Consider the following 113,347-nt stretch of genomic DNA (forward strand, 5'->3'; position numbering starts at 1 on the left):
AATATACCTTCAGTTTTTTTAAAAAGTGGAAAACAGAAAAGGTCAGTTTTCTTCAGATGCCCTGCTTCTTCACTGATGATATCACCAGAATAAAAGCAATGCTCTTGTCAAGTCAGCACTTTGATACAAACCAACATCCTTCTAATTTCAAAGATGTATTTATACAAACATACAAAACCATAAAGAACATAATATATTTCTCTTATCTTGTGATTTTCCTTTTCTTAAAATGTCATTTCTATAAACACAGTCATTTGGCTTTCTGTACGACACAAGATAAATGTAAATTTTTAACTCAATTTATATTTCAAATATTCTGCAACTCTTTCAACACATTGGTAATAATCAGATGGGGCTTGTCACTGAATACATCTTGAAAGCTCTGACTATCTGTAATCCCTCTCTTAGTACTCATACAGGCATAAGGAAACAAAATTATTCACAGGTGCATGTAGAAAAAGGATTGCTTTTTCTATTTTGACTGTGAAGGAGGCATGACACAGTAAGCAAGGATGTGGGCGTGCCTGAGAGGTCACCTACCTCCAGGGTTTAGACAGAGAGCTCTAGGCTACCCAGAAGCATTTCCATCTAGTTAAAATGCACAGGTGGAATGTCTTCTGGAGAAGGACACCAGTTTAATACATGTGTACGTATATATATATATATATATATATATATATACAGAGCTAATATGTATATACAAGGTATATATGTGTGAGTGTATATATAAATATATATCTACAGTGACAAATTAATCCATTAGTTTTGTGTTGTTTTAGGATGCAGAAGCTCTAAACTTGAATCTACTTGTGAAGCATGGTTTTTGAATTCTGCATTAAGCTGTTACTGGATGAAGTATATAACCAGCTCTTGAAGCAGAGCTGGCAATGCAGTGCTCCTGCACAGTTTCCACAGGTAAGTTAAAGAATGCCCATAGTATACCAAGGCCTCCAGCCTGCTCACCTCTGGAAAGTGGGCACAAGTGACCCTGTAGCCTCTCAGCCACAGGATATTTAAAACAGGTCACCCACGTCCTGCATGTTAACATTTGTTATAACAATAACCAGCATCACTTTAAAGAAACAGCAAATTTCATTGCATACCAGGCTGAACCACAGTAGCAGGTTTGCTGGGAAGTGATAACTGAGCTGAGTCCTTGTGGAGCACTGGATGGAATATTATCAGCCTTCATCATAGCAATGCTCAGTGCTGTGAAAACTGACATGGTGCTCTTCATATTCAGAAGTGGGAGACAAAATATTTTTTTTAAGATAAGATACCAAGGAGCTTAGAATCATAGAATCACAGAACAGTCTTGGTTGGAAGCTATCCAGTCCAAGCCCCCTGCAATGAACAGGGATATTTTCAAATAGATCAGGCACAGCCCAACCTGACCTTGAATGTTAGCAGGGATAACTTATAAAGCTTTAGTAGCTTTTGGTAGTAATTAGAGAGGCCTTGTAGATGCTAATTAGAAGTCTAAACTCTGCCTAAGGTGTGTTTGTAACAGCTAAATCCTATTTTTGCAGCTTTAACAAAATGAAGATAACAAAGGGCTTTTATGACAAAGGACTTAGAAAGCAAGAATGATACAAGGTGAAAATTCTCACATAATTGAAGCTACTACAAATTAGGAGGTAAAGGCCAGCCTATGCAAGCTGATTGGTATCTTTCAAACATGCATTTTCTCATTAATTGCTTCACTCCAGTGGTGCCGTAGTTCATACTCTGGTCTTGTTCATTTCTGCACTTGGGAATGCCGACTGATGATTCAAGAACTCTAGATTGAATACTTCATTTATTTAACCTTTACAGAGACTAGGTAATTTCAAAAACATAGAGTAATATCTTTTCTTTGTTTTTGTGCTCAGGAAGTTAAAGTTATGTTACTTCAGCAGAGTTTTTCAGTTATATGTCAGCTAAATTTTCATGTACAAATGTATTCCCTAAGTAGAGTGATTGTGAGACTTTAAATGTCAACTCAGTATTCATGAGGAATCTTTTGTCTGCATTAAGAGCCAGCTGCTGTCAGTGATATTGGGTTACAGAGCACCAGAACAACCAGCCAAAAAGGAAAAAAAGAAATCCAAAGTCATTGCTTGATTTGATTGTTATTCACTTTTAAGTATTTTCATTCAACTCTGATTGCTGTAGAATTCGTCTGCTTTATGAGTGTCTTTAAAAGGAGACATTGATGTTTTATGCTGTCTTAAGTGCTAACAATCATCACTGCTAATGAACACAGACTCATTAATGTCTAAATCATTCACAGCACAAGGGTGTTTCTTTCCCTCTTGAGTTTGCTTTTCCTGGGACAATTAATTTTTATATTAGCTACTACATCTGTTTCCAATGCCATCCATTAATTTTAGTTTATCCTTTGTATTACAACACTAAGTTTTTCACTGTAAAGGTAGAATTTTTTATTCAGGAGAAGAATTTTTAGACCCCCCCCCCCCCCCCCCACCCATCCATAGAAATACACATTTTTATTTAAAATTTTTATTTAATTTTTAAATCTATAACTTACAGCTCTGTTAACTATTCCCTAAATGAAAGCTGATATTATTTTAGTGTAAATAACTTTCACTGTGAACCATGAAGAAAACAGATATACCTCTTGAGCACAGAACTATTAAAACTGACAATATTGCACAATGACATTATCAAATCATGTGGGAAGAAATTGTATCATCATACTTGCTTTTTATATTTGGATCTTATATTTTGGATCCTGAAGAACAAAGCTCTCTTTAAAAATTACTTTTTGATGTCATGTTATCGTGGCCATTTCAGGAAAACCACAGCACTGCCATAGACTTGTACTGAACCATAGCTCTAAAATTTCTAAGGAAGAAAGTTCAGTGTCCTGAGAAAAATGAATACTCTGAAACTGCATTACCAACAATTAATTATAAAATTAATAGTTTTCCTGTAGGATTGGACAGTGCAGCAACCATTCATCCCACATGCTATCCAGTAACTCTAGTGAAGCACTGGGATACCACCTAAACCAAATAATAAACTAATCACATGGTTTTGTTGGGATTGTCTATTGGTTATACAATCACTATCCCTATGCTGTGAGCTTGGCAATTATGCAGTTTATGGAACTAAAAGGAACAATCTGTGGAATGTTTTGTCTATCAGTCTCTTTTCCTCGTATTTGGCTCTTTCTGTTCAGGTAGAAATTGCCTTCTTCTATTGAATACTGTCCTTTTATATCCATTTGACTTAGATTCATTGAATATTCATAAAAATGATGTGATAGCATTGCATTTTTAGTATCTTTCTCACTAAATAAAAATTACAATCAGCATCATATTACAACAGACAGTAACATAGCAGGAGTGTGCTAGGTTCTAAGAGTCTGAATAAACAATGCAAATAAAAAACATGGCATTTGCAAGAGTGGTGTGCATCAGGATATGCATCACACCCTGCAGCAGTGCTGAACATACAGAGTTCTCTGAGCAACAGAACTAGGTGAGAGTGGTTTCAAAGAGTTTTGCAGATCAGTGATTAGACACTTTGATGCCTAATGAAGTATGAGATTTTCATGTAATTGGGCATTCCCTGTTCCCTCTTCAGGTGAGCACTAAGCAGCAGACTGGAGCAGGAGAGGCAGTGTCACAGCCAAAGAAGCTTGTGTTCCCATTTCTGTGCATTGGGTGGATTGACTTCATAAGAAAATGAGAAAACTGGGACAAGTTCTTTTGGCACCCGAAATATTTTCTTTCCCAGATAGGTACACAGACTCTTTCCCTCATAGAGGCCATTACCACCTGTTGCCTTCTTGTGAAGGCCGCGATGACCTGGTTTCGGAGTCCAGCACGGCGATCCCCTCCTTGGGATCCCTCGGGGCCAATAACGGACGCTGACACCAATGTGGTGGACGGTTAAAGGCGTTTATTGAGGGGTCTCAAGGGTATTTATGGACTAAGGGGCTTCTCTACGTCAGACAGGGGTTTGGCTATACTTTCTAGGGTTAGTATGGAGTGGAAAGTTACTGGCATGCATAGGTTAGGGGGGCTACACGTTTGGCTACATTCCAAGGGTGGTGATCCTTATCTATGGGGAGAGGGGTAGAAGGATTCCTGTAATTTTCCGTCACAGCCCGAAATCTTCCGAACGCCTGTCCCTATGCCTACCACACTCACCCTCTCTTCTCATGCATCTCCCATACTGGAGCTTGGGCTAAGGAGTGGGCAGAGAGAGGGATACTGCTATTTCTTTGTGAAATTTGGATAGAACTGGCCCATTGGTTCAGAAGTTACTCTATATGAATAGACACAGACACAGGCATTCACACTTTGATTGCTCAGTGTTCGTTCTTTTCAGGCACCTTGATTGAAAATGTGAAGGGGGGAAGAGAGAACAAGAAAATAATCTGCTTTCTATGTAAAGAGGTCTGACTCCTAACAAGCTGCAATTCCCTTCATTTTTTCTCTGATTTCTCACTTTATGGTTAACAAAATTCTCATGGGGAGGAAAGAAAAGAAAAAAAGCAAGTCTCTGGAAAGACAATTTTACTAAACACAGCACTAAATGCATGCAGCTTCTCTCTGAATTCAAAATAAGTGCCTTGCAAGTTCCATTACATATATATATATGTATATATATTTTATGAATGTATCTCCTTCATACAACTTTTTCTCCCTCGCACACAGGATTTCAGCTGACTGTGTTTCAAGAATCCAAGGCTTACCTCTGGTAGAGAAACCTGGCTCAGACTTCTGAGGAAATTGCTAAGCTGGAAGAAAAAGCTATGACAACATCTACAGAGTGGAACTATGTGAGATAAGAAAGGTAAAGTTGACAGTGTAGGTAGAATTATTGAAACTGGGTCTGTGAGTGGTTCAAAGATTCTGAAGGAAAAAATGCCAAGGTGGAAAAGAAAGATCTCTGAAGGAAGAAGGAGGTGAAAGAGAACTCACAAAAAAATGAAATCAAGAGAGTATCGAGGGCCAACCTTGGTGCCTTTACCTGATTCAGGATCTTCCTGACCTGACGTCATTATTGATCCTGATCTCTTGCTGGAATCTCTGAGTGCCAAATAGGAAGGGGTGAAGACTGAGCACACTAACACAGCCTAGCTCTTTATTAGGTAGCTAACGTCTGCATGTGCCAAGCAATGAATAATTGCTATATACTTTATAGCTGTATGTATTATGCTGTCATAGTCTCTTTGCAAATAGCTAAAGGTGTCCAAAGTGTTACAGTTACATCAACTGGGTACATCAAACCCAGCCATGCTGAGTTTCTCTGGATGCCACCAAAATCCAAACAGACCAAAAGCAATTGGTGGCAGAGCTTGGACAGGGAGAGAATTTTGAGGTATAACTTCTAAGAGGAAAGGAGTTAAATGATCTGTGCTCTTCACTGCATGGTCTGATCTTTGAAATCTGGCTGTTGAAAGGGATGGACTAATTGTAACTGCTCCAAATGGTAATTTGTGGCTAATTAATGACCTGGAATGCAGGGCTAGAAGGTGTAACTGCAAGAAAGGATTAACCCATCTGGAAGCAAGGATTCCAGAGACAGATGGACTTCTTGCAAGGGAATAAAGGTTCTCTTTGAGTGATGAGTTGAGAAATAACCTCAGCATTGCCTTATAAACCGTCCTGGAATGGGAATATTCAGGGGCACAAGCTTAGGGACAACTTTTGGACAGCAGAGCTGGGCTGGGGGACAGACCCACAGCTGGGCTGAGGTGCTGCATGCAGCCAGTATCAGGACTAGTGCTGATGAAAGATTTCATAAGGAATCTGCTTGTGACACATCTATGGAGACTCCATGTAGAACTGCATATATGATAGAACTCTGGCCAATGTATTATTCATTAACTGCTTCTCTTTTATATTTAGGTACACCTATATGTTTAATTGAACTCCAGAGGTACCATCAAAGTTCCTCAACACTGTATATATCCCATTTTCAGACTGCACCCCTGTACCTTTTAACATTTCCTAATCATTCAGGAGCCATATGGTAGCTGATTGGTAAGCTATTTCCCCAAAATGGAAACTGTGACCTGACACTTTGGAAATCAATATGCATTTTCAATCAGCAGAAGAACTGTGGTATATGAAGTCTCTCTCCTTTAATTGGAGATTTTACTGGAAATACAGTATTCACATCAGCCCAAGACTTCTCATTGCATCCTGTAGGCCAATGGCTGGGGCATTTATATGGATTGCTCTATCAGTTCCTATCATGATTTCTCTATGATGTCAAAAAAATAAACAGCTTTGAGAGCAGGGACTGAAACTTCCCATGAAAAATACTTCATTTGTCAATCCAGGTTAAAAAACCATTCAAAAATCTGGATGTTTACCAGTCCTTTTCAAAGAATAGTTTATGTTCACCCAGCTTTCGGAAGAATTCAGGCTCTGTGCCAGCCTGGCTTTAGATATCTAAATTTGGAGGAAAAAAAAGAATGAAGTAAATTTCTTTCAGTTAATGAGATTTTTCTTTGCCCTTAACAGTGTGTTAAGATCTAATTATTAAAATTATTAGAGAGATGCCACTGCCTGAAGTAAGGTGCAAATGAGACCATATGCTGAAGTCAATAATACAGATTTTTATTTAACAGTAATTGTGAGGTAGAGAGAGAGCTAGACATATAGATAGAAATACGAAAAAGAAATAGGAAGCACAAAAGTAGAAAAGTCACGCCCTGTTGGATCCTGCCACAAGACTTGATTGTTGCAACTTCAAAGTCTGTCAGTCAAAGCGATGGTCACTGCCTTGATCCATTAAGGGTGGAGGAAATCCACAAAATAGCATCCACTGGGTTTAAATGTGCTCCGGTTCAGGTGGGAATGCCCAGGTACCTTCCCTGGGGCATGAAGGTAGGATTACTGCAGTTTCACACTGAAGGGTATAATGCTGTGGACCATGGCACACTTCAGGAGTTTTTGGTAGTTTAAGACCTTATGGTTGCCTCTCAGATCAGCACAGCTGAGTCAACACTAAACCATCAGAAGGGGAAAATACCTTCAGGCTGCTTGTGAATGTCCAGATCCTTTCCCAGAGGGGAGTTTTCACACCAGAGTCCTTATGTAAGGGAGGCCACTGGCATGATACAAAGCACTATCCTGCCTCATGGGATTTGCCTCTTACCAGCCTTCTCTTTATCTTGCTCAAGCCCAGCTGTAGCCTCCTGTGATGAGTGTGCACTGCCCTCTGCACCTGGGCAGTTAAGAGGTCGATTGTTTGAATCATTAACCAAGCCAGTCTCTCACACAGTGTTTCACCCAGTTTGTGAGAATTCTAGAGGTCCCTTTGTATAATGGTCCATTAGTCAGAGAATCAGGCAGCCAGATGTTTCTGTACAATACAGCAGTAGCATGGTCCTCCCATTTCTGGGAAGCACTCAAATCACAGACCGTAAATAAAGTAGGTGGAAAATCTAGAAGGGTGAAAGCTCTTTTAACTGTTCTCCCAAAACATGGATCATGCATGATTAAATAACGTCAAGGGGAGAAAGAGGTATGAAGAGTCAAAGGGAATCAGATTTCACTTTTACAGATGTCTGTGGGACAGATGAAGACAGGATTTCTTCCTTTGAATTTCTGGGGTATATGCTGACCATTTTACAAAGAACTCCTGGTAAGAGGACCCATTTTATCTTAGAAAGTCTTCACAGGGCACTAAGATAACAGCTGCAGTGAACAGGCTGGGCACCCAAATCATTGATCTGCATGATACCGTGGAAGTGATGGAAGTTTTTGTACAACTAAGTGGAGACAGGCAGACCTGATTTCTCTCTGCAGATCTCCAGAGGCTGTTTAGCAAATTCAAGCAGTTCTGCTTTGAAGCTAGATGCACATAATGTTGATGGGTCAACATTTAAGTTAGAAGGATATATTGGCAAAACTTATTTCTTCCTTGTGATCATCTTGAACCTGCTCACAGTATATTCATGTATGTAAAACAGCCAGTCCAGCCTATTTGTCTTGCACACAGAGATTATTTCACACCATTTTCAGCACAGCACAGACTGCTTAATGCTGGTGTATAAACTGCATAAACTTCTTTATTTGCATCTAACTAATTTCCAAGTCATCCTGATAAGCATATTAATTGGAATAGCTTTCTCCCTCTTTCACAGCATTTAAAACAAGACGTAGCACAGGTTTCTGCAGGGTGTAACCCCACCTAAAAGGAGTAAGTAAAGGATAGAGGAGAGGCTGGGGTTGGAGGTGGTTGTGGTGTGGAGGGGAAAATTAGGCTGACTAATAATGCAAAGGCTGTTCCTGCTTGAATACTGATGAGCAAAGTTATCTATGCTGGCCACCTGCCTAACTATTTATTTCCTGCCAATGTTTGATTGCCTGTGCTGATCTTTGGGGAACTGCTATTGTGTGAATGCTGCTAAATGATTTTAATCTTTATTTTAATTCCTGTAAGCTTTTAAAATAATTGTAAAAGATAATATATGATTTGTGTGTTGTCTGATTGCTAAAACCTTTGTGCAATAATAAATGAATATTGAAATTCCCTATGGAAATTCTGGAATATAGCCCAAGGGCAGATAATTGTGGGTGAAGGCTTAAGTAAACAGCAGCAAAGTCTTGCCACTGCCCTTGCAGGAGACAGAACACTGGTTACATGAACATAGCACTCTTTATCTCTCCTCAGACTGTGTAAGAGGCAGCTGTGGTCTGTTCTCTTGGCCTCTGTGCACTCATTCTGTTTTGATGTTACCTATAACTGCATGGCCAGTCGTGAACACTTGTGCTCCCACGAGCTCAAATTCCCACAGCAGAGCTGTGCTCATGCTCAGGGACCACAAAACCCAGCCACCTCCCCATGTTTCTTGTCTGCTCCTAAACATAATCCAGAGTACAGCATGTATTTTCCATGGTCTCTTCATGTCAGATGCTCAACTCAGGCTCAATTCCTCATCCTGACTAGACTGATCACTGGCACAGGCCTGCCACTACCCTGTCCATAATGTTGTCCAGCTTGGTCTGGGCCAAATAATATTCTCCAAAATAGTGATGCAAGCACCAGAGAGGATGGTCTGACCAGTGCTAAGGGCACAGCTTTTTATGGCCAGACTATTTTAAGAAATGAGAATTTTGGTGTATGAAGGAGAAATAGGTGGTGGTTGACAGTATAGTTTGAAGAGCTGGAACTGGGAACCATTTCTGTTTAGTGCAGGTAGCAGAACGCAAGAAATGGTCTGTGCTGAATCCTGGGAATTTCTTGTTTCTACTGACCAAGAAAAACTTTCACAGTCCATTTTCTGGATGGGGAGGAAGAAGTCTCTGTGTAACGAACAGTCATGCCAGCGACTGGGTGTAGGTGTGTTAGCCTCAGGCAGACTGTAGGTATGAATTCTGCAACACCATCACAAACTCTTGTTGTCTAGCCTTCCCATCCACTTCTGGAATCTCTAAAAATATTCCTCAGCATTGCTCAAGATGAAGGAGTAATAAAAATTGCGGGCATATAGAGTGTATATATAAGTGTGTGCACGTTTACACATGTTCTGGCAGGTTTTGGCTACTCTGATTCAGAAATCTCCCTTCCCTCCTGCAATTCCTGGAGCTCACTCACATGCTGGACAGACAATCATGCAGTTGCAGAAGTCCAGAGCAGGGTCATGACTGAGCCACAGTCCATGCCTGGGCAGCAGCCAAAACATGGGCCAAGGGTTCAGTACCCTGAATAAACCACAGAATTGTGTAAGTCTGACCAGAATTCATAAACAAAGACAACCCCGTGTAAAGCACGTAATTCTAAAAGCATTTTGCACTGAGAACAAATTGGAAAGGGTTTTGGAAAGGTTGAATCAGCCGTGTCTTCCAAAAACACAGGTCAGGAAGGCAGGTAATCCAAAACAAATACAGCAGATTATTTCTCCTATAGCATTACATATTAAGACCCAGGTCTCTTCCTGGTGGTAAAATGTTTCTTTATATCTCCCAGTCACTAAAAAAAAGTTAAATATTTCAGTCTTAAAAATTTAAATATTATCTGTGCTCCACCTTAGATGTCTTTACATCTAAGTGTAAAGACTGTCTGCCAGGAAGCTGTATGAGATCTGTATGCAGCAGTTGTTCTGTTCATACAGCTCTTCATCACCAAGCATAAGAATTTAAATAATTGATATAGAAAAAAAATATTCTCAAGTTACCACATAAGTCAGAGGGGAAAAAAGAGTAAAATGGTGGGGTTTTTTACTGTCTTTTATTTATTAACTTTGTTAATGTTGTTAATGCATGTGACCTCACAACTCTGCATTGGTTGCTGCTATAGCAGTGTCAGGCAGTCTACTCCCAGCACCTGCCATGTTTCAGTTACAGAGAGATGTAATCAGCAAAACTGGCTATCCTGTTTATTTCTCTTTTCTTCATACAACCATGTTCAGACACCTGAACAAGGTGATATCTATCATCTTCATATTTACTTTTGGTTTGAATAATCTTTTTTTTTTACTCTAACAGCACTCAGAGATTTTAAGTAAAATATTTTTTTAAAACCCCACAACAAAAAAAACCCTAAAATCCAACAAACAAACAAACAAATAAAAACCACAACAAAACAACAACCCAAACAAACAAAAACCAACCCAACAAAAACCCAAATCTGAGATGTATGTAACTATATTTGGTACAATTATATGTGAACATGCTTACAGGGCAGACTGAAGCATAACAGAGAGGTATGAGAACTAACTTTAACCTGTATGTATAAATTAATTCCACTTTGGCAGCACACAGGTCTGACATATAAAATCTATAATACACTAGTCAAAAGGGGCAAACTCAAGAGAGAAGCTGTGGGAAACCAAGAAGGAAAAAAGCCACCACAAAAACTTAGTGAGACTAGCTGTGTTACACATCTATTTGCTGTCTTTTACTTGAATACACATATTTATGCACCAACAGGAACTCCTACCCAACTGCCTTTTACCAGACAGTTATTGCATTAGCTGCAGGTGTAAGATGTGCAGGCTAAAAACAGAGATTTCAGAGAACAAGTTATCTCTGCTTGTTGCTGTTGCTGCCAAAGCAAAGTCTGCTGAGGCTGTAGCATATTAGCTGCAGGAGGAAGCTTCCATCTGCAAGAACGTGGAGAAATCCTACCTCCTTGGATCTGTAGTGTTTATGTTTGTAAAGTCTACCATAACAATAAAGTAGCTGTTACTTTAGCACCCCCAAATCAAGACTAGGCAATCAGATGAAAGTGGTTAAATTACTGGAGCCTGTTTTCACTTTCTCAATTGATACAGTTATATATCATCTCAAATTGAAAACCAGCTTTTCTGTTCTTTAAGATATGGCTAGTATTTAAACATTTATACACAGCACTTAGAGAGTTCTTTCCACTGCTCAGGAGACTGGACAACGTTGATGTTCATGTTCATTGTAACTCAATTTGGTTTATGCTTTGGGTTTTCTTGGTTTGCTTTGTTTTTTCCTCCAGTTTAATGTGCAGCTTTAAAAGTCATGCTGATAAAGAGAGTTAGCTATACTAATATCTGTTGTCCTGCAAATTAAAAAAAAAAAAACACATTAAATTTGTAATGTATATGTCACCACTTGACACTTTGACCATTCACAAGACACCTAAAATGAGAATGAGAAACAGTTCAGAGCTGATTCACAGAACTGAGGCTGGATGGCTCCTCTTGAGATCATCTAGTCAAACACAGTCCAGTCGAAGGGTCAGGTAGGGCAAGTTGTAGTTGATTGCACATTGAATGTCACCAAGGATGGAGATTCCACAACCCCTCTGAGTAACATGTTCCTGTGTTTCACAACCCTTATAGTAAGAATTTTCCTAGTTTTAAGCAAAAGTTCCTGTTCCATTTTGTGCTCATTGACTCTTGTCTTGTACCTTGGCTGCTGATGACAACTATTCAAGCATTTCAACCAGCTTTCAGTCCACTTCCCTGTCCATTTATCCAGCCCATATTAGCTGCCTATGAAAATACTACCGGAAAGTGTCAGAAGGCTTCCAAAGGCTGAGAAAAACATCTAGGGCTCTACTTTTCTCCATCAAGCTGGTCTTCTACTACAACAAAATACAAAACGCTGGAGAAATTATAAAAATTTAAATTAGAATCACAAGGACTTTATAAAAAATAAAACAAAACAACTTTCTATCTGAATCTATTTCAAAAGGTTAATTTGAACTTCAAAAAAGCTTTAGAAATACTATAATTAAGTTATTCTAACTAGTACAATTCTATACAGAACCAGACTATGTGAATTCATTTTTTCTGGGAAAGATTGAGGATAAAAAAATGGAATACGCAACCCCTCACACCATACCCACTCATTTAGTGTGACAATCCTTTTTCTTACCCCTGATATCTTATTTCTGGCAACTTTAGTCTTGAGAAATGTATTTTTATTTACGTACAACAGGGAGAAAAATGAACTGTGGTTTCATAGCTGTACATAGTTCCTCTACCCGTAATATTAACAGAATATAAGATCTAAATATATTTTGTCACTAAATCTAGTGACAATTATACATGTTGAAGCATTCTTATCACATCAGTTTTCAAATACAATCACATATGCTGTGAACATTAATGCTTGCAGTTTGAACGTAAATTCAACTCTCTTATATATTCCCTCAAGATAATCTCCCTCAAAATTACAAAGAAAGACAAGCTACATCCATTAAAAACATCCAAAAATAATGCTAAATATATTTTTCCTAAAAGAAAATAACTTTTGGTTGATGCCTTTTCATTTCCTTGCTTCTAGAAAGAACATGTAGAAACATTATACCTGCAAGCTCCTTCACTGTTAGGTTTGTATAAGTCAAACATACAGAGTTCTCTCATTCCTATCCCCTCACAGCAAAAAAATAGTTCCATAAAATTTTACAGGCCCATCTACTGTTTTGTGGTGCAACAGCTGTTACCAGCTGGAGATGATTTATGCTCAGTTGAACTATGTTAAAAGGCATTTGCCTAGTCACCTTCAAACAATCCTTTATTAATCTTTTCATGACATTTTATAACTCCAAGTCCCTCATTTGAAAGAATTCAAGGTGCAATTATATATTGATTGAAAAGATTAAATGGCATTTGATTGTATTTTAACAGAAAGAGTGACACAAAGTATTGCAAAAACCCCACAAGCAAGCTACAGGGCTTTTTAAAATCTCTCACCAGATCACTGAGATGCCATAAACAGAATAGTACATCTTACCTATTATTTATTATAGCTGACAGATTTTGACTGATTTCACCTGTATAAGTGGATCTTCTGCTTTTCAAGGATATTAATACAGACCCTTAAAATATACAGGTATACTTTCAGAAATGAGTAACTGGAAATTGAGCAACAGGAACCACACAGTTTTTAAGCGTTTCACCACACAGATGTACTAAAGTAAAAAGGTGACAAGCTTTCCACAATTTTTAATTTCCTTCTGGAAAGGAGTTCACATCCAAACTTCAGACCCAGATGAACACAGGGGAACAAAAGAAAGGTGAGGATTTCTGTAACAGAGAGAGGCCAGGCTCTCCTTCATTCATTCAAATCCCTTTTGGGTCAAGGGGTGCAACTGGGCTGCTCCACGAGGGAAAGTGTGCTGAGGGAACAGCAAGGCAGGCACAAGGCAGGATCCTCACCAACAAAATGCATGTCCCACCATACCAGCCCCACTCAGGAAAAAGAGCAAAGCAGGCCCACAGGAAATTTGTGACTAATACATTTTACCTATTGAGTGTATTTCAGATAATAAGGGAGCTGCTAATACACTAAAGAAATATCACTACAATTCCAATCAACCAGTATTTCAATACTTCCATTATACCTTTTTTATAACAATTCCCAATTCTCTTTACAGGAACTTTTGCATTAACATGACCACAGAAATCATAGAAGAAAGAGGTCAGCTAAAAACTGACTGTATGGTCTGCCTAACTTAATTTCTGTTTGATACCAATGTTGACATAACAAGAAACAAGGCCTCAACCTTTCTCCCCTCAAAGCTAATGCATGAATTATCTAACAGTAAAATAAGAAATTAAGTTTTGTGCTTTTCAAAAGTGACTGCTTACTAAAATAAATACCAGGCAGACTTTAAAAATAGATTTTATTTATGAATTGGAAAAATATACATTGAACTGGATATTTGGAAATGAATCCTACAATAACTTAAGAAGCATTTTAAAAAGATAAACTGATGGTTAATTGTAAAAGCCTAGTCCTGTCACAATTCACAGTTAAACTGTAATGAGCACAGGAGGTTATTACAATTCTTAAGTCATTGATTTACATTTCATACATATATAGGTCACTATTAATTCATTGTCACCTCAATGAAAAGTTTTGGTTCTTTTGTACAAAGGCTAATTACACAAAGAAACATGGAATCTACACAATATCCTAAAATCAAAGTGCTTCTGAGTCTGTGTGGCACTTAATGCTAAAACCAATGTAAGCAAATTAAAACAGTCCAGATATGAAGTTTATAAATTACTGAATTCTCTATCATATGGAATACATACAAAACCAGTCCAGAAAAACATGTATGTGATTGCAAATCGATGGCAAATAATAAACAGCAGAATCTCCATAAAATAATTATAAATTATTATAAATTATTGTCTCCATTTTAACAATGGAGGCAAGCATTATTAAAGCTAGAACAAACTAGTCAGTTTCAAACATATTTTATTTATGTAAAATTTTAGATCTCTCCTGAGACCTGTTTGTGGATTAAAAGGCTTAAATTATTTATCTTGTGGTGGTTTATTTCCCTCCAACATAGTTTAGCATCCTCTTGCTTCTGCAACAGTAAAATTAAAAGCCTTCCTCTGATTTCAGCAATTCAGTGTTATTCTTTAGCCAGAGCCAGCTTTAAACATACACAAAAACACACACAAAAAATTTAGGACAACCTCACAAAATCTGAGTCCAATTGTGCCTTTGCTCCAATCTTAAAAACTGCTTTAAATTAAGTACTGATTTTCATTCTTTGCAACTCCTTCCTCCACTGAGTGTGTTACCCATAGCTCGGATACAATTTTAAATTTTTTCCCAAATGTTCTCCTGAGTGCTTTCATCTCTTCTACCCGTGAACAATCTTCTCCCACAACAACATGGGAGACACCCTCTTCAAGGTGAGAAACTACTTCTGCACCATAAAAACGGAGCTCCAAAGCTCTAACTGAAAGTGTAGTTCCAGGGATTTTACTTTGGGGCTCATTAACAACAGCATAACAGTCCACATAAACAGTGCTTCCTCTGAATATACTGAGCTGACAACTGCCACACCAATAACGTTCTTCTAGCTCTGCAATCAAGTCCAGAGGCATTGCCTTATTGTCTTTCATTCTTGAGAACACTTCCTTGAGCTGCACAACATCTGTGTTTGCTGTGTAGCTGTCTCCATAACAATCATACTCACGAGCAAAATGTTCTTTTGTGTCAGGAGACATGTGAATCATAAAGGCTGGTTGCCAAGGCACCAGCATTTTGGTTTCAAAACACTGAAGGAGCCACTCTGCCCTCACCACATCATATTTGTTGGAAGCGATGACGTTTTTCACTCTGACATTCTCAGCTCCTACAATGACACAGTAAGTCTCCGGCCCTGGGTTCTGTACCACACTGCCACCACATTGGGCTATTCTGCTTTCCAGGTCAGACTTTGAGTATTTTCCCATTCCTGTCATTACACAAAACTCAACATCTTCAAATACATTTGAAACCTTGCTTACACTAGAAAGATCAGGAGCTTTAAATTGCTCAGCTATTCCAATTACCTTCCTCACCTTTGAAACAGTTTTCCTTTTTTTCTCATGTGGCTCATCGTACTCATCTATATGAAGGTGCTTAGATGCCAGCTTCCCTTGTGCTTTGCTTCTGAGGTCTTCTAGCATGTCTGAAGTCATGCACTCATACCATTCTTTGTCTTCCCTTATCTTCTCAATTCGGGGGAATCTCAAAGTACAGTCAGTTTTATACATATCACTGTCAACAATCTCAGCTGCCTTGATCTGAACTATGACAGAGTTGCAAGGTTCAATGTACATTTCAGGTTTTTCAGCTCCACACAAAATGTTACCAGGAGGGTCCTTCCTATTGTAGGGCTTCCAGTGTTTAGCCAGTTTCAAGCCTAGATCATACAACTCTTTCATAGTATAGCCAGAGCCAACACGACAAATGGAGTGGAAAATGGTCGGCTTTTCATTCGGAGCGGGTGTCTCTGCAACAGCACATAGAAAATGAGACATCATTCCACCACGAGACCCCTTCCCCCAGTAACCACCAACAATTAAAAGGTCCAGCTCATCCATCAGTCCATTGACATATTCTGGCTTGATTTTTAACCAGCCTTCCCCACGTTTGTCAGGCTTGTAGGTGGACATGGGATCTTTCACCATAATTCCTTCCTCTCTGTTATCTATGGCTTCATTTAAAGCATCAATTACTTCTTTTCTTGTTCTGGCACTTCTCTTATGGACCACATGTATCCTGCCCTTTACCGGAGTAAATACACTACTTAAGATTTCATATCTTTTGCTTAGTACTTCATGCCCCAACTTCTGATCATTAACCATCAATACATCAAATACACAGAAGCAGGTCTGCAGATCAGAGTCCTCCACCATTCTTTTTATGTCAAATTTGTTTCCTTTTTGCATAAAAGTCTGTGCCTCAGGATTGTAAGCCATCATTTCACCATCAAGAATGCAATTTTGTATATTGCTCTTAAATACATTATGAATAAATGGCGTTAATGAACCTTCAAGGGGTGAAGCACCAAACTGCTGGGTATAGTCAAACCCATTTCGGGAAAAGTACTTGTACACATCCCCATCTTTGTGCATCTGCATACGTTCACCATCCAGCTTCGTTTCTATGTAGAATGTCTGGTTACTCATTTGTTTCTCAATTTGCTGGACATCTGCAATAGCAGCAAGCATTGGTTTAAAGGCAGAAAACAACATGATAGAAACATCACTAAGTGAGACAGTGGGATCATGCAGCTGTCTGCAAACTTTTTCCAAGTCAGTAGTGACATTGTGCAATTCAGCAGCATCAGGATGAAAAATTGAAAATATAGTTTGTTGACTAACACCAAGCTTTAGATCCTTTATAATCATTCGGATAAGCCACTTTTGTTCCAGTGCTGTGCTCTGGGTAATTAACTGCAGAAGACTTTTCTTTAACTGACCCTTGTTTTTAGCAGCATTATTATTAGCAATTGCATCTAAATGTTCATTAACTTGTTCTATTGTCAGTCTGCCTTGTTTTGGGCTCCTAGGCTTTAGCACAAAGTAGGCGATCATTGCAAAATCCCCAGCATCTCCACGTGAGCCCGTAGGCGTTCTGTAATTTAAAAGCTTTGCAGCATCTTTTCCATCTTTTGGTAAACTAAGCAGTTCAATATAGAGCTTTGCGAGCATAGTTTCTTTAATCCCATATGCCATCCTTTCTCTTTCCAACTGTGGGAGAATGAGCCGCATAGCTGGGTAAAAGGAATCTGTGACATCTTTCTCTTTTTGATGGAGTGCATCATGGAATTTCCTCCAGGAATCCAGAAAATCCTTGAAATACTTCGTTTTCTCTGGACGAGTTTTGGACTTCTGTATTCGCTCCAGAGTAGAACAGAGATCTGCAAAAGGCACGTGAGAGGCCACCGTTTTTTTAGGAGGAGGCTGTGAAACAGGTGTGGAAGCCATCAGTCTGTTTTTCTGGGAACAAAACAAAATTATATATTTATAACAAAACGCCAGCAGGTTATTGTCTTAAAAAAAAAAAAAAACGTATCTAATTAGGATTTATGCTTTTTTCTAGTTTTTCTACCTAAGATCTAACCACTATCTTAAAGGTCTCCAGTTGATTCTTCATTTAAGGGTCAAACTCAGCAGCGACACTGAAACGGCGGCATCACCTAGACATTGGTCTGCGCGGCAGAAGAAGGCACCGCGCTCCCCTCCCGCTGCTGCCCAGGCGGGACCTTTCAGTGCTCGGTGATTTCCTCCACCACCTTCCCCGAGAACGCAGCCTGCCCCCGACACCACCCGCCTCAGTCTCTGTCCCCCGGCTGCTCCGCGCGGGCGGAGGGAGCGGTGTCCGGCGGGGCCGGAGAGGGGCCGCACCCCACACGGCCCAGCACGGCACTGCCATGGCTGCAGCGCGGGGGGAGCGGGCACCGCCCGCTCCGCACGGGACCACGCAGCCGGGGCATGGAGGAACGGCCACCGCGGGCAAACTCACGGGGAGCCGCGGCTACCTGCGGAGCCGGGCTGACAACCGGCCGCCCACCGCCCCGGAAGAGGAGGGCCAGCCCGGTGACGCCGCGCCCCTCCCCCGGGCCGGGGCGGGGAAAGGCGGGGAGACGACGGAGAAGGGCTGAGCTGTGCCCTGGAAGCGGAACCGCGGCTGCGGTGACTTCCTGCCTCGGGAGGAAGGAGCGGTGGTTGAAGTTGCGCGTCGGGGGCTGCGCTGGCCCGAGGCACCGGCGGCGGCCGCCCGGGAGGATGCGGCGGGTGGGTCTGGCGGGCCTCGGCACGGGAGGGAGGCGGTCCCGGCCCCTGAGGCCGCGCCGGGCCGGGGGTGGTGGGGGCGGCCGGCGGGTTTGGGGTCCGGTTTGGGGTCTCGCCGGGGCTAAACGCGCCTCTTCCCTGGGGCGGCGGCAGGCGGGACATTGCCCCGGGTGCTGTGCGGCTCCTGTGCCCCCACGGCGGGACGTGGCCGCCGAGGCGCTGCTCCCGTGACAGCGCCGATAAAAGTTCCTGCAGGTGCCTCCCTGCGAAGCCCCGCAGACCTTCAGCTTCTTGGCAGCAAGACCTCGCTCCAGTGTTTGGTTTGTCTCCACTGCCAGGTGGAACAATTCCTGCAAATGGGTGCTTGTTGAAGGTGGGGCTGATGGTGACAGTAGTGTTCTAAATGGGCCAAGTGATTGTTTTGAAAAGGCTGAACTGGGTGTCTGTCGTCAGTCAAAAAGGAAGAAATTTAACGAGCTTTGAAATTGCTATATTTTAGCAGCCTAAGTCTCTAGAAAGTTAAAGTTCCAAGTTAAGGCATGACCAATCTTGGTTTGTTGTTGTTTGGTTTTTTTTTTTGTTTTTTTTTTTTTTTTGTTTTGTTTTTTATTTACACAGTATCATCGAAATTCGGGACATTGAACCACGATGGTACTTTGTACTATTTGTCATTTGGGAGGAGAAGTATCACGCGAGTTACGGGGAAATCGTTATCTGTTGTCAATACATGCAACTTGATGCAGAGCTGTGGATGTTGGTTGTTTAAAATAAGCAAGACAAGTGACTCGTTGATTTTAAAGCCAGAGCCATGAAATGTGTGATGCTTAAGTTATTCTTACTGTACTTTTTCCTTTTTTAGGAGTCGCTACTTTGCTGTTGTTTTTCTCTTTTTTTTTCCTTTCTTTTTTAATGAGTGTTTTTGTAGGATTTTAGTACTAAAAAAGTGTATTTTTGTGGTCCTTACTAAGCTTGTAGGTTTTCTTCCAGATCAGTTGACTAACTTCTAACTAATCAGTTGAAACTACCATCTTATAGTCGAGGACCTAATATTTCTACTTCTGGAGGTCTTCTGAATAAATATGAGTAAATTAAGTGTAACACTTGTGCAAGCCTTGTCTGTATCTGGAGGAGGTAGAGTCTAGGAAAAGGAAGTGGAGCCAAACAGATGTCGTTAGCTATTTCTCAAGAAATATATTTGATTTTGTTTCTTTGTGTTGAAATCCAAAGGATTGCAGTGAGTGTTAAGTCTTAACTTCTTTTTTTTTTAACTCTTTAATGAGGAAGCAGCCATTAAACACCTGATTATGCTTCTTAGCATTAAGTTTAAAGCTACTTATGCACTAAAAGTTAGTTTTAAGGAGAGAATGTAATGTTTGCTTTTAAGCACTATGTGTAGATGCTATGTTATTGTTATATATGTATATTATTATAATATCACAGTATTGTCATATACTGTGTGTTGTGTATATAGTCCAGGACATTGTGATTCTTGAACTTCATTATAAGATATTTTCAAGTTCATCAAATGTTTCAAACAAGCATTCAGCTTGATAGGAGGAGCATGAGATGCACAGTTTCATTGGTGAAGCAGTTGTAATTTTTAGGGGGTTTGGCTCTTATCACTTCTTAATCTTCCTTTAAGTAACAAGATAAACAGTAAATTACATGTGTAACTCTAAACCATTTTACTCAAAATTCATAAATGGAATTGTCTTTCAGGCAGAGATGAAGCCTGGGAAATCATCACATCTAAAGGTAAATGTTTTATGATATGATTAGTGTATGAAAATAATACTGTTTAATATTAAAAATATAGACAAAGGCAAAACAATAGATCCTGTGGCAGATACAAGAGTAATTTCAGCTGCCATTCAAAATGAATGAAAAATTGTTCCCTTTAAATACTTTATATTTAAAATGTTATCCCTTTAAGTATTTTAAATATACTCTTGAATTTTTGTGGGGTTTTTTTCAGTTGATAATGGTGTTAACCATTTAAAAATAGCATTTTTTAGGGCAAAATAGAATAGTGTTAAAATGCCTTGATGATAAAGAGGGGGGTTTTTTTCCTCAAAACTTTTATTGTTACGAGATTGGTATTTTCAGTAGCTACTGAAAATATAGCTTATAGAACTTGTAGCTCATATATAAGTTATATATAGCTTATAGGACTTGTAGCTCATCTGATAGAACACAGAGGTCTGCAATAGTTCCTAGGCTGTGGATTCAGCTGTGGAGATGTACAGATACAGGGGGGTGTGTGTGTGTGTATCAGCATGTGTGTATATCCCAACTCAAAGCTGAAGCTCACCACTTCCAAATTTATTTTCTGTTTTGAGAGACATACAGTTTCCATGGCAGACAATACAGTTCCATGGCAGTTTAAGCTGAAGGTACAGCAGCAGTCTGGCCAAGTCTTACTTGCATTAGGTCTCAACCTTGAGTTGGGCTGCATTGCTGTTCCTATGTGGCCATGGTTTCCTCAGTAAAGCTTTGTATTTCAGTACTGTCTTCTGCTTGTCTTTTAAGCTTACAAGCATGACCAAATAAATAGCTGTAGGAATTATAGCTGTAGGAATTGTCAGGATTCCCAAAGGCTCGCTTTTCCAATGTACCTTATCAGAGGGACAAGAGGAAAAATTTATTTTAAATGACCTTATGCTTATTTACCTAGCCTTTTACTTCGTTTAAATAATCAATGATTATGAAATACTGTGAATACTGTAAAATGGGATGTGACTCCTTGTTATAGGAAAATCTTGTTTTCAAAGTTACAGCAATTACATGAAACACAGTGCTGTAATACAATATTTCTTCCAAAACCAATATTTTTTTTTTTTAGTGAAGCAAGAGTACCCTCCAATAACTTAAAAGGGTGAATGCTTCTTGATATAACTGGGACATCAGACAGCTATGGGGCAAGTCTGTGACTCGTTGTTGTAGTCTAGGAACAGAAGCAGTCTTGTCTAAAGGGGAGATCAGGTTTGTCCAGGTTGGGTGGGTTGGTGGGTCTGCTCTGTTTCTCAAGTTGACCACATCAGACATCAATACACTGTTACATCATTCTAATACACTGTTCTCCCACTCTCACGCCTTTTCCAGATTATTCTGGCCCTCCATTAGTCGTAAAATTAGAGATGCAAGAGAAATGCAACACATGCTCTTTGTAATTCATGACAGAGCACTTTCATCATAAGATGTTATATTGTAAACTGCTTGGAAGGTTTATAACTTCCCATCCAGCACACCAGGAGTGGGAAATAAAGACCAAGGAGAGAATTTTGTGTGTGTTGTCTTGCAGTATGTTGAACAGTCTCAAATCTCAGCACTTCAAAAATTGCTGACCTTACTGCTCACTGAGTATTACTATATTAGCTTGCCCATTTTATTTCTGTCCTTGAAGTGGAAATTTTGTTCTATTTGTTTCATCTTCTGCTTTCCAAGATAGTGTTTGGAAGGTCTGTTGCTTTGAGCTCCGTAGAAAGTGTGGGTTGTAGCTTTATTGAAAATGAGATTATATTGATTTGGCTTGGAGTCTCTTCTAGGCTTGTTTGAGATACCATCCTTTTCTGCTCTAGTGATCTTTTAATTGGTATTGAAAGGTGGGGAGGAACCTAGGAAAAAATTTTTATCTTAGTTTCCTAACTAACAAATATTGCAACAAGGTGTGAAGGCCTGGAAATGAATGGAACCAGTGAAGTTTCACACAGCTGGGAAAAAAACTTTAGTAGTAATGCCAATTGTTCAATAAGGCAGAGTGGTCAGCTTTATTTAAATATGTAGTGACCATGAAACATTTGTGGCTGTGTAGTTTGCTCTTCCTCTTAACTATTTAGTGAATGTTAAGCTTTAGTTGTAAGATGTACTAGCTTTGCAATTCCAGTAGCTAAATATTTGTGTATACCTAGATATATATATACCTATATATATCAGAAGTAATCACACAGCAGCACTATCTCAGTAGTATCATATTTTGGTAATATTATCCTGCTGAAATAAAATTATAAGTGGTGTCCTTCTCATGAAACTAACATAGTTTATAAAATCAGTTGTGAGCATCAGTCTCCAAGTAATAATCCTTAGTGTATGTGGGATAACTGTTGCAAAACTTCATCACTTTTATTAATTCTTTATCTCTTAGTAGTTTTGTTTAACAGTGGGTCTCTTACTCTTGTGAATAGCTTCTTGAGAAAACATTTTTGGGGTTTCTTTCATTTTGTAAGAAAGTCAGCAAAATGTTGAATAGTGTAGGTAAGGAAATACTTTTACTGTCTCATTATCAATGTTCTTATAGTCTTGAAATGTAATGCAGGAAATGTTTGTTAACTTCTTTAGAAAGTTATCTTAGAAACTGAAGTAGCTGCTTTATATGTCTTCTAATAATTGTGAGATTTTTTACAAGGAAAATGGATCACAGGAATTAAATTTTCCTATAGACAGTATTTGTGCATACTTGGATATGGATAATAAACATGAATTTATAAATAATATAAGAGAACAAAGTTGAGATAACTACTCTTTTAGACTACTTTATATTTCACCAGTTCTATGTATTTGGAGTAGATACACTATATAAAAGCTTAATATCACATTGGGTTTGGTTAATATGTGAATTTTAGGATATGACATTTTTATTTCTGATTCATTTCTAATTTTTGCATAAAATAGAGATGGCAGGTTTTCCCGGTCAGATTGGGTGGAATGCAAAGGCTGTAGCTGCAGAGGTCACCTTTTACCACTCAAGCCTAACAAGATGGCTGGTATAAAATGCTTGGATGCATCTCTGCATGTCAGACTCCTTTGGAGTTTGAATTCAGATTATTGCTGTCCTATATCATTTTAGGAGATTATAACTTTGTGTCAAAAGTGTACCTATTACATGCTCTATAGTTTAGAGCATGTAATGCTCTTAGTGTTCACACTAAGAGCTCTAATCTTAGTGTCCTCAAACGAGTGAGTTTGTGTTGTCCCTTCCAGGTAGTGTGATTATTCAGTTCAGTGGTTTTTGTGTAGGTTTGGCATATGTTTTCATATGAACCAGGAGTGAATACTGCAAGATCTTGTATGGATGATGGGAGACATCATTTGGTTGGAAAGAAGGTTTAATCCATTGTTGTTAACATAACTCTCCTTATTTTATGCTGTGTGTCAGTTTTTGTCATGAGTCTGTTTTCATGTTTGGTATTTTCAGCAGTGTTTTTCATTGACCAGAGAATAATGTAGTTAATGGACTGTTTTCAGTGGTCTTTCATGATGATAAAATTTTCCATTCAGCTAAAGACTTAATGCAGATTACTGATCTGATAGTGGAAAATGATTGTTAGAAATCAGAAGCCATCAAAATACAGCAAAAAAAAACTGTCATAAATGTAACTACAAGGTGGTGTCTTAGTATAGAGGAGTCTCTCCTGAGCAGTTCAGGAGTTGCTCTGTAGCCAGAGTTGATTGAGATGCTGAACGATTTAAGCCACTAACCCACAGCAGTGCTGGCATGTGTGGTGAGCCTCCACTGGCTGCAGAGTGACGTGCACAGGCTTACTGCATGCTACTTAGCAACTTAAAAATAAAGGCTATTTTTGTTTGTGTTTTCTGAGTTCTAGAGTTACTTACATGAGCAGCTTTGACAAACTGGTGATACAGTCTGTATGGTTGTTCTCTTGCTTAGTAGGAAAGTCTGAGGGAAAGCAGAAGTTACTGTGGTCTCACTCAACCAGTCCTGTAGTGCTGTTAATGGACTGCCTGCAGAAATACTGTAAATGGGATTTTGAAGAGTTCTAAAGCCTTTCCTTATGATTGCATTTCTGCTTGTTTTACAGAGTCAGATGGTTTCCAAAAGTTCAAAGAGAGTTTGCCACCAAATTTTATGTTAATGTTCCAATACATTGACTTGCCATTAATCTTCTGCAAGTACAAATGCTTAAATTGTTACCTTTTTCTTTTTTCTATATTTATATGTATACATTTGGGTTCTTTTGCAGGATTTACTTGGAGTAAAAGATCACTGACTTCTACAATGGAAAAATCATGGATGCTTTGGACCTTTGTTAAAAGATGGCTACTAGCTTTGGCTTCCTGGTCTTGGAGTCTCTGCCGTATTTGTCTTTTGCCCTTGATAGTGACTTTTCACTTGTACGGAGGCATTATACTCCTTATATTAATATTTGTATCAATAGCAGGTATATTATATAAATTCCAGGATGTTCTGCTTTACTTTCCTGAACAGCCCTCTTCATCTCGCCTTTATGTTCCTATGCCTACTGGTATACCACATGAAAACATCTTCATCAAGACCAAAGATGGAGTTCTTCTCAATCTTATTCTGCTGAGATACACAGGGGACAATGCAGCGTATTCTCCAACCATCATTTACTTTCACGGAAATGCAGGCAACATTGGCCACAGGTTGCCAAATGCTTTGTTGATGCTGGTAAACCTGAAAGTAAACTTAATTTTGGTCGATTATAGAGGGTATGGCAAAAGCGAAGGAGAAGCAAGCGAAGAAGGCTTGTACTTAGATTCTGAGGCTGTCTTAGACTATGTGATGACTCGGTCTGATCTTGATAAAACAAAAATTTTTCTTTTTGGCCGTTCCTTGGGGGGAGCAGTAGCTATTCACTTAGCTTCTGAAAATTCCCATAGGATTTCTGCCATCGTGGTGGAGAACACCTTTCTTAGCATCCCATACATGGCCAGCACTTTGTTCTCTTTCTTTCCGATGAGGTATCTTCCGCTGTGGTGCTACAAAAATAAATTTCTATCCTACAGAAAAATCTCTCAGTGCAGAATGCCTTCTCTCTTCATCTCTGGGTTGTCTGACCAGTTAATTCCACCAGTTATGATGAAGCAACTTTACGAATTATCCCCAGCTCGGACTAAGAGATTGGCAATATTTCCTGATGGAACTCACAATGACACTTGGCAGTGCCAGGGTTATTTCACTGCACTTGAACAGTTCATCAAAGAAGTAATAAAGAGTCACTCCCCTGAAGAAATGGCGAAAACATCATCTAACGTAACAATAATATAATTGATATTCTTCTTTGGGGTGGAGTGGGGCAAGTACCTGCACTGTACCTTGATTTGTGATAAGTGGTAAAAGAATGTTTGTTTTTAAATGTATGTCATGTCTGTACTTGCCTAAAGAGTGAAATTAAACTTGGAAAGGTCTGATATTTTATTAAGGTGTTCCAGATAACTTTTACATTTGCAGCATTGTAAATGAACCATTTTATGTCTTTCTCATACTTTTTTGGTATCTCTGTCCATATATTCCACTTGTTTGATATGTACAACAGATGCTATTAAAGAAAATTGCTACAAAAGTAGTACAGAATGTATTTAGAACAACGGGAGGCTCTTCGGTATTCACTGCTGTATGTGTGAGCTTTTTGGACAGCCATGGTTAGCACAATGATTACTTGCTTCTCTTAGAGTTTATTTAAAGTGTGCCATGCATGAGATTAGTGTTTTATTTCTTGAAATTTTATATTATGCAAAGTGGGAAGACTTTAATGCGCTAAATAATATAAAATAACATAAATGGTAGAGTATACTTGCAGGTATACTATCCTGGGTTATTACTGGTTTCTATGGTTATGCAAACTTATATATGTCAAACTGCAGTTGAAGATGAAAAGATACTTTCTTTATTTTCATTTGCTGTTTGTATTATAATAGTGCACAGAAGGTTGTATGTGCCTGACATCATGACTTTTACCCAGGCAATTTCTGTATAGGAAATAGAAGTAACTTTTTCTGAAAGAGATCAGTGCAATTTAAGCTCCTTTCTGCCTCAAGCTCTCCTCACTAATGCACAGGCAAACTATTTGGTAGTACTAGTCTGCTTGTCCATTTGAGGTGATAATTCTTAAGGCAAAATGGGTGGTCATACAAGGTAAAAGTAAGTTTTTGTGTTCAGACTTTTACACTTCTGTAGTTAAATGTTTGTGCCCTTTATTTATACCTCCTAAAGAAACAAATTCAAATAATTACCAGTGATCACATGATTAGAGATAAATGGTACAGTTGCTACAGTAAGGATAGTGAAAATGGGCAGATAGTCCTAGATGGTCCTGTCATTGAGGGAAGGAAGGCTCTGCAGACACTGATTGACTGGAGCAACAAGCCAAGGCCAAGGGCACGAGGTTCAGCAAGATGAAAGGCTGGGTCCTGCACCTGAGTCACAACCCCAGGCAGCACTACAGGCTGGGGAAAGAGTGGCTTGAGAGCTGCTCAGCAGAAAAGAGACTTGGAGATGCTAGTCAACAGCTGCCTGGATGTAAGGCTGCAGTGTGTCCAAGTGGGTAAAAAGGCCAGTGGCATCTTGGCCTGTATCAAAAATAGCATGGCCAGAAGGATCGGGGCAGCAGTGATCCTTGTACTTGGCACTGGTGAGGCCACACCTCAAGTCCTGTGCTCAGTTCTGGGCCCTTCACTACAAGAAAGATATTAGGGGGCAGGAGCAAGCCCAGAGATGGGTAACAGAGCTGGGAAGGGTCTGGAGCACAAGTTCTGTGAGGAGCAGCTGAGGGATATGGTGGTGTGTGGGTGAAAGAAAAGGTGGCTCAGGGGAGACCTCATTGCTCTACAGCCACTTGAAAGAAACCTGTAGGAAAGTGAGGGTCAGCCTCTTCTGCCATGTTTCAAGTACAAGGATGAGAGGAAATGGCCTTGCATCAAAGAAGGTTCAAATTAGATATTATAAAACAAATTTCACTGAAAGAGTGGTTAGCCATTGGACTAAGTTGCCTAGGCAGGTAGTGGAATCACCAGCTGCTCTGGAATCATTCAAGTCATCTGGATGTGGCATTTGGGGATATGGTTTAGGAGTGATTATGGTTGTGTTAGGTTGATGATTGTACTAGAGACCTTGAAGGTCTCTTCCAACCTTAATGATTCTGTGATCAAAGACATGCTGTTAACTTAGTCTCTGATGGAATGTGGGAACTGTTTAGATCTCTTCTGCAGGTTTAATTACTCATCTGCTGCAGCTGAGTTTGTCTCTTCAAAATATTTTTTTTAATAGAGAGAACAAATTGGAAAATCTTTCACACAATCTTTAAAGTTGCCCTTTGGATTCAAATTTTTAAGTACTTTTCTGCCATGTTTTCCTGATTCAGAAAAGCATCTCAGCACACACTTAAAATCTGTTTCCTGAAGGGTAGTCACATTTTAAGCTTGTGCTTAAGTTCTTTGGTTGAATAAAACTGCTTTCCTGAACTGGTGCCTTAATGGTTATGCCTCCTAATGGAATTATAGTTCTTATCTTACGTACATGAGGGTAATAGTTGTCAGCAGTTTGTAGACAGGATGATACATCTTTTCAAAATGTGATTTTTTTTTTTAATAAACATTCACATACCAGAAGTTGCTGCTTTCTCTGGTAAGTATCTTTTGTGGTACTATTATTAAGGTTTTTGTAGAGTTGATCGAAAAACTATACATCTTTTTGGATCTATAGACAGAAAAACATAGTGCATACTTTTCAATCTGAGTGAAACCAAAACTATCTTTTCAGCCTTACAGTGGTGATATTTTCTTTTTCCTTTTGGGGAGAGGGGTGCTTGGGCACGGTATATTGGAGAAGTTTGACTGGAGGCTGGGAGATGAGGCTGTATTTGTATAGTAGAAAGGAGTTGATAGATATCAGATTGCCCTTCCCTGATGTATTCTACAGTGAGATGTAAGCTGCTTGCATAGATTGTTTCACCTACTTCACATTGCTTTACAATAGAGGTGGAGAGAGAGAAGGAAAATTAGCAGTCAAATACTGCTTTTCTAAAATTCAGTTGATGAAGCCAAAAGAGTAGATTAATTGTTGGAGACAGAATGAAGAGAAAGTAATTGTTTCAGAAGTTGTCATATCTTGACATTAAATACCATTGGGGCTGGGGGGAGGAGGTGTTCACAGAGCATCAATTTCTAAAGTAACATGGCATTTAACCCTACTTGGCACCAATCAAAACAAAACTCTCAGCCCCAGAATGCCCCTAGTATTATGTGGTACTTTTATGCAAATGAAGTATTCCTGTTTGAGCACACAGTTGCTAAGACAAAGTCAAATGTGTAGTGTTAGATTATGGCAATCTGAAACTCTTCGAAGTGGGCTGTATCTAAACATTACTTTTCATTATCAAGCCATATATGTTTTCACTATATTGTCTGCAGGACATAAGTATGAAACTAATTTTGCAGGTATTGTGTGTGAGTTGACACAATTGTCATGTATGCATCTTTACACTTGTGTGGTTTCTTCCACCTTGCACATATGCACAGTTTTGTTTCTCACTTAATGTGTTAGCCACATTCACACTTGTGAATGAATGTTATTATGCTATTTTTCATTGCATTGGTTATGAAGTCCACTGAAGGAAATAGGAGGGAAGTGATGTTTTTATGCAAGTATTCCCCTGCTCTGCATACAATTCTTTAAGGGACGGAGGGAGAAAGAAAGGGGAGGAAACAAGTGAGGACTTGTTTCATGGACTGTGTGATGGAAACCACAGTTATCTGCTGCTAAAAACTGAACTACAAGCAACATAGTAATAATAACTTTAAATTGCCAAATGGTGTGTTATGATACTGTTACATTTATTTTATTTAATGCCATTATATGTTTTCCCATAACGGTTATCCATTTGTGTATAGATATTTCCCAAATATTTGTCCTGTAGATATAAATTTCTAGTTTGGGAAGAAGTTGAGTTCTTTTCACAGGTTTGTAAGAAAGCCTTAGTTTAAATATGTTCATTAAAGGAATTTTCTGTTTTATAGGAAGACATTTAAGTTAAAAAAAAAATTAATGTGAAAACAAAGTTCCCAGGGAGGGGTCAGGAGTTCAACAGCTGTAGCAGTAGAGTTCCTTGTAAGAAAGCATAAAACCTTGTGGGTGCACAAATTGTGGTTTTAATTTGTGGAAATACTTGAGGCTTCCTACTAACCCAAGTTTACATTCCCAGAATTTGTGTCTGAACTGTGAAATGCAGAGAGATAAGCTGTGCTTTCTTCTGGAGAAACATTAACTGATTTAGCTGCCCTCATGTCCATTTCTCAGGTAAAATTAGAAACAGAGCACAAATGCATTTGGTAGGCTGTGGACAATCTGTCAGCTGAAGGGCAGAAGGATTAACTATTTATGCAAAATATGCATATCAGCATCTCTAAGCTAATAATTGGGTCATGTTGGATGTTCACAGTGAAGAATGAAAGGCAGAATTGAGAGTCCAAGGTATGGTCTTTTCCCTTAGCAAAAAGATGCAGATGTACCTCCATTTGTATTTCATCAATTCTTGAAAAATACATTTTTATTTTTGTTAATGACAGGCAATTTTGCTAGGGGCACTTCTGCCAAATATGAAACCAGTGCCTCTTGCATGTAGTGGGATCAGCCTAATGTATCCCATGAGGTATAATTTGCAATGCCATCCTGCTTGTATAATTTAGAGTAGAACCCCACAGAAGTGTAAATAGAGACAGCATATTAAAGTTCTAAATAACACTTATGTTTTGAATTTAGAAACAGTCATTGATTATGAGATGCAAGCTTTTTGTTTGATTTTTCTTTAATATATAGTTAAGCCAAAACTGTCTTATGAAGTATTCTTAAGTTTTGTAGACAAAGCATAAATGTTATTGTATATGTGCTAATTGTGGCAAAGTTTTACATTATCATTCTAGTTGGTTTTTACAATAAAGTTAATTTTACAAAAAACACTTTTCTATTTTTATGTACTGACATATGCAATAAATTGATACATTAAAAGTGCTGGTAATGTCTTATTCTAGTTTGTGGCCTGTGTTCAGTGTGTTTGCATGGTAACAGATCAACCCCAAGGTATAATTTTCAGTCACTTACTAAAGCCAGAGCACATGGACTAGGCATCTGCATTGTTAGATGTGGCCTTTGTGGAAAGCTATTACATCAGAGGAAAAAGCATATTAAGAAATATGTTTCTAAGCTTTGGCATGTATCCTCACTTTCAGGAAGTGTTAGTAAGTAAAACTGGTGTGTGGTGGCTCTCTATCACTTTCTAACACATTTTGCATTTCAAAATTTCTCAGTCTGGGGATCTGAGAGATGGTCTAAGTATTAATGTCCATTAGAAAGCATTTTGAAGTGTTTCTGACTTGTTTTACCACATATGCTGGCAATATTTTAAATACCAGTTTTAAATCCTATAATGCCACTCAGATTTATAGTTAATTCATACAGTTGGAGTGGGATACTCAGTCTGAAGCAATTTCTACTTTCTTACAGAGAAATGCATTACTAAGCTTATATCACCTCTGCTCCCATTCAGCATGGTTAATATCAATTAACATGAAAATAAGCCCAGAAAATAAGGGCTACTGCTGTCTTTTATGAAGCTGCAAAATTTATGTCCTCTCCTGAATTACTTCAAGGCTTATAGTTAAATTTTAACTCAGTACCTAGGAAACGGGGCTGTGGGTGGGGGGTGTAGGTGTGGTACATTTGGACACTCCGTTCATGATACCTATTAGTGTGGAATGAAAAAAAAATTCTAATTTTTGTAAAGGAAGAAATGAAAGTACAGGAACAACTCCAGATTTGAGTACTTCATGAGAATATTGCCCTGAATGAGAAGCAGGTTGCTGTCTTGTGAACTATGTCACTAAAACTTGCTTGCTCAGTAGTGTTCTGGAGAACACAAGGTCTTGCATTTGCTTTCTCTTACTTGAAAATTGATAAGCAGCTAGGCTACCAAGTGCAGCACAAACTGTGTCTTGGAATGTCTCATGATGTTATATTCATTTGCTTAGTAGATGGGTATAGGCCTTCATATCAGGCAAAACACCATATTTTAATTTTTCTCTGAATTTGGAGTACTGTTTAAATCATAGCAGACATTCATGAGGGCACATGAACATCTAACTAAAACTGGAGCAGCCCTCCCCAGAAGGACTTGGGGGTGTTGGTGGGTCAGAGGCTGGACATGACCCCGCCATGTGCACTCACAGCCCAGAAAGCCAAAGGTGTCCAGAGCAGCATCCAAAGCAGCAGGGCCAGGGAAGGGATTCCTCTGCTCTGCTCTGCTCTGCTCTGCTCTGCTCTGCTCTGGTGAGACCCCACCTGCAGTGCTGCATCTAGCTCTTGATTCTTCAGCACAGGAGGGACATGGAGCTGTTGGAGGGAGTCTAGAGGAGGGCCACCAATCTGATTAGAGAGATGGAGCACCTCTTCTATGACAAAAAAAGCTAAGAGAATTGGGCTTGTCCAGCCTGGAAAAGAAAAGGTTTTGGGGTGACCTAATTGCAGTTTTACAGTACCTTAGGGAAGCTACAAGATAGATGGAGAGGTTTTTACAAGGTCATGAAGTGACAGGACAAGAGGAAAAGGCTTAAAATTGAAAGAGAGTAGGTATAGATTAGATATTTGGAGGGAATTCTTTGCTGTGAAGGTGGTGAGGCACTGTAACAGGTTGCCCAGAGACGTTGTGGATGCCCCATCCCTGGAAGTATTCCAGGCCAGGCTGGATGAAGGTCTCAGCAAGTTGATCTAGTGGAGGATGTCCCTGGCCATGACAGAGTTGTTGGAACAAGATGATCTCTAAGGTCCCTTCCAACCCGACTCTATGAAATGAAATCCAGACCAAAGGCTTGCTGTCTGTTAAAAAGATCAAGTACAGACAGATAAGGCTTTAAGAAAATGCTGAACCATTGGCTTAGCAAAAATTATTTTCTCCAAAGATATTGAACGTGCCTGGGCTTTTAATCTCTTGTTGGACTCTATTCAGGGTCTTTTAGATTTTGTACTGAGTTCTGCCTCTGTAAGTAGATAGGAAGATACACTGATTATTTTCTGGATTTGTTTTGAAAACATTGATGTGATTAATTTGTTATGCTTCAGCTTGGATGGGGACAGAATAACTTTTGTATGTCTGGGAAAAACAGCAGTTTTTCTTTCTCTGAAAGGCAATGCAGCTTAAAAGCAGATTTGGTTTTACTGTATTAAAGAACATGGTTTCACTCCCAGCTGGAGATGCATATTTAATAATGTGAAGCAATGAGCTGAATAATGCAAAGCTGCAAGGTGGCTGACAGAAATGTATGTTCACATACCAAGTTCAGAGAGATGTTGCTGCTATTTGACAAGTAACTAAGGAACTGATTGTGCTGCTTGAAGGCAGAAAGAAAGGAAGTTCTACAGCTGGTTTGAATTACACTTAATGGCTAGTGTAGGCTAACTATTTACAAAAATTCAAAGGGAAAGGTCAGGCAGAGAACCCTTTCCTGTTTGTCCTCTAGGAGTCAAGGACAGTGTAGCAAATACAGCTACGAGGAAATTTTGAAAATATTTGAATCCTTGTCCTGTGCCCTCTATTGAAGGTCTCCAGACTGTAGCAGCAGCAGAGCGGCCACTCCCACATGAAGGGCCATAGCTCCGTGTTTATCTTGTTATCATACAAAAGCATTTTCAGCCCATCTGTGCAAAATCTGTTAAGTTGCATAGTGTCAAAGAGGTGGAGAAATGCAGTTCTCCATGTTGCTGGATAGCAAAGCCGGTGAGACAGTAAGAGGAGTGGGCTTCAGCTGTATGAGAGGGCTCCTTTTTCCCTGGGCAGTAAGAACCAATTGCTGTAACATCATGGGGGGGGAAGGGGAAGGGGAAGGGGATGGGGAGGAGGCTGCCATTAAGCTGCTGTAGTATATAAATCCTGGGTTGTCTTTTTATATTTTTCATGTTTTGAAAATTATTTTCTAGCTGGTTCTGCTGCATACTTTGAAAGACACCTATAATAATTGTTTTTCCTTTCTGTGTCAGTTCCTCTTCTCTTTGAAAGCACTGTAATAACCATGTAAAAAGTGACAGTGGCTGCAAGTCAGATCTAGGTTTACTTTGTGTAGTATGCATTTGGACCCAAATTGCCTGGGTATCTAGAAAAGTAATATATTGCAAGAAATGAAACAAAGATGGCATACCTAAAATATGCAGACACATTTGTGTTATCCTCGGCAATTTTGAAATGTTGACGAAAAGAGAAAATATTGTCCTTTTCGCCTCAGAAAAATCTCATGTAATTTTTTGTTTTCCTTTTAACAAGAAAATTTATCAAATAAGGCTTAAACGGTTTGTATAATACATCCTTTACTTGAAAGGCATTCAACAGCTTCCTAGAAGTTAAAATAATAAGATGTAAGATATACAGCCACAGGAGTGGCGTATCCAGAAATAGAATGCTTTTGGGATCCATTTGTGAGGCAGAATTTGTCCGGATTTGCTGCTGTATAAGCTGTAGTTAATGGCTGAAAGAACTAATTAAGTGTTCTTGAAGGGAATTTGTACTGTTTCAGAGGGGTATCTGTGAATACTTACATACAGATCTCTTTATTAGCAGAAAACTATAATACAGGATTTATTTTGATCTCCCTCAAAATAGTCCTCCTGTTTTGTCCATCTTCAGAAAGGACTCAAAATGAAATGGAAAATTTCAGAATGGAGCCTCAGCCTTTTCTGTGCTCTGCACTGTCTTGTGTGGTGAGGCGAGATAGCGTGGTCTCTTTCTTGGAATAGCCGCAGGGACCATTTTGCGGCTGCTCCAGAAGTATGTGAAGCTGGACCCTTGCCACTGGAGGCGTACTTTTAGTGCAGCCTGCGACACACTCGCCTGGATCTCTGGGTTGCAGCATCTGCACAACCTCCTCTTTAAAAACAGAACATTTGTTTTGAAGTAAACTTTGATGTTTCTTCAGTAAATCGGGTTTTTACACAAGACTTCACAGTCATATCAACTGCTTCTCTTTTGTGCATTGAACTTCGTTATGGGTTTTTCCTCTCCCACAAAGAAGATGCTTTTGTGGTTAAAGTACATAACTGGATTTCAGGAAATCAAGAATTCAGTTTCTGGTTAAACCACAAATTTCCTGTATGATTGGTTGCTATCTCTGTCTTGGTTCCCCACCAGATGTAATGTTGATCTTTTATAAATTTTCAGATTAGCAGATTAATTTAATCTGAACCTCTGCATAATGGAAATGAAAAAAATTTAAAAAAAAAGTTAATTACCTGCATAAAATTACAGGGTTTGTTTCTGCTGTAACATCTTGGAAGTTTTACACAGCCTTAAATTTGGGTTCAGGAATCCTTAATAATGGGTTCAGGAACCCATTTTCCTGTCTTGTAGTGAAACATTCTCACCTTTAAGCATCTTCAGTGGTAATGTGTTGGGGTTTGGTTTTCATTTATTTATTGTTTTGAATTTACCTAAATTTTTAATCTTTTTCCTGGAAGTAATGGACTTGGTTAACTAGAATTCTTAGACTAGCCAAGGCATTTCTTAATAGTTTTCCTTGGCTAAATGAAAGAGGTTTTTTCGTCAGTTAATCTGAATGTTCAACATAGCTCATACTTTGGGGTAAGGAGACACTGATGTATGCACAGATCATGTACTGTGTATGCAAATTAAGACCATATTTTCAGAATATCTTTATTATAAGGGTTTATTTTTATTTGTTTGTGGAGTTAAATGGCCAGGGCTACTTTTCTGCAGTTTAATCCAATGATATTTCCTTTTGTAGCAATAGTTTGGAAAATGCTGCTTTGAACCGGTTTTAAAGCAGCCCCTAAGGTTTGCTGACTGCATGTGTTTCTTGAGACCAAAATTGTTGATGTGGTACAAAAGTTTGCAAAAGGATTTTCAGGAAAGCTGTCCAGTAGAAGCAAGCTGCTAGCCAAAACCTGAACACCATTTCTGAGATTAGTTCTTTAGGTCTATTATATTAATTCTGTATTTTTGACCTTTTTCACAGTTCAGTTTTGTCAGTATTAGCTATATGCAAATAGGTTTTGCCAATATAAAAGCACGATGCTATTTCCCTACAGCATATATATCCAAATAGTATACCTCTATTTCAACAAGAATATTCCACTGAGAGCTTATGCTCAGCTGAAATCATCCCTTCCCATGTCTGCTAGTGGGAGGCTGATCTGAGCACTCCTTAGTCCTCTTTAGTCACACCTTAGTTCAAAACACAGCAGAAGCAGCATGTGCTGATCTTACTGACTTTGCTTTGCAGCTCTGCCAACGAGAGGAATCACAAGGAGAGTATGTTGTGACAAGACATAGTGGCAAGCATTGAGACACTGACTCCAGCTTCCAGGCTCTGCAGCTAGCATTGGATTGTTATTTGGTTTGGGGGCTTTTTTGGGTTTGGTGATTTTTGGTTTGGTTTTTTTTTTTTTTTGAAGTAATATTTGTGATTCACTTTGATGCAATTAGCAATCTGCAATTAACTAAAGCTCCATTTGATTATATTAGAAGTTGTTTAACTAAGTATGCTTCTAGGTGATTCATACAGGTTTTCATGATTGACCTCTTATTGTCATTAGCTATTGTTCCACTGTTTTTGTCATCACCGAAGTTGTCTGAGCTTACACTTTCTTTCAAACCACTTAACTGCTTATAAATTTACAGAACAACACAAGGTTGCCAACAGAGGAATCCCTTTGATGCTTAGCTCCAAATGCCTATTGAATTTAACAATTTCCCATGTGTGGGCTGTTGAGATTTTCCTCATCTCCCTTTTGAAAGTGTCATTGATCAGAATTATAAGCAAGATGGAGCCAGATGTCTTACAGAAGTCCTCTATGTCACCACAATTACTTTGTCAGCCCAAAAAATGACCCATTTAAAGAGCCTGTGGAGGCTGGGAACAGCCTATTTTCTCTAGAAGTGGCAAGAGCACTGCTATTTATATACCAGTCTGATATTTTCTGATACATTAATGACTGCAGAGACCTCACTGGCCAATAGTTTCTTGGTATTCCTGGATAGCTAGTTATAACTTTCATGTTCTCACTCGGTTTCATTTTCTAAAATAGCACTTCTTTTCCAACTGTCACATTATTTTTTATTTTTGGAACAGTCAGTACTAGTCTGGTAATGTTCTGATGTCTAGGGATACTTGAAGGCATGTCTGCTTAGTACCAATAATTGCTTATTCTGTTAAAAAAAAACCTACATTAGTTCATATTAAATTTCCTTCAAAATGCAGCCCCATTTACAGCTTAGCTTACTCTTTAAAATGGGAACAGAAATGGTATGTTATTCTATTTTTTCCACCCCACACTGATTTCTATATAATTTCTCACAGTATTTATGTGGCTTCTAGGTGCAAGATACAGGATATCTATTTTTTCCTTTGCATTTAGGGACAGATTTACTTATCTGTGCAGGATGTGTGTAGTTGCTAGAGGTGGCAAAATAAAGAAAAGAGTGCCTTGCATCACAACGGAAGATGATGAAGCCTATAATCACACTAAATTTCTTGTGGCCTTAGGAAACAGAAGAGGGAGAGGCTACGGAAGCTGTCACTCAATTGTTGTTCCTTCTTCCTTCTCCTTCCCAAAAGAATTAATTTGATCTGAGCTACTCTGGTAGGTGTTGTCATAAGGATTTATTACACAGTGTTTGGACTGACCTGTAAAAGCTTTTTTCTTTTGCGAAGATAAAGTTTAGTTACATGGTAAGAGGGGTTGGCCCATTGATTTTAGCCATAATTGTGATACTCTTTATCTTTTTTCTTCTGCCACACACCATGGAACTTTTAACAAAGGGGTAAAAGCTGAAATTTTGTGTGAGAAGACAGAAAAAAAAATCACATGAACATATGTGGGGTGTCTAGGTATCCTTGCTGTTACAGAGAAGAAAGAAATTCCTAATTTTAAGATGAAAAGACTTATTAAAATCTTAAAAGATTAACTTATACCAGATACTCAGGATTCACCTGAGTGTTGTCAGCATGCATGTTTAAAGTTTTGTGTTGTGTTTAATTTTAAATTCTCTAAAGAAATATTTGCCCTTTTACCCTGTTCTTATTTCCCCCTCTCTCATTCTTTTCCATCCCCTAGTTTTCACCACTTCTAGTTCCACCCCACCAAATTTCCTTTCAGTGCTTCTTAACGTTCCCTTTTGCATTAATGCAGGTTCTTGAGTTCTTTAGAGAGACTGTATTTATTAGAAAAGTTTAATAAAATGTCATCCCTTTTCCAGATAGTTTGATGAACTGAACTGCAGAATTAGCATCTTCATACAACTGAGAAACCTGTAATTTGTGACTCATAACTGGGAATGTTTTCATTATTGTTTTTAGAAAAGGAAAAAAATTATTTTTAATAATTTCTCTCCTCTGTAGGCATATTGGCACTTTGGATATGAATGTAAACATGTTAATATAAATGATATAATGTATATAGAGAGTACATCTATATGCCTACACACACACAGAGGTACATGCCTGTCATATGTGTATGTCTTTTAAGTACCACTGGATGAAATTCTGCCAGGAAACTTTACATGGTTTCTGCCAGGAAACTTTACATGGTTTCTGCACTTTTAGATAAGGCTTAAAATCACCAGTGGTACTGGCTGTGCCTGAATTTAAAGATTATGGGAAATGGCTATAGCAAGCTGCCACATAAATAACTACTGGAAAGTGAAAGGAGGAAGGTAGCTTGTGAGAAAGTATTCGTTTCCAAAATGCAGCACAGAGAGGTGGAAACAAAGGGAAGACAGAATCTTAGATGTTCACTGTGTACATTAAGTCTAATGGTGCTATCAACAGCTTCATATGACAGGAAATGATCTGGGCGTTTTGTTCACTTATTCTGGATGCCCTTAGTTTCAGAGAGCAACTGGTAACATGGATTGCACCTCGGAAGGGGACAGCTGAACTCTCCCTCTGGCTTTAGTAAGGAAAGAGCAGCGATGAAATCCGTGGACTGTGTGCACGTCATCCAACAGAAGGATACCGCCTCCTCTCCCTCTGCCCCCCCTGGTGCTGCTTCAGGCGCCACGGGACTTTTTCCTGTCACATTCCTGTGGCTTGCAATGCTCCTGTCCTCTTGTCTTGCAGCAGTGTCTCTTTACCATGTTATCATCCTGAAAACAGAACTAGAAGCTCTGCGCAGCGAGCTGATCTACAGCATCCAGGCAAGGTCTCCGCTAGACCAACCACTCGTGTCCCCCGATGAAAACGAAGCAGGTAGCCCTGTTTCTTCCTTCCTGCAAGTGTCTGCAGCTGGCTCCAGGCAGGTAAGCTGGAGGGGGGCGTTTGGACTTGCAGGGCATGGACCAGTGTGGGGCTGCTCTCACTGACTGTTGCTTCTCCTTGCTAGGAGAGCAGGCTTGCTGGTACTGGCGCAGCTGAGAGCTTCCAAAAGGAAATCTGGAACGGGAGTAGAAACAGGGGCAGGCGGTCTGTTGACAACACAGAAGAAAAAGGTAAATACCAGATGATGAAGTGGGTTGGGGTGCTGCTGTTGGATACTGTCTAGAGAAAAGCAGGAGTGTTTGATTTGTGTTTTCTTTCTCCTGTCAGTTGATCCGTGCTCCCGGAGCCTATTCTGGTTTTCAAAATTATTGGTGGATGAATGGTGTTAACCATAGGCATTTCTCTTTAAGGACAGAATATTAAATCACACAATGTTTTGGTTTTGAAGGGATCTTTAAAGGCCATGTAGTCCAACCACCCTGCCATGAGTAGGGACATGCTGTTTCAAGTACCAGATATTTATGCTATCTGCAGGTTATACTTTGAATGTTAGATCCCAAATTGCATGATATGTTAGAGTTGAGAAAGGCAACTTCAAATCATTCAGATTTTTAACTGTTCAATTCTCTCTGATCAAAGTAGGGAGGGAAATCTATTAATAAAAATGCCAATCCACTTTTCTGGGAAGTATACTCATCAAAAAAAAGAGAGAAGTAATGAGAACTTTAAGGAAATAGGAGCTTTTAAGAAGAAAGGCTAGCTCATACCTGACAAAAGAAGCAGACTACAAGGAATTCAGAAGTTTAGCATCATTTCTACATTAAAACAACCTATCAACAAATAGTAAAATTAATAAAGGAATGCCTATCCAGTAAGATTATTTTGGTCATGGTTCTCCTTTTTAAAAGGTTCTGCAAAGAACACCGAAGACTGTGCTCCATAAAAGACCACTGATGTGTATTATAGAGTTGACATATTAATGGGATATATTTTTTTTTCTTTGGGGATAAAATGGCTATATTTCATTATTTTTCCAAACACAATGAGGTCTTATAAGATGAAATGCAGAATTTTATTATACCAGTTTGCACACATATGCTAATTGCACTGAGTAACTAAAATATTCCTGAGTTGCTAAATCAGTTTACTCTTCTTATGTATACTTTTATATTATTTTAACTGATATCTTAAGCTATTTAGAGAAGTTGAAATGGAGTAAATTATAGGTAAAGACTAAATGAAGCTTTGCATAAAATGTGTTTCTCAGTAAGCAACTAAAATGAAATGTATTTCAATTGAGCTTCAGTAAGCTAAATGAAATTAAAGTTCTTAAGTATAATCCCCTTACTTCCAATATTCAAAAAACCCCCATTAATTTAGGACATCACTTAAAATCCATAGGTTTATATGAGATTTTTTCTATTTCAGTCTTTGATTCAAGCTCTTGGCTAAGAAAGATTTCGCAAACAGGACGGAGGTCATGATTGCTTAAATTGTATTTCTTGTAGCCTGTTTCCTACCACAGGAACCACAGAGCTCCCCTGCCCTCCCCACCCTAGGAACTCCCAAATAAAAAAAAAGTGATCTGAAGTAAAAATATCATGAAAAATAAGGAGATGACTTTTTTTAAATGAATGTTAGAGCATCAATATTTTTCAAGTAATCCAGTTTCCTTCACAATAGCTTTCATCTTTTGTCTTATTGCTATTTGAGATGAGCAGGTTTGGGGCTCCTCAGCTGTGCTTCTGAGTAGACTTTTGATTCTTCTCATCATGTAGCCACCTCTGATCATACCTGTAACATATAAAATTTCAATTAAGCTACTTATTTCTGTAAACTTTTTTTTAAGGTACAGCTGGCTTTAAGGTTGTTTAGGATGGATCAAAGAAAACACAGAATATGAGCATTCATTTTAAAGGGAAAAACTACATAAGCTGACCTATTACAAAAATGTTTTCTAACATGAACCTCATATTTTTGTATATAAAAAAGGAAAAATTAAATTGCAAATCTCTCATTTATATCAAAGGTTGTCTGTTAGAATTAGCTTTCTACCCACTCTAATTACAAACAATTTAGCTTTTCAGAGTTCAGTAACATATTATATTTTCTCAGATCAGATTTCACTGATGACCATGAACCTACTAGTCAATGTTAAATTTTGTTTTAGCAGAGTGAGTTAAATGGAAGAACATGGTGTTGTTCATGGTGCTGAATCCAGTCTACTACTTGGTCATGTACACAGAATTATAGGCCCTTCATTTTGATCTTTTGACATTCATATCTGGGTTCCAGAATCACATCAGTCTCCAAATTGTCCTGCAGGTGCATGGCACTCATTCTGCTATAATGACAAATAAATCAGGGTAGTGAGTGAGGTGCCTGTTCTTGCTCTGCTTCTGTTTGCTTCAGCAAGGTCTCAAAGTAGAGTCTGATTTCATAATTAATTGTTGACTCATCATTTTACTTTTATATGGATGAATTCCTTAGAAAGTTAATATCTGGAAACGTCACTGGTATCTAATTGCTTCTCTTGTGCTTCAACAGAGAGCAGAAGTAAAATATAGAACTAATATCTTGTTTATAAATAAAGTCATTGTTCAGTTCTGGGATTTTTAGACTTTAATCATCAAATTCCAGGAATGGATGCCCCATCATTCTTTTTTTAGACCTACTACAGCCTTTCTTAAGCATACTGAATTTTCATTTTAATGCATACAAGTGAAGCATTTTAATTAAAAGGACAATTGAATGAAAGTGGATTTAACACAAAGTTGTTTCTTTTTTTATGGGGTTTACATTTGTCTGTGCTAATGCATAAAACTATTAGTCATCAGTAGTTGCACATTTTGTGTCTTGAAAAAATTTCCAGCTCGGGTAGGTTGAAGAGAAGTGTTTCAAGCATCAATTCCAAATAAAGCTGCACAGTCAGCAATCAGAACCAGAGTTCTTCATGCAATGAGTGGGAGGTAATGGGTGATTTTGAAACGTACACTCCTGGCAAATGTCATATTGGGACACGTTACAACAGATGTACTTTTTCTTTTTGTCTTTCTCTTTACAAATTTCATCTGTGGGGGAAAATTGGTGCACAACAAAAGACCTCTCCTGAATTTTATATTCTATTCACAGTCATTGATTGCATTGCCTGTGTGTTTCTTCCTAAAAGCTGCATGTGCACTTGAGCATAGGAACAAGATTTAGGTCCCATTGCCTAAGCCAAAGTACCAACATCAGATTTCATTTTCACACTCCTTCAGTTCCTCAATCTGATCATTATTTTGGGATTCTGATTCCCATGGCCGAGGGAGGTGAGAATCAGGCCTTCTGTAAGCACAAATGCTGGGATCAGAGTGGAGCCCCATGGACTACATTTACTGTGGTGTACAGAGGTTGCCCAACTCCTTGCAGGTATGAAGGAGCTGAGGAGCTATTCTATGTAATTCTATAAATCAGTGGGGCTGGGTCACCTGGCATGTGATTTGGCAATTTGTTTTTTTACTAGCAATTTTCAGGTTCTACTCCAATAGCAGTCGTGTCCATGGGAAGTAACTCTTATCTTCCAAGCATGGTGATGGAATTTTGCCTTTGCTCTCAATAAAGTTACTGTACTGGAAAATTGATACATTTGTTGGTTGGAAGTGTTTTGACTGTGTATGTTGTTACTTTGAATGTCTGTGAGAAAGGGATGGCAAGAGGTTTTACAAATGGTACTTGACTTTAGTAATCTTTGAATTGAGATGTAAGCTTTTTTTTACTAGCTTAAACAAATGCCACATATAAAATTCCCTTACCAATTATTCACAATACTTCATATTGTATTGTTTGAAGAGGTCAAAGAAAGGCCTACTTCTTGAAAATATATGTTATCCTTATTTGTTTCTGCTGGCAAAAGTGTAACTCAAAAGGAAATAGACCCTTCTATGAAAAAGGAGAGAAAATTACTTGATGCAATTCCTGCAATTTTACATGAAGAATTTCACTGAATGAATGAGTGAATAAATCAGTGCTGTGTATTATGCAGAACATTATACCGTCAAAAATACACCAAATATGCTCTAATTTTTAAACCCAACATTCTGCTATATTCTGTATAATAGAAGTCTTAATTCCTAGTAAACAATTCCTTTGTTTTTCTAAAGGTAACGTGTTATTGGCAATTCTGTGAAGGCCAAAATAATGTTATTAATTCTTTGAAGATGTTTGTTAGCTCTTAGTCGTACATGCAACTATAATCAAGGAATTTAAATGCAGGGACAGACTGAATCCATAATTAATGCCATACAAAGACATCTCTATTAAAAAATTCCAGATTAACCAGTTGTCCAGGTTTCTACTGTGATAGAGTTCATGAAAACCAGTTTATAAATATGCACAAAAAAAAACTAGAAGACGTCTTGTGATGAGAAATCAAGAAGTTAAGGGAAGAAAAACTGCAAATGCTTCAAGAAAATGCTTGTCATTATAAATTAAATTGTCTGGTGTTTAAATGTGCTTTGGGAAACCTATAGAGAACAGATCTAGACAAAAAAGGAACCTGTATAAGGAGGTCTGGGTTTGTTAGTTTTTTTTCAAGATTAGGGTTTTTCCTAGGTTTTATTTCAGCAAAAATGAGCACAAATGTCTCAGACCTCAGATATCAAAACTTAACATTTTATACATGAGCTTACAAATATTAAACTTGAAATTTTGTTTGGATGGATCATTAAGTGAGATTGCAAAATACTAAAATTATTATGCAATTTAAAAAATAACAAAGTTTGCATGTGAGGGAAAATTTTATTTTACCAATATAAGTTCTTAAAGCATGGAGATATGCTGTCCTTCAGCAAAAGATAGTAGAGATTCTTTAAAATTGTGACTACATTGCTCAACCAGTAGAGAACACATCATTGCATATGCTGGCTGTGGTTTATAAAGGCATCTGGACTGTCTAATATCTTCAAGACACTTTTATACAGATAGATCTCATGGTGACATTCAGTTTAGGTATTTTTACACATTTTCAAGTTGTATTGCATTAATCCTGCATTTTGCTTTCATTATTAATCAAAAATCCTCTAGACTACAAAGATGTTGCTCAGGTTTGACTTACTCTGGGCTAAAAGACATTAAATAGCAACTATTCAATGTGTATTTTGTAATACATGTAATCTTCATCTTGTACTTAAGATTAGGATACTTCTTGGAATACAATTGCTGGTGTTTTTTAACAACATTTACTTTTTACTGAAAATTCCTGTTAATTTACGCAGAAAATGTACTTTGTGTATCCATATATTCTCCTTCTTAGTAGTAGTGTTTACTTGGAATTTTTTCAACAAATTACTTAATTTTAGGCATGTAAATAGTTCCACTGAAGTCAAAGTACTTGTATATACTGGAAATAGTTATGTGTCAATTTTGGCTTCTGAACATATTTTTGAAGCACATTGTTGTTCAGTCCTTCAAGCACTTTTTTAGATATTGTCTTTTGTAGCTTTAGGGAAAATGGCCACTGTGCTAGTTTCTATTGTCATGAAGGACACAATTGCATGCATTTTCTCCAAAAACAAGCTTACTACATTCTGTGGGGGCTTGTTGCTATCTGCATATATTAAAAGAAAAGAGACAGATCTTTTTTTAGAGATTAAGTGCAGATCTGATGTCTTTAGAATGAAGTAGAGTTGATATGTTTTTTAAAAAAGATGGAGATGATCTCAAACTGTACTGATCTTGCAGATTTTAATTACTATGAGCAGTTCTCAGCAATGCTGACTAGAATTTCAGTGCTGCAACCAGCTGAAACAGAAATCCACACTTGCAAACTGAGAATTAGGATAGCTTGAAGAATGCCCACCAAGTTTGCAGGCAAGTTTAACAAGAGTTGCTAAAGCAGCCATAGCTTTCGCTGCTTGTATACACTGCTCACTGGCATACAGCTGGATAGCAGCTGGTTAGTGGGAATCATCACAAATCTTGTTTGGTTAGTGAAAAATTTGGTGTCCACATTAGTGAGTTCTTTTAAAAGCAAGAATTAAAATTTTGTTTTAGCTTACTGAAATACTAGGTGATCACCAAATTCCATTCACTATGAAGACATCTTGTTCCAAAATGAATTAAAAATTTTGAAACTTATTTCCTGATGTGCTGTGTTGTGTGTCTCCATAAAATCACATTTTCATTTTATTTAGAAGTTTATTTTCCAGAAAATTATTTTGCTCACAAGTGTGATAGAAAAATGTATGAAGTATAATACCTTTATTAATTTTGTGGTTTTTATTTCTTACCAGAAGGTAGATAATTCAGATGCCTTTAAATTCTTGGTTTGAAAAATCTATAAATTGTAGCACATCATTGATGTATATTGATAAGACTCGAGGACACATTTCAGTGTAGGAGACAGGAGTTTGGATGACAGAATTCCTATTACCATGAGGGCTTGCAGGTTGTGTGATCATTCTGGAGTTGGTTCATTCCCAGATGTGCACTTGAATCCTTCTGTGCTGCCAGTTGGCTCTGCTGAGTGCTGGTGAGCATCCAGCCCTCCTCTGCTGTTTTCAAGAAGGACTCCTTAAAAAGGAGATTTAGAAACATAAAGAGACTTCTTTATACCCAAATCCTTTGGCTACCTGCTGTGCACAAAGAGGTTTGTGTCACTGGACACTTGGTTACATGTGGGTACCACTGACAGATGCAGAAACAGGATCCCACATATCCATGGCATTCCCCATTATAGCCAAATCTGTGTGGCCAAATCTAACCCACAGCCTTCTTGTTTGAAAAGTGGCAAACAAAATGGAGCAATCCATAGCAGAATTTTCTTCTCTTGACTCTTAATAAATTCATTTGGTCTCTGTCATGTGGAGTAAGTATTACTACTTGGTTTTCCATCCTTCAGAGTAACATAACAACCAGATGTTTTGATTAAAATCTGCTTCAAGCAAATGCAGCTATTTTTTTTCCTTTTATCCTGTTGCCTGACAATGCTTAGCAGTTTTTTTTACAAGATCTTTTTTTCACTTGCAAATCTATATTTTAACATTCTGCAGTATTTTTTCTGAACAAATAACTTATTTCTCATTAGTGTCACCAATCTCTACAGTTTTGAGCCACACACTTTGACAGATACCAAGTTATTTGTTATGTGTGCATTAATTTGCTAAGGATGCATTAATTTGCCAACTCTCTCTATTTTCCCTCTTAGTATAGGTTGATCTAATGTAGGTATCTGAAAACATATTGAAAGTAGGTATATATGGACTTTGAGAATTTATTATGAAACTATGTATGACTAATATTTTACAGCAACTATAAATAGAAAGTAATTTCTCTAAATAATATGTCAAACATAGTTAGAAAATCTGCTGTCTATTAGTGGGGTTGGGGCTTTTTTCAGGCTTTTGTTTAGAAAATTATTAAGCCTAATTGACCTAATGATTCTAGCTCATTTGACTTAATGTACATAGTTATATAAGGACCAGATATGGAAACAAGCAAGTGTTACTTGTGCTGTTACCTGAGGTCTCCCACTTGACTCCCTGAAAGTCATCTAGTATATGTTGGGACAGGAATTTTCATTTTGTACATATGAGTAAAATCTGTGTTAAAACTAATATGTTCTGGTTTAAAATAAGTGGTGAGACTGAGAGATTTCTTCCATGACCTTTTTTTTTTCTTAAAGTAGTTTCATAAGTTTATTTTATTACTGACTTATGTTTCTTTGATTTCAAAATGCTTTCACTTTGCAGTGCTGCAGGCCTGCTTGCAACTGATTGCTGACAGCAAAAGTGATATCCAACAGAAAGGTAAGAATGTGTGCCATGGTTTATAGTTAACTATTCCATGGGATAACTGTTTCAACAAATTTTACCTAACTTCAAAGCAGTAACTGAGTTTTAACAGCAAATTTAAAAATAAAATAAACAAATAATTTTTTTAAAAACCCAACAACAACAAACAAAAAAAAAAAAATTCAAAAAACAACAAGGAGGTCCCTGAATCTGGAAGGTCCCTGTATCTGGATGGCTCTTGCAAATATCATCTTTCCAGTGGGGAAATCCACCTAGGGAGACTGGAATTTCTTTCTAGAAGTCAGCCTTTGTCATTTTTCAACAGGTGAAAATGAAGAAAATAACATTTCCAATCACCCAAAATTATTTTGTCTTTTAGATGATTCAAGCATTGTCCCTTGGCTCCTGAGCTTTAAACGTGGAACAGCTCTGGAAGAACAAGGAAATAAAATAGTGATCAAAGAAACAGGTTATTTTTTCATATATGGCCAGGTGAGAAAGCTCAATTCACTTCAGCACTTGACTTTTGTCATGATTTTTTAATGCTTCCATACAATAAGTTTGAAGTTTCCACCTCTTCTTTCTGTAGGTTTTATATACAGATACAACATTTGCTATGGGACACCTAATACAGAGGAAGAAGGCTCATGTGTTTGGTGATGATCTCAGCCTAGTGACATTGTTTCGCTGCATCCAAAATATGCCACAGTCTTATCCAAATAATTCTTGCTATACTGCTGGTAAATATCTGCATTTTCCTTTTCTTTGTTTGCAAATAATAAGCTGTATCAAATAGAATCTGTGGTAAGGGGCAATTGTATTGTAGGAGTCATAAAGAACAGGGTCTGCATTCATAGATCTGGCTCACTGAAAAATTACAGAATACTTTCAGAAAATACAGTTTTATATGAAATATCAGCAATTGGAGATTATGCATCTAGCTTGGTGATCTGAACAATTTTGCTCTCTTCATTGCCTCTGTAATGTGGTTAGACATTTTGGTGCTTTCAGTTAGATGCCTGAGGCAGGCAAGAGGAATATTTACTGTCCTCACTGAAGAGCTCAATTTAACTTAGGAGTTGAATTCCACATTTAGTCATCCCAAGAAAATATTAAATTGCTATATTCTCCTTTGAAATATCATGTATGGATTTTAGCCATCCAATACTTGCATACCTAACTGTGAAATTTCTACTCCTTATAAAGACTACTTGATTTTTAGTCTTTGATTTGATGAAAAACAGTTAATTCCTATAAGGTGGTCTTTATGACTGCACAAATTAGAAACATCACAAGAAAGACAAATTAAAATATTTAATGCAAGTCCAGCAGGCTCAATGGTCAATATATATGTATATTCCTGCAGTAACTCCATATATCATCTCTTACCTGTCTGTCTTTCCACCTTAATGGTGGATTTGAGGGTTTTCTCTTTGGTTATTTTCCAGCAAAATTTTTTTTCAATGCCTTATGAAAAAGTGGATGACACTGAGGGATGGAGTTGGCTGTCAGCAAGTAATGACATTAAACAAATGGGATGTGGCAGGCAGCTATTTTTTTCCCAATAAAAAAAATTCCAACTAACTAACTAACTAACTAACTAGATACTTTGTCCTGGCAATTGAGGATGTCCAAACACTTCCTTTGATTTTTTGCCCCTTTTTTGAAGGTGGTTATGTTGCTAGTCACACATTCATCTATATTCTGATTTTACCCTTGTACTACTGGTCCCCTTTCCTAACTAGGATCTCTGTCTTGCCACTTCATGATTCCTGCTTCCCAAATTCCTACTGTTCTGTTTTCACCTGAAAAAAAGTTCTGACTTCTCTCTCTCATGCTGTTGGGTTGTGTCACAGCAGGTATTAGATGTGTTCTCAGCTCAGCAGCTGCAGCTTGAAGGTGATATGCTCTTGGTTATCATATCAGCTGATGTGTGTCTGGCAGGAGGCAAACTTGTGCTTTGCAGTTGTAGTGGATCACCTGATGTGTGGTAACTTCATTAGGTTGGTAAAGCTCATAAGACCTCCTCCAGAAGTGTGGGAACAGAGTAGTCTGGGGCCAGTAATACTCAATGCTGATTGTGACTGTCTCATCACCATAACATGAGGAACCTGGGTACACCACTGTTAGAAATTTTTGCTGTGTTTGCTGAAGTGAATTCTGCTATGCTGAGTGCAGTGTGGAAATTAAGTCCATCTTCACAGACAATGTTAAGTGTCAGCTTTGGATAGGCTGTAAACTCTAAGATTGTACCTAAAGATAAAAACACTCCTCACAAGTAACAAGCTGTGCTTACATTTGGAAGATGACACATAATGACTTTTGAGTACCATTTATAAAGTAGTGTGTTTGAGATATTAACTTAAAGATACTCCAAATCTTTTGCCAGGCATTGCAAAATTAGAAGAAGGGGATGAACTTCAACTTACAATACCACGGAGAAGGGCGAAAATATCCTTGGATGGAGACGGTACTTTTTTTGGTGCAGTAAGACTCCTCTGAAGCCCTTCATTTCTGTTTTTATGCTTAATGCTATTTTCTTCTCTACCTTTGCCTTTGTCAGAAAAAATATTGAATTGTAATAAAGCTGCCAATTCAACCTCTCCCAGTCCACCGCAGGCTTCTAAGAATTTTGTTCACTTTAACATGCAAACCCAAAACAGGAAACATACCAGACATACTTGTGAAATAACCACCATGTGATTACCAGAAAGCCAATTTATTTTAGACAATGGGACACTCTAGATAACAACTATAAAACAATGAGGTTTTGGCTTTGAAATAATTTGTTATCCATATGGTAAACCAAAGGAGGAGTTGCCCAAAACTAACAACATGACCAGGACCACAGACTATCAAATTGTTATCAATTGAAAAGAAATTCTAAAATTAAAGTGGGTCCTAGATTTGCATTTTTTTATCAGTAAAGTATTTAATATATAAAGTGTGGAGAAAAGACATTGAACAATAGACTCCTCACCACAAAATGAAATTGTTAGTTGCTGTGTTCTGAGTATTGGTGGTTTTTTTCTTTTCCCAGAGATACTGGGGAAGGAAAAATTCTAAATGTCTGAGATAATTAAAAAAATATACAGAATTGCAGCCACTGTCTTGCTTCTTCCCTGTAAACAAAAAGTGAATAAATTACAACAATCTATTAGCATTTACTAATTAGAATTAATTTTACTGGAAAAAGGACATGTAAAACACTTCAACAGCTCAATCTTCAAAGCATTGCTACTTGTCAAGGAATATGTGTACACTTCTATGTAAACAAGGCTGGCACAGGAAGAAGCACAGTGAGATTAGACACAACACCATGGTTGGAATTGGATTTCTGGCTCCATAATTTCTGCAGTCATATATAGATAGATATGCGTGTAGATATATACAGTATGTAGACAAATCTGTATATATTTGAGAGTATGTATACACACATTGGTCTTGGGCATTTAGGAATAGAATTTTATCTTCTTTTGAGTGGTTTAGCCAATGGAAATACCACTTCATACATATCTGTCATATTTCTCTTGCTTCTTGCCATGATCCATTCTATGGAATACAGTAAAAAAAAAATCCAATAGATCTGGAACCAGACATTCAACTAAGAAAATACACTTGTATCTCAGAGGCTTTTTCTGCGGTTTTGAATATAATGCTTAACTCTGTTTTACAAAAAAAATTCACATCTGTAGAAAAAATAAACAGATGTCCTTTTTCCTTTTCTTTTGTCTGGCTGATTTGTTCAGTAGGTAGTATTTATACCGGTTTTTAGTCCCAAATATTTTATGGTCAAAGGAGCTATTCTACTTTTTGCCCTGCTCTTAAAGAAGCATTGAAGTGCTATAGGAATAGATAAAAAGTAAAACCCCAAATAATGCATTGTACTTTATTTGAAAAATATTTTTTAGGACCTGAGAATTGTGTTATATAAGCTCACTTAGTAAAGAAAAGATGCTCTGCATATTGCAGTTTCCTTGTCTGTTTTTATGAATTGTGTTTTGATTGATTTCTCATGGTGATAGGTAATAAATAAAAGCGATTTGGAGCTCAGAATTATAAAGCATGGTAAACTAATGAAGCAATTATTTCATCTTCTCTGGGCTTTGGGAAGACATTTCAGCAATAAGGGTATGTGTATTGGATTTTTACACTGGGATTTTTGAGGTCATTAAACATTTGTGAGGTTTAATGACCATTTCAAAATATCTGCAAGTCCTCCTTTTTTAAAATGTCTTTATTTATGTGTTGTGGAGCTGAAGCTGCTGCTGCTTTTTTATCTTTTTTTTTGTCTTTATATTATTATTATTATTATTGTTATTATTATGATTAAACTTTGATGTGCTGAATTTGCCAAAAAGGCATTTTAAATCCTATAAAGGAGCCCTCCATTTAACCAAGGTTGTATAATGCTGCATATAGGTAAAACAACTGTTAGCATGCAGTAAGTTGTTTGTTATTACTAAAGTACATTAATTATGCCCAGAATCTCTCATCAGAAGTTTGTTGATTTTAGCATTGTCTGATTATAGGAAAAATGATGTCGTTACTGTTGCTTTCCCAGAGACTTGGTAGCTAAACTTGCAAATCTTAACTTTTATTGTGTAAGCTTCCCCAGTGGTTTTGGTGGGCTTGTCTGCACTTAGCTTAAGCCATTTCCCAGGCTGTATTTCTTCCTTCTGCTGCTGAAAAATGTGCAAAGTGCAGACATTTGGAAAGGGTCTGGTGCATGATTTGGCTTGGAGGTAAACGTCTGTCTTCTGAAAGAAAAGCTTTCAAAGGTGTTCCCTTCTTTAGAAGGTTGAAACTGAACTTCAATTTCTTCACAAAAAGCATGAAGCATGTTTCTGTGAACCATGAGAACTCCCACGTGTGCAGACTGCAAGCTGACAGCCTGTTCAGATATTTCTACTGGCAAATCCAGCAATTTTGTTGCTGTCAGATTAGCTTTTCACTGGCTTCATGAGAAAACTTGTGTTTTCAAAATTAACCTGCTTCTGCACAAAGCTGAGTTTTAACAGATCAGCATTTTCTGATCAAAGCATAAAGAAAGAAAAAGAGAATAGTTCATCCCTGATCATTCTGCTAACAAGCTGGTGATACAGAAGGTAGCAAAGTGCATCCAGACCCCCATCACACACATGCTTCTGTGAGTGGGAGTTAGTGAAGCATCCTGCATTTGGGAGATATTTAAATAAGTGTGATAGGCAATAATTAGTATCTAGTTGGTTCATACAATATTCTACATTTTTATCAAGGATATCTTGCATTTAAGAGAGGTTTCTGCAGATGCAACAAACTTTGTGCATATTCTGGTTCTTTTTCACATGGTGTTAAGTAGCACAATGAGGGACTTTTTCTTTCCAGTACATTTTAACAGAAAGTGTGAAGTTGTATCATTCTTTCCTTTTTAATAATGTGCAGTTGACAGATGTATAGCTGCTTTGAATGTAATGTATTTAATGTAATGTGCATCTCATCTCTTTTATATGATGTACAGTCACACACCCTGCCAACATACAGAGTATATTCATTATGTGACCTTTCTATATCTGACTATTTCTCAAATGCTCAGCATTTGCCAATTTAAGACTCATTTCAGAGGTCCCACAATTTTGCCAAGCTTATAGTGCTGGAGCTGACAGTTTCTGTATCTCTGGTTTGTGTCTTAGGTTGAATTATCTTGGGTTGTCTTTAGCCCTCAAAGTTCTACTCTTCTAAAGATGAGGTTAGGAAAAATGTGTTCTTTGGAATGTATTTTAAAACTTTGGCTACCTTTTCTTTGGAAAGGACTAGAGATTTTGCTTTGAAAGAAGAAATGTGTATAATGTGGGTTTTTCTTTGTTTTCAAAAGAGTTTTCTTTCTTCCTTCCTCCCTTTCTTCTAGACTATCACATGGTATATGCTTTTGAACAATATTTTATGCTCTCTCATGTTAAGCATATTCTATCTCTATGGAACTTTCAAAAAGAAGAGGAAAATGTTCCCAGCAGTTTTGTGTCTGGATTACATCAGTAAGGTCTAAGCTTTTTTTTTAAGATCAGTCCAAACAGGAGTGAGAAGGAAGCTCATGCAAATACAGGGAAGAGGGAAGCTAAATATTTGATGTAAAAAGACTCTCATGGAGTTTGCAGGTTACACAGATCCCAGCAGTGATGGGGAAAACAAAATAGACTTGGAGCTGTATGGCAGGAACAGGAGAGACCTTAGCTAGGATTTAATTTATTGATTTCTAATTCACAAGCTCTCTTATTCACAGCTCACAACTCATAACTCATGCACCTATGAGCAAAACATAGCTGCTGGGGAGAGCTCTGGCTCTTCCTCCTCTGCCATGGCACAGGTGTCACACTGTGAGGCATGAAAGCCTCAGCAATCCAGCTGCTGCTGCTGCAGCCACTTCAAAAACTGTTTGGGTAAGCTGACACCTTCCAGCTTGGACATTTGGTCTACACCATCTCCAGGAGCCAGCAGGTTTTGCCAGACAAGCAACAGGCAGAGATGATGGTTGCAGGAGACATCAAGCTGCAGGTGGCAATGGCTACATAAGGACCTTTAGTCCTTTCTGGCCACTGTGTCCAGCACAAGTGTTGCCTTCACTTTGGCTGAACAGCAGTGACCCCAGATACACCAGGGAATAACACAGAGCATGAGCCATGTGTCAGCCAAAATCTGAGCAGGAAGTGAGTGAAGAGCCACACCATGGGGAGTGCAGTCAGCCACTGATGCAGGTTGTTCACAGATTTCCAGCACTTTTTTGGATAAATCCCTGAGCAACATCATCTGAATTCAGTGTTGATCCTTCTTTGAGCAGGATGAAGTCCAGGCCTCCTAAATGATCCCTTTGCCCTGCCTGATTCTCTGATAAGAAAGCAGGAGATGTGAGAGGCAGAGAAAGGACTGAGTGGTGGGTCAGAAAAGGTCCTGCTGGGGAAGGAAGGGTGTTCATTTCCCGAGTGCTAATGAAACACAGGGTCCTCAGTGTGTGCTTCAACAGGATCAGCAAACATTAATGTGCTGAGCAGGGCAGGTTCCAGTTCAGCACAGCAAGCTGCTAGAAGTCATCAGGTACTGCATGACCTCAAACCTAAGAGTGTAAATTGAATCAAACCATGTGGCCAAGTAATAATCTTCATTCACTCTCTTGCAAGTTTCCTTTGACTTCTTTTCCTGCCCCCCTCCCCAGTTCACTAAGTGGATAAAAAGAAGATACTTCATCCTGTGGAAAATAGGATATTGATGGAAAGTGTTTTAAGCTGGAGGCCAGAAATATATGTCAGAAATGTTGAAAGGAAGTAGTAAATGAGGCATAACATGCAAGAAGAGACATTACAGTGTCCTTTTTAAATAAGAATTGCATTCCCTTTCTGTCAGTGAGAGCTGGCTGAAAAGTCATGTTTTCTTTCCACAGAGTTGATTTTTTTTCTTCTTTTAAGGCTAGAGCTGTTTCAGTTTTGACGTAAAACCACTTCTACTAAAACATTTTGGCCAATCTACAGATCCTATCTCTAGTCCTGATGAATGTCAGTCATTCCAATGGCTGTGAGAAGTCCTGTATCACAACATGTATGTGAATTCCCCCAACTGTGCTTAGTCTACTTGCTTCCCAAAGCTTCTCAGCCTAGGGAGGAGTCTTGATGAGCTCCTTTAAATCTAGGGACTTCCACTTTCAATTTCCCTGGCTCAGAAGCCAACAGCCCTTTTGGAAGTCTAAGCTCAGTTCCCCCTAGGCATAATTTTCAGTTTCATAACAGTTTGTTCAGTCCAAAATATTTTAAGGAGAACATGCTGGGCTCTACAAACTGTGGTTTTGACAAAGCTCTGTTTGGTCCGAAAATTTCCAGACTGCCCTAGCCTTTGCTGTAGATTTCCTTAAACAAGACTTTTGACAGGTGGTCACCGAGTGAATGTTCCTCATTCTCTGTCTGACTGACTGATGCCCTTGTGGTCTCATTTGCAGAAGTGTTGAAACACACAGCTGCAACTGAAATTAGCAGGAGCATGCTTTGAATACATGGAGGGCTGTATATTTCTGCTAGAATCCTCCTGTGGAAATATTACAGCAACAAATATTGTGAAAAAGCCCCAGGGGAAATAAATTCTGATCTGGAGACAAACATAGTTAGAAGCGTGCAGTCAGCCAAGAGGCATGTTTTGGGAAAAGTGTGAGGAAAAAGTTCTTAAATTATTGCTTGGGTACTGGACATTGTGTGCTTTGAACGTGATGGGGATCTCAATGGGAAGGGCGATGTGAGAGCATTGTAAGTAACTTCTGCTACTGAGAAAACTTTGTCCCATCCTCACTATGAGCATTTAACATTGCATTTGGTGGAGGTTGGAGACAGAATATCCAGGGGTCTGTTTCTATTTACTCCACCAAAAAGGGAAGCTCCACTCCCCACAAACCTAATAGAAACTACTTCATGTAGCTGTGGAAGGGTTAGTGACAGTCCTACCTGTGCTTAGAAAGTGTTTGTCTCGACATTAAGGGAAGTTGAAAACAGCCACTTCATAATTTCTGGCACCACTGGAGAGCATTTTTAAAGGGAGAAGAAAAAGGGGGAAAGTTTTGCCAGAGGACAGCAGATAAGCACTGTTTGGTGGCAAACTGCTGTCTCAGGATTTCTGACCTAGCTTTGTCTTCAGAACAGAAAAGTTACAAGAATGGCAGGGATTTGAAAAGCTAAATGAGTCTGCAATAGACACTGTTGATTTTTTTTCTTTCATTCAAATAGTAGATTTTCCATCTCCCCACCAGCCCAAGAAGGGGAAAATAAGAGCAAAGTGAGTGGATGGGATGAAGTGCATGTCTGATGCAATGGTAAGTTGGAGAGGACGCAGAGATGTAGTTCTGTGGAAGGAGTGAGTGAAGTTGAGACAACAGCAAGAAAACTGTCATGGTAGGCAGCTGCTGCTGCCTACCTTCCCCCAGTGACTCCATTGCCCCGTGCAACCTTTCAGTCCTGTGTTAGTCTGGCATTTAATCACAACTGATAATTTTTTTGAGAGGAAATTCATGATGGGTCACACTTACATCTCTATCCAATTATCAGTTGCAAATACCAGCCAAATTTACCAGTGCTCAACCTGCAAAATAATACTGGTGATGCTGTGTTGGGCTGCTATGCTGGAAGTGAGTCAGGGCTGATGCAAACAAGTAGAGCAGGCTGATGAGAAATGAGGTTGAGTCTGACAATCTTTGTCTGTAAAAGGATGATGGTACACTTCCCTACCTCTTAGGCTGCCAGAAATACATCTCCCACCATCAGTGTATCCAATGAGCAGTGGAAGCATGTAGTCTGCGACTTTTTCCATCACTTATTTTATTTCTTTCTTTACTTGTTCTTTCCAAAATCCCTTTGTCCAGCTTTATTTATCTCTGTACTCTCTTGCACTCATCACTACTATACTCAGAACATACCAAAAAAAAAGTGTTTGTGGGGGAAGCAGGTAATTTCACTGTCTCCGCTGTTAGTTTTCGTTGGATAACCTCGCACAGCCATCAGCAGCAGCGGCAGCAGCCCTCGGAGGGAGCTGGGGTGATGCGCAGACGCTCGGTGCGGCCGCTCCGTCCCCACCGGAGGGCAGCAGCGCCGCAGCCGCCGTCGCTTCCCGTCCCGGCGCAGGGCAAACTGCTCAGGAAAACTCCTCTGCTCTGCCTTTTAAACGCCGTGTATCACCTCCGACACTGCAAATGGGAAACGAGAAAAACAAAACGAGAAAAGCAGAAAGGAAAAAAGAGAAAGAAACAAAAATCTTCTGGAGCACCAGTGCCAGTGAAGTAAGCTTTTCTGCCAGATTCTATGATTAGTTATGAGTTAGTTCTATGAATAATCATAGAATATCCTGAGTTCAAAGGGACTTACAAGGATCATTAAGTCCAACTCCTGGTCCTGCTTGGGACAGCCCCAAGAATCACACCAACACACAAAAACATTTTAAGAATTTTGGTCACTATTCTAATTGGACTAGGCCCACCTTGTTATTAATTCTCTTTTCCCTCTATTGGCATACCTCAGTCTACACACTCTCAATGTATATGTAAGATCAGCCTGGTATGAGAAATTATAATTTATTCATCCACAATTTCCCACCATGAATGGATCCTTCTCCAACCTCTGAACAGCCAAATTTGTTTTGGTTTGATTTTTTTTTGCCAACCAGGTTGAAAAAAAAAGGTGGAAAGAAGAATATTTTTTCTGTAATTTAGAAGCTAATGCTTTGAGAAATTTTCTATAAATCTATTCTCTCACCTTGATTTAATATCATAGAGGCAAGAAGAAAAAGGAGTCCTTGTATTGCCATAAGTATCTTACCTCTTTGAAGGCATTACTTGAGTGCCTGTAGCTATCTTCACATTTTCATTAGTTTCCAATACACCTTTCATTTTAGCTGAAAGCCTCTTTTCTGTTAAACTGGGAATAATGCAAACCCCATCCCTTTTGATCCTACTCTCTAATTCACAACTTTAGAGCTTATATGTTGTTTTAGTCTGCTCAAATACTTGCTTCTTTGGAGATGGTGATTGCTTATATATAGTCATTAGTTCTCTTCACAAAGGAATGTACTAAAACTGATCCCTTGGGATGCACAAACTTCTTGTCTGTGCAGAGGAGCCAGGCAGAATGGCAACATTACATACCATTGTGGCTAAACAGTGCCTTATTGCTCAATTTTCTTACCCTAATGGTTATGAATATAGGAGATCAAATTGATTTTCTTTAAACACTCAGGGAAAGGTGCTTCTGACTTCATGAAAACATCAGCATCTGCCACGAGGAGGCCTCCATGTTTTGAGGTAACTATCTGGTACCTGACCTTAGCCCATGGGGAGAAAAAGGCACTTCTATGTCAGTTTGACTTTTACTTATGTAAATGATTCATGGCTGAGGTGAATCATACTGAAAATTACCTTTTTTTTTTCCTCTATGACTGAAAGACACTCAAGTTAACACCTCACACAATGTAGCTATCCAAATTGAGAATAAGCAGATATGGCATATAAAAACAAATAAAAGAGTCTTCATGGCATGTTTTGCAACTTGGCATTTAAGGGAATAAACAGATCAAGAGCAGCCTGGCTGAAAAGGACTTGGGAGTGGTGGTGGGTGGGAGGCTGGACTTGACCCATCACTGTGGTATGGAACCAGTCCACATATGGGGCCCTCAGTTCCCCTCAGAAGGGAGTCAGTGCTTATCTCAAGCTGAAACCTCTTTGACATTCACAGCCTAGTCACCCCTGCTGATGAAAGCCCAGAGCATGACACAGTTTCATTCCAAAACCTGGCCCACAAGAGGAGGAAGTGGTGTCCTGACCTTGTTTCAGATAATAGCTGGTGGTTAGTGCACTTGCTGAAGAAGTAGGGCACTGTCCTGAGCCTGGGAGGGGAATCAAATGTGAGCCTCAGCTCTCCCCTCTCATCACTCCAGCCCTGCAGATCAAGCCCAAGACAGTCCCTCAAAGCTGAAGGAAAGATTTAGCTGTGCATGTGAGGACAGAGGTTGCAATGGTGAAACTTGGCCTTATTTGAATTCCAAAAGCAATGATACAGATAAGTGTCAAAACCCTGTCTGAGAGTTCCCAAATTTATGGTAATGGCAATGAGAAAGCTGAATGTTTACTGCTGCCTGCTGTGAACCTCACTCTGCTCTGCCTACGTGTGTCTGTCCTAGCTCCTTGCTGTGGTGATTCTGAACCTCTCTCAGTTCCAGATGGTGAGAGGTTAAGATACTTTTGGTATGAGTTGTTTTATCTTTAAACGTTATAATAAAAACTTTTCCTACAATTTATTCATTCAACCAAAATAAAATCCAAAAAAATGTTTATTTCAAGGAAATTCACAGATCTCTCAATCTCTAAATGCTTGTACTGGTACAGGTACCAGTGGCTAACAGAGGAAATTAGGAGAGAATGTTTACACTATGTAGATGAGAAACAACTCATATCTGGTAGTAGTAGAGACATATCTTTTTTCTCATTGGGAATCATGGTTTCTTAAGTAGGTTGCATTTGTGATGAGCTTTGTTTCTCTCAAAACTGATCATCTTGTCCTTAGATAGTAAAACATCAGAGGAAGAGTATTTCCCAGCAAAATCTGTCTCATGTAAATTCCAGAAACCCTTTTCACTGTAACTATGTTCATTATTTTGTTTATATTGGAACCCACACATTCTCACTCAGACAGAGAATCACATGATTTTTTAGGCTGGAAAAGACCTCTAGGATCATCTGAGTCTAACCATTAACCCAGCCTGCCAAGTCCACCACATGTCCCCAAGTGCCACATCTACATGTCTTTTAAATACCTCCAGATGTGGTGACCCAACCATTTCCCTGGGCAGCCTGCTCCAATGCTTGACAACTCTTGCAAAGAAGAAATTTTTCCTCATATTTAATTTAAACGTCCCTTGGCACAACTTGAAGAATTTTCAACATCTTCTCTGATTATTTAGCTTGCTACCTGGGAGAAGACCAAGTCCTCTTGCCTTGCTACCTCCTGTCAGGTAGTTGTAGAGAGCAATGAGGTCTTCCCAGAGCCTCCTTTTCTTCAGACTAGATAAACACCCCGAGCCCCTGAGCAGTTTCTCATCAGACTTTGCTCCAGATCCACCACCAGCATTGTTGCCCTCCTCTGGTCACGGTCCAACACCTCAATCTCTTTCTTGTCATGAGGGGCCCAAAACTGAACACAGGACTCGACGTGAGGCCTCATCAGTGATGCAGAAAAAACAGGGAGGTTTCTCAAAGTACTCACATGGGGCTTCCTTGATCTCATGTATGCTAACATGTATGTGTCACTGCCTTTTTATGCCTTGAAGCTGGATGTTTTGAGAAATACACACCAAGAATGCAATACAGAGTATATCTTCCTCCAAATGTTAGCTTTCTAGTCTTCTGGAATTTTAAGTTATGCTTTTTTCCATTACAGTTCAAAATATAACTAAATACTTCACTTTTAACAACTTCAATACCAAGAGAATAAGAAATATACAGGTTTTAGAAGTTAAACCAGCTAGGGGCGGAGCTTCCTGTGTTGCTGCTGAGTGGCTCTCAGCAGCAGAGAGGGCCAATAGAGCCTGAGGCCAATAGAGGGCCTCTATTGCCTGAGCCTGGCGCTCTCAGGCAATAGAAGGCCACCCAGTAGATGAAGAGGAGTGGAAATGGGTCCCTATTCAGGGAGGTAATAACAAAAACTCCTCCCCATCCCTATCATCCAGCCAGGTACCACTTCAGAATAGGTATGAGGTCCTGGATCTAGAGACCCAACTAGATGATTTAGGAGAATGTTGTCTGCCCTGTGAACCCCCCAATTATGATTCATCTGTAAGATGGATCACTACCTCTAACATCAACAAGAAAAGAAGGGTAATCGTAGTAGGTGATTCCCTTCTGAAGGGACCTGAGGGCCCCATATGTCGACCAGGCCCATCCTACAGGGAGGTCTGTTGCCTCCCTGGGGCCCGGGTACAAAATATCACTGAGAGGCTTCCTGGGCTGATTCAGCCCTCTGATTATTACCCACTGCTAATACTCCAGGCTGGCAGTGATGAGGTTGAAAAGAGGAGTGTCAAGGCAATTAGAAAGGACTTCAGGGTACTGGGTCAGGTATTTGATAGGGCAGGAGCACAGGTAGTGTTTTGCTCAGTCCCTTTGGTGGCACAGGAAAACGAAAAAAGAAACAGGAAAATCCGCATCATCAACAAGTGGCTTAAGGTGTCATCGGCAAAATTTTGGGTTCTTTGATCATGGGGAAACTTTTACAGCATCTGCTCTGCTAGAACCAGATGGGGTACATCTCTCTGTTAAGGGCAAAAGGTTTTTAGCTCATGAACTGGCAGACCTCATTGAGAGGGCTTTAAACTAGGTTTGAAGGGGGAAGGGGGAGCAGCTGAGCTATCTGGAAGCAGGCCCAAGGGTTGCAAGGCTAAGTCAGGGGCGAAGTCAGTAGCCCAGCTGAGATGCATGTATACCAATGCACACAGCTTGGGCAACAAACAAGAAGAGTGGAGGCCATGGTGCAACTGCAGAGCTATGATGTAGCTGCCATCAGAGAAACATGGTGGGATGACTCACATAGCTGGAGTACTGCACTGGATGGATACAAGCTCCTCAGAAGAGACAGGAAAGGAAAAAGAGGAGGAGGGGTGGCCCTTTATATTAAGCAGACTCTCGATGCCGTAGAAATTGAAACTAAGGAAGATGGAGTTGAATGTCTATGGGTAAGAATTAAGGGGAAGGCCGACAAGGCTGACACCCTACTGGGAGTCTGTTATCATCCACCCAACCAGGAAGAAGAGGTAGATGACTTATTCTATAAGCAGCTAGGTAATGTTTCAAGAACATTAGCCCTTGTTCTTGTGGGTGACTTCAACCTACCAGACATCTGCTGGGAACTTAATACAGCAGTAAAGAGGCAGTCCAGGAAATTCTTAGAATGTATGGAGGACAACTTTCTGTCGCAGCTGGTGGGTGAACCCACCAGGGGAGGGACTATGTTAGATCTGCTGTTTGCAAATAGAGATGGGCTGGTGGGAGATGTGGTGGTTGGAGGTCACTTGGGGCAGAGTGATCATGAAATAATAGAGTTCTCAATAGTTGGTGAAGTCAGGAGGAGCACCAGTAAGACTCTTACATTGAACTTCCAGAGGGCAGACTTTGGCCTGTTTAGGAGACTTATTCAGAGCGTCCCTTGGGAAACAGCCCTTAAAAACAAAGGAGTTCAGGAAAGGTGGGCATGCCTCAAAACAGAGATCTTGAGGGCACAGGAACAGACTGTCCCTGTGTGCCGAAAGATCAGTCAACGGGGTAAACGTCCAGCCTGGCTGGGCAAAGAGGTCTTGGAGGAACTTGGGAATAAAAAGAGGATGTATCAGTGTTGGAAGGAGGGTCAGGTCTCTAAGGAAGTATTCAAGAAGGCTGCTGGAGCATGCAGAAAAAAAAATAGGGAGGCCAAAGCTCATTTTGAACTTAGAATGGCGACTTCTGTAAAGGATAATAAAAAATGTTTTTACAAATACCTTAATGCTAGAAGGAAGGGTAAGACCAGCCTTTGTTCTTTATTGGACAGGGGAGGGAAGTTAGCATCTGCAGATGAGGAGAAGGCAGAAGTGCTTAATGCCTACTTTGCCTCAGTTTTTAGTGGGAAGATGACTTGCCCTCAAGACACCTGCCTGCCTGGAATGCTTGATGGTGTCAGGGAGCTGAATGGTCCCCCCATTATCCAAGAAGAGGCAGTCAAAGAACTACTGAAATGCTTGGATGTTCATAAATCTATGGGACCAGACAGGATCCACCCCAGGGTAATGACAGAGCTGGCAAATGAGCTTGCAAAGCCACTCTCCATCATTTACCAACAGTCCTGGCTCACTGGTGAGGTTCTGGTTGACTGGAAGCTGGCCAATGTGATACCCATTCACAAAAAGGGTCCAAAGGAGGATCCTAGTGATTATAGACCAGTCAGCCTGACCTCAGTACCTGGCAAGATAATGGACCAGTTTATATTAAGTGCCATCACACAGAATTTACAGGATGGCCAGGGTATCAGACCCAGTCAGCATGGGTTTAGGCGGGGTAGGACATGTTTGACCAACCTGGTTACCTTTTATGGCCAGGTAACCCGCCTAGTGGATGCAGGGAAGGCTGTAGATGTTGTTTATTTGGATTTCAGCAAGGCCTTTGGCACTGTCTCCCACAGCACACTCCAGACAAGCTGGCAGCCCGTGGCTTGGACAGGAGCGCTCTGTGCTGGGTCAGGAACTGGCTGCATGGCCGGGCCCAGAGAGTGGAGGTGAATGGTGCTGCATCCAGCTGGGGCCAGTCACCAGTGGTGTCCCTCAGGGGTCTGTGCTGGGCCAGTTCTGTTTAATATTTTTATTGATGACATGGATGAGGGTTTAGAGTCTTTCATTAGCAAATTTGCAGATGACGCTAAGCTGGGACGGTGTGTCAATCTGTCAGAGGGACGGAGGGCTTTGCAGAGGGACTTGGAACGGTTGGATGGATGGGCAGAGTCTAATGGGATGAAGTTCAATAAGTCCAAGTGCCGAGTCCTGCACTTTGGCCACAATAACCCCCTGCAGCGTTATAGGCTGGGGATGGTGTGGCTGGACAGTGCTCAGGAGGAAAGGGACCTGGGGGTGCTGGTTGACAGTAGGCTGAACATGAGCCAGCAGTGTGCCCAGGTGGCCAAGAAGGCCAATGGCATCCTGGGCTGTGTCAGGAATAGTGTGGCCAGCAGGAGCAGAGAGGTCATTCTTCCCCTGTACTTGGCACTGGTGAGGCCACACCTTGAGTATTGCGTCCAGTTCTGGGCCCCTCAGTTTGGGAGGGACGTTGAGATGCTTGAGCGTGTCCAAAGGAGAGCAACGAGGCTGGTGAGGGGCTTGGAACACAAGCCATATGAAGAGCGACTGAGGGAGCTGGGGTTGTTCAGCCTGGAGAAAAGGAGACTCAGGGGTGACCTTATCACTCTCTTCAGCTTCCTGAAGGGTGACTGTGCTGAGCTGGGGGTCGGTCTCTTTCTCCAGGCAACAACCGACAGAACAAGAGGACACAGTCTCAAGCTGCGCCAAGGGAGATACAGGCTAGAATTAAGGAGGAAGTTTTTCACAGAAAGAGTGGTCAAATACTGGAATCATCTACCCAGGGGGGTGGTGGAGTCACCATCCCTCTATGTGTTTAAAAAAAGACTGGATGTGGCACTTGGTGCCATGATATAGCTGAGGTGTTAGAACATGGATCGGACTCGATGATCTGGAAGGTCTTTTCCAACCTAGAAATTCTGTGATACTGTAATTAAAGACATCTCCATTGTTCAAATAGTAGGATTGTTTAATTCATATCAGATGGTTTTCCTTAAACTTAAAAAAATAAAAACTCACCTTTCAGAACATTATTGGAAATGTTGTAACAAAAATAGCTTTCTTTTTTTTTTTTTTTGTATGGTAGTATTCATTTGTTTGCTCTCTTACTAGAATGACTAACAGTATGGTTTGGTATCACTTTAACCAATTCCAATCTAACTTGAATATAGAGCCATACAAATTCTCTCTGTACAGACATTAAAGATAGACTGGAACCTTCAAAGGATGTTTCATCTAATCCTAGAATAGCATTATTATAGGACAGCTGGGCTGCCCTCAATGTGACTGTCTTTCACCATTGATCAGAGAGTCTGGAGGGCAGGCTTAGATGTGAACAGTTAATTTTTTTTTGTAGCGAAACCCAGGTGATCTGAGCCCATTCTGTGGTGCAGGAGGAAAGAGCACTGGATTATGTCTCCTGTTAGAAACCATGTGGACAATTAATTGCAATACAGCCTTCTAAGTACATTAGTTGCATTACTCCCCAGCTATGAGATAAGTCGACCCTTGGACAGGAATTGGGGCATCTGAATTTTACCCCAGCCCAGGAGAGCACTTTTGAAGCAGCTGTCCCATTCACCCCCACCTCCTCCAGTTTGGCTCACGTGTCAGAGCAGTCCTGGAATACATGAGCCAGGCTTCTTCCCAGGGTTGCAAACCCATATTGCATGCTCCAGGATCACAGGAAAGGATCTGCAATTGCTCCTGGGCATCCAGGCCTTGAAGACTTAGTGTAAATCAGAGTTCCAAGAAGTAACATCACATCATCGTTGTGCAATGACTTTTAGAAAGGTGAGTGTGGATTCACTGTGCTCTGAAACACACAGAAGGCAGTAGTCGCTAGAGGGAGCCCCTAAATCATCATATCCTACACCAAACCCCGCTTCAGCTCTTAAAAGTTGAAGCACTTCAATAGTGCCACAGAGTGTTACTGCCTCCAGTACTCGGTAAAGAAAACGAGGGAAAGAGACAGGAATATGCAAGGCTTCTGCAAAATTCGACATTCATTCCACCTTCTGAAAAAAATGCAGACTTTTTAAAGATTTCCTCACAGAAAACCAGCTATTGCAAATTCAGTGCATTGGTTGGGAACAGAATTAGCTTTGCCTAGACCTTTTAAAAATGTCAGCGCTTTTTCAAAAAGTAGCATCAGTGAGAGTGCATTCACCTTTCCCTCCTTCAAAGATCAAACACCAAAACGGGCACAAATTGTCACTCTGAAAATCTTTAGACCACAAGCACAGCCCACCTTCCTTTAACTTCATAACACCATAGGTGTGCCCAGTGGCAATTCCCAGCAGCCAGACTTCAACAAGTGCTACTTAGAGCAGCAAACTGGTCTGGCTCTCTCTGTGCTTGAAGAGGGCTGTGTAAAAGACAGCAAAAGCATGTTCCTGTTGTGTAACTGCAGGCATGCATTCAATTTTCTGCTGTATTCTAAATTTAGTAAATAACATAGCAGTTACAGTTTGTGGTTCTCTGTTACAGACTCTACAGAATTTGCAAGAAGTCTTGGAAAAACACAACAAGGATATGAGAGCTGTGGAGATGGCCCCAGCTGCAAAAGAAGCTCTCTCAGTCAGCAGGGATTGATTGTAACCTGGGCAGAAAAACCCAGAAACAGCTCAGAAGGTGTTTCTTTTTAGAAAATATGCAGCAGTAGAGGGCATCAGACAACAAGAAATCCTGTAGACCTTAATGTATGCTTGAAGTGCTAAAGGCCCAGTGAAGGGAATGGGAACAGGTACAGATTGGTACAGATTGGGATTCTGCAATGCAGGTGAGCATCAGAGAGCAGACTCTGAGAGAAGTCAAACCAGACACATCACTCCTTCTGTGCATGTTGGCTGTAACCATTCCAGCATGTTAATGCTGTGGTGGGAGGGAAAAGGGAAGGGATCACCTTTGCTACTCAAACTTGCCTCAGAGGTGCTCCACTAAGAATCCAGCCTCAGCACTGCAATTTATTCCACCAACTCACCACAACATCTCCCTTCTCTCAGAAGATACAAAAATGCAGGAAACTGTTAGTAAAGCAAGATTGCTCTTGGGTAATGCCTCATGCTGTCCCAAAACACTCAGTACAAGAGGACTCACATAAGAAAAACCAATAAATTAAGCACTAGCCAGCATGTAACCTTAATTTGTCCATTTGAGCGATGGCTAGGAAACAGGCAGCACTCAGAAGTGAAGCTGAATGACTCATTTTCTGTAAAAGAAAATTCAAGCCACTTACCAGCATTTCCCCTCCACCCTAGAACTATTTGTCCCAGCATGTGCAGAGACAACCACCTCACTGCAGCATGCACTCAGGGTGACCATAAAGTGAAGAAATTAGCTCAATTTCTATTTCTACAACAACGGGCTGCTCCGTAAGTACAGCAATTTTCTCTTTTCCTTGGTGGAAGTGAGGAAACGTTCATTGGGAACTATTACTCATAGTGCCTTTAACAGGAATGTCTCAGACTTGAAGGAGATCCTTCCCATCCCTTGAGAGACTGGTGGTTAGGCAGAAAACATTTTAGCTGCATCTGTGGCGTTCCCCAGCCCGACCCTCACGCCCTGTGTGAATGTCAGAGTTGTGCAAACAGCAGGGGGAAGTGCAGCTTGAGGCTCCATGAGAAGCCAGAGCATGCAGCTGCTTGGAAGTTCTGGCACAACATGCTTTTCCTGTGGTGAGCTGTGGGACGTGCAGCTAGGGCACATTTCGGGACTGCCTTCAGAAACGCTGCACAGTAGCAGCACTCCTCGTGCTGGAAAAATTTGGAATCATTTTAAGTCACCAGTCTGTCAGCTGCCTGCTTTGAACACAACTCGACCAGGTACTGTATCCCTCCCTTACTATGTTGGGAAATACACAGCAAAATGTTAATGGCTATTTGGAATATTTTTTTTCCTTCTGTAGATAAAAATATCTCAAGGGAGTTTTTAAAATACTTTTCCCTTTAGAACAACATTCTTTTCATACAAGGCTATGTACAAAGTGAGAGCTGCAGGCTATGTGTTTACAAGTCTGGGTTTCCTTTTATCTATATCAAGTCTACAAAATAGGAATCTTTAAAAGAAATTTTCACAGACTGAACAGCACTGAATTCAAGTGGTATTAATTATGTGACTTTTCACTGAGCGTTGCCAAGCTGATGTCACAAATATGTACTGTTTTTAAGAAAACTGCATATGAGTATGTCTAAAACAACAATTATTTCCTCTGATGAGGTTTTAGTATCTTGTAAGTATTTTGTTAGAAAGGTAAAGACTGATTATAAACTTTGAATCCTTACAGAAAACAATTGATAAAATATGAAAGATATGCAAGCTATTCCCCCCTGCATTATTAAAACAGATGAAGAAAAGAACAAAAACTAAATTACTTTAGGGGAGGGATTAACAATGGGAAAGGGAAGAAGGCATTTTGCTTTAAGCTGAATTCAGTTTAGATAGCAGAGGGGAATGCTTGCTTGTGATTTCTCTGCCTGGGCTCCCATCACCTTTCACTGAGGAAATGGCTTGACAGCGATAACACCAGTCAGTATAATAAATCAATAGCTGTTTTCTGTGTATTGCCTGCTATTTTACAGGCAGCTTCTGGGGAGGTTCAGCCTTGAGCTCCAGCTGCATTTTAAATCTCAGTCTCTCTACTGTGTGGCAGCCAACTGCACAATTAAATCTGATTATGTCCAACTCCCTTTTACTTCAATTCTTTTGGAGGCTTATCAGATATAAATGGTAAAGATGGCTGAGGTGTTCTCTTGTACTTTTCCTATAACTGCTTAGGACGCAGCAAAGGCACAAACTCACATGCAGGAAACTGAGTGTCTCTAGATAGCAGTGCTGCCTCAGCTTTGGTGCTTGTAAGCAAGTGTTTGGATGCCAGTTTTCTAAGCACAGAAATTTAATTTTTCCCACTGAAGCTTGTAGTATTGATGGATAATCTGCTTAATATATAATTTCTGGGAAACAAAAATAAATATGAAACAAACATGATTCATAAAACTGAGGTGCTCAGGACACTTGAGCCAGGCGTGGGATAAATTTCAAAGTGTATTTTAAAGCTTTAGAATGAAGCTCACTCAGCTCCTACTTCAAAGTCTTTAAATAGTTTAATCTCACTGTCCTGACAGTGAAAGAAAAGCCCCAGAGAAACCTCTTCATTCTCAGAGTTAAGTAACAAGAGGTCATGAATTCTTCCAAGAAATTATAATTGTTGGAAAAAGATTACTAGAATTTCTACAACTAAAAATTCTTCTTACAAGCCTGAAAAGAAACTTAGCATATTATGTGAAAAAGCACAATGCTGCAACTGTCTGTAGTTATAGTAATGTAAATTATATTGAAGACTGGATTTTAAAGCACTATTTTTTCATTTCTGAACATTAAGTATTTTTGTATAGATGATTCATGTAAGAAAATGGAATTATTTTTGCTATTTTGAAATATTTCGCTATTGGGCTAGCAATAAAAATAACATTAAATGCTTTTACTCTTCTTCATTTAGGGTCTGATCTGAGGTGCACTGGAGTAATAAAACAGAATTTTAAAAGGCTTTAAGTTTTTAATCTATTTTTATTGCAGAATATGAAAGATATGCAAGCTATTGCTACTAGGATGGTGTAACTATGACAGAGTACTCTTGGTTTTGCAGGATTTGAACACTCCAAATGCAGAAATGATTTGGCAACTAACATCTCATTGGTAAGAAAAAAATAATGAGTTACTGTTGTATCATACTTAGATCTAAAGTGAGTGAAGCTTAATAATGATGCAATACTGTGTTATAAAAGAGTAGCATTGTTTCTCTCACAATGTGATTTTTAGTTTTTTTTCTTGTTATTTACTTTTTCACTACTCAAAAGTCCCAGTCCAGGCAAAAATCATGTCAGAGGAAGTTGATCCCATTCTCAGCTTCCCAGAACAACCCTTTATAAACATCCAAAGCCATCCAAAGCAAAATTACTTGTATTCCATCTACTGCCTGTAAATTCCCATGTGAGACTGCTCACAGGAAACTTGGAAACAATCAGGAAAGGAGATTTTTTTAAAGTTATGGTATTGACATTTTCCTCTTCATTACCTCAGTTTGGGTAAATGATAAACACTTAGCACACCCTGTGTGTCTGGACAGAGTGGTCTTGTCTGCAGCCAAGCTCACGATGGAGAGTGTCTGGCCATGTGCAGGGGGAGTGATGAATGACCAGGTCACTGGCTTCTTTTACTTTTCTGTGTTTCAGGTCACCCCTGGTTACAGCCCTGATTTTTGGTCTGCTTCTGCAAGCACCATTCACACAGCCTTCCACCATCACACAGCCAAACTTTGTCCTGCTGCTGGCTGATGATCTCGGCATAGGGGATGTAGGTTGCTATGGGAATGATACTATTAGGTAAGGAAACTGACCCTAAGGGTGAACAGAGCTGGTGTGATATTTAATGTAAACCTGAAACCCTCTGCCCAGCATTGTCTCACAGCCTGGAGGGCATTCCCAGGGCCAGCTCTGCTGTGAGGTGCTGCTTTACTGTGGGAATATGACAAACATTCTTGTGTATTCCTTAACTGTCTAACACTTTAAAAACAGCATACCCAAAGGTAAAAACATTGTCCCCTCTTCCAACACACAGGCCTCATTACCTCATTATAATTCTGTTACTATTTTCTCCCAGTCTCACCTCAAAATATAGTTAAATGACTGCAATGAGCAATGTTACCAGGAAATATTTCTCTTTTCAGCTTCAAGGACATAGAATTTGCCTTCTCTTTAAAAATTGTGCCACAGTATTGCCTGATGGCCTGTAACACGTATGAACAAAATGAAATCTGCTACAATCCCTCCCCTCATCCAGCAAAGTTCTTGGAATCTTACCCTGAAAGGCTTCAGTCAGCAAGTTCCTGACAGGAGCTGGTGATCACAGGTAGCTGATAGGGTTCAGCAAAGCCAGGCCTCCACAGCATCATCCCCAAGGCATGCATTTCTTTTTACATTCAGGGTGTTACTACAAGCAGGGTGACAAGCATCTGGGCTCTCTTAGCAACTGGTTCTCTGCAATGCAAAGAATGGCAGGATTTTGAAACAGCAGTTTGGGAGCACCTAGTGCTCCTTTGAGGAGAAATGCTTATCAGCTAACTGAGATGGCAAGTGTGCTGAAGGGTGGAACTAGACCAACTGCTTTGCCAAGTTACCTTGGACTGCACCTCTGGTGAAAGGCTGTAGAAAATAAGAAATGCTGCAGATGTTATTTCCTGGCAGCTGTCTTTGAGGGAGAAATCCATAACACTTCAAGTACAAAGCAACAAAACATCCAGGATATTTCAAAATTCTACTGAAGGTTTTGCCTTCTTGTGAACACCATTGAACTGATAATTGCAAAAACAAAATTGTAAAACTGAAGCTCAATCTAATCTAAAATAGAAGTAGGCACACCTTGAATTGGAAGAGGGGGATATTGTATTCTGAAATGTAAAATATTGCCTTGTCTGTAACTAGTGTGCTAGGCAAGCTTGTTTTTGTTGGTTGCCAGTTGTTGGCAAAATACCCTCTTCTCACCTACTTACTGATGTGTGGCTTAATTCATGTTGCTGTGAGAGATTGCCACTACAGTGTGAAAACATGCACGATTTCTTTCCCTTTTTCTCCTTCTCCCTTGCTACAAATGTCATGAGAAGCACCTTGCTAGCTTCCTTATCAGTACCGTAAGTCATGGAGCATCTTGTCTAGTCAAGCACTGTCACTCTGTGGCAACCAAATTACCATTACACTGATACACTGAGGCTGATACACAGCTCTGTAAGAAGCTAGTGAAGGAAAGGCAGCTCTGGGGGAATGAAAGGTCTTTGCTGTGAGGGTGGTGAGGCACTGGAACTGGTGGTGAGGCACTGTGTTGTCTGGAGAAGCTCTGTGGATACCCCATCCTTGGAAGTGTTCAAAGCCAGGTTGGATAGGGCTCTGAGCAACCTCATCTAGTGGAAAGTGTTCCTGCCTATGGCAGGAGGGTTGGAATTTTGTGATTTTTAAGGTCCCTTTCAGCCCAAACCATTCTACAATTCTATGATTTCTGCAAGACTCTTCTTAGGACAAGGGGAAAAGAAAAAAAAGAAAAAGGTTATCTCGAAATTGATCCAGATACTGATTTTTAATGAAGAAAGAAAAATAGAAATATTTCCTATCACTTGAGAAAATTTAAATAAATTACAAAAATATTTCCTGGCCATCTTCAAATAGAACAAACCTCTGAAAATAAAGATAAGTCTATAATTTCTTATTCCCCTGAAAGACGCTCTGGATGATTATCTGGTGGCATTGGTTGCATTTTTAGGACCCCGAACATTGATGGCCTGGCCAAGGAAGGAGTGAAGCTGACCCAGCACATCGCTGCAGCCCCGCTCTGCACGCCCAGCAGAGCAGCTTTCCTCACTGGCAGATACCCCCTCCGATCAGGTTTGCCTTGCAAAGCCTCACACCCTTCAAACATTGCTCTACTGCTAGAGAGAACAGTGTCATACAAGGGGCACAGAAGAAATGAGGGTGTGCAAACAGAGGTTTTGCTCCATCCTCACTGAGACACACGAGGTGTCAGACAGGCTTTGAGGTGGCTTCTCTATTTGTAAGGTATTTGTGAACTGGTCTGGAGGGAAGCAGAGCAGAGAAGAATCAGCTTTGCAGAGCTTGGTCTCCCCCAAAGCACAATTCTGGCTACCTTTTGGCACTCTTTGGTACAGATTGCAGCCAGAATGAAGTTAGAGCAAACTGTTACATTCAAAAAAGTCATTATGTAAAACAGGAAGAATAGTAACAACATGCTTAGAAAGCACTACTTAAATTAATTTCTGTCAGAGGTGACTCATCATCAGATGTCAGAAGCAGCTCAGCCCTGCAGGGAGTAGAGTAGACCTGTGCAGATGTGTGTCCATTCCTTCCAGTCAAGGTGCAGAACAAGTAATTCATGGGAAAGCTTCTTTACGTATCTGTCAAAATTAATCTGTCCTAGGAGATAACAGTTTGACAGCAATATTATTTTTCCCAATTGTGTTTTTGAAGAAAAAACAATATCCTGTCAAACTGCATCCCGGAGATGAAGAGGTATGAAAAACAAATCGCTCTACATGTTTCTAACAGCAACCCTCAAATGCTTGTTCTATTGCAAATTATCTTCGGAGCCTTCATTCCTGAGGCATTTTGAAGCTGATATGTCATCCTTCTTCTATCATGACAGCTCCCACTGAGACTGGTAGTTTGAAAAAAGTAGTAGTTTGAAAGGGCTTGTACAGACCCTTTCCCTCTGTAACAGCAGGGCCAGAGATGTTCGGGGCTACAATGACAGATTGACCTTTACATAGCGCTGTATGATGGGGTTATGCCAGGTTAAAATACTAAATAATAGGGAGTAAACCTGCAGGTGAAGAGGAGATAGCTACTCTGTGGGGCTCAGAGATCAGATACCAGCCATGCCACTGTGCAAGGATGCCCTGAGCTCCCTGGCAGCCCTCAGTGAGCTGGAGACCGAGACTGACAGGGGGCTGAAGTCTCCTTGCCCTCTCCCTACCCTCACATTCACACTAAGGAAGGGCATTTCATACAGCCCAGGTGCCACTGTGACATAGAAAATCTCCTACACAACCATTTAATTACAAATGAAATTAAATTAAAGAAAAAAAGTGTTGATATGAGATACAAAGATGAAAGAATAGGCACTATGGTGAGTCTTAGCTCTTTCTTAATATCATCTAGGGTCTTACCAAACAAACAGCATTAGGAAAAATGTTTAACACTACCATTTCAATGAAATCAGGAAACAAAAACGTATGTTGGATAAAAGACCTCAACCCTTCATACTGACTCAGATTGTTTTTATTGCATTTTTAGGGATGGATGCTATAAATGATTACCGTGTTATTTTTTGGAACGCCGGCTCAGGAGGGCTTCCTCCAAATGAAACCACTTTTGCCAAAATACTGCAGCACCAAGGCTACAGCACAGGACTGATAGGTATGGAGGCACTCCTCTCCTAAATATGCTCTTGCATGTGTTTCACCTGCACATCTCACTCAAACCATTTGTTTTAGTTAGTAACTGCTTGTACTTCAGTTGTAATATTTTTATTTTCTGATTAAGAATAATATATAAATAGAAACTCTGACCAAAAAGTACCTCTCTTAAAAGAACAAGCATATGATAAAGAGGGCAATTTTACCACTGACCCAGTTTCAAGCACAGCTGTGGTTGTTAAAATACATAACAGAAAATTTTATTAATTCATGAATATTATTATGCCAGGTATAAAATACTTATTCCAATACTATTTCATTTTAAAAAAGTGAAAATATGAGTGTCATTTAAATATGCATGATGATGTTTTATACACTTCAGAGCAGATTCACACAAAAGGGAACAGCTGCTACTTAAAACATCAGAGACAGTTAATAGTGTCACAAGATTGGGCCTTTCAGAAACAGAAACAAAGCAATTATTTTTTTCTTCAGTCACAGCATGCCACCGCAGTTCACCAAGATTTCAGTACACCCCAAAAACACTGACTTCTTCAGCATCAATGTGAATTTCATTTTACTTTCTCTTTTATAGCCCTATTTTTTTTTGTACAGTTGTAACTTTTGGTCATGATCTTGTTCCAAATAATTATTTATCTTAGATGTGTCACATAGTTCCACAGACTGATAGAGTACAAACAGAGTACAAACATTCCTGGCTGATTTTTCAGCTATTTGCCCTACTTCAACCAAGCATGTAAAATGGCAATCTGTATCTGGCACATAAAATAGCTGCACAAACCAACTGAATTTATTAATAAAACTTCCTGCAAAAATAGATTTGTATTCATTCAACAGAATAAATCTAAACCACACCAGACAAAACTAAAAGAAGCCTTCCGAGCAATTACAAATCTACATTACTGACGTTCCATCTCCTGTTAGTTTGGTAGCAATATTATTTTAGTTGTTTAAATCAGCTCATAGAACAGACTGTGCACGCTTCAGCTTCATCTTGGTTTCAGCATGTTATCACTAGCAAAACAATCAGTTTTGTCTCCCCTCTCCCCAGGGAATTGCCCTGCAGCGGAGTCCTGCTGCTTGCCTCCCAGAAGCAAACGGGGAGGCATTTTCCCTGTGGGCATCTCAGCTAAAATCACACCACAGGTGCCAAAAGCATCACTTAGATTAACCAGATTGACAGATCCTCATTAATTGCACCATGGGGATGATGGAAAGCACCAGTGATAGGTGACACACAGAATAACACAAGAATTTTACATTCAAGTCATGAAGCAAAAAATCTTAACATCTACTCATGTCACTACAGCTGAATGAGCACTAAGTAGTCTCACCTGAATTGTTTGTGATTGTTTTGCCCTGAGCACAACCAGTTTAATTGCAAAGTTAAATCCTATTAATAACCTGCAGCCTGAGGTGATAATGAGATTTTTTGTTGGGAAATGCTTTGAAGGTTCTTTGCAGTCAGAAAACCAATGCTGTATAAGTAATGCCCTCAGAGATTAATTTATCTTAATTATGCACTTAGTTTAGCTTCTGCAGATTTGATTCTTTTCTAGCATGTCAGAAACATTTATTGACCTCAGCTGGAGATTTGGGTGTTGAAGTGCTTCTGAATTCCAACAATACTTTAGCTGCACCTGTATTTATGACCTATGCATTTATGTATTGATTACAAACCTGTTTCATTCTACAGCTAGCTCTAAATATGCCAGGAGGTAAACTGAGTAGAGATTTCAGCTGAAAGCAATTCATCCACCTACTCTAGAACTTCCATTCTTCCTTTATATTTACAGCCGAGAAACAGCATTTTTTTCTCTTCTGGGGCAGTTTTTCTGCTCCTATTGTAATGCACTGCAATTCTATTGAAACCCACTCAGAGCTGGCTGCTATTACATGTACTGATAACATACTGAACCATTTATTGAGGATAACTTCATCCTGGAAGTGCACAGTTCCTCTCTCTACAATAAGAATTAGTTTCAAATTAGTTTTCAAGTAAAGTTCTTAATGTCCATTATACTCTGACATCCAAGACCTGCAAAAAATGCCATTAAGCCTCTGATGAGTGGTAGATTTTATTCACTCAATTCAGATGTTGTCAAACCTCAATGTTTGAACCAAACAAGCCAACTAACTATATCCCCACGTAAGTGCCAAACCAGGCTGTTTGAGTAAGCTGGAGGGGAAGCAAAAGCATGGTTTAGATGTGCCATTCATGAAAGTAGTTGGTATATTCATAATGAAGAACTGTGAAGATAATGATGTGAAGACATAATGAAGAATTGTGTTTCAAAAGGTCAAGAGGTGTTCTTTCTGATAGATGAAGACTTCAGTATTTAAAAGAAGTAGGCTTTAACTTTTTAAAATTTGATTAAATCCAAATAAATGGCAAAAATATTTATAAAACAAAGTTTTTTTATTCTCAGTCAGTATGTGGAGATATAATGATCATCAACGTTACTTAGAAATGTACAGCTTCATGAGAAATCCTGATCTCCTGAGCTCAAGTTTTTCTGGATCCAGTGGTTTTTCTGGCAAACAGTTGGATGAGCTGCTAGTTCAACTACTCTTTCCATATCTCCCCTTATCAATCTGGCACCAACACAAAGTGTTGCCATAGTCCTGACACCAAGCACTTCAAAACCTCCCAGGAACAAGTCTGCATAGCACTCTGAAGGTAAAGGGACAACAAAAGAAGATTATTTCCCCCTATGCTTACAAAAGGAGAGCTTCCTTCTGTTTGATACTTGACAGGTCTCCAGGAAGGCCATACATTTTTGTTCAGTTTGAAACTTTTCTCAATTTCCAGTTGTTATTATATGTTGGGGGTTTTTTTCAATGTTTGATAGAAGCTACAGGGCATGAATATATATACAGAGCGCCAAAAAATGTGTTGAAAATTTATAAACTGTAGAGGTTTACTTTAGTCAATCCCATTATATAACTATATACTTGGTATATTTCTGTGTAGGATGAAGCAGATATCACAAGCAGAAAACAACCACTTTTCGAGAAATGTTTTGTGTAAGGAAAAGTCCATTCTTTTAAAATATTGTCCTTTCATATTTTAATAACCTCTATTTTCAGGGAAGTGGCATCAAGGTGTGAACTGTGAGTCCCGCAATGACCACTGCCATCACCCTTTAAAACATGGATTTGACTACTTCTATGGGATGCCTTTTACACTTATAAGTGACTGTCAGCCAACAGAAACACCAGAGATGGACAGAGCCTTCAGGAGGAAACTCTGGCTTTCCACTCAGATGATTGGCCTCATTACACTCACTGCTGTCCTTGGGAGACTGACTGGCCTGATTTCAGTCCACTGGAGAACGCTGACCTGCCTTGCTGTGTTCAGTCTCCTGTTCTTCATATCCTGGTTCTCAAGTTATGGATTTGTGCGGTACTGGAACTGCATTATGATGAGAAACCATGGAATTATTGAGCAGCCAATGGTGACAGACAGAACTACGTCCCTTATCTTGAGAGAGTCCATTTCATTTATTGAAAGGTAAAGACTTCCTTTGTCCACAAATTTTCTGGTTCTTTCACATTTTGCAACCTGTAAACAGCACTTTCCTCCTTCATGTCTTCATAAGTTTTTATAATTTTTACAGTATTATATAGTATTTTAAGTACTATTATTTTTATTCATTTTAAATAACATCAATAGTTACATCATGTAATTAAAAAGAAAAAAAAGCTGCTGCTTAAGGATGCCCCTTATTCCTAACTTCACTAAAGCTGATTAATACTTCCCAACTTCCATGGGTTGTATTGAATATTTCTAGGCCATATTTAAGAAATATGTATACCTATCAATGAGAGCAGCATTGCAACCTTAAGGAATAGCAGGTGATTTCAGAAATGTGTGTGTGGGCCAGGGAAGGAGAAGCAGAGCTGTGATGTGGCCTTATCATATGGACTGATAAGTGAGCAACAGCTGGCAGGGGATGAAGCTGCTGCCTTCAGTAGCATAGTGGTGCTTTGCAATAGCAGGAACTGGATCACAGACAGAAATCTGGAAGTTTTCTATCTATGATTCAGAGTAGAAAAAGGATATTTTATATAGACCCAAAATTATTCTAAGGGATCCTAATCACTGGGTTATAGTATCTTACAAAATAAGGTGTTTCTGAAGGGACTGTTGAAATAGCTGTACAAAAATAATACCATTTTCACTACAACTGATCTGCATTGAGGGCCTTCCTCCCTAATAACACAGTGTTGATTTATGTTTTGTAGAAATAAGCACAGGCCATTCCTCCTCTTTCTTTCCTTTTTGCATTCCCACACCCCTCTCCTCACCACAGAGAAGTTTCTTGGGAGAAGCAGACACGGTTTATATGGAGACAATGTAGAGGAGATGGACTGGATGGTGGGTAAGTCAACAAGGCAAGTAGCTATGTCTCCAGCTATCAAATACCTAGGTCTAAATAAACAGATTTTATTAAAAGAACAAGGAAGATGAATAAAAGCATATACAAAAAAATCATAAGCATTTAATGAACATCTGTCAATCTTGTGTGAGCACTGATGATTTCTAGTGTTGGGTTTTTACTTTCTCCAGTCTTGGGCCAAATGTTCACTCTTTTTTTTTTTTTTTTGGTCAAATGTTTACCAGTTTTAACCATGTTCCCTTAGCTCCTGTCAAGGAGCTCTCCTGTTCCTCTTACTAAATATGTGATAATTATTTCATTTTCTATGATTAGTAAAGACCAGGTCATTTCAGCCTCTTATGGTCATTTCTAAGCAGGACATGTCAGAAAGTGATAAAATCAATAAGCAAATAATTTCAGATGAAAAACAGCAGGTTGTTTATTTTTGACTGCTGCACTAAGCAGAATACTGGAAATTTTTCAGCCATGCTCATAAATTCAGAAATGTTCATCAGTGTTCTCCAGTATGCCCCCCCCAATAAGATTCATGTTATTTTTCAGGCTGTTTTTCTGGAGGGGAAGGAGAATTATTTATCATTCAGTCTGATGGACAAAAAGTATCCACATTTGCAAAAGAGAGAAAAGTCAGGTACACATACAAGGAGAATTTGGTTTCAAACCTGTCAAACATTTACGTACTGCAAATGTAATTAAGGATGTCAAAAACAGTTCAAGAATTACTTTTAAATTTAAAGGCATTTCATTATTAATGCATATTATATCCATGCAGTAATGTAATGCAAATCTTAACTGTGATCTAGACAGATAAAATAAGGGTAACATTATGTTTTTCCATATTTTTCATAATGGCCACCACTGATGCAGACACTAACTTTTAGATCATCATTTGTTTCCATATTTTTACAGTACATGGTATTTTTTTTTTGCCCTTGACCATACAGGCTTTTTATCTGTGACTTTTGTCTATGGTTCTTGCACTCCCTGTTAAAATACCAATAATAAAGTAGTGGTGACAACGCAGCACAAATTTTCTGTGTTTTTAGAGACAATGAAATCATAACAGAAAATATCAATCTTAAAAATATTAAACAATGAGCAACCTTATGTAGGTAAGAAATTACACTGGTAAATGTTCACAAGTCAGAGGTTAAAATTTATGTAGTATGAGGGATATTTTTGCTTTTTAATATACACATATTCTTGCGTTTACAGGCCAGGTTCTTGATGCTATTGACAAGGAGGGCTTGAGAGAAACTACACTAGTTTATTTTGCCTCTGATCATGGTGGATGGCTGGAAAGACAAGAAGGTGAAAGGCAGCTGGGTGGCTGGAATGGAATATACAAAGGTAAGAGCTGTCAGGCACAGTGACAACCCAGCAACAACTAGTAAAGAAATTAAGGCACCCCTAAGGCTTAAGTAAGATTATATACTCAAGGAGTAACACTGGTTTATTATCAAGAAGCAAATATGTGTCGTTCTAATAAGGCATGTAACAATGTAGTAAATTCTAACCTGGGCAGGTGTCCTTTGTAAGCATGAATTCTCAGATTGTTGGGTTCTAGTCTACTGAACATATTTTCACTACTGCTCAGTAGGAGCTTAGCAGCAAAAACAAGACAGTAAAGAAGGCTCATCAAGGTAACATGATAATACAATAAAATTTGTGCAAAAATTGTTTTAAATCAAACTTATTTTTTTATTTTTCTTTTTATTTAATGAAAGGTGGAAAAGCTATGGGAGGCTGGGAAGGAGGAATCCGTGTCCCAGGGATATTTAGATGGCCAGGAGTGTTACCTGCAGGCACAGTTATTGATGAACCTACAAGTCTTATGGATATTTATCCTACTGTAGTTCATTTGGCTGGAGGGGAAGTTCCTCAGGACAGGTACAAACAAAAGCATCTTTATTCCTCCTTCTTTCCCAAAACTAAGGAAAATCTAGTTTGGGAACACATTCTAAGAGCTTGATGCTTTCTTTTTCAGTCCTGTTCATTTTTTAGACAGATCAATATCTATGAGTTCAATCACCTCTTTTCTACCTCAGAGATTCAGCCCCTACCTGCCATCATCTGCAATCCCCTTCCTTGTCCAGAGCTGCCAGTTCCAGGGAAAGGTGTGCAGAGGGAGCAGAGTCCTGCGCAGCTCACCTCAGCCCTGTGGTGTGTTTCTCGTGCCAGGGTGATGGACGGCCGGGACCTGCTGCCTTTGCTGCGTGGAGCAGCGGCACATTCGGAGCACGAGTTCCTGTTCCATTACTGCGGCGTGCACTTACACGCCGCGCGCTGGCACCAGAAGGACAGTGAGTACACAGCTTTGTCACAGACGTCTTTCATGAAAAATCCTTTTGATAGGATATTTTTCTCTTGGGAAGCTGAGAGGCCTCAGAAATGACATGTAAACAATAATTATCTGCTGCTGTGGAATGCAACAGGTGCACCTTTGATTGGTCTCATGTGATAGTTTTAATTAATGGCCAATCACAGTCCAGCTGTCTCAGACTCTCTGGGTCAGTCGCAAGATTTTATTATCATTCCATTCCTTTCCTTGCTAGCCTTCTGATGAAATATTTTCTTCTATTCTTTTAGTATAGTTTTAATATATCATTTTCTTTTAATATAATATATATCATAAAATAATCAATCAGCCTTTTGAAACATGAAGTCAAGATTCTCGTCTCTTCCCTCGTCCTGGGATCCCTGCGAACACCACCACACAGCTTCTCTCAAAGAATGATGTTCACTCTACAGGAGGGCACATTGTTCTAACACATTATTGTTCTGGGATTCCGTCTTCCCAAGTACTTCGGGTGTAACGTGGCAAAGAACTTATTGGCATTACCTGTACTGTACAGCACCAGGAGAAATTACTGCATTAGCTAATAAGTGTAGAGCTGAAGTGCATCCAGAAATGAACTCTAGAAAAACATTCACTCTTTCTTGTTGTAACCAGCCTTCTGTGATCCTTTCTTTCCTGCCAGCTGGAGCTGTTTGGAAGGCTCATTACATGACTCCCATTTTCAGTCCTCCTGGAGCTGGGGCTTGTTATGACAGAGGATTTTGCCAATGCTTTGGGGAAGGAGTGACCCATCATGAGCCTCCATTGCTGTTTGAGCTCTCACAAGACCCTTCTGAAGCCAAACCTCTCTCGGCTGACACGGAGCCCCTCTTTGACACTGTCATAAGGAAGATTGGCAGGGCCGTAGAGGAGCATCGCAGGACCCTGACTCCAGTGCCAGAGCAGCTCTCTGTGTCCAACGTGGTGTGGAAACCGTGGCTGCAGCCGTGCTGTGGGACCTTCCCCTTCTGTTGGTGTGATAAGGAAGGTGATAATAAACTTGCTGACCTATAAAGGAGAGAACCTGATACTTTCTCAAAAATGTATTTAGATTAAGAGTGTTTCCTTTGGGGGTGTTGACCCCATGGGTCATTTTTTTCCCTAAATTGAGCCTCTATAAAATAATTGTTCCAGTCAATGGCACAGTATTTAGTAGAGGTAGCTTTAAGCTGGACACTTTCAGAGAGGGCTCAAGACAGATGATCCAAAGACCATGTTTTAACTAGCATCTGCTGACAAGTGAATGAATAGTTCAAATGCACTGAAGCAGGCCAAGATTAGAGCTGTACAAGTAATGATTCTGAATGTATATTCAGAAGCTTTCCTTCGGGTTTTTTGCACTGAATTTCTACGTGATTCCTGGACTGAGGTCTCCCTTAATTTTGTTATCCTTATCTTCCTTTTATTATCCTGGCAATGCATAAGGTGACCCTATAATAAATTTTTGCAGTCTACTGCTTCCAAAATCATTAGAAAATAGTCTTGCCTGCAGTTCCTCAGAAAATCTTTCTTAGGAGAGGCTTTCTTCTTCCCTTGTAGCAAGAGACTCCAGCAGCAGTGATGATGACAGCTGATTGTCCTAGGCAAGGTGTAGAGCCTGGAAACGTGACAACCTAGGCAGCGGCTGTCTGAGCTCTGTGAGAAGGGTGGGACTCCTCCAGTTGGAGTCAGCCTCTTTTCATGGAGAGGAAATAAAGGAAAGCATTGTCCTTTTCCAAAGGTCCCTTTGCCTCCAGCTCCCCCAACAGCACTGGCAAGGGCCTTTTGCCATCGATGGCCACAGCAGTGCCACACTGATAACCAGTTCAGTGATTTGGGCACAGGACTGCTCAAGATACCCTGCTGCCCAGATCTCAGTCATAAGTGTTTCCTGCTGACAAGTAGTATGTTCAGAAAGATGGCAAACAGTAATTATGAAAACAAGCAATAATTTGATATGGAAAAAAAGAAATGGAGAATTAAGGTATTTTTTTGCTTCACAAGTTACATTTTCACTCCAAAGAGCTAGAATTACTTGGGTCTATCTCTTTGCTTTCATGCTTTTTTTTTTGCTGCAGTTCTTTTCTTCTTTGTGCTAAAATATTTGTTTCTAATTAAGCGGCCTTGCAGGTAATGCTTTTCTTTGTAGGGCTGTAAATACATCTGTTCAAATAGACATGTTTACACTGGTATATCAGAATAGTTACACATCTGAGAAAATAATTTGCCCATTTGTTTTACTTCACTGTTTTTAATTATTCTTTAATTTCTGTGCTAGGACCAATTTATCTTATTCATCTTACTTGGTAAACATTTGGTTTATTTTGGTTTTATTTCCTCTCTTGTTTCCTACAATTCAGTCACCAGGAAATCTGCAGGTAAACAAAGCCCTGCAGCTTAAAAGCAAAATTTTATTTTATGCTGTGACTTCATGCATTTCATATTTATAATTCAATCAGATGCTCCATCAGTGTTATTGATGAGAAACTTGCTTAGTCTTACTGTGAAAAATTCAAGACATTTGCTAAATCCATCACTTTCACATGTTCTGATTGCTGCTACTTCCTCCATTGTCAGAAATGTCTGGGTTTTTTCCTCATTTGAGTGTATTCTGTTTAACTGGTTCTTTCTTGGAGAGATTTAAAGGTCTTTTCATATTCAAAATGAATTGTTTTCTTTAGCTGAAGTTACTGCAATCAGACTGAAATTTTTCAATTTTCTCAGTCATTTTCCAGGATATCACTTCCATTCTCAAACCAGTTTAGTATGTGGGATTTTATTATATATTATGTCCTCTCGATTTTTCAACACTTTTAGGAATGTACAGGTGTAATATCTGTGAATATGAGTGAACCAGTTTTTCTTGTGCTGAAATACTTCACAGCACTGTAGGATATGTATATCCATTGGGACCAGGGTATAGTGGAAAACATCTGAGCTAGGATTTGTCCTGGACACTGGTGCCAGCACATGAAAGCACAGTGATCATCCCCTGCTGATCTCCAGAGTGCCATGGGATCAACAACCATTCAGGGTGAAAAGGACATTACACTTGGAGTGATGTCAGGCAATGATAATATTATCACTGCCTTGACAATAACATATTTGGAAACACTCTAACTAGCAAAGACTAATCAGCTTGCTCATATACTTGCTCACATTTCTTTTTCTTTTTCCTACAAGACTCTATGGGCTACTATTTCAATGCAAATAATTTGGTTAGACTGACTTTTTCTCCTTAGTCACAACAGGGTTATCAGGTTTCATCTCATTGATTTATGCTGGTTATAGACTAAGGTGACGTAGATAGTGTTCAACAGGATTTCAAGAGCATCTTACAAAACTCCTAAGATCTGAATTTGGATACTGAAAATGCTTTCAAACACAGTAGAAAGAAATATTTGAGCATGAAAATCAAGCTGTTAAAAACATAATTATCTCTTTTCATTTGAAAATTGGACATAAAATATTTGTCTGTTTTACTGAAAGGAGATCTTTGAAGAAGAAGAAGAAAAAAAGAAATCATTCTATAAGTAGTATTGTAGTATTTGATCTTTTATGGTTTGCTTGTTTGTTTGCTTTTACATTAGAAAAGAGCAATATTTTAAAGCTGGTTTTGAACTCTCCTGGACCCACATTGGTCAAGTGCTTCAGCTTGACTTCAGCACTTAATCATCAAAAAGATCACAGTTTTCAGTATTTCAAGCTAAGCCTCTGTGGACACCATGATAGAATATTCTGCTAATTTGTCAGGCTTTATTAATAGTTTTGTCCCTGGACATGCAAGTTGGTATCAGTGATGTCTACACTTGAACACTATCTCAAACAAGACTGCCTGTGCTGCAAACCAAAATATCAGAAATCAATGGCAGTACCTGGAAATGTCAAAATCAGGATTATAAATTTCAAAACTCACACAGCATGTGTCAGGACCATGAAACTGAAGGGACACAAAGTTGCCTCATAATTTCCACTACGTATCATAACATCACATGTGTTTTACAAAGAAGCAATTAAAGTTATTATTGTAAATTACTAGTAATATATAAAGAACAAGCTCTCACTTGTCCTGCTTTTCAGGATTTCACTTCAGTTTGCATTGTTTTGTCACTGGGGCTTCACTGTTTTGTTCTTGTACACTTTAGCATCCTTCACAGTTTGCTGATAGTTTTTGTTATAAAGGAATTTACTAATCTCAGTAGAAGACTGGGATACTTGCAAAATTCAAACACGAGCCAGTTACAGAATTGACTTTCTACTATTAAGCAGTTCCTTTATTTCTTACTAGTCATGGCTACAATTAATGAATTATTTGTAACACAAATTTGCAAGTAGTTTTTAAAATAGATGTTCAATCTATATGAAAGAAGTTCAGAAATCAAGAAAAACTGTTAATAACCAGGAGATGATACACAAGTTGATACACAAGTTGATTTACCCTTTTGCATTCTTTCTCTGGAGGCCAAACTAAAGATCTGGTAACAAAGAGTGCTTTATAAGCATCACATCACCTTACTATGCTTCTGGTTATGGTAGATGGTCAGAGACACAAGATGGAGGAGCCTTTCTAGCAGGACAGAGTGAATTTCCACAGATGTGAGAAATGGAAATGGTGTGATCAGATCTGCCCTGGAGTAAAAGGGCCAAAGCCAAACCCCTACTTTGTTCACAGAGTCTTGGCAGAGTGGATCCTTCCTTTGAGTCTTGGTTTGTAATCCAGGAATTTTCTGCTGCCTCCTGAATTGTACCATTTCTACCTAGTTTTTCCAAGACCCTCAAAAAAAAAAATTGTCTTCATATTTCTGAAGCTTTCCTTTAATATGTTCTTAATGCATGCAAGCATCCTACAGTGGATGCCTCATTCCTGGCACTCTCATTTTTTTGCCCCTTTTCCCAGCTACCAATTACTTTTTTGGGCAGAAGTTTTCAGTGAAAATATTGCAGTAACTACTGCTATATCCTGATACTATTTAAGACCCAAATTCTCCCCTTGATTTCTGTACACCACACCCACTGACTATGCTATGAACACCATTGTAATTATCAAGGGCTAGTTAGTAAATTCTTTTTTCTCCTTCTTGCCATAGTGTTTTTTATTAATATTAATTTTGGTCTTTGAACAAGAATATGTCTACATCAAGAATCTTTCTCCTGTTTTCTGCCTTTCTTTGAATAAAGCCCTTATTCAGTGTATTACAGCATAATACCTTTATACCCTCTCCTTAAACCAGTATAAGCACACACAGCCAGTAAAAAGAGGGGTCCAGTACCCCCATGGGACTGAGAAGATATATGGCAAGCCAGACTGTGCAACCACATGTGTATTAGTGCTGGCACAGGAGAGAGCTCACAAAGAGAGGAACTATAATAACATCAGAGGGAATTAGCCCAGCTGCCAGGACTGGTGTGTGCACACCAACGTGACAATACAATGATGGATTTTCTTTGATCCCAAGGGAGCTGGTTGGCTCATTCTGCATTAGGCTGGGCTCTTCCACTTCCCTCCACAGGATGGTTCTCCACGCAGTGTGCTGTGGCCGACAGCCTCACTGCCTGAGATTTAAGAGCTTTCCCTCAGTCGCTGCTCAAGCTCTCGTTTGCCTTGGCATTTACAGCAGCTGGATGTCTAGCATCTGCTTTAGAACAATTCTTCCTTACTCAACACGTGCTGCCAGGGGAAGGCAGGGAAGCCCTCCCCTGCAGCAGGCAGGATGAAGTAAATGCCTTTGCCCATTTTTTTAAACGAGACTGACATCTTCCAATTATTCTGATACAACGATTTCGTGGTTTTGATAATCCTTCCTTGGAAGCAAAGATCAGAAAGCCTGAGGTGAAGAGGGAAGTGACAACAAAGCTCTTGAGCATGGAGTGAGTATGAAGTAAGTAAAAGATTGGGGGGTTCTTTGAATTTTGGGATGTTTGTGTTTAATTTTTTTTTCTCTTTTTGGTTGGGTTGTTTTGTTCTGTTAAAAAAATCCCAAACCAAAAAATACCCCCTCCCCCCAAAAACCCCACCCTCGCCTATGTTTTTGGAGACAACTTATTTTTTTCCTTCTTTCAACAGAGCTGAGCCATCTTTGGCAAAAGGGGAATTTGCCAATAAATGCTGCCGAGCCCTGGGCCCCTGGGGCTTGGGGTGGGAGTGGCCACCAAAGCTTCCCGAGGCAAATTCCATTCCCCTTCCCATGGGACAGTGCTGGGAAATTGAGCTGGAACAGTGAACTCTGCCCTACAGAGCTGTGGTGTTTTTGGGGGCGGACTCCAACCTCTTAGTGCCATCCTCCTCTGCCAAGCTCTCAGCCTCCACCTGCCGGTGGAGCTGGTCCAGCAGGTCGAAAAAAGTGAAAAAAGTGTGTGGTGGGGGTTGCAGCAGTGAGCAATAGGGAGAATCAACAGAGTACAATAATTAACAAGCTGTGCTTTCCTTCTCTTTTAAGTGTTTCAAACCAAACTCCAGTTTTTGGAGGCTATTATTATTATTACTATTATTATTATTTCATAGGGATAGACACAAAGCATGATTTACCTCCAGTTTGCTTCCCTGTGTTCTTCACTCTTCCTCTAGCAGCCCTGCCCCTAGTTGCTGCTCTTTTAATCTCATTCCTCTCCCCTCTTTCTTTCTCTGATTTTCCAGTTGTGCCCTGCTCTTGTCCTGGCTGGAAGGAAAGTTCTGTGCTCCTGGGTGAGTAGCTTGAAGCCAAAAGGCACAATGAGATAATTTAGACCAGGGACTGCTAATAATAATGTGAAAATACTTGAGGTAATTTACAGCCTGGGCCAGACCATCCCTTACTGCTGTTGCTCTGAGGGGAGGGTGCTGCCATAATAAATTAAAAAATTTGGGTAACTTGCCACGAGAATATTACTAACTGAAAATGCACAAAGCAAAGTAGTAATAAACTCAATACAAGAGAGCGAGGATTGATATTTTCCAGGCCACTAAAAACTATATCCCCCCTAGTCAGCACTATTGAAGCTGGTTCCCTGAGGCTGCACAATAGAAAGGGGGGAAAAAAAGAGAGGCTACTGATGATCTCCTGCTTTTAGCATCCTTGTAAGGACATCCCTTGTATTTTGGTTGATGAGCAGCACCTGTCTCTGGCTCACCAGCTGCAAGCACTGAGAAACTGGCTGTGCTCACACCAGCTGGGAGTTTTTAATTTCTTCTCTCTGTCTTTCCCCACTTGTTGCCTCTCCTGTTCTGAACATCTGTATACCTAGAAGCTATGGAAGAAAAGGGGTCACCAGGGTGGAATAGTATGTGGCATATGGTATGCTGAATGTGATTACTTCAGAGCCATAATGTAATATGAAATCAACATTTGTAGTTGCATTTTAATATACTGTTTACTGAGCTGAAGCTGTTCTGTAGCATGTTTTTGTACAAGGTGGAAAGCAAGCATCTATTTTCAGCCAACAGCTAAGCAGAGAGAGACTTTTGTGCATCACCAGTAAATATTCCCATATATGATATATATATATATGTATTGCATATGTATATATGCAATTCACTTTTTTAATATTTAAATAAGTGTTAAACAATTTGGAGTTTTGCTCTGGTTTTGTAGCAGTGTGCAAATTATTTCTTCCACCATCTGAAGTTAGACAAAGAAAACTAGAAGGCAAATTATTTTCCTGTGTGTAAATATAGTCTTTTAACTTAATTAAAAAGGATTTATTTCTAATTTTTCTGCTGGAGTTGGATCTCTCTTAGCATTTTTAAGAATGAGAAGTTCCTTTCACTCTGGTGGATTCTCAGTGAGCGGTGGCAGTGCCAGGCTTTTGGGGATGATGGTGAAACAGGGGATATGCCTGGCTTCAATAAATATTTTGCTAATGAGGAGATATTTTAAAGTAGAGGTTTGGGTTTTTTATTCTCTAAGTTTATCTCTATTTTTTTTCTTCAATTCAACACATCAAGAATGATTAATTCTAATCAAGGAATACATTCAACAAGTGCCATAGAGGATGGGGGAGCTATCCAATGCTAAGCTACTGTTGGGGAAGAAACGACTATTTTTTTAGTAGTTTCAGGCTTGAAGCTTGCTTTCTGTAAATAAAAGCTGAAAAAAGAAGCCCAAACCAGGGCCTAGACAAGGCTGCTGGCTAGAGAAAGTTGTCACTAATCCATGTTGAGTTAGGTCCACCTGCTTAAGCCCCATAAGAAAATAAGCAAAATTTTTTGGCTAAATCTCTTCAAGTGACTGTTGAGGCAGCTGCAGACTTTGTGGCATTACTGGCAACTGGAATGAATTCTGTTGGAAGTTGATTCATTTATGGTTTACAAGTTTGGAGAAAGAAATGGTAGAGCAGTCATAAGTAGTAACAGCTGCTGAAAAGAATAAGTTTTGGATAAGGCTTGCAGATAAAATTATTTAAAGCCAGTGTGTCCACACAAAATTTGCTGGCCAGTTTCTGCTGTTTGGGCCTCTGTGGTATTTGGTCTCATTTCACAGAAATGTTTAGACTGGATTGTAAGAGTCCTCTGATCTCTTATGTGGAGGTGTCAGATTTAATAACTGATGCTCTGCACTTCTGGCTGTACCTTTAAAATACTTTCCTGGACAGCCTGTTTCAATGCTTTAGAACCCTTTCTCTGAAGAAATTTTTCCTAATATCCTGTCTAAACCTCCACTGGCACAACTTGAAGTCATTTCCCCTTGTTCTGTCACTTGTTATTTGGGAAAAGAGACTGACTACTCCTCCACTTCAACCTCCTTTCAGGCAGCTGTAGAAAGCAATAAGGTCTCCCTTGTAAAAAGTTAGAAGGATTGATTGAATTTCTTTTTTACCTCTTACATCATGCTGGTGACTCTTTCCAATCTGTTTCTTTCAAAAGTTTAATTATTTTCAGGATTGCATTGCTACATTGCAAAGCCATTGCTGTCATTCTCTTCACGTTGGCAAGTTTCTGGCTCCTTCCTGAATGAATTTGTTAGTACTTGGACAAATTAAAATTGTGTTGTTTGAATTGGCCCGCCTGGGTTTTTTTTCCCAAGAACCCTGGACTCAGATGAATCAGTATTCCTGATGCTTCATTTGCTTTAAGTTTTTGTTGTTCCTTTCTTTACCATCATTTATGAAATTAAACTGTATTAAAAATTGTCTCATTATTTCCCCCACCCTTTTTTTTGATCATACCCTGACTGTGAGCACCACAGAACTAAAATTGTCTTTTCCTTTGTACAAGCCCTCACAGAAGTAGTCTGAGGTGTAAGGCTCTTGCACAGGTACAGCATCCCTGTGAAATCTTGAAGGATCAGATTTCTTGACCAGAAAGATGCTATAATTTATAATGCTGTCATTCTCTAAATGCACATTGAACACAGCAGTGTCAACTTAGAGCATAATTATAAGGAAAGCATAAGCACCAATTTTTATAGTTTAGTAGGGTTTCTTCAATGTCTGATTGCCTGTGCCAATGGCTTCTGATCTGTGCTCCAGATCATTGTTAATAAAGCTCTGTGAGCTCAGTTATTGTGTAAGTCCATATTGAGTCTTGTAAACAGAAATTACATAATAGTTGCCTGTATTTTTCTGATGTTTTGCAGTTATCTGCTTCATTAAGCAGATGTTGTACAATCCCTCAGTAATACTAGCTGCCAATTTTCTTTTTCTTTGAATGTTTTCATGTTTTTAAGCAATGAGATCTGTTTCTTGAGCAGAAGTCTCTGGCTATGCCTCTATCATAATTTCCAGAAATATGGAAATTCTAGGGAATTTTGAAAAGGTTTGCACGTGCATCTATAATTTCTATGTTTTAAACTCTTTCTTTCCCTGTCGCTTTCAAAGTTTACTGGTGTTTAGTAACTGAACATACTCACAGTTATTCTCCATAGATTGCTGAAAAATAATCAGATGGAGCTCTAAGTATGGTTATTTTATGGTGCACAATACTGCTACATAACAACTCAGAATATGGACTTGGAACAGTAAGCAGTATGTCACCTCAGATGGAATTTGTCCTTGACCCTAGCTTAATCCACAAGCAGGATCACCCCAGGGATCAGCGAACACACAGCATTTAATACCATGAGAAAATAAATGCTGGGATGGGGCTGAAGACATAGGTGCAAGCAGATTTCATAATTTGCACCTTTTTTTCTTTTAAATATGAGACAGGCAGGAGTGGAGAGCATTCCTCTTGTCCTCATCTTGGAAAGAAGAATGCCTGAGTGACTCAAAGGGGCTTTCAGGGACTGCTTATTTCCAAGCTCCTTTTAGAGACCTTCCCCCTGCAACTCCACCTAAATGTATTAGTGCTCTGAAAGGATTCATTGTGCCACTGTAATTCCCTGCTACTCTTAAGAGATACAAGACTGGCAAACAGATTATTTTTTCCTCAATGTCTGAGATAGAAGTGATCTTATGAAATTTTATGTGTGTCCTATCAGTATTTACATTCACTACTCTACGTTCACTCGGATTGTCAAAGGGAGAAGGAGCTGAATGAATGCTAGTACTCAGACATCTGTAAAAAGCCAGAAAAGAAACAGCAGTGTAAAACACGCAGTGACTCAAAAAAAAAAGTTTTTCCTGGCAGAGAATTTGTTGCCTGTTTACAGCAGGGAGTAAACAGCAGCGTTCTGTGCTCAGATACAGTGAAAATTGGTTAGCTGGAGAGGAGGAAATACTGCTTGGCTGAAGCTGCAGAGATAAAAATCATCTCCCTTCTCCTTTGGTGTTACTTATTTACTTTACTTTTTTTGTTAGAAAAAGTGTTTTTTACTTATTGTATTCCACAGAGTTAAATTTTAATCATGGCTGTTAACTCTGTGTTAGGTCAGTAACCTAGTGGTGAGAAACAGAATATGAGGTCTTTGCTTCCAGATAGTTTTGCTAGCAGGGAAAAATGTGAAGGTGTGGGATTTTTTTTACTTTCTTTTTGGGTGGGTGGGGGTGGCAGGGGCAGCGCAGTTTGTTTCAGTTTGCATTTTTAAGTCATGCCAGCAGCAGTATGGGCCCATCTTCAGTAATGAACACATGGTGTGAAAGATGTAAATAGTCAAAGAAAAGTTCAGTCATGATTTGGATGAAAGCCAGTGAAAGTTAAAACTTGTATTATTGGAAGTTTTCAAAGGTCTGCCATTCCCAAAGCATGATGTAATTTTTGAGAAATACTACTCTTTTAAGTCTGCACTAGAAGCATCACAAACTGTTAAGCAGTTATACAAAATAAGTATTACAGTCAAATTGATGTGAATAACAGCAGCCCAATGTCACAACATAAAAATAACTGTGCATAGTCATAAGTGCAAGGAGGTAAAAAAATAAAAACAGTCTCCAACCCTGGTTATCCCTGCCAGTAGATTATATGAATCTGACAGTTTTAGCTTCTTCATCTTTCCATTTCACCAATTCCTACTGATTTCTCTAGAACACAGTCTTAAATTCAGCAATTGCTGTATTCAAGTAGCAGAGAACCAAAATGTCAGCAAATAAATAAAGCTGCTCCAAGTAATTGCTCAAGACCTTCTGAATTGTAAAATGTATTCAGCAGAGCTAAGATCTGAAAGAAGGGGATGGATAGTTAACACTAGAAATAAACACATCTTCAGCACAGGTATGCCTGCCTTTCTAGAAAATGCAACAAAATCAGAAAAATAATGTGACAGAAGGAGGAGAAGCTAGTCCTTTTATTTCATCTGGAAGGCTGGAAAAGCTGTGTGGGAGAAACAAAACCATTTGTAGCATATTTTGTTATTATATCATATCTTCTGAAGCGCTGAAATAGAGCAGTGACAGACTTTATACAGATGTTCTCAGAATTAACCAGATAGGAAATGGAGAACAGGCAGTAGCCATGTTGTGCTAGTGTTTGAACAATAAGGACTTTGTACTTTGCCTGGAATTCATGAAAACCTGCATAGCTGTTCCCATCTGATGGCTGTTCCAGTTTACTGGCTGTTGCTGGCAGGGATCCCAGTATGTCCATGCTGGAGAGAGGGGAAAGGAGAGCAAGAAGATCAGGAGCCAGTTCCTGCCCACTTTCACCCCCACACCTTTTAGAGAATCTGGACTGCTCAGCACATCCAGGAGCAAGAGGGATTTCGGAACAAGAATAACTGACAAGAGGGTTTGTTTTCCACATTGTTAAAAGAGGCTGGCCTTTTTTATTAGTCCTGATGATCATTTTATTTTAGCTTACTGGCTTACAGAGGGAATTGCTGTCTGATGTATTATTGGATTTCTGTAAGAGATTGCTGATTTTTAGAGGCTACTGTTAGATTTATAAATTATGTTGGGTTTTCTCATTTAATAGCTAATGAAACTGGACAAGCCCTAGGGCCCAGTAGTGAGTTCCTCACACCCTAGTGCTGTCAGTGAGAGCTCTGCTTTCAGAGGGAATCAAACCCTAACAGAGAAATGTGAATATGCACATTTAAATACTGATGAGTTTTTTTAGTAATGTGGTCATTCTTGTAGTCCTCAGTTAGAGAAGTGCTCCTAAAATGGCTTGCAGTAAATCAGATGGTGCCACATCCAATGGTACTTAGATCTTTTTAATACCTCCAGTACTCAGTTCAAGTTTATGGTTTTTCTGAGGGACTCTTCATAAGTTTCTGTCTAAACACTGATGTGCCTGCTGTGACCAGCTGGCTGTGATGCAAGAACCTGTGGGGAGAAAGTAGAAGACAGAAGAGCTGTTGTAAGAGCTTGGAAAGCTGAACACCACCCTTAGTGAAGTCAAGGGGTTTCTTAGATGTTCAGATCTGTCTCGTTCTTTTGCTCCACGACAACTCACAGGGGCTTATCCTCAGCTACTTGGTGTAGACTGAAGATTTTCATTGTAATAGTTTTGGCTTAATCCTGTACCACAAGCTCCTTAAATTTAATGCTGCCTAACAGTGGCTGGGAAGGCAGAGCTCTGCCTGTTGTTAATGCACCATGAAGATATTGCCATTATAGGAGATGACCAGAGCCATCAGTCATCCTTTGTTGTCACAGATTAATGGCTTCAGCACTTGCCTCATCATTGTCCCAGCTCACGGGTGCCTCGGGGGAGCCATCTCAAAAACATTTGAGATCCCAGTAGCAAGTCCTTTGCTTCATATCAACACAGCCTGCTTTTTGGATAGTGGGGTCCTGGCATCTGCATTCACAGCAAGGTCTTGCTTCAAACAGCCCCTGCACTGAGTCAGAGAGGCTTTGCTGCCTTCCCATTAATCTCTGACCCATGCACTGGGCAGGGAGGATGAACTTTCAGTTCTGCCTTGTGGGATCCTGCCAAGAGCAAAGGGAAAAATCAACACTGTAGAAAATGCCATAACTAACAGTGATCAAGTTTGTTAGGTTTTTTGTTGCTTTGTGGTTGTTCTTGGGGGTTTTGTTGATTGATTGAGAGGCTTATTTTTGTTTTGCTGGGGCATTTGTTTATTTGTTTTTGTGGTGGTGGGTTTTGGGGTTTTTTCAGGTTTTTTATTTCCCTTATTGTCTCAGCCACAGCCAAACAAGAATCTAGATATTGCTTGGAAAAATCATCAAAGGACCTCAAGTTCTGACTCTTTAAATACTATTTTCCTGATCAGAATAACAATATCTGCTTTTTTTTTTTGTCGTATGGCTCATCCTCTGAAATGCATAAGGCAGGATTTATTCTGCTCTGGGCAGTTTAGTATTCCTCAGACATTCCAGGTGAACTCTTGTGTACCAAAAAGCAGAAAAAAAGCTCTCAGAAAATGCTGTATTTTTATTTTTGGAGGAAAAAAACAAGTCTTTCATTAGTCAAGATAGAACTTTTCAGTTCTCTGTGTTAAGAAGTGACTCTGTGTTTACACATATGTCTTGAGTTGTTATAGAAAGTAAATGTTCCTATTACTTTCAATCTGTTCCTTGGTACAACCAACAACATCTTTGTTCTTGTGCTGTTTTGAAATAGCAGGAGGTGTGGAAAAGTAGGGATATTGCATGGGTGGGATAGCTCCAATTTTTTTCTCTCTTCTCAGTGATGGAATGAATGGCATCTCTAATTTACCTCAGTGTACTCCCCAAAGCTGAGCATGTGCCAGTCCCCACAGGAGCCAGTTTACCTTGTACTTCTGCAGAACTGTTTGCACAATTCCAGTGCAACATTATCTGTAGATCACTTAGGTCATTCACAAGGAAAAGAAGTACTTTCCCAAGCCATTCTTTTTTCCAAAGTGACTCTATTTCAGCAAGCAGAGAAAACCACTTCCGCTCATAAAATTTGCTTTGCCAGACAAAAACAAATATTTCACAAACAAAAAGATTATTTCTAGATTTTTAAAGTCCAGGTTGACTTCATAGAGTTGGCAGGTAGAAAAACTGGCCTGTTAAATTTACAAATGGCATTAAGACTTGGAGTCCTTTAAGGAAATAATCATAAAGGTATGTATGTTTCGAGTAACTTCTAGTTTCTAGAAGTTTTTAGTAACAATTCAGATAGAAACCCTGTCTTGAATGTACTAGATGGCATCTAAACCAAAGAACAATACAGCCCCTTTCCTAAGAATGACAGTGACAACATTAGTTTCCAGGATGGCTTTTATTTGATATAAATTTTTTAGTCTATAAGCTCACAGTAAAGGTTAGATTCTTTTCCTAAAGTTCATCTGAGGTTAAGTAAAAAGTAAGATAATAGTTTTGCCTCATTTATAAAATGGTGAAAACATTCCTTTCAGTGAACACCAACAGTTCTGTGCATGTACTGAGTAATAGGCACCTCTAGCACTTTTTAAAAGCCATTAACACTTTGCCTTCTTTCCAAATTCTCACAAGTTCCCCTCGAGTTAGCAGCAGCTGTAAACAGACCAGACTTTGCATGCAAAATCAAAAGAACTTCTGAGTTTGGATTTCTTTCTTTTCCTTTTCCATCAGAATTTGTATGACTGACTATGGACTTGTTTCATAAAATGGAAAACCATGAAGTTTACTGGGAAAAACAACGGTAAGAAAGACATTCACTGAGGCCCTTCCCTGGATTTTAGGTGTTATGCTCAAGAAAATATAAGCAGATAATCTTGCATTTTCCCTGCTACCACCACCCCAATAGCAGCTAATACAGGTTTGGCTCTATTGGTATTCCAAAACCTATTAGCCTATTTTTATAAGGAGGTTTAGGACTATATAGTGTATGGTATAGTACACTCACTATAATTGATCATATTGTAGTATCTATTAATGAACTAATGTAGTATCTGCCAAAGAACTAATGTGGTATCTGCTGATGAACTAGCAGTCAGAAGATGTGTTCTAGCACATGTATTTTACTTCAGGTGAGCATCTGTAAGCTTCCAATGGCAAACACTTTGAGCAACTAAAATGTGCAGAGATATTCTTAGGGTCTCCCAGGAAGATAATCAAGTTAAAGCCTGTTGCTGCACCTTGATTTTGCAGGTGGTCCCGAGGCTTAAGGAGCACTTTCCAGACACTGTGTGGTAGCAGGGGATGCAGTAAATGCCACAATCAAGGCATTGCCATAATGACCAGTCCAATCACCTTTGTGCTCCTGTCCCACTCATTCCAGGAGTCTTAACAGGAGCATCCTACAGCTCCATACAGGGGTGCCTCAGGACTCTTGTAATTATCCAACCAGTCATTCTGCTGGGAACTTCCGCAGAGATCAGTGCAAATGTCAATAAAGAAATTCAGACACAAAATTCCTGTGTGAAATTATAATAGTAATAAGACCAATAACCCCAGAAAATTATACTAATATTATAAAACTCAAGGACTTCTGTGCATATTCAGGAGCTCCATCTGCTGGCACTCTTTGATTGCTGTTTGCACCTATACTGAGTCCCCATAAAACTTTAAGAACAGTAGTGTAAAGTCTGTTGTAAACCTTACAACTGCTTTTTTGTTATGTTACCTCTTTACTTTTGCTTTTAGGAGATACTTAAACATTTGGCTAATTTTATGCCTGTTTCCAAGAACCTGTGTATCAAATCCTTCAAAACCTAACTTTTTACTGATACTGGCTGATGACCTTGGTATTGGAGATGTGGGTTGCTATGGCAATGATACAATAAGGTATGAAATAAATTCTCCCTTCCTGGTGAACTTCATTGGAAAAAACCTACTGATGATACTTAGCATTAAAATTCATAATTAATTTATTCATTTATCTAGATACACTTCTTTTCAAACTATGTTCAAAATGCATGTTCTACAGTAATTCCTAGTCATAATTATGGAGTCATAATTATTACAGGGATGCTTGAGAAACTTTCTGAGGCTTAGAACTTTGCAAATGTATCTGTGCACTGTACTTGTTAGGCATGAGCATAATACATAAATTCCCATAATTCCAGAGTTGAAATATGAAGGAATGAGATTAGAATTTATTATCAGTTAACAACTCTAGTAGACTTATTATGAAATGACAGGTCAGTCTATGCAATATATTTATCCCTAGTGCAGTTATCAATCTGTATATAGATTTATTGAGAGAATGATGTGTCCTTGTTCTAGCCTATTATTTTCTTGGATGTTGTGTTGTGAACAGACTCTTGTTCCCTCTGCTGCATGGGATTTTGGTGTGGGACATACCTGAGATACTTTGTTTCTCCCCCCACAACTTTTTTTTTTTAGTTATTAATAAAAGCACATAAACCCATGGAAACCTCATTTCTAAGGATTCAAGGTATCTCAAAAATATATATAAAACACAGAACCTTTCTAGCTGAGATTTTTGTAAATTTGATGGTAATATGCTCAACAAAATCAGGACGAGTGGTATGCCATGAATTTCTGTGTAATAAAAATATGGGATCTTTCTCTTTAGGACCCCTAACATTGATGGCCTGGCAAAGGATGGAGTGAGACTCACTCAGCACATTGCTGCAGCAGCTGTCTGTACTCCAAGCAGAGCTGCTTTCCTGACTGGCAGATACCCCATCAGATCAGGTTGGGCCTCTCTCCAATGGTTTGCTGCAGTTAGTCTAGTCAGTGTTGATATTAAAAATCCCCCTTAAACAAACCATGTTAAAGAACCATTAATCTTGGGATTTGGAGTCTCAGTAAAATGGGTAAAAGTTAGAGATGACTAATGATTGATTTCTATGGGAAAATCCCCATAGAAAACACATTATGTGTGGCTAAATGGCAACACAGAAATGGGCAAAAATCCAAACACTGTATAGCACCCAGGAACAGAAAAAGAAAGAAGAAAATTGTGTGATGTTATATGTTCAGTGGCACTAGGATTATATTAAATGTAATATTTTTAATATCCTGGCAAACATTTTCCCAGTGAAATGTGTCAGGCTGTAGAACAGTTCTCAGCAATTGTGTCTTAAAACAGATTTACTTCAGCCACGTTAATTTATGACAGAAGACTTCAGGCACTGCGTATGGCAGTAATAATCAGTGTAGCTTCTGATGTGAGTCTGACTTGCTGAAAGAGAAATGTAATCATGAACTGTACATTTCAGGAGTGTGTTCCCCTAGCCCTGTAAGCCTTTTGTTCTGGATAAAACTTATTTGCTTTTTTTGTTGTTGTTGTTAACATCATATTTTGATAGAATTTTGATTGTAAGAAGGTGCCTAATATCCAAATGTAGGTGTCTTCCTGTCATTTGTAGACGCTCCGGCATAGCTGAGGCATCTGCATTGGACTAGCATGTGATGACATGGAACTTGGAAAAGAGATCATTTTGAAGGTCAGGCAGAATATCCTAGTGCATAGGAAATAGCTTATTAAAAGGCACTAGGCTTAGGCAACTGAGTCCCATTCATTAGAAAGCACAATCTGAGATAACTGGAAATCTGAAGTCTGGCTTGTTTCATTCTAAAGACTGTTATTCCTCTCTAGGCATGGCATCCAGCACTCAGCAGCAGGTTCTCTTCTGGAATGGTGGTTCAGGGGGGCTCCCACCAAATGAAACTACTTTTGCCAGAATACTCTACCAGCAAGGTTATTCTACAGCAATTGTAGGTATGAAACAAAGTTGTTGCCTTTTCATTTTTTGTTATTCTAATTAGGTTACTTCTGTAAATACATTTTTGGTCAAAAATTCCAGGATCAGTTAAACTAGATTTTCTTGTATGCAGAACTTTCAAAATCAGCAGGGATTTTAAAACACTGTCCACAAGTCCAATGTGAGTACAGCATATCTGGTAAATCCAAAATGAGGTGTATGTAATACATAAATACACACTGCAAAGGGAAGTAAATTCAAAGGAAAGAATCTTGTTTGCCCAGTACAGATTGCTTTAGGATGAACCAGCAGAGATATTTACTGATGTATTAGAGCAGAAAAATGTCATCTGCCAGTTGGCACCAAGACACCACAGTGGTCTTAATTTTATCAATTTCAGCACAGTGATCTTAATGACTCTGACTTCAGCAAGATTTTTAAAATTGTCTCTCACAACATAGGCAAACTCTGAAAGTGTGTACTGGATGAGTGGACAGGGAAATGGGTTGAGAGCTGGCTGAACAGCTGATCCCAGAGTGTTGTAATCAGTGACACAGGGAAAAGTTGTCACCAGTGGTGTCCCTGAGCACTGAGCCCAGTATTGTTTAACTTACTCATCAGTAATGAAGATAATTAGGGGACTGAAGTATCTCTCTTATGAGGAAAGGCTGAGGGAGATGGGCTGTTCAGATTTGAGAAGAGATGGCTGAGAGGGGACCTCATCAATGTCTGTCACTGCACTACTGCTCCCTGAGTCTGTCCCCATCCCACACCAGCTCCTCCCTTGGCTTCACCTTTACAGAGAATAACAGGATTTAAGATCTTTGCTTTTTATTTCTAGGGAAGTGGCATATGGGAGTGAACTGCAAAACCCGCCATGATCACTGCCACCATCCTTTAAATCATGGTTTTGACTATTTTTATGGCATGCCTTTTACCCTTCTCAATGAATGTCAAGGCACAGATGACCCTGAACTGGCCAAGTCTTTGCAAGATACATACTGGTTTTACACTGAAATGATCATCCTTGCAGTATTTACTCTTGTGATTGGAAAACTTGCCAATTTATTCCCAGTAAAATGGAAAATAATCATCTGCCTGGCCATCTGTGGTTTCCTTCATTTCATCTCCTGGTTCTCCAGCTATGGTTTCACCAAGTACTGGAACTGCATCCTGATGAGAAACCATGATATCACTGAACAACCAATGAACCTGCAAAAAACTACTTCTAATATGCTGAAGGAGGCAATTACATTCATTGAAAGGTAATCAGCAGAGGTGAGGAGCAGACTGGGGGGGGACAAACAACACAAAGGGTCCTGGCCAAATACTGTGCCTTCTGCCAGGTGGAACAGAAAAATTATCTTAGAGTGATAAATGTCATACAAAGTGTCATATGAAGTTAATGTTTTACAAACAGGAGAGTGATAGTGAGTTTGTTTAGTCTTGTGGTTTTTGTTTATTTTTTTTTCCCAAAGGTGTCCTTCATTTATTATCAGTAACCTCAATTGGAATTGAAAAAACTGCTAAGTCTTTAAAAGTATTTGTGTCTTAAATCTGGGCATATCCATGTTTCTGCCAGGATTTAGGGGTAGTGTGTTTGTTTTTTAATGGAAATGTGAGGAAATATAAATTTTTCCTCTAAAACTTTGAGCATAGGTAATCTCAGGTTCCTAGGATACCCCACCTGGCTTGATGTTGAAGCAATACAGTTTCACTGTGGGTGATATCTGCCTCTTCCATGAGGACACCTCAGGTGCTCATGATGCACATCCATTGTTAAGTTTAGGCAAGTGAGTCCTGGTCTCATTGCTTCTAAGAATGTGTTAGTCATTTGGCTATGCCCTCTTCTAGTAGTTTATTTAATATTTTGCATGTCTAACTTGGAACTGGAAAAAAAAATGACCCATTACTGTTTTGATCTTAACATAGAAAAAACATTTTTGAGGGGTATGTTTTAATCCCCTCTGCTTCCCAAAACCTCAAAGCCAAAAAGATGACAAAATAAAAATTGTTTAGATCTCAACAATGTAATATAAATTGAGGGAGTAACTGCAATACCACTGTTATATTTTGGGTTGAGTGACGGTTTGAAGAGAAATGACTGTTGTTTTCTTTTATTTCAGAAACAAGCATAGACCATTTCTTCTCTTTGTTTCCCTTTTACATGTTCACACCCCTCTCGTTACCACAGAGAAGTTTCAGGGAAGAAGCAGGCATGGCCTGTATGGAGATAATGTAGAGGAGATGGACTGGATGGTGGGTAAGTACTGGCCTTGAAGAAAATTCTTCATTCACTTGGATGTGGAAAAGGCATTAAGGGGGTGATCACCAAACTCCCTTTTGGCATATGTAAAAATCAGTGAACTCACCTTGGTTACCTAGTTGATTTCAGAGATTGCCATACCACAACCATACAATACATCTTTCTTATTTTCTTAAAATGAAAGCTTAAACTTTCCTTGTAAGCATTTGTTCATTATCTTTTTTTAAAATTACATGTTTCTACTCTGAAGTGTTAAATGCAGTCAAATAACCAAATGTGTTCCTGATCACGTTGTTAATCAAAATGTACTATAATTCTCCAGCTCTGGTCTTAGAAGATGTAAAGAGTTGCTGCTGAATATTACATTATGTGATGGTTGTTTTGTGTGCTAATGCGTTTTTATTAAAAAAAAAAAAATCAGAACTCTCTCCTAGCCAAAAGCCAGAAAGATATGGAGTTTCACTTAATAAATTGTGTGAAGTCGGTGATGACTCACTTTGCTCGTAGTCTAGGCTCTTGTGTACCAATCAGGTTAAATTTCTGATTAGTTTATTTGGTTTAAAAACCTAACATTTACTTAGTTTTTCTTTTCAATGAGAGAGAGATAGCTACTGTTTCTATTTTGTCAAAAATGAAGGCTCTATTAACAAAGTAATTGCCTACGCCAAGGCCACAATTCAGTCCCTGAACCCTTTTTCCCCCAATAACCATGTCTGCAAATTCGTAATTTGAGAGGAACCTGATTGCTTTCAATGGACAGGCTGAAAACTTCTGCAAGACCCAGCTGAACCAGAAGACTCAGCCATGCTCCTCTTCCATCTTTTAGCACCAGCCACCTCCAAACATAGGCTCTGTAAGCAGAGATCGATAGCAGAAGTCAAGATATAAAGAACATGTAGTTGAAACAGGCTTGCAGCTAATGAGGACAAAGAGTTGGATAGCTCTTGATTTGGGGTCTAATTCAGAACCAATATGCCTAGATTCAATCTAAAGATTTTTTTGTGTTTGGTGAGGTCAATAACAAGGAAAGGAAAGGAAAGGAAAGGAAAGGAAAGGAAAGGAAAGGAAAGGAAAGGAAAGGAAAGGAAAGGAAAGGAAAGGAAAGGAAAGGAAAGGAAAGGAAAGGAAAGGAAAGGAAAGGAAAGGAAAGGAAAGGAAAGGAAAGGAAAGGAAAGGAAAAGGAAAGGAAAAGGAAAGGAAACTGAGCAAAAGTGGTGATCACTTGCTTGTGCTTTTTTCTTGTGCAGTTCAGCTTTTGCTGCTGCTTCTGCAGGTATGGAAGCTGTCCTTGGCAAATATATTTGATGCAGAAGATGATGAAGACAATTAATGGATGATAAATCACATTCTATATAAACATTTGATGGGATCAGTACAGAAAACATTCCCTATGAAGTTAGGTTTGGATTACAGTCTATGAAGTTTTTATTGTGGACATCAGGAAATTATTTTGGTTGATCGTATTCAGCCTGGTCTCGGAGTCCTTGTTAAGTCCCTGGTGAGACACAGCAGTTTTCTATGGTTAGTAATCAGAGCAGTGCTATTATTTAAGCTTTTCAAGATGTTTGAGGCTACATAGTGAAGAAAATTCTTGATGCAGAATCTACAGAACAAAGCTGACAGAGTATTTTGAGTAGTTTGAATAAAAGTATCACTAATTTATTTTCCTTTTATTTTTTTTATTTTTCTGTTTTTATAGACACCAGACACAAATGTTATAAACATTCATCAGCTTTCTCTTGGGCTCTTATTGCCAAATGGAAAGACTCAGTCTTCACTGAATGTGGAGTCAAGACCTAAAAAATCTGACTGCATCTGCTGATGTTTTGCTTTGTTTATAGGCAGGCTTCTGGCTGTTATTGACAAAGAGGACTTGAAGAATACCACATTCATTTATTTTGCATCTGATCATGGAGGATTCTTAGAGGCTTATAGAGGAAATTCTCAGTTGGGTGGATGGAATGGGATATATAAAGGTAAAATTGTAGTAGTCTGTACATGCATAAGACTTCCTCTTATAAAAAGAGTGATAGAAAAAATATACCCAAACAGAATACATTTAATAAACTATATGATGTGATTATAATCTAGGATTGTAGGGCTGAAAAAAAGAATAACATCTGCTATTAATAGGGCTGGGGCTGAGTAGAGGGGCAGGACCACTTCCCTCAGTCTGCTGGCAATGCTCTTCCTAGTGCACACCAGGACACCCTTGCTCTTCTTGGCCCCAGGGGCACACTGCTCGCTCAGGGAGCACTTGCTCTTCACCAGGACACCCAGATCCTTCTCTGCAGAGCTGCTTTCCAGCAGGTCAGCCCTGTAATGGGGCATGGGGTTATTTTTCCCAAGACACAGGACCTTGCATTTACCTGTGTTGAATTTCAAAAGGTTACTCTTGACTGATTATCAAGATATCATGATGCCTATTTTCTTACTATTGCTCTCCAGTTTCTCACCCATTCTATATAAGTTTCTTCTAGACTCTCTATGACTGTCTTGCAACACAGTGACAAAAGCTCTATGGTATCTCTTGTATGTGCTTCCTCCAGATTATTAAACCTTGAAAAGCCACCGTGACATCTTGGGCAGCTTGGCACTTACGTTATAATGAAGACTGAAAGCTGCCTCCATCACAAGTTTCCCTACAGAAGAAGAGCCATAGTCATATGCATGTTGACCTTGCTCAGCATCACAATGCACATTGTCTAGTGCTGAGTTACTTAATGAGCCATACAAGCAATATTTGATACAGCTGGGATCCACCCACACACAGTCCTAAATGTAAAATTAGCCTTTAGTTCTTGATATGACGATTCCATGCCAGTAACAGATGCAAAAGAGGCTAACTCAAATAGCTTACAAACTAATCTAAGGAATTCAATTCCACTAGCTGAATATAAGTATATTAGTAACAAGAGAGTCCAGAGAGGAAATGTGACTGGGGAGTTCAGGATGAGAGGACAATGATGAAGTCATGCCTGCTTAGAGAGAAGGCAAGAGGGGATACAATATCAATTTAGATATCAATAATAGAAAGACATTACTATTTATGTCCACATACAGCAAAACAGGGGATATTCCAGTGAGACAAACTGACAAAATTTAAAAATACAGTTTAGTTAATAAATATCTGTAAAACTCACTCTTGCTATTGGGAACTGCATATTAAAAACCAGCAGATAAATAAGACACGCATACAAATAATGAGAAGAGCCACTGCTGAATGACAGTCTACTCTCTTCCAGGATTTAGTGTGTTTTCATTAAAGGTGCATGAAATACCCTAAAAGTTTTAAAACGTTTTCCTATACATGCACAATAAACATCTGTTATCTTCTATTCTTTTATCTTTTTGATACTTCTCCCCCTTCTATAACAGGTGGAAAAGGAATGGGAGGCTGGGAAGGAGGAATCCGTGTTCCAGGTATAATTAGATGGCCAGGAGTGTTGCCTGCGGGGACAGTTATTGATGAACCCACGAGCCTTATGGACATTTATCCTACAGTAGTTCAACTGGCTGGAGGGGCAGTGCCTCAGGACAGGTACAGAGGTGGCTTCATAAATCATATTGCTTCTCTTTCTTTATTCAGACTGAAGCTGACTGTGTCATGCATCCTAACAGCCACACATTAAATTCTCTTTGTTGCTGAACCAGGCAATTCTCTAGTTTTGTTTCTTTTCTGCACAGCTTTCCCCACCTTGTCTGCTTATGTGAAAAAGGCAAAGAAAAAAACCCATATGTTTTATCAAGGGTCATTTAGATAACTCAGTTCTGCTATCACTGAAAAGCAACTTGGTTGATTTGGGACACGAAGGTGACTGAAAAATAACAGACTTCTCTAAAGGGCATGTGAAAGTGTGGGTGGCTAAGCCATTTCAGCAAAAAGCACAGAAGTACTGGTAGATTGTAACTAAACCCAGTTACAACCCAGATTGTAACTGAATTGCTAGCAGTTCAGTAAGTGGCTTCTTTTTTTAAAATTATTTTTACAAAGCCTGGAGCTCACAGAGCTGTCAGCACTTTCTATTTCAGGTGGGAAAATTAAAACCTGTGAACCATGCCTTCACTATTGTTATCACTTCCAGGAAAATTACAATAATGGTGTCTGATCTCCTAGGCAGGATGTGTGAACCAACTGTAAATGCAAAAACTTCTAGTAACTGCTAATTACTGGTCTCCACACATTCATCCAATTAAAAATCTCAGGGCTCATTAGCTGAACAGTACCTTGGTTTAGTGATGACACTTGAAATCTTAATGCTGCACACAGAGAGGGAATACTGTTCATGCTTCAGCTGCAGACTTAAAATTCTGAACCTGTCTGGTGCTCTCCATCAGGGTCATGGATGGGCACACCTTGCTGCCCCTGCTGCGGGGGACAGAGCAGCACTCCAGGCACGAGTTCCTGTTCCACTACTGCGGGGTGTTCCTGCATGCAGTGCGCTGGCACCAGAAGGACAGTGAGTATAAACAACCTGTGGTGGTGTTCCCAAGGGTCCCAGGATGAGGGAAGAGATGAGGATCTTGACTCCATGTTTTAGAAGGCTGATTTATTATTTTATTATATATATTATATTAAAAGAAAAGTATTTACTAAAACTACACTAAAGAATAGAAAATATTTCAGAAGCCTAGCAAGGAATGGAATGATAATAAAATCTTGAGACTGACCGAGAGTCTGAGACAGCTGGATTGTGATTGGCCATTAATTAAAAAGCAACCACATGAGACCAATCAAGATGCACCTGTTGCATTCCACAGCAGCAGATAACCATTGTTTACATTTTGTTTCTGAGGCCTCTCAGCTTCTCAGGAGAAAAATCCTGTTAAAAGGATTTTTCATGAAATATATCTGTGACAATATCCCCCTCTTGCAGGCCAGAAGTGATGTAACAGCCTCTAGCTTCCAATAGAATATAATGTAAACATGTACATATACATGTATATACACATATATATGTATGGACTTTGTTCATTGTCTCCACCTCTCAGTCCTTCTGCAAGGCCTCATTGTTCCTTATTGTAGTGGTTTAGGGCAAATTTGGAGGAGAATTTCCAAATTAGGGCTCCTCCAGTAAGCAAACCCACACAGCCCCTCCCCCCAACTGGTTCGGGAAGGATTCCTCGGAGAGGAGTGGAAAGAACCTGTTTATTTAACAAGCACAGCACCCCCAGCACACAAAATGAACAATACCGGATGACACCGCTCTGAAAGAGATGACAAATTCAGAAAGTCTCTCTGGGGGTGGTCACTCTGTTCTCAGTCCCTCCGGCGCTGGGGCAGCTGCTGCAGCCACAAGGTGCAGGATCTTGGTGTTTCCCAGGTCCCAGTCTGGAGCAGGTTCGAAATGTTCAGAAAAAGGAAAGGAGAAACAGTCCAGGAAGAAATTGGACAGTTTAGCTAAACTAGCTAATGAGCAAAAGCAAGCAGAAGCGAAGCAAGCAAGAGCGAGAGAGCAAAGCAAAAAGCAAAAGCAGCAAAAGCAAAAGCTGCAGTCTCTGTGTCCCGCCAGGCTGATAAGAAAACCAAAACAAAACTTTCCCTCTTCAGAGCTGGTCTTAAAGGTAGAGAACATAATATCCAACATTAACAGAACACATGAATGGGGATACAAGCATCATAACGTCACCCTAGGACACTTATCCTGCCTCGCCTGAGATGAAGGGGTTTGCTTCCTAAGAAGTAGAGCTTCACAAATCTCTTATTATTCTTAGAGATCTCTCTTTGTTTCTCTGTAATGCACACCATTTTTTGTGAGCACAGAATTTTTCTGGGTAGAGAAATCTGTCAGACTGCCCCAATTCCTGGATAATATTCCTGCCAGAAGAGTCATGCCACACTTCCTTAGGAGAGGCTAAATTCATACTCCAATCAAATGGGGCGTTTGAAGAATTGCTTTTCAGGTTATCCTGATGCTTTCCTTGCCTAAATTACATTGCCTGTTCTTCTAAATGATATAAGTTCTACTTAAGTAGCTATGCATACAACATGCAGATGCAAGGTGGATTTTGTGGCATTTCATGTTCCTATGAAGCCATGTGCACATTTAGATTTCTTATGCATGCCTTTCCACAATTTCTCCCATTGAACTGTTTATGGCAAGGGGCCTAAAAACAATACCATGTTCTGCATATAAAACACCAGCTAATCAAATATGCAGCTAAGCTTTCAGCCAGGGCAAAAATTTTTGGTTTTTGCTGCAACTGCAGTTTCTTCTGATTGGGCTGAGAGACCAGACTGTTTTAGTTCATTTACAAGTATGTCACACTCACATTACTTATTTATTATCATCATTTATTATCATTACTTATTTATTAACATCTGTCTCTTGAGCAGCTTTGATACCTAGATATCAAGCCATTGTGTCTTGATGTCATCCAGGCAGGACCTATCCTTTAAGGCCTTCCCTGAAGCCAGAAGAATCCTTTGTTTCTATGTTAAAGAGTCCTTTCTTTTACTTCTGCACCATAAGTCTTATTAGTGACAGTCCATTTCTTTCTGCTCATTAAACTGATTGATTGTTACGAGATGGGTTTGAGACATGTTTGGATTGAAGCAGCAGGTTTCCTTTCCCTTGGATATATTAAATTAACACACTGCCCTAACATGCACATGCACCCTTCAGATTCTGTCAGAGCTACTTCAGTAGCAAATTGTATATCCCTCTTTGCCTCTTGGAGATGGGTGCAACCCCTACTGTTTTTATCAGCACTGATTTCTACTATCTTTTTTCTTTTCTTTTATCTTTCTGTAACCCAGCTGTCTACTCAGCTCACCAATGCAGGTTAATTAGAATCAGCCTCTCTCTATCCTTCTAAGTGAACTAACAAGGACTTGTCTGTCTCCCACTCTGCAACTCCAGTAATTATTTGCAGCTGTGAAAACTGAATGTTAAAATTTAGCAGAATCAGATCAGTTATCTCCAGACACTCTACACTCACTACTCCAAATTGCCATACAGTGTATAGATTATAAAGAATTCATAATTTATGGAAAAGAAGGACTACTTAGTTCAGTTTTTCTGAACACTGATCACTAATTTCTATGTACATCTAGGTAAGTCCATGTGTCCATCTCACATAAAAAATGGTTATTTTAGTAATATCGTAAAAGCATTCCAACAAGAGCTAGATACTCAGAAAAAATGCATGTCCCAGGGAGTGCTTGTTTAACTCCTTGTTAGAAATATCTATGCTGCCTGACCAACAGACAAAAGAAACAAATCCCATGTTCTGGGCACCTTGATATCACAGAGGATGCTTGCACTTCTGTCACAAAACAAACATTATTGTGGTAACAAGACAGGGATAATAAGCTTGAGGATGCAGTGGACATCCAGCCAGCAGCAAAGCAAATACTCAGACAGACCTAAGGAGAATCTGTCTGCCCTCATAAGCTGTCAGAAACTTGAAAGATTTCATCCTTATTTCCAGATCCATGATCGTCTGAGCTGGAAAGGACCCATAAGGATCATCATCTCCAACTCTTAAAGAAATTACCCATCTGGGGACTGAACCCACAACTTTAGCAATATCACCACCACATTCTAACCCTTTTTCTTTCAGAAAACATTTTTAATCCTTTCACAATTTCAGAAATGGAGATATCTAAAATTTATCTTCATTTTCTTACACATAAACATTTCAGAACCATTGAGACAGCATCCCTCCATAAAATTGCAGAAGCAGAATGTGGAAACTCTGTGGTGAAAATAAAGAAATATACAGTGCCAGCCAGCTAGCCAGCAACTGGATATTTTAATCTAAAATATTACCTAAACCTTAATATGTCTTATTTGTTCCCCTTCACTTTTAAAGAAGTTTTAAAATTCTATTTATTCACAAGATATTTTTCTAGGGTAGTGACAAGAGAGACACTGAGGAATAAAGCTGCAGGCTCCAGATATAAAGAACAGCTCTGGACACAAGAGAAGAAAGGAAGAAAAGTTCAGTTGACTCTGTTGAACCAAAAAGAAAATTCCATGTAGGGACAATGCAGTTGTCAGCTCTTTAGTGCTTTGAGCACAGAAGTGACCCCAAGTGGTGAATGTCCCCTTTCTTCTTGTCTCCTTTTTCATAGTGTCTAATTGCTGTCTTCTTGCTGGGCACATCCTTGCCTCCGAGTTCAGTGTAGTGTTTTCTAAATGTGAGGTAAGGAATAGGAGAAAAAGGAGAAGGGAGGGAGAAGTAAAATATCCTGATGCAATGTAATGTAAGTCCTAGTAATGTACTAGGACTACATTCAGCTGTAGTCCTAGTAATTTACCACTTTCACCACAAGTTACAAACCAGTGCTTATCCTATGGTCAGTAGAAGAGCTTGATGAAGTACAAGTTCTAAAGCTGTGAGCTATTCGCCTTCTTCATATTAAGTTAAAAACTACAAACTTCTTCATATTAACTACAAAACTCCAGTTGTTACTCTTTTAAAGGCTCAGACTTACCACCCTTTTTGGAAGTGTGTTGGATCATGAGGAGAGAAATAAATTGTGGTCAGTTTCTGCCTAAATGTACTTCTTCACTCAGATGTACAGAGCCAGAAGAAGAAACACTTATCAATATATACACCCAGAAACTGGGGACTACATTCTCCATTTTCCCACCTCCAAGAGGCATGAAAAGTTTTAAAGGGGAACAAGAAAGTGGCAGACTCCATCTGAAATACTGAAAATATTGGGATTGAAAATCCAAATACTGCACACAGTACCCAGAGCCAAGGTGTACCCATGAACCACAAAAAGCACTTGAATCCCTGCCAGCTTCCACAACACCTTTCCCCTGTATGCAACAACCATGACAAAGCTTCCCCTTGGAACAACAAATCAGATCACTTAAACATGAACCAGCCTTTCAGGGACCACCCCCAGCTCCTAATGACATTAAGCTCTTCAAATGTGCTTCTCCTGTGACAGGTGGCACCATATGGAAAGCTCATTATGCTACTCCAGTATTTCAGCCAGAAGCCTCTGGGGCCTGTTTCAGAAGAGGAATTTGTCAGTGTGTCGGGGATGGTGTAACCCATCATGACCCTCCACTGCTGTTCAACCTCTCACAAGATCCGTCTGAGGCAAATCCTCTTTCAGCCGACACTGAGCCCTTGTTTGACACTGTGGTGAGGAGAATGAGAAGAGCTGTGGAAGAGCATCACAAGACTCTGACTCCAGTCCCACAACAGCTCTCTCCTTACAATAATATATGGAAGCCATGGCTGCAGCCATGCTGTGGGATGTTCCCATTCTGTTGGTGTAATGAAAATAACAAAACATAGTCTAATACCAAAGTCAAAGTACATCTAGCTTAAAAGAAATTGATAGTTTTTCACATTCACATGACTACAGACATAAAGAGATTAAAGATTAAATTATATTGGGATAACTAAAAGGGACATTAGTAATCACTTAGGTTTTTTTCAATCTTTTATCCATGGAAATTAAGTAAGGCTGTGGTTTAAGAAAAATAGGGGTCATCTGTATAATCTCTCAAGTGAATAATTCAGGATGAAATGCCAACTAAATGAATAAAAATTTATTTTCTTACTGACTTACAATTCAAGCAAATGATGACAGATAAAAAAGCAAATTTTCAATAGTAATTGTCTGTTGTGGTTCGTTTTCCATTTGTTCTGTTCACCCCCCTTTGTTCATGTTAAAAGGTCCTGCCCCATCCCAGTTAACTGTCAATCCCCAAACCCCTCCCAAGTTTCTATAGTGACCACATGTATCTTTTTGTTCTCCACCCCCGATTGCCTGCCTGTCACTCGGCACCCCTGCCTCCTTTTCCAGAAGCTTCGGGCCAGGGTGTCGGGTGATTGGCTCAGGGGCCGGGGCCCCTCCCTTAGTTGTACATGATTGGTTTTATCATTTGTCAATCCTCGATGTATCCTTCCCTTCCCTCTCCTGATTTGTTACCCCTCACTCCTCCCATCTCCTTTAAAACCCGAGGTTTTCCTTACCTCGGGGCTCTCAGCTCTCTGCTCCCAGCCCTCCTCCCCTGGGTTCCATTGGGAGTGTTTGGTCCCTCGGGACCTAATTAACCCAATCATACTGAAAGACGCCTCTTCATCTTGCGGCTCAGAGTTTTCAGCGGCCAATGTCCGGAAGGCAGTTTAGTGCCTTAGGCGCAATACCCGGCTTCATGTTGGGGAAGCGCCCCTTCGGCTGGAGGCGGGCTGGTCATCCTAGCCTGGGCGTGTTTTCCACCGGCCACACCGCTCCAATTGTCTATATAGGAAATATGCTTGTTGAGAGAACAGGACTGAGCCCAAGAGGGTATCCCTGTTCAGGCCTTACATTTTTAATGAAAATTAAATTTTTGCACAAAAATGAAAGGATTATGACAATGAAAGATAAAATTGCACACTTTATTTGGAAATATGCCAAAATGCATTAGCCTCTGAGAAATAAGCACCTATTAATTATAGCAATTTTTTGCCTCATCACCTATACATTGATTTGTCTGTCATGTAAGATTTCCCAGGGAAAAGTGAACTGACAAGGGTGTTTTAAAAATTAGATAGCTAAAGTTAGCATCTCAAGAGCAATAGCAAAGTACCTTGTTGTCATCTTATTGCAAAGCTCCTATACCCTCTCAGTGATTTCTCATGTGCAGCTCCTCACAGCACTGACTCCTTCTTCACAGCACAACCAACAAACTCCAATTCTCCCCTCAACCAGCTAACGCACTCTTTTGTAGCACTCATCTTTTTATTTGACACAGCTGTGGCCTGTTAAGGCCAGGCCTGTTCCTAATCTTTGTAATTAGTACACTTGCAACTCCTCAGGGGTGAGATTACCTTCTGTACTATTTTTATTTTCTTACATATTATCCCCTCACAGTACCTAGCTACTCTGAAATGTTAAACCACAGCAATTCTTACTGATACGTGTTTTCCATATAGTTAGGTCATCTCACTTGTGAGAGCATTAAAAATCATCACCCCGCTGCCTTGAGAAGATTGCAAAATTTGGGACCTATCTGTGAGACCACTTCATAAGCCTGCATGTCCTACTTGAGTAGGAATTTCATTCCTGATTTCATAGGAATGCCGTTATACCTCCGAAAAATATTCTTTTTTTAGTGAAAAAACACTATGTTTTCAGTAGGAAGTGTTGAAAAAAAATTCACCTCACTGTCTCATCACTTCTCTATACAGGTCATCTTCCCCAAGCCAAAGAAGTGTCAGCAGTCTGTACAGTCATTAGGGGAAAGGAGGGTATTAAAATACCTAATCCTCTCTTGCTGCCCTTAGGTTAAATAAATTCATCTCTCAAGACATAATCCTAACCATGCTCTTGCAGGGATTTTGTGTCAAATCAGATTTTCAAATGGAGGTTTCTGTATTTTTTCCTCCCCAAAAAAGTAGATTGTGGGCAAGAGACTCAGATTCAAACTTCAAAGTCTTCCTGAACACTCTATATTCAGTTCCTGCTATACAGGTAATGGTAACCCAGGCTTTAAATAGTATCAAGGGATGGTAAGAGCTGCAGAGCAGGTACTTCAGGTGACATGTTTCCTTAAAGCCTGCTGTCTCAAAGAGCCACACCTGTGCAGCTCTGTTAAGGACCAAGGTTGCCTGTGTGTAATTTTCTGTCTTTTAGAAACAGAAGAGACAAGAAGGCCCATAGCAAGTCTCTCTCTCAGCTCCTGAACTGCCCCAGCAGATCCCTTTCACCAGCTTTGGGACAAAAGAGTATGCATGTCTGGCTATGCACTCTGTGCAGTGTTTCAGGGAACCTCCTGACTTACACCTTGGTGTGCTAGTTTGGGGTGTAGTGAGTCACTGCTGTTTAAACAGCATAGGTTGTAACCATGATGCAGCACCAAATGCAAGTCTCTAAATAGCTGACCAGGCAGTTCTCCAGGTTATTTGCCATTTCACCTTTTCTCTAAAAGGTCAACAAGAAAGTTATGTGGAGAACATTTCACATAAATCATGGAGCATGCATGAAAATTAACTGATTGGATGATCAATGTCACACTTAACAGAAGCATTCAAAATTATGTTTGTTCTCACTTCCTGATAGTGTTTAAATTTGCACCAGCATTGCTACACACTTGTCAGATTTGACACTTCTCTGTGGCTGACAGGGACTGAAACCAGAGCAGCTGCGTTTCATGCAGGGAGAAAAGATCATAAAAAGACCACACATTTTAAAGCCAGTTTGGCTGATTCAGAGATGGAGGACAAATCCTACTACTCAGTGGGGAACAAAGCCAAAAGCTCTCAAGACAGCCAGCTCAGTGGCAGCTACATTATCAGTTAAGTACAAGGATAAGTTTTTTCTCAGTTCACTTCACTGGCTTCCCCACAAACCCACTCCAATCATTAGGTTAAATATCAGGAAAAAGTTTTTCACACAGAAGTTGGTTGAGCACTGGAACAGGTTCCCCATGCAAGTGGTCACAGCACAAAGCCTGCCTGAATTCAAAGAGCATTGGAACAATGCTCTTGGGGCCATGGTGTGACTCTTGGGATGTCCTGCACAGGGCCAGGAGGTAGACCCAGTGATCATGCTGGGTCCTTTCCAACTCAGCATGTTTTATGATTTACACACATGAACCTGCCCAGTCCCACACGAGGCCATGATGAGAGCACTTACCAGGGGTGGGATGGTGTTCAAGCATCCACTCAGCATGCAAGCATAGACCCAAACTTCAGGAAGCCAGACTAGGAAGGCCAGTACATCAGCAAGACCCAGAACTCAACCTCTAAACACAGTGCGAAAAAAATCACCCTGTATAAATGTAAACATTAAACATTGGTCTAACTTCTCATTCCCCTGAAAATTAAATTTGCTGAACTGCTGTATAGAGTCAGATGCTAAGGAGTCACATAGATACCCATGTTGCCTTTCTGACATCCAAACAGATGATTTTATCTCGGCTGGCATCTGTGGAAAACCAGAGGCACTTTCAAGCAGGAGGAGGAGAAATTAGGGCTGGCAGCATAGAGAACCTGCTTTTGTCAACAGTTAGGAGACCTCAGCCAGGCACAAGGAAAAGTGCTTTTCCCACACAGAGAGGGAGAGGGCAGACAATGCACACAGAGGATCTGCAGGCAAGAAGAAGTGCAAAGCAACGGGAAATTGCTGAATTGGAAGCATATCACTTCAAAAAACAGAGAGGACAGGAGCAAAAACTATTTTCCCCCCTAAGTTCCTTTCACTGTCTAAAGCTAAATGTATCTTAAAATGTACAAATTTTGAGGAGACAGTGGTAAGCAGGAAAAGGAAGTTAATTATTTTATGTGTTGCATGCAGATCCTAGCCATGGATTAGTTGCAAATCTTTCTGTCTGTATACACTTTAACAAGGACATGTAAGCTCTGCAGAAGCTGTTTGTCTGATCTTCTGGCAAATGTATATTCCCCATAAAGCAGATGAGCCTAATATCACACTCAAGCTGTCCTCATAAGCCCTTTCATGTAAAATGCACTTACAGGCACAAACTCTGTCACAAAACCTTCTTGAATAACACTGGAACGAAGAAATTCTTAATTCAGTTCCGTGGGTTTTCTTGAAAAATCATCTATAATGATATTTTTCAAAATATATTAATATAAGAATAAAACCTAAATTGTATGTTTTCTCCCTTCTTTTCTCATGGTTTCTCCCTTTGTAGCAAGGCACAAGGACTACATAAAATGGCCTGCTAGGAAAACCTGAGACAACTGGCCAATATCCAAGCCATACAAGAATGTGCCTACACATGGTTTAATATAGACACTATAGAGAGGGAAGTATTACTTTGTAGCAAATGAAGTTTGTTTTACTGAAAGAGCTGTGGCTGTACTGTGTAAATGTTTGACATTCATGTTGTATGAAGCTGACTTCCACTTTACTCCTTTGATCATTATTAAATGACATTTGGAATTGTTGCATTAGACTGACTCAACAAAGTAATTGTCAAGTCTCACAAGAGTGAGACAATAAGCTTCTAAGAAGCCTCACTTAACCGTGTTTAAATATTAGACACACTGCTTTGCTCCCTGCTGGGACTCAAGGGAGTGCCAGCACACAGATCACAAGAGCCCATCCTCTAAGGATGCAAAATAGTTGTGTAACAAATAAACTGAGAAAAGCAATTTGAGCTCAAAATTTATCCAGCTTGAAATTCTCTCTGAGTATATTTGAGAGGCATTTACATAAATGACCAAGGAGTAACAAAAAACCTTTTGCTCATGACAGATTTTAGGTTAATATACACATATACAGGCATATATATAGTGTTGAACTCAATACAACACTGGAAGATTTTTGTAGGATGTTTTGATTGTAATGTTATATCTAATCAGCTCTATTAAAAAGACTCAGATTTATTCAAAATCTTGTTTCTCATTAATTACCCTACTACAGCATTA

The 113,347-nt window shown here is 39.4% G+C and overlaps 5 protein-coding genes across 8 annotated transcripts; 4 read left to right on the plus strand and 1 right to left on the minus strand.

The window, feature by feature from the left end:
* Window positions 1–14,062: 14,062 nt before the first annotated feature.
* On the minus strand, window positions 14,063–18,264 carry LIG4 (DNA ligase 4). Of its 2 annotated transcripts, none has more exons than XM_066571550.1 (2): window positions 18,232–18,264; window positions 14,063–17,689 (listed from the first exon to the last, which is right to left on the minus strand). In XM_066571550.1, exon 2 carries the CDS (start codon window positions 17,675–17,677, stop codon window positions 14,939–14,941), a length of 2,739 nt encoding a protein of 912 aa, XP_066427647.1. In that variant the 5' UTR covers window positions 17,678–17,689; window positions 18,232–18,264; the 3' UTR covers window positions 14,063–14,938. The 2 variants fall into 2 exon arrangements, with proteins under 2 accessions (XP_066427647.1, XP_066427646.1); XM_066571549.1 differs by having other exon boundaries at window positions 18,216–18,263.
* A 128-nt stretch (window positions 18,265–18,392) lies between these two features.
* ABHD13 (abhydrolase domain containing 13) lies at window positions 18,393–30,248 on the plus strand. Of its 3 annotated transcripts, none has more exons than XM_066545166.1 (3): window positions 18,404–18,487; window positions 20,208–20,239; window positions 24,463–30,248. In XM_066545166.1, the coding sequence occupies exon 3, from the start codon at window positions 24,498–24,500 to the stop codon at window positions 25,509–25,511; it is 1,014 nt and encodes a 337-aa protein (XP_066401263.1). In that variant the 5' UTR covers window positions 18,404–18,487; window positions 20,208–20,239; window positions 24,463–24,497; the 3' UTR covers window positions 25,512–30,248. The 3 variants fall into 3 exon arrangements, with proteins under 3 accessions (XP_066401262.1, XP_066401263.1, XP_066401264.1); XM_066545167.1 differs by having other exon boundaries at window positions 18,406–18,487; window positions 20,204–20,239; XM_066545165.1 differs by lacking the exon at window positions 20,208–20,239 and having other exon boundaries at window positions 18,393–18,487.
* A 7,808-nt stretch (window positions 30,249–38,056) lies between these two features.
* TNFSF13B (TNF superfamily member 13b) lies at window positions 38,057–49,990 on the plus strand. The gene is made up of 6 exons (XM_066571551.1): window positions 38,057–38,535; window positions 38,619–38,724; window positions 46,225–46,281; window positions 46,646–46,758; window positions 46,856–47,006; window positions 48,656–49,990. Exons 1-6 carry the CDS (start codon window positions 38,209–38,211, stop codon window positions 48,766–48,768), a joined length of 867 nt encoding a protein of 288 aa, XP_066427648.1. The 5' UTR covers window positions 38,057–38,208; the 3' UTR covers window positions 48,769–49,990.
* A 15,829-nt stretch (window positions 49,991–65,819) lies between these two features.
* Window positions 65,820–79,890, plus strand: LOC136571218 (arylsulfatase D-like). Its single transcript, XM_066571552.1, has 11 exons — window positions 65,820–65,951; window positions 67,772–67,821; window positions 68,358–68,507; window positions 70,435–70,556; window positions 71,982–72,104; window positions 75,215–75,638; window positions 76,373–76,509; window positions 77,740–77,874; window positions 78,252–78,414; window positions 78,706–78,827; window positions 79,506–79,890. The coding sequence occupies exons 2-11, from the start codon at window positions 67,796–67,798 to the stop codon at window positions 79,874–79,876; spliced, it is 1,773 nt and encodes a 590-aa protein (XP_066427649.1). The 5' UTR covers window positions 65,820–65,951; window positions 67,772–67,795; the 3' UTR covers window positions 79,877–79,890.
* A 5,621-nt stretch (window positions 79,891–85,511) lies between these two features.
* On the plus strand, window positions 85,512–108,580 carry LOC136571219 (arylsulfatase D-like). Its single transcript, XM_066571553.1, has 11 exons — window positions 85,512–85,523; window positions 93,680–93,749; window positions 94,694–94,834; window positions 95,589–95,710; window positions 96,618–96,740; window positions 97,565–97,988; window positions 98,850–98,986; window positions 100,831–100,965; window positions 102,368–102,530; window positions 103,328–103,449; window positions 107,901–108,580. The coding sequence occupies exons 2-11, from the start codon at window positions 93,697–93,699 to the stop codon at window positions 108,254–108,256; spliced, it is 1,776 nt and encodes a 591-aa protein (XP_066427650.1). The 5' UTR covers window positions 85,512–85,523; window positions 93,680–93,696; the 3' UTR covers window positions 108,257–108,580.
* The last annotated feature ends 4,767 nt before the right edge of the window (window positions 108,581–113,347 follow it).

Source organism: Molothrus aeneus, chromosome 2, assembly GCF_037042795.1.
Source record: "Molothrus aeneus isolate 106 chromosome 2, BPBGC_Maene_1.0, whole genome shotgun sequence".
Classification (NCBI taxonomy): Eukaryota; Metazoa; Chordata; class Aves; order Passeriformes; family Icteridae; genus Molothrus; species Molothrus aeneus.

Coding starts and splice junctions, on each gene's coding strand:
- TNFSF13B (XM_066571551.1), top strand. CDS start 38,209: ATGAAATCCGTGGACTGTGTGCACGTCATCCAACAGAAGGATACCGCC. Junction 46,282..46,645: donor AAGTGATATCCAACAGAAAG/GTAAGAATGTGT, acceptor TTTGTCTTTTAG/ATGATTCAAGCATTGTCCCT. Junction 46,759..46,855: donor ATTTTTTCATATATGGCCAG/GTGAGAAAGCTC, acceptor TTCTTTCTGTAG/GTTTTATATACAGATACAAC.
- LOC136571218 (XM_066571552.1), top strand. CDS start 67,796: ATGATTTGGCAACTAACATCTCATTG. Junction 75,639..76,372: donor TCCATTTCATTTATTGAAAG/GTAAAGACTTCC, acceptor TATGTTTTGTAG/AAATAAGCACAGGCCATTCC. Junction 76,510..77,739: donor GGAGATGGACTGGATGGTGG/GTAAGTCAACAA, acceptor TTGCGTTTACAG/GCCAGGTTCTTGATGCTATT.
- LOC136571219 (XM_066571553.1), top strand. CDS start 93,697: ATGGACTTGTTTCATAAAATGGAAAACCATGAAGTTTACTGGGAAAAA. Junction 93,750..94,693: donor GTTTACTGGGAAAAACAACG/GTAAGAAAGACA, acceptor TTTTGCTTTTAG/GAGATACTTAAACATTTGGC. Junction 102,531..103,327: donor GGGGCAGTGCCTCAGGACAG/GTACAGAGGTGG, acceptor GCTCTCCATCAG/GGTCATGGATGGGCACACCT.
- LIG4 (XM_066571550.1), bottom strand. CDS start 17,677: ATGGCTTCCACACCTGTTTCACAGCCTCCTCCTAAAAAAACGGTGGCC.
- ABHD13 (XM_066545165.1), top strand. CDS start 24,498: ATGGAAAAATCATGGATGCTTTGGACCTTTGTTAAAAGATGGCTACTA.